This window comes from Rousettus aegyptiacus, unplaced genomic scaffold, assembly GCF_014176215.1.
Source record: "Rousettus aegyptiacus isolate mRouAeg1 unplaced genomic scaffold, mRouAeg1.p scaffold_m13_p_2, whole genome shotgun sequence".
In the NCBI taxonomy this organism is placed as follows: domain Eukaryota; kingdom Metazoa; phylum Chordata; class Mammalia; order Chiroptera; family Pteropodidae; genus Rousettus; species Rousettus aegyptiacus.
Genome location: NW_023416295.1, coordinates 174,614,233 through 174,750,440, shown reverse-complemented (window position 1 = coordinate 174,750,440; position 136,208 = coordinate 174,614,233). Strand labels below are relative to the sequence as shown.

Below are 136,208 nucleotides of genomic sequence, written 5' to 3'. Positions count from 1 at the left end.
CTTCCAGTTTCTTTGCTGTTACGAGAAATATTGCAAAGACCGTTTATTTGTTCGTGAGCCTTTCCATATGAGGGATTATTTCTTTAGGACAGAGTCCCAGAAGTCATATGAATGGGTCAAAGGGCGCATACTGCTCTAATGAGCATCTCTCTCTAAGTTGGCTCGGCCACCTGCCGTTCGCTGGAAGGACAAACGGTTCTAATTAAAGGTCCGAAGTTTCCTCCGGGGCTCCAGCTGTGTGGACGGGGGAGCCTCGGGGGTCTTGGCAAGCAGAGTGAACACGCTCGGCTACGTGGCCGGTGCCGGGAGTCTCCACAGGTAGCGTTTTTCTAAGAGGAACTCAGCAATCTTTTGCGTTGACTCATGTTTTAGGAAAATCGACGCAGCTGGGAGCCTTACGAAGTGCCCGTTTGGCTTCGCGAGGAGCAGGCCCCCAGACCTTCCCTGGAGCTGGGCCCGGGGACCGCCATCAGCCCTCCTCGCTGCCACGTGGCAACCCGGAGTTCATGAAATGCCTTCGTCTCTTCGCCTCCAGTGGTCCCCATTCTACAAGTCTCACGCGGGTGAGGGGACTCGCCTGAGATTACACAGTAACTAAATAGCAACACTTTCGAGGCACTCGCGGTCTGGGGGAGACCTAGTCCTGCCATTTGGGTCCCGGGGAGAACTGTGGGGGCCCCGAGAAGAGGCGGCTGTAGGGGGGAAGGGGGCTCTCCCTGTCGCCCAGCAGCGGTTTGCCAGGCGGGCACGGGAGGAGGGAGCAGGAGAGGAGAGCGCGTGGTACGTTCAGGGCCCCGCCGGGCGCGTGGCAAACCCGCGAGTGTGAACCGCAAACCCCGAAGGAAAACGGGCAGGATGCCCCACGAAGGTAACGCACCAAGGGGCAGTGACAGCGATCACGGCCGCCTGTCTCACACCCGGCACTGTCTCCTGATGGCTACGAGCAAGCTTGGTCCTCGCAGACCTCCCTTTAAATGCTTCCTCTCCCCCTCAGTGGCCCGATGACCTGAGGCAGGTCACGTACCTGCTCTGGGCCGCAGTGGCTCCTTTATGGAAAAGCTTATGGACGACCCCCCTCGCACTGGTGTTGGGATGAAGAGTGTGAAGCTTTGGCCACGTGAACCTGTGTGGTGAGTGTTAACTGCCATGGAGGAGACGGGGCGGGAGAGGGGAGGGGAAGGCTGACCTCGGAAGGCTTCGTGGAGATCCTGGTGCTTGAGGTGGTGCTTGGGCTGGGAAGAGGACGGGGGAGTCCGTGAGCAGACGTGGCGGGGGAGCGGCGCCCGAGGCGGAAGGGGCAGCAGGGGTTTGGGCCTGGCGTGTGCACCGTGTTCCGCCATCCGCACCCCGCCCCGTCTTCACGGGGCCCTGACCCAGAGCCCGGTGCCAGGCCACGTGCTGGCACGTCGTCAGCTCATTGGGCTCTCCAAGAAGCCCACGGGCTGGGGAGCTGCCATTTTGCAGAGGGAGGCACTGGGGGTCCAGGGGCACACTCTGTCCAGGGCGCAGGTGGCCTCCTCTTGGCGTCTCACACTTGTCTGTGGGCCCTGCTTGGCTTTGCTCCCGTTTGTGTGGCCTTGGGGTGCGTGTGGCCAGGAGAAGCCTTGCACACACCCCCAGCTTCACGGCCGGATGCCAGGCCAAGCCCCTGGGCTGCCCTGGAGGACTGCGGTGTTCGGGGCTGCGGCCGTGCCCGTGTCCGAGGTCCAGCCAGCCCCACGCCCACCGCGCCCTCCCTCAGCGCCTGGGAAGCTGAGCGACAGCGAACGGCTCTCGCTGCGTCGCCGCCGGCCGTCTGCGGGCCCCGGGACCACGGCCAGGGCCTCCGACGGCCGCGCGCGGCCCCGGGGACACCCCGCCCCGTCTGTCTCCTCTCTCTGTCTCCTCTGCAGCCTCTTCTCTCTGTGTCCCGGCGAATTGCTCGTCCCCTCATCCCCTCGGCGAGCGGTCCAGTGACTGTCCACCACGTGCCAGGCGCTGTCCTTGGGCAGACGTGGCCCAAACAGACAGAACTCCGCCTCCGTGGGGCTGGCACGGTGCGGGGGGCGTTTCCATCCAGACGTGAACTCCTGTCCCCTCTCCTGGCAGGCCCTGCCCCGCCCCAGCATGTCCGTCCTCACCCCCACCCCCGAAGGCGTTCCCCCCAGGAGCAATGTCATCACGGCGGTGGCATGTTGCCCGGGTACGGGGTGCTGCGTCGCCCCAGAGAGCAGGCCTCCGCCTTTATCTTTGGTTTTCATTTCACTCGTAACAGGAAAAAAAGTCAGCCCGGGTCTTGGGTTTCACGACGTATGAGGCCGGCTTCGTTATGACCACATTTTATGGGCTCTCACGCTTCAGACCGCCAAATGCCTTTAGCTTCCTCCGAGATTTTGGGTGCAGGTTGGGTGGTCTGTGGGGACGGGTCAGGCTGCGGGCTTCCTCTCCCGTCGCCCACCCCAGGGGTCCCCTGGGTCCCCCACGCACCGGCCAGAGCAGGGGTGGGTGACTTGGAGGAGGTGGAGTGGAGGGGCTGCGGCCCTCTCACGGGAACTCGGGACACAATCTCACCCGCAGACCTTCAGTGGGGTCACACAGCCAAGCCTGGATTTCTAAAATGATGTTTCTGGAAATTCTATAAACCGCACTTTAATCATGCTAAAAGAACTCGAAAGCACAGCGGAACATGGACGCTCCCAGCCCGTCAGGCTGTTTCTCTCTGGTTCTCGGTCGTTGGCAGGGGGACCTTGCCGTTGTCACCGCGGTGTAGATGTATCGGCGTATTTAGTGTTTTCACTTGCACGTGATTTTTTGAAAAGCAGATACGCGCAGAAACCATGTAGAAGACATTCCTTTCTACTTTTTAAATCAGAGTAAGTGGTAGATCATCACAACATCCATTAGAAAAGGCTGGATAAACTGCAAAAATCATATTTGCTTCGAGTGGGTGAAATTCTAGCGTCGGGAGACCTCGAGGGGAGCTGGCAAACCTCCGGCCGTTGTTTTTGTCTGAGGTCTGAGGACTGGGCAGGGAGCCTCGGCCAGGTCTTTACGTTGTCACTTGGGAGTGTGGCGAGTAAATTTGAGGGGATTCAGATGCACAGCCCGATTTTGCTGGCGACACATTTGCTGAGTTCTGATGCTGTGCCGGGGCCTGGGAGCCAGGAGGACATTTGAAAGGAAGAGCGGGGCTTGGGACGCAAGACCAGCTGGGGAAAGGATCTTCCTCAAACATGCCGTCTACTTGGGCAAGAGGTGGGAGAGCTGGGCTGGCACTTCTGAGGACAGAGCTGGCTCCCCTGTACCCTGTAGTCTCTCAGGGCTGAGGAGACAAAGTCCCACCAGGTTCTCAATCAAAAAGCTCGGGGAGCGTGGTCTGGGAACAGAGACTCCGCCGAAACAAGCTGAGTGTGGCTAACGCTGCAATCCAGTCCCTTCCCTGCGCAACTTCTGGTTGGGCTGAGCTAAAAAGTGCCTCATACTATTTATCCAGCAGGATGCTTAGCTTTTTCACTTAAGCAGGAATATTTTTAGGAGATGAGGAGGAACTTTCCCCAGAGGAGAATAAAATCACCTGGAAACTCCTTGCTTTCCAGTCACGATGTCCGGCACTCGATTAAAATTGCTAGACGTGAAAAGAATAAAGAAAACATGACAAATAATGAAGAGAAAGACAGGAAGGACGCCTAACCGCAGTCGATCCGGATACTGGAGTTAGCCGACAAGGACTTCGAAGTAATGATCCATGTGTCCAAGGAAATAAAGAATGACAAACAAAATAACGAAAGGCGGATTTTCAGTAGAACCCTGGAATCTTTCGAGAAAAAGAACCAAATAACCGAATTAAGATTCTAGGACTGAAAAGTTAAGAGCTCAATGGAGAGCTTTAACGGCAGATGGAGACACAGCAGAAACTCAAGAAAAATGAACTCGAAGCGAAGTCGATAAAACATATGTAAAGTGAAACACAGAAAATAAAGACTGGATCGGAAAGAAACTCCGGAATATTCACAAAACAGTGAAAAATGCCAGCCCACCAATTCGAGGAGCTCAATTTACGCCAAACGAGATAAATACAAAGAGAACCACGTTCTAAAGCACAGAATAGTCAGACTATTGAAAAACAAACACAAAGAAAGATCTTCAAAGCAGCTGGGGGGGGGAGGGGAGGTGGAGATACATTATCTGCAAAGGAACCTTGAGAGATTGCAGGGAGCCCAGGGAGAGGCAGCGGGGGACACAAGAACCCCCCGTGCTGATCGCAGAGACGCAGAAATGCATCCGACACGGCCTCTCCCAGAGTTGCTGACAGGCTAGGAACGAAACAGGACTGCGATGTCCCGTCATTAGTTTATGCCACGTGGACGCACGGGACAAGGAGACCCAGAGCTGACGAGGCAGATAACATGGAGGGAGCATCTGCCCGGAGTCTCCGAGGGAAGGGTGACCAGAGAGATGCCTCCAGGACCGTAAGCCCCATGTTCTTCAGGACACCCTAGAACTTCTCTTGGCAACCCGTTGCCCCCGGCAACTTCTGAAGGGTGTCGGGAGTGGCCACAGACCCTACGGTGAACTAGGCAATGGTGTGCTCTCTCTCCCCTCCTCTGGGATCGCTCCCTCCAAGAGAAGCAGCTTCTTGGATTTCGGGGCACCACTTCTGCTCGGAGTTCCGAAAGTCCTTCTCGAAGTGAAGGCACTCCAGCTTCCTTCACCCTGAGGCATGGGTCGTACTCCTGGGGGCCCATTCATTGCATGGGCCTCTTAGCATCCAGTGTTTTCAAATCATTCATGGAGCCGATATCTGCCAAGCACCTAACGCTGTCAGACACTGAGCTAGGGACCAAAAATTAAGGGATAAACGAGTCCCAGGCCTGCCCTTGAGGAAGATACTTATTGAGAAGCATTTGGGGGCCAACCAAGGGGTAAACTGCTTTTGGGATGCTTGCTTGCTTTCTCTTTCTTTCTTTCTTTCTTTCTTTCTTTCTTTCTTTCTTTCTTTCTTTCTTTCTTTTTCTTTCTTTCTTTCTTTCTCTCTCTCTCTCTCTTTCCTTCCTTCCTTCCTTCCTTCCTTCATTCCCTTCCCTAGCCCTTCCCTTCCCTTCCCTTTCTTCTTCTTCTTCCTTTCTTTCTTTCTTTCTTTCTTTCTTTCTTTCTTTCTTTCTTTTCTCCTAATGGGATGGGCTTTAGAAGCAGGCTTGGCCAGCACTTTTAACAGCCCGAGCTGCTCATTATCGGTATAAAAGAACGGGAAACGGAGACCCTCCAAAATGCATGCAAGAAGCCGGAGGCTTACGATCTTATCATTTTATGCCTCACCTCAAAAGCCAGTTTTCCAGGTTTAAGTTTTGGCAGTTTAGAGTCGCAGTGGGGACATAGGCCAAACAGGCAAAAAAACAATCCCACACTAAAAAAGAAAAAAAAATGTGTGCGTGTATTAAATATTATGATTATCTACGCAAGGCTGAGCCCTGAAATCAAGCCTGAGGCCCTCCCTGGAGAGTGTGTGTACTTTTTATGGCAGGTTTTATACATGCCTGATCTTTTTCTGTGCATGAAAATCACTTTAATGAAACCTCCCCACACACTCACGTTCCCGCGAGAGACCATCTGTTGGCAATTCTCAGGTCTCATGACTTCATTCTGAAGCCAGAGAAAATTCAAAGTATATTTTTTTAAACTTTAATGGAAAAATGAAACAGCCCATAAAGATATGAGATCTACTTTAGAGAGACAAGGAAGAATGTGTTCGGAGTTATACAGAATTCATAAGACTTTAGGAATGATCCCCCAAAATTGCTTTAAACGCCAAAGTCTCCATCGAGATTTAAAACCAGGGGCCGTGTTTCCTGTACGACCCTCTGTGCTGTAAAGGGACAGCGAGTCAGCCCCTCTTTGAAAGCGCCACGCGGTAACGACTCGCTGATCAATGCGTCTGGAAAAGACTGGTTCCCCGGGAGCGTTTCCCACCCCAGGACTGAAGTTCATCCCTCCAGGCGACAGGCTTTGGTTTTCTTATGCTGACAATTTTGAGTGGAAGGATTTTCAGAACGTAGACCATGTTCCCCTGCCTTCGGAAACAGCTTGTGAGCTTGTTTCACTGTGTTTTGCTTTAATGGTTTCTGGTCGAGGGCAGGACTGGTTTGTCCCTTGGCTTCTGACACACAGCCGGATGGTTCACTCGCGGAACCTTTCCGTGAGCGAGACGCAGAAGGGGAAGGGACGGGGCGAGCGGCTGCAGCAGCCCGGGATGCATGACAAGTGCCGTGACCTCTTTTGAACAAATCTTCTACTCGAATACCGCAGGGACGAGCGAAGGCCTCAAGACGACCCCGAGAGAGAATTTTAACTCATACACACTACGGCCTGCGAGCCAGGAAATGCTGCCCAGATACTGTGCGCTCCCTGCCAGCATCCCGACCCGATCGCGTGGGCTTGCAGGGACTTCAGGCGTTACCCACCTGCCTGTACCTTTGGTCAAGTATCTACCACTTTGCAGGGCAACGGCTACGGCTCTATTTGAGTAGAGATTTGTTCAAAAGAGGTCACGGCACTTGTCATGCATCCTGGGCTGCTATGTAATGCTGCAACCCCCACACACACAGCCTTTTTTTTTTTTTTTTTTTTTAACACATTAACGCTTTATTGGAAGCTTGTGATCTCGGGGAAGTAAGAGTGAGAGAGATGAAAAGCGAAGCCAGAAAGGAAGGTGGATCAGTGCAAGAAGAGCGACAAACAGAGTCGCGTGTGCACGTTTTAATTTCTAAATAGGACAGGGCTCACAGTGTCCTCTGTCGTCCGCTCCACGTGCTACCCAAGTATGACACTAGACTTGTATGCAGGGGTTGCACACTGAAGGTCTGCAGGCAAGATCCACAAATACGTGTCGAAAGCTTGAATTTGCACGCTTCAGGCCCTAGCCACAGGCCCCGCCCCTCCCTATCGTCCAGACCCAGCTGCTTCGCCTCCTTGTGCCTCTGGCCCTGCCTTGGAGCCTTTTTGAATTTGCAGCTCTTGGAATAGAAGTACAAATTCATTCATTCCACATGTGCTGAATACCTACCGTGTTGGTGGAGGGATTGAGGGTTGGAGGGAAAATTCAGAGATTGAATTACAGCAAACATTTAAGGAGACGATAATGCCGATTTGCACACTGTCTCAGAGAATAGAGGAGTGAATGCTTCTCGGCTCCTTTTTATAAGGCCAGCTTTACTCGCTTACCAAAACCAGGTAAGGACCCTACGAGAAAAGGAAAAGGCAGCTCAACATCAGGAAGACAGACACGAAAACCCTTCACGAGGTACTATCAGCTCAAATCCAGCAACACACAAAAGGGGATTATGCAATGACCAAGTCGGAGTTATCGAGGAAACGTGAGGTAGGTTCAACATGTTAAAATGAACCCATGTAGCTCACCACATTGACGTGACTCATGTAAATCATTGCAATACCTACAGGAAAAGCGTTTGACGGATTCACCGTCTATTCATGATTAAAAGTCTCGGCAAACCGGGATCGGAAAGGTCAACCTAATAAAGGTCATCCACATCGATTCCTTCTGCTTTATCCTTCCTTTTCCAGATCGTTTTGACTCTTCTAGTTCCTTTGCCTCCTCATAACATTTTAGAACAATCACGTCTGTATGTATATATTGTTTATACCTTGCCGTGATTCCGACAGGAAATGCGTTAATGTGCATATCACTTTGGAGAGAATTGACAATGTTACTGTGTCGTGTCTTGCAGTCTATAAACAAAGTGTCTCCTTTTACTCAGATCTTCAGTTTCTTTCATCAGAATTCTTTCCTTTTCAGTGTATAAGTCCTGTACATATTTGTTAGATTTATGCTTAAGTATTTAATTTTTTGAATGATTCTAAATGACATCATATTTTTAAAATTTTGGTGTAGAGATCAGTTTTCTGTATGTTTATCTTGTATCCCGAGCTATTTCACTTAGTTTTCCTTCATGCGATAAAGTCTTAGTTTTCCTTATATACTCTGAAGAATGTTTTCTCTGAGCATAGAATTCTGAATTTTTTTTTCTCAGCCCTTTTTAAATGTCACCACTTCCTTTTGGCCTCCATGATTTCTGGTGAGAAATCTACTATAATTTGAATCGTTTCCCCTATTGAATTTTTTCTCTCTCACTGCTTTTAAGATTTTTTTTTTTTTTTTGGTCTTTAGTTTTTGGAATTTGGACAAAGATGTGTCTTTGGATTTATCACATTTGGAATTTGCTCAACTTCTTGAATCCATAGGTTTCTGTCTCTTGCCAAAGTTGGGGAGTTTTCAACTATTATTTCAGCTCCACCCTCTCCATCCAGGACTCGATGTAACAAACACCAGATCTTTTGTTACAGTCCCACGGGTCCCTGAGGTTCTGGTCATTTCTTCCCCAGTCGATTGTCTCTCGGTTGTTCATCTTGGGTAATTTCTATTGTTCTATCTTCCAGTACACAGATTCTTTCCTTTTTTATATCTTCTATTTGTTTGCTGAGGCGTGCTATTTTTTCATTTGTTTTAAGCATATTCGTAATTGCTCGTTTTTTTCAGGGGTGCTTTGAAGTCTTAACGTCTTTGTCACCTCAGGGTTGGTATCTTATTTATTGTCATTTTTCATTCAGTTTGAGATCTTCCTGGTTCCCGGTGTGATGTGATTTTCTGTTCGAACCTGGATGTTCTCATATTCCACATGAGACTCCGGGTCTTACTTAAACCTCTTTCAGCTGTTTCCTCTCACATGATTCTGGCAGGGGCAGGGGCAGGGGGCACCTGCCTCGGTAATGCCAGCAGAGGGTCAACGTCCTGTCACCCAGGAAGGGGCGCTCCACGCTCCCACGGGACGGGGCTAGGAGTTCTGGCTCCTCGCTGGGCCTCCACTGAACCCTCCGTGTCTGGGAGAGGTAGAAGCGCTTGATTACTTTGCCCCATCTGGAGTCATCTGGGAGAGGGAAGGGTGACCTAGTTCCTGCTGGGCCACGGTCAAGGTCCTGACTCTCTACGAGGCCTCCTCTGACAGAACCCGCGATGCCTCGTCAGTGCCAAGTTCCGGTAGAAGTCTAGACTCCCCACACGTCTCTAGCGACCCAAAGGAGAGGGACCTCATTCCTGGCTGCTGGGGATGAAAGTCCTGGCCCCCCCACCCAACCTCCTTGGACCCCAGCCCCAGTGGGGGTGCCGGGGCGCCCCGCGACAGCCTGGCGTGGGCGTGGGCGGGGCCGTGCTTCCTTCTAGCTGAAGTAGGGCAGTTATTGTGTAAAAGTTTCGTACGCTGCTGTGTCGCTCTGGCCCTTGGCTGGCGGGAGCAGGCTTCATCTGTGCCTGTTGGCATTTCCAGAAGCCGGCGTCTCTGGCTCCACGTCTGGGATGTAGAAGGCAAAAGGAATCCTGGGGGACGGACACCCCACGCTGTCGCTTTCTGGGTCCCCCCAGGGCCTCTGGTCAGCCCATCTGCTTCTCTCCGGCTCTCAGAATAGTCTTACGTTTGTTTCATAGAAGATATTCAGAGATTTTAGTTGGACTTAGTGGGACGAATAGGGAAAAAAGTACATCTACTCCGTCTTCTCAGAAGAGAAAAAACTGTCATTTTTGCAACTTCCTGTGAATCTATAATTATCTCAAAATAGAAAGTTAGAAAGTTCTGACACAGGTGTCTCATCAATTTATTCAAGCATCAGAATCCAACAAAAATATTTACTCTGAGAAAAGAAACCTATCGATCGATTCGGGTCAATGTGTGTGAAATCCCCAAGGCTGGCTGCTCAGAGACGGAGACGGGAGCGGGGTGTGGGGATTGGGGGTGGCCGTGGGAACAGCACCGTGAGCCGCACCGGCGGGGCCCACAGGGGCGGGCTGGGCAGGCACCTCGGGACAGGCTCGCAGCGGTGTTCCCGAAGGTTATGAAGCACTTCCCGAATTAAAAGCATCATTGCCGCTAACCCGGGGGTGAGCCTGTGTGTGTGTCGGGTGGGGGGGCGGTTTTCCTAAATTTCTGACTTTGATTCCGAGGGTGTCTGCAAGCCCAGGAGGCACACAACTGTAGAATGTCAGAGCTGAAAGGCTCTGGGGAGCCTCTGCCCAGCCCTCCTCTCCCACAGGAAGCGAGGCCACAGCCACGCAGCTGCGGCGGCGAGGGGAGGGAAGGGGCCGGAGGAGGAGGGCCGCCTGGCTGCGGCGCCTGGCTGAGCCGAGGCAGGAGAGGCCCAGGGCGGGGGCCCCGCTGGCCAGCAGGCTCCGGGCTGGAGGAGATGTGAGCATCTGGAAAGCCTCACTCGCTTCGACCAATCAGTGTTTAAAGGCCAAACAAAGCCACAGTGAGCGCAGCCAGGTTGGATTTTTCCCCCTTCCAAGTGGAACAGCACGTCTGGGTGTTTCATCTTAGCTCACAGCCATTTGCCGCCGCAGGACTGCCGGGCCAGGGCGGGGGCGGGGGGTGCGGGGGGGGGTGCGGGGGGGGTTCACGAGCCTCCTGCGAGCGAAAACGCATACACCCGTCCTGAATGCCCGGAAAGTAGATCAATCTCACAAAAACAGGAATCCTAAGAAACACCAGAAATGTATATTTTGATATTTCAATTTTTATTCCATCCCCGAACCAGGCCCTGGGGTGGGTGAGTGCTGGGGACTCGCACAAAAGCAAAACTCAGCCCTCGCCCCTAAGTCCTCCACTGTCTTGTGGAAGACACGAAATGGGGTGAGCGCCAGGCGGGGCGGGGGGTGGGGACCAGCAGCCACCGCTACGTGAAGCCATTCCACATGGTGACGACTCCCACTCCCTTGGGTCCCTTCTGTGACCCCACCCTCCCCTGGACCTTCGCCTGTGCCAGCAGCCGAAGCCTCCGCCTGCCCGTCCCATGCCGGATTCCTGGATGCTCGGTCCTGGGTCTTTCTCCTTCTTCTCACTGTCTCTAGGACCTATTCCCCCTTGCCTGTGCCTCGAGTTACCAATTTTTTCCCACCCACTCCCAAATTCACAGCTCCGAACCCAGACACACACATCCAACGTCACCTCTTGTGTATTTCTGGGGTTCTCAGAACTCAACCTGGCCAAACTGCATGCATGGTGTTATGGGGGAGTAATACCCTCCCCAAATTCATTTGTTGAAGCCCGAACCCCCAGTACCTCAGCGTGTGACTGCATTTAGAGACAGGGTTCTTTGAAGAAGTGATTAAGTTAAAATGAGGGTGGGCCCTAATCAAATCTCACTGGTGTCCTTAGAGGAAGAGGTTAGGACGCAGACTCACAGAGGGTCGGCTCGAGGACACGAGGAGGACATGGCCGTCAACAGGACGGAGAGAGAGGCCTCAGGAGGGATTGACCCCGGCGACACCTGGATCTGGACTTCTGGCCTCCAGATGGTGAGACTATGAATTTCTGTTGACTAAGCCACCCGGTCTGTGGCCCCACATGGCGGACCCAACACACTTACACACATGCTTTCCCCTCGGGCCCGGCTTGCCGGCTTCGTCCCCTGCCTCTGCGAAAGGCACCGCCACCAAGCCGGCCGCCCACACCGGAAAGAAGCTTGAGGTGCGCTCTGCTCCCCCTTACCAGCCCCCAGGCAGGCAGTGCCACGCCTGGGCAATCGGGCCTCTTAAAAAGCACTTACGTCCCCTCGTTTCTCTCCTGCTTCCGAGGCTGGCCGACCACAAAACAGGCAGAACCGCCTAGCTCAGCATCCCTCAGAACCCGGAATGTCGGCGGGCACAGCCACGCGCGGCCACAGGTCGGTCCTCACTCCGCGACTACGGGGGCGCCACTCGGGCATTGTCACGTCACCCGTGACCGTGCCCCAAGGGGTCCTGGTGCTGTGGTGTCGGGAAGACGCCTCAGGGCCTCGGGCCTTAGACTGGCGGACGCTTTTCGCTGATCCACAAGGCAGTCACGCTGTGACCTCAGCGCGAAACGTCTGGTTGTGCGAACGTCCCCACGGCGGGTCCTCTCCACGCAGGAGGGCCTCGCCCTGGGCTGACAGAACGCTGGCGCCACAGTCCCAGCACATCTCTCTTTAGGAAGGGGGAGGCCAAGGACGCGGTGGACCCACCCGGGCGTTTCCTGAGCCGCTTCGCCAAGAAGACGACCTTTGGGGTTTTTGAAATGAATGAAGTGTCCATAAGATATACGTGTCTGCGGGCTTTTCCCCTGGACCTCTGCGGGGTCATTCCGCACAAGCCCAGGACTTCAGCAAACAGGTGTGAGACAAGGACGGACGAGGTTAAGTCACCCAGAATCTTGCGACCGTCAGATCTAGCAGGACGAAGCCATTTTAGTCTCAGCAGAGGTTAAGTCCGTAGTCTGCATCACCGGTGGGAGCCTAATGCAGAGAGTATCGTGGGGACTGAGCGAGGGACCAGGGCCATGAAACGAGGCCGGCCGGGGGCCGGGAAGAAGGGGAGGGGACGGGCCCTCTTCAAACACTCACTGCCAGACCCCGCGCAGGGTGCCAGGGACGCCAGGCTCCCGCAGCGGCCGGGACCGTCTCCTAGGACCCACGGCCAGCTGCAGGAGGGGGACAGTGAACGCAGAGAAGCTGCAAGGTGCCCCAAGGCAGACGCAGGTGGCAGGAAGTACTGACGCTCAAGCGAGAACTGAAAGGTGAGGAAGAGGCGCTTGCCAGGCCGACCAGGTGCAGAAGGACAGTGAAGGGGACAGACAGCCCGTGCAGGACAGACGCCCACGGGGTGCTCAGCGCGAGCCTGGAGCAGAGTGGGTGGGCGTGGGGCCCTAGAGGAGCAGAGGCTGCAGCATCAGGGGCCTCGGAGACTGTTGGGGGCCACGCCCACCTGCTCCGATGTCCCACGGGCTGAGCAGAGTGACGGCCTCAGATTTGTGTTTATAAAAGAAGCTTGGGCCCACGATCCCTGTATTCTCAAACAACCTCAGTTTCCCCATCTGTTAAGTGGGGGATAAGAACAGACCTCGGCTCACAGAGTTGCAGATTAAATGCGTTACAACTAGGGAAGTGCTTAGAATAGTTCCTGGCACGTGGTAAGTGCTCCATGGCTACGATGTCACTGTTACCGCTTGTCAGGCCCCGAGGCTAAATGGCGGGTTCTGGAACACGGAGGCCAGGCCAAGGGGTGAAGGGTGGCCTGGGTGTGCCCACTGCAAGCTGCCCATGCCCTGGGCCGGGGCAAAGGACCCCACCCGCCCCGAGAGCAGGGCCCGCTTTCAATTTGCCAAGCCTCGCGTTGGGAGAGGGGCCTGGGGCTTGCTTTTCTTTCTTTCTTTCTTTCTTTCTTTCTTTCTTTCTTTCTTTCTTTCTTTCTTTCTTTCTTTCTTTCTTTCCTTCCTTCCTTCCTTCTTTCCTTTTTTTCTTTTTTCTTCTCTCCCTTTTTTTTTTTTTTAAGTTTTATGACTTTATTTAAGCTGAAGTGTTGAGGACGTGCTGGAAGCCACATCGCGACAAGCCGAGAAAACGCTCCGAGGAACGGAAGTTTGGCGGCTTCTTGCACACGTTAGCATCGAAGGAGGAGACGCAGGGAGGGTGACCTGGCACCCGTCGGCGGCGGAGTCCCTGAGACTGGATGAAAAGTGAAACGGAGACACGCGCTTCTGGCGCGCGGGAGGGTGGAGGCGCGTCAGTGAGGACCGGTTACGGCGCGCGGAGACTGCGCGGCGACCAGGGAACCGCGAGGGCTCTGTGGGCTCAGGCGCTGGTGCCGCCGAGGGGTCTGGAAAAGAAACGACTCCGACATTTCAGAGGCATATGTGTGTCATCCTGGATGCAGAAGGACGATAGACAGGCTCGCTTAAGGCGAAGACTGTCCTTTGCTGGGGAAGCTATGGGCCTGGCGTGTGACCACCCGCCATAGCCTGCCCAGGTAGGAATTTGCGATTCCTACGTCCTGTATGATTACTTTCCGTCACCGAGCTTGTCGGGCCTGCCCTGTGGCCCTAGTGGGACAGTCTGCATTCCAGTCCTGAGGCGGGGTGGCCTCCTGGGAGCCGTGAAGGAGACTCCTGGTCGCCGGCATTTTGGGATGAAGGCTCGACGCTAACCAGACTTCTCCGAGTGCTGTGGGTTGGGGTGAGGGGGTAAGTCAGGAGTGGGGTCCACCCCCATCGCACCTCCAGGTCGGGACCCCTTCACTGGAGCACACTTCTGGGAGCAGTTTATGGGACTCCACGTGAAAATAAAACCCACAGGACTTCGGAAGTGAGGGACCCCAACGTGTCTCTTCGGCTGTTACCTGGGCGTCCTGCTCCACGAAGACCTAAAGTCAAACGAGGCTGGCTTCGGATGTCAGGGTCCCCGCCCCGGTGGCTGTGGCTGCGGCTGCACACACTGAGGCTCAGTTTCCCCATCGAGAACGTGGCGTGATGATAACAGCTCCCACAACACGCGGTAGGCGAGAGCCTGACTGCGCAAGCGCGCGGCGGGCACTGGCACGGTGCCCGGCACAGCGGATGCCCGGGCAATGCCGGCCACGCCCTCCCCTTGCAGGTGAGGAAAACCGAGACCTCCCACCGCCGGCTCCTCTGTGTCAGAAGGCCGTCATTGGACCAGAGGGTTATTTTAACTAGCAAGCAGCAGGAAAAGTCGATTCAGGAATGTGAGTACTTGATAACTTCCCCAGGTGGTTGGAAAAAAATATTAAATGACAAAAACAATCCGAGAGACATTCCTGAGGAATAAAAAAGTCCTGTGAATAGCAGTGTCTAAAAATAGCAGAGTGTATTTTTGTGCATGGCAAAAATGGTGCCCAAGCCAAGGAAGAAAATACTGCTTCTTCCCGAAGTTTCCATCTAGCTTTTTCTTAGATCGAGGTGTCCAGCTGAGGGAGTGAGTGTCAGCCCCGCACACCGGGGTGCGGGGCGCTGCGGGGTGCGGAGGAGCAGAGCCTCGAAATCTTCCAACCCTTCCCATAAAATCCACGACGGCGGCCCGACTGCAGGATCTCGTGTTTCTCACCTCCAAGGGGCTTTTCACAGCCTGCGTTTTGAAAAGGAAAAGATGAGCGGGGAGGGGCAGAATGTGGTCCCAGCCTTGGCGATGCACCGGGGGCCCCGAGTCCCCCAAACCCCTAATTGGGAACAGGTTAGTGGAGGCGGCCGTGGGGAGTCGGCCATGGGTCTCTGACGGCGGCCTTCCCACCAAATTCTTTCCTCCTGGTTTCGACATAAACCACAACAACGCCATGCAGAACCAATTACGCGCTCCGCGTTGGGGTGGGGCGGGGGTCCGCGTCGCCGGCCGGCGGGGCGCTGTAGGACGGCTCCTTCTGCGCGGGGGCCACCCCGCCGCCCGCCCCGTGCCCAGAGCCCACGCCTGCCTTTCCAAAGGAAAACCGCACGTCCTTTACCGTGAGTGCGCTGACGCGTCTCAGTGTGTCGTGGGTGCTCAACAAGTCGGTGGGCGCGGGGCTGGCGGCTGGTAGGGGCAATCACAGCGTCCCTCACCTCTCCGTGAAGGGTGGGCGGGTCCGTTTATTCTAAATGAATGGGGAGAGAGGCCTTCCCCTCCCAGATACCAGTTTGCGGGGGCCCACGGGCCTCGGTGCCCACCGAAAAGGGGCGCTGCGCAGGGAAGGCGGGGTTCGCTGGGGCGGCGCCCTGGGGCGTCCGGGGCAGCTCCGCGTCTGGGTAAATAGCGCGTCAGAAACGTCTGTCGAGGGCCCGCGCTGTCCTGACTTGGGTACCTTCGGCCTCTGCTCTGCTGGTCGCAGGCTGGGCGGGGTGGCCGGAGACGGACAGAGGACGCGGTGTGCGGGCAGGCGGCACCACGTGACCCACCACGCCGGCCCTGTGGGACAGCGCGGCTCCACCGTTCATTAAGCGACTGCAACCCCGGGCCAGTGACTTCGCTGAATGGGACCTTGATTCCTCATCCACGAACAGGGGGTAGCACAGGGTGCAGCTCACAGCCCGGTGTCGGGGTTACACCAAGCACAGGACGTGGGAGGGACTTGTCTTAGGGAATTGAGGGCTGCGCACCCACCCAGCAAATGTTTATCCCTGGCTGCCTTGTAAGACCAAGCGAAACCAAGCAGATGCCGGCGAATCTGTTACTCATCAGAGCCCCTTCAGGCAGCGGTGAGCAGGCCTCCCAGCGCTGGGGAGGCGCTGGCCCGGCCCCAGCAGCCCCTCCGGGTGAGGGAGAGGGTGGGGCCCAGAGTGGTCTCCCTCCCCTTTGTGGTTGCCCGGAGCACGGCCCTAGTGAAACAATGCTCAGTTCTGGAAAGGGGGCTATGGGAGAGTTTGCGGCCCGCCTTAGCAGTCCAACGCCCGGTTCTGCCCATCCCCTGCCGGCTAATGCTCCGCCGACGTCCCCAGACCACTTGGCCCCCTCAAGGTCAAGGTTTTTGTCAAGCTAGCCCCTCCTTCTGGAAACCGGCCTTTGGGTCATTACTTAGCTACCCGCCCTCAGATTCCCTCTGGCAGGCACCGCGCCCGGGTCATCTCCCCGTCTCAGGCCCGCCCAGCACAGGTGCCCAAATCCTGCCGCCAGCCGACCCTCGGTTCATCACCAACACGTGGTGGACAGGACTCTTGTGTCAGAGTGTCCTGGTCTCAGGGCGCTTCCTGGAAGGCGGCGCCTTGCACCGAATCCCGGAGATGCGTTTTCCTTGTCGTTATTCACCTTTTTCTTAGAAGGCGAAATTCAAGGGGAGAAACTGAGAGATCTGGGCTGCAATTTATTTCTCGAAAAGGGCCACAGCCAAGTGGAATCTGCGTTTTTCCAAGACCACTTTGGCTGGAGGGGTGGAGGGTCGGCTGTCAGAGGTGGGCAAGAGGAGGCTGCGGCAGTGGACCAGACACACGAGGAGGACTCCAGACCAGGCCGGGGGCCGGGCGGACAGGGAAGTGGGGACCAAATCAGAGAGAGGAGGGCCAGCGCTTGATTGATGGGGCAGGGGGGGGGGAGGGGCGGGATTGAGAATGACTTCCAGATCTCGCAGGGCCTCGAGGTGCCTTTTGTCAGAGAGGAATTTACAGATGGAAGGGCAGGTTTGGGGGAGGCGATGAGCTCACTCGGGACATGCTGAGTGTGAGAGGCCCGGACGACCTCCAGGGGGAGAGTCCTCGTGGGAGAAAAAGTTGCTCAGGGAAGGCTGGGGACTGGGGAGCTAATGAGGGCCGTGGGGTATTGACGGCCCCGTGTGGACGCCTGCCCCCAGGACGCTCCGCCCGGGTCTCCTGGCTAGAGCGAGAGGCAGGAGGACCCGAGTGTTGCAATGTCGGGAGGTGATTTATGGGCAGGATGTCTTATGTGTTTGTTTCTCAGCGCTGCCTTCCGAGAGGTAATCTAAAACCCCACATTCTCATCCTAAGTGTAATTTCCAGTCATTTCCACCGACAACATTTGGTTCTTATTATCGAACGATACTCACACAGATGTAGCATTAAAATCTTGGCTTTCCCGAGTAAAGAAAACAAGATATCTAACGGATTGCAGCAACCCTCAGGCATTTACGATTCCAAGAAATTGCTGTTGGATACCGCCGCCCGAGATCCTCTTCCCAGAGTGTTTCGGGGAGGCAGGAAGCCAGCCCCTCGGGAAAGTTCATCTGAACTTTCAATCAGGAAGGGCCGAGGGCCTTGAAGGGTGCATTTTTAGAGACAAAGACCTGGCCATTTCCCCGTTGTCCCCACCCCCCACACACACCCGGGCGCACAGATGGTGCCCATTAAGGGTTTGTTGACTGAAGAAAGCAGCTGACTGTCCCAATCAGGGCACACTGGGCTTTCTCGTTGGACACTTCCTTCCAAAGTTTCCACGGGCTTGTTACAGGGAGAAGTGGCTTCTATGAGACAGAAGTGGAAAAGCATTTATATGGAACTAACGTTTTGAACTTCAACGGAGACTTTATCCTTCCCTTTGTCAAATTCCATATGAGTGTTTTGGGGTCCTTTCAAATGACGTTACTGGTCTAGCATAGCACTCGTGAGTCCTGGATATCTCCAAATGTGTATTTTTTCCATAATAATAGTTAACAGTTATGAAGATAATCTTATACACCACACACTTTAATGAATTATCTCGTTTAATTTTCACGATTCTGGGATGGTAATATACCTGTCACTCCCATTTCATAGGTGTGAACAGCAGCCTTGGGAAACAGGTGATTTTTCCAAGCGTCCACGGCTGGTGGGAGGCGGCACCTGGGGAATGTGTCCCCACTCCACCTGCTCACTGCCGCCGAGTGCTTCCAGTGCCTGCGGTGTGCCAGGCCTGAGCGGGTGGGTCCTCTCGGCAATCCTGGGAGATAGGTCAGTGTCACGATCCCATTTTACAGCTGGGGACACAGAGCCTCCCAGAGCTGAAGCCACCCGTCTGAAGTCACGGTAAGCGGCGGCGGCTGAAGCCGGGCCTGAGGGATGCTGGCTTGCTCCTCCATGCTCCCACAGGCCCCGGGACCCTTCTTTGCCATCTGTGGCCCCTGGCTCCCGGCATTGCCAAGGGGTACAGGCTCCCCCAGACAACAGGGCTCCATGACGTCCCCGGCCACCTCCACCCCGGGAGCCTCTAGGACCCTCCCAGGCGTGACTCGGGGACCCTGGAGAGGGGACAAAAGAGTTGGCCCATGTGCAGCTAACGCCACGTGGAGGAAGCCCAGAGCCACACACGCGGCCTTCCTTCCGCGTCCCGCGCACCACGTGTGTGCACGTGGCCACACAGACGGGATCGAGAGGGATCCAGCTCCGTTGCCCTTGAGTCTTGCTTGCCCGGCGGGTCTGAATCAAGGTCAGGGAGCCTCTGTCTCCGCCCGCCCCCCCCCCCGAGCGCCTCGGTGGCCAGCCAGCTCCCTGGCCGCCTGCCGGCCCCGCGCGCAGCTTGCATGCTCACAGCAGGGCGGTGGGGTCTGTCTGTTCCTCACCTGCCTGAGGCCCCTCTGCATGCCGCCCCGCCACCTGCTGGGTGAAACCACCCATGTCACCACGGCAGCCAGAGGAGTCACTTAGACACGCAGTTCGAACTGCTCCTTGCTCAAAACCCGCCGAAGACACTGATTTGACTCCCAGAAAAAGTCAAAGGCCTGTCAAAGGCCTGCAGGTCGCCGCCTCTCTGCCCCCGCCCCCTGCCCCGCCATCCTCTGCTTCCTTCCCCTCCCCACACACGCGATGGCCCAGCTGCACTCCTGAGTACATACCCTGTCCACTGATCCCCGGATCAGAGTCTGCTTTCCGGGGCACTCAAACAGCGACCCAGGTCACCCCACCTCAAACTGCAGGGCCCCTCCCCAAACACACACTCACCGCCCCCTCTGTCCCCGGATGGATGTTCGTCTTGTCTGTGGTCTGTCCTCCCACCAGGACGTAAGCCCCCAAGCACACGAGACTGTTCTAGCTCGTCTTGCTGCTTCGTTTGGTGACCTCATTGTTCAGGATGGTCTCTGGTGATCTGAGCAGCGACCGAAATTCTGTGGGATGACCGAGTGACCAAAGAGCCAGCCGCCCTCGACGTGTGCTCGGCGGACCCTCCAAGGCCTTCTTGCACACTCGTGGGCTCTGACACCCGGAGTTTGTTGTGTAACCGGTCTGGGGAACCCGACTCCAGGTCATGGCAACTCGTCACCGTTACGTCCCGTGTGCTGCCTCTAGACAGCGTGGTGTCAATTCTGGTGCGAATCGCCTGAAGTGCCATGGATGTGTCTCACGTCCTTCCATGCTGGCCTCTCAATGTGGCCATTCCCAGCTGGCCTCAAGAGCCGGGTGTCACGTACCCCCCACGTAGGCTGGGACGCTCACGCCCTCCGGCACCCGTTGGTCATACCGCAGCAGAGTCATGCTGCCCGGTGCCTCCACGGCTCACGGGGATGCTGGTCCTTGGACCTCTGACTTCCGGTGCCCTCCCCTGGCTCTGCCGGGGGCCCCGGGGAGCTGAGCCACAGCTCTGTCTGTTAGCAGCTGAGCCATTACACTCAGGACACGCTGTGTGCCTGGACTGACATTTCCCTTAGGGTGAGTTCCCCTCCCCCCGCCAGCACCGCTTCAGTGGTCACACAAACGAGTCCCCAGTAGATTCACCCTCCTCGCTGTGTAGATGCACCCTGAGTTAGCCCGAACCTGGGAGGCCATGCCTGCCTCCGCCTTAAACAGTCTCTGCCTCAGACTGGCTCCAGCACCTTTGGAAAGTCATTTCTGTTCTCGAAGCCTCTGTTCCACATTTGGGGGCTAAATAAAGCTGGCAACACAGCGTTACAGGTTCACGGAGGTCCGAGCACACGGCACGTGCTTCGTCAGCGTTGCCGTGAGCTCAGCAAGTGCGGCCGCAGATCCTGTCGCCCTTTGCTGCAAGCCCGCCGCCCTCTAGGCCTGCAGGTCCGCTCCGAGCCGTATGCCCCCCCCGCCCCGGCCACAGCAGAGGGGACCCGGCATGGGGCTGTGACTCAGGGACTGCCCGTTTGAAAGGTAGACCTGGTCTAATCAGACTCCGCCGTCACGATTCAGGAATGAGGAAACTGGGTCAGTCGTGGTGGGCCTGGAGCCGAAAGGCCATTTTGGGCCATTACCAGATGAGCAAGCCAAGGACAGAGCGGCCTTAAGCAAGAGACTTAACGGTGCTTGGCTGGCTCCCGCTCTCATCTCAGGAGGCCCAGATGGCTGTCCTCAAGGCCTGTGAGTTCCAACTGGACGTTTAGTCAACAAAGGCGCGTTTGTTGAGCCCTGAGAACCCCTGGGAACCCGGCGGAGCGACGAGCTCGCAGCTCAGCCGCTGTGAAGGCGCCGGCCCCAGCCGCCTTTCTCCCGGGGGCTCTGCACCGCTCTGTCCCCAGCGGTCGTGGACGTGGGGCTGGAGTCTCCTCTGGCTCTGTTGGCACAAGTGCATTGGGAAGGCTTTCCAGAATGTCTAGACCCACTAAATCACAGGCGTTCCGTTCCGTCCGCCCACATGCCCGGCCACGACCACGCTCCGGGGCCACGACCAGTGCGGGGGGCGGCTCCCCCCTCGTTTAGTAAAACACGAGGAGGGCGGGCCTGTCAGAAACGGGGTGGGCAGAACTGACCTTGCCAGCTCTGGGCAGAGGCGTTGCTGGGCTCCAAGATGGGGCAGCATGAACTTGGGGCAGGTCGGGAGAGGGTGTAGGGAGACGCCGGGGCCTTGCCGGGTGGGGGTAAGCACAGGGCAAGGCCCCGCCCTGCACCGTCTCCACGGAGGTCACTGTCTGGCTCTCACTCGCTCCTTCCAGCTTCTTTTCATCATCGTCTTAACATCACGAAGACACATTCCACACAGCCGAGAAGACCCCCCCTTCGGGGACGTGTACTCGGCGGGGCTCCCGTTCCGTGCTCCTCACCCCGCCCCTGGTTCCCACCTGTGAACACGAGAGACACCCGGGGACCAGTCGCCTCGCTGTGTGAGCACTCTGCGGTGGCCGTCACAGCGGGCTGTAACAGCCTCCACACCAGCCTCGCCGGTCCGCCTGGACAGAGCAGAGGCACGTGTGGAAACAGGGCGGCCAGGCCTCGGGGTCCGGTAGAAGGCGGAAGCTTGCGAGGCAGAAGTGCCACCTGCTGGTGGACAAGGGCACAGGCAGACAGCAACGGCGCTCCCGTGACAAGGTCCGAGAGCAGGTTTTAGGGCCACTCCACCTTGCTGTCCCTACAGGGGACAAGGGTGGGGGAAGGAGAGTCTTTTTTTTTTTCCTGTACATTTCCATCATTCCATAAAAGTTGCCTCACGCTCCTTTGCAGCCGCCCCCCGCCCCCCGTCACCTCGTCCCAGGCGAACGCTGGTAGAATGCTTTGGCTGATTCTAGAATTTCACGTATACAGAATTGCATTGTGTCCTCCTTTGGGTCGGGTCCAATGTTTCCGATTATAGTTTCCGATTCACGCAGTGGAGTCGGCTCGTGCAAGGGTGGCCGGGATCCCTGGCAGGTGCAGGTCGGGGAGCGACGGGGGAGAGCCAGGGCCTGGGCTCTGGTTATCTGGGTTTGAAACCAGCCACCCCACCCCCACCCCCATTACCAGCTGAAGGACCTTCCGACGGTCGGGGACCTCTCTGCTTCAGCTCCCTCATCCGTGAAACGAGGATTCACGGCAACCGTACTTTTCTACGCTAGTTTGCTTCAGATGTGCATTTTGTAAGCAGCTGATAGCCGGAATTTTTAAAAGTCAGTCCGTGGAGAGATCAGTAAGGAAACAGATACAGCAAAATAGTAACTGCGGCACCTCAATCGTAGGCATATGGGTGTGCACTGCACGATTCTTTCCGTTTTTCTATATGTTTGAATTTTTCATAGTAAAATGTTGGGGGGGTGAAAAAATCCTCGTGTGTGTGTGTGTGTGTGTGTGTGTGCACGCGCACGCACAATCGTAAGGGGCCATTCAGAGAATAACGGAGGGGCCCCAGCCTGGACCCGGGCTCTGCCTTCTAGCCAGGGGTGAATCACTTAAGCTTTCTTACTCTGTTTTCTCTTCGTAACATCCGGCGGCGTCAGGGGCGTTGGCAAGGGCCTGCCCAGCGCTGGGCCTGGGGCGCTGTGGTTTGAATCCCCGAGTTCATTTTTCTGCCTGAGAAACACGGGGCGTGTGTTGTGCTGCTGGTCACCAGCAGAGGGCGCACTGGAAGCAAACGCGTGTCCAAAGTTTTCAAACCTGGCTCTCCTTTAGGAATATTTTTTATAACGATGCAAAATTCAGAGTTAAAGCAGGTCTCTTCAGATTGGCCCTGTGGTTCCAGGCGTGTAAATGCATTGCTGACAACTGCAGCGGCCTCCTGGCTGTTTCCCTTCTCACCTGCAGCCATCGGCCCTACGTAGGACCATCTCCCCCGCCCCCCGCCCCCCTGGCCAGGATCTGCTTCTGTATCCGTGTATCCCGCTGGACTGTGGAGATCCTAGCACAGCACCCAGGATTTGGAGAGTGCTCAGTGTGCCCTGAATGAACTGACTTCACCTCCCATCCCTAACTTTATTTCTTGCCAAAATGTGGGAGAATTAACATCTGCATAGGCTGTCACTCATGCATCCCTGGGACCTTCCCCGAAGCATGCCCTGGGAACCGATGTTCCTAATGGAATTATCCTGGGAGGCGATGGGACCAGGAGCCCTTCCACACACACCACCCTCCCCGTGATGGGCTGAATATTGCCCCCCCCCCCCCAAAGACATGTTAGAGTCCTAACCCCTGGACCTCAGACTGAGACACACTTCTGCTGAGACACATTTCTGGCCGGCGCTCTGTCCGTGACGGCAGGGACCGTGCCGCCGTCCCCTTTTACGCCTCCCCGCTGGCCCGAATGTGACATGCCATGCCGGGGAGGGGGGGACTGGGGCAGCACTCCTGCAACCACGAGATGAACACACCGAGCAGAGGTAGCATTGCTCACCCGGGACATTTGCAAGAACGAGAAATAAACTTCTGCTTTGACGAAGCCACCCTTGTCCTGGGTCTCCGTCGCCAGCCTCCCTGGGTTCAAGGCCAGGTCCGCCACTGCCCGTCAGTGTGATCTTAGGCAAGTCACTTAACCCACCTGTGTCCCAGGCTCCTCACCTGGACCATGTGAGTTCGCGGCACCGGCTGATGGGAGGGAGTTAGTTAAGGGCACGTGAGGTGCTTAGAACGTGCCCCCCACACAGCTGGCGCGTCCGCTAGTGCGGCAGCTGAACCTGGAGTCTAAGCAACACACGGGCCCAGCTCAGCTGTCACGCCCTCCCCAGGGAAGACCTGGGCAGGCTCGCGTCTGCTCCGTCCGCACTCCCACGGCACCCAGGCCTGTTCTGGAGACCTCCTCTGAGCTGCGCTGAACAGAAACTGATGCTCTTCATAGAAACACAAGGGACAGCTTTAATAAATGTTTTGTCTACAGTAGGAAAATAAAGTTTGTGGGCACTTCTGGCCCATGGAGTGTATTTTTTAAAATAAATGTGACTCTTCAAGGTGATCACATTTTATACATAAACGATTCAGAGGGGAAGGAGGTGTCTTTTCCATTATCGACTTCTTGTATTAAATTGTGCGAAATACTCTTCGGTGGGCTGGTTCGTATAGACTTCCTTCATGTATTTTTTCCTGGCAATAAAACAAGGAGAGAAACCATCAGCAAACGTCTGAAACATATGTGAGAAAGAACCCGCGTTTGCTCACATCATTTGATTTCCGTGAGACCATCTCTTAATTGCTTCTTTTGGGCCCCCAAGAGAAGTGACCGACTGACCAGTAAACAGATGTTTGACTGGAGAAAGTACCAGCGGGTGCCAAGAGCTTGGTGGATAGACGGGTAACCAAGCGAGTAGATAATTGATTTTTAGGGACAAGTTCACCGCCTTTGACATTTCTGGAGCTGGATCTGAGCTCCTGGCCCCTCTGTAATGAGGAGGAGACTCCGGGCCAGTCCTCGGCAGCGCGGGAGCCCCTCCTTCTGCCCCGAGCGCCCTCCCCGCAGTGGCGGCTGGCACCGTCCTCCCCCACACCTCGGGTCCACTCGGCACCCCTCTGGGCCCCAGTGCCCTCCGCAGACTCCGTCGCCGGGACCTGCGTCTGAGCCGCTGGGCCTAGGTGAGGACGCCTAGGGAGGGGTGTTTACAGGACGATGGCACGACACAGTCTCAGTCACTTGTCCATGGGGGACCAGGGGTTTCCAAGCCCTTCATGTCTGGCTTTTTAGCTCTTGTCCCTTCTCCCTTTCTGTTTGCAACCTTTACCGGAGGCTGTGCCCTGGCCCAGACCACTTCCGCTATGGCACCGCTGGCGAAATATGCACCAAGGGTCCTGGACCCTTTGGGTGGGGAAATTTGGGGCCGGGGAGCCGGCTCTCTGGGCCCTGCACAGTTGGCTCCTCCTCGCCGCCTCCCCTGACGCCCCCCCAGCTCCCCCGTCCAGGCCCCCCCACCCCGGCACTCACTGCAGAAGCTGCTCCTTGGCGAGGCCGAGGTTGCTGCAGTCCAGGGCCCTGCGCAGCTCGCGCTGCTGCCGCCGCCCCTGCCGCTCCAACAGCAGGGTTTCCCGAGCGTGCTCAACCCTCTGCCGGTCCCAGAGCCGGTCCCGCAGGCGCTCTTCTTCCTGCAGCCTCTGGAGGAGGGAGAGGTGACTCGCCACCACCTGGCCCCACAGAGCAGCCCCAGGGGGTCACCAAGGAGAACCGGCCTCTCAGCGTTTTACAGGTGGGGAAACCGAGGCTCAGAGAGGCAGGAAATCAGAGGCGGCTTTGGGACACGACCGGTGGGCAGGGTGCTCCTGCTGGCTGCTCACTGGGATCACCTGGTGGCTTCTACAATGTGCTGACGCCTTGGCCCCACCCAGGGACAACGGGCTCATGATCTAGGGGTGAATTTCTGCATCTCGGCTCAGTCCTCACTGCCTTCCAGACCGTTTTATAAAAACCACTGAGCCCTCAGAGAGGAAACTGGACTAATGTAGAGGGGAGGGGTCACCCCCCAAACGTGGGCAGCTTTATCGGCCGTCCAGAGTGTGAGTTACTTTGCCAGCTCACCCTCCCCCAACAGCAGAAGGGAGCAGAAGCGCAGAAGCCGTCCTTCCCCTCCACGGGCTTCGGCTTCGGGGCGGGGCTTCCCCCCACCTCATGGGCAGGCCTGGGCCAGCCCACCGCCCACCGCCGCCGGGGCACACAGGCTGGTGGACCGACCGGCAGGTCATGGTGGTCAGGTCATGTCCCCCAACTCAGTCACGGAAAAAGCCGGTCTTCTCCAGGGGCCTGCCGGAACCTCGACCCTCCACCTCCCGCCCGGGCTCCTCGCTTTTCCCTGACCAGGGCAGGACGGTCCTGCCTCGAAGCCTCTGCCCTCGCAGTTCGCCCTGTCTGGTCACCTTTCTCCAGGTGTCTGCATTCCTGGCTCCCTCCCCTCCCCTACAGGATTGTATGGCCCCCGCTAAAATGTAGGCCCCCTGAGGGCAGCTGCGAGGGCGGGGGAGGCAGGAAGGAGGCAGGTGGAGCAGAGCGTGCATGTGCATGCAGGCTGGTGCCGGCGTGGGGACCAGGGTGCGGAGACCGGGGTGCGGAGACCGGGGTGCGGGGCGGGCAGGCACCAGCTTCTCCTGGACTTGCTGCTTCTGACACAGGCGGATCTGCTCCAGCTGGTCCTGGTTCATGCCCTTCCAGCGATCGGGGGCCACGCGGTGGGGCCCGAAGGAGCTGGCCGCCTGCTGCGGGTTCTCGGAGAGCAGGCCCCCGCGCAGCAGGTTGGTGATCTCGGCCAGGTTGTCCTCCTCTTCTTGTTTTTTCTCTAGACTTTTCCTTTCCGCTGACTCTGCAGCCTAGGCAGAAGACATTGAGGAAGATGCTCCGAGTGACAGGCCGGCAAATCTTACTGGGGCCCTTGGAGGAAAGATGCACTGAAGGGCTCCAGGGCCGGGCGGGGGTGGTGGGCTCTTCAGGCCTGAATGTGGGCGGCCCTGGGGCCCTGGCCGCCTGGGTGAAGACAGGCAATAACGGGCAGGTGAGCTGGGCTGGGAAGGCGCCATCTGCTGGTTGTGTGCGGAGTTGCTTTGGGTCTTAGCGCCGATTTGCCAAAGCATGGAGCTGCCTCCCTGGGTAGGGCTGCCTTCTCCCCTTGCCTTGGCCTCAGTCACCCTGGGGCAGGGCTCTGTGCCCCTCCCTGTGGCCCTGGTCACCCCTGTATGGCTGCAGGCCACAAAGAACGTCCAACGGACTGATTCACAACCGTGGTGGCCTCTAAAAGGTGAACACACAGTGTTACCCCGGTGCTCCCTGAACCCCACTCACAGGCCTTGGCACAAGTAAACTCCTGGGCCAACCCCGGCTCAAGCGAGGGTGAGGAGTGGAAGGACAGCCCAGGCCGTGTGACCCGAAGCACGTCGCCCCCCTGGGCTGCAGTTATTTCTCTGTCAAGAGACATTCATCAGCGTTCTCGGTTCTCTTCAGTAAAGAACAGACGAGGCACTTTGCCAGGGGCCCGGCACACCGCATGAGACGGCCGCTCACTCGGCGCGTCACAGAAGCACATGCTTTCCAGCAGGACGGGCCCGACTCGAACACCGGACAGCCGGGATTTGAATTTGCCAAAGCAGATCAGATGAGCACCTGGGTGTCCCTAGGAGAGTCAGTCCCCCCACCCCCATCCTGAGCCCGTTCCTTTATCCATTAAATTGGGTTGACCGTGCTCCTCTGGCAGGCTGGTTGGACCCAGTGACTCACGAGAGCATCTAACTGTCGCTGGAATTAAAAATAACGGCTCTCGCTGACGAGTCCTGAGAATGTGCCAAGCGTTCCGATGCCTCCCAAGCGTTACCTCGTTTTACCCCACGACGGCCTCATGAGCGTGATCGCCAGTACTCCTGGTCACTAAACATGGTGGACAGCACTCCTTCTGGGCAGGTGGCAGAATTATAATTCCCTGCCTGCTTGGAGTGAGCGTGGCCATGCGGCTTACTTTGGCCAGAGCGATGTGAGCAGAGGTGACAGGGACACTTCTGGTAGGGGTGTGTGTGTGGGGGGTGGGGGGGATCGGCCTTTTCTGTTGTGCTGCTGGAGTTCTCCAGCTGGTGGCAGGGTCAGGGCCCTGGAGCGAGGATGACGAGCAGAGTCCCTCGGTCAACCGAGACAGACGTGGAGCGTCACAAACGTCAACACTGCGTTTTAAGCCACTGAGATTTGGGGGGTGTTTCTCCCTCTGACTGGCATAGGTAGGTGTCATCGTTATCCCCATTCTCTAGATGATAAAACCGAGGCAGAGAAGTGAACTGATAAATGAATGAGGGAATAAACGAGTGACTGGAAGGCCAGCCAGCCAATGGCGGAAGTAGAATCAGCCCCATCCTGCCGGGGACTTACCGGGGATCCTTTGTAAGGTATGTAAACATCTACCCACTATGCTGTACACTTGAAGCCAGGAGAATATTGAATGTCGACTTGAAAATTAAAAATATTTTTAAAAATTTTAAAAGAGCCCCATTCTGCCATTAATTTGCTGTGGGGCCTGAAGCAAAGCATCTCCCCTCTCTGGGCCTCCTCTGTGAAAGGAACAGGGCCAGATGTTCGCCAAGACCTCTGCAGCTGGCTGGTTGGTGACCTGAGCAGCAGATGCCTCTGCGATCTGCCCTTTGGTCACCCCTCCTCATCTGGGCAGATGGCCCTTCTCATTCCTCTCCCTGCTGTTTAAAACCAACATTCTCTCTGGTCTCTGGTCCAGCCTTCCAAGGAGTTTTGATCCCATACCTCCATGGACAGAACACATTTGAGCTTGTGTCATTTAGTTCACAAGGTGGTACTATTAGACCATAAACATAGCACATGCTTCATCATGCACGCGCGCACACAGCGGGGAATTTAAAGCGATGAGGTTAAAGAGACACGTGAGCAGAGTTCTAACATCTCCGCCCTGCTCTCCGATGGACCATCTCATGTGCTCTCCCTTTCAGGCCACAGTTCTGGTCAACCAGCTAATGCGAGAAATGAATCCAGGCCAAGCCCCTGCCCTACCCAGGAACTATAATTGCATGTGGAAAGAAAACCTGGAGGGGGAGGGGTCTAATCTCCAAAAGGAACAGGGAACTTGGAGTGACTTCAGCACGGGATCTGCTTGGAGAGCAGTGTTCGTGAGGAAGCTAGGCAGGTTTAGAGAGGAGGGCGCCGTCAGGAGACCTCCAGAGCCTGCGCTGTCATCACTGCCATCTTGGCTGCTCCCATCGCTGAGTGCCTGAGCACCTGCTCCTGGGAGGGGGGCTCTGATGGCTGGTGAAGAGTTCAAACAAGATCGGGTGTCAGGGCATAACTGGCTGGGACCCCTCTAGGCAAATGTCGCTGTCCTCATATTACAGAAGAACCTGAGGTTTAGAGAGGTGAGCTGACCCCCCTCCCAGCTTGCATGGCTAGTTCTGTCAGGTTTCATGCCCAGATTCCGAGCTCAGGAGCAGGGGCTGCGTCTGGTCTGTTTCTGTAACTAGACAGGCCCACTGCAGGGACCGGGGGAGCAGGCCACCCCGGGTAGCGTGTGCATGCTCGTCCTCCCCTCCAGACGGAGCCTGGGCATACCTGGGTCTTGTTGAATTCTTTCACGGCTGCACAAACCGCCCTTCTGGTGGCGTTTTCCAGTTTCTGTAGATGTTGGGCTGTTTCATCAAATTGCAGCCTTGTCCGCATGTAGAAGTCCTCTGAAAGGAAGAAAAACACCATCAAATCTCGTGTGTCCACGCAGAGCTCCCCCAGGCATGCAGAGTGCACTCGAGAGTGGTCCATTCACGCATCCCTGAATGGCTGTCAGAAGACTTGGAGAATTAATTCGAGCAAAGCTCTTCCATTCCTGCCTGGCACTGAGTGTTAGCCATCACTGCTGTGGATTGGTAATGTCTGCTGTGGATTGGTAATGTCTGCTGTGGATTGGTAATGTCTGCTGTGGATTGGTAATGTCTGCTATAGTCCTGGGAGGGGAGCAATGGGCCCCCTGCCATCCCTGATCTATGGGGGGCCACTACTTCCTTACAGTAGGCAATGGATAGCCCAGAAAATGGGGAGCTCTGCCATGGGAACCAGATGGGGCTCCCCAGAGGAGGGGGTGTCAGGTAATAGGCATCCGTGGAATGGCAGTATCACTTTGCCGAGGAGGAGGAAAAGGGGTCAAAAGTGGAGCATCCGAACAGTGAAACATAAAAGATTTGGAGTCAGACAGAGCGGCTCGTAGCCCAGCGCAGACACTTCCTACTTTGTCAGCCTGAACTATTTATTACTCACCTTTCTGAGCCTCTAGCCCTCACCTGTGAGGTGGGACAACTCCTACTTTGTAAGGTTGCTATTTTTAAAAAAGTCATTCATTAGTAGGTTCCTCCTATGACGCTCGTGCTGTGGGTCTCCCTCAGTGTCTCCAAAAACAAAGACCAAACTCTTTAGTGGTGAATTTGTGGCCTCTGCTCACCTTCACCTTTACCTCTCACCTTTCATTTTCTTGTCCATTCATTTAACACAGAGCTATCGAGAGCCTCATGTGGGCCACGCGCTTTGTTGGGAACGTAGTATATAGTGGCAAGCAAAACGAAGGGCTTTCCTGCCTTTCTGGAACTTACTGTCTAGGAGCTGAGATAGATAATAAACAAAAGAACCTTGGACCATTGCATATTACTACAAATGACGATGGCGCGATAGAGGGAAATGGTCCTAAGAGAAAACGTTGGGAACACTGACTTTACGCAGTTGGAGGGCGGGGAGTAACAGGTAGATGGCTTCTCTAGGAGGAAGTGACATTTCAGCTCAGTCCTGAAGGACGTGAGAAGTTGGTGGAGAGCAGACGCAAAGTTTCTAAAGTGGAGAAGAATTTGTCAGGACCCAGAAGTAAAAGAAAGCCAGAATGAACGGGACATCATGAATGGAGCGGTGGGTGTAAGGCGGTATTGGAGGGTTGAGCACGGGTATTTAATTCCATATATGATGAGATGCCATTAGAGGGTCTTGAGCTGGAGTGGAGGGGGTGGGGGAGACACTGTTCAACTTGACATTGTTTAAAAAGTAGCACTCTGACTGCTAAATTGAGAATGGACCAGAGAGAGGCAAGAAAGAAAGTGGGAGACAATTAGAAAGCCCTTGGTGTGGTCCGTCCAGGTGAAAAAGGTGACCGCTTGCATCACAGTGGCGGTGACAGTGGGGATGGGAGAAGTGGACAGTCCAAAACGTATAAAGGAGGTGGAAGGGACAGGAGTTGAGGACGGCCGGGAGACAAGAGGGTGTCAAGGATGACCCCCAGGCTTCTCGCTTGACTAAGGAAAGGTGGCGTCACTGCGTGAGGGGAGGAGGATGGAGGGAGGGGCAGATCCAGGGAAAAACTAAGCATTCATTTCCGGTATGAGCGATGTCTGGTGAGACGTCCCGGAGGCAGCTCAAGGACCAAGTCCAAGGTTGAGACAAAGGCTCTCAGCCAGAGATGGAAAAGTGGAGCACCTGGGAGACGGATGAGATTTTGAAAGCCCTAATAGTGATTATTTCAACAAATGTTAATCTATGTGCCAGGAACTAAGGACAGAGCAGTGAATAAAAAGGTCGAAATCTCCTACCTTCATGGAGCTTAGGAGATGATGCTGGGGAGAAGGATGACAGATACGTAACCATACAGTACATCAGCGATCAGTGCTTCGGACTAAAATAAAGCAAGGAAAGGGATAGAAAACCTGGGGGAGGGGAAGGGTACAGGGTTGCAATTCATAATAGTGGTCAGGGGAGGCCTCACTGATAAGACGACATTTTTACCGAAGACCTGAAGAAGGCGAGGGGTGAGCCGTGCATATATCTGGGAAATATGTTTCCCAGCAGACGGAACCGTAGGTGCAACAGCCCTGAGGCAGGAGTGAGCCGGACACACTCAAGTACCGGGAACAGACAGGAAGCGGTGTGGCGAGGACGGGATGAACGGAGGGCGGCACGGTAGGAGATAAGGCCAGGCTGAAGGCCTGTTGGTCCTTGGAATAAAACTGGCTTTTCCTAAGTGAAGCGAGAAGCTGTTGGAAGATTCTGGGCGAAGGATCTAGCTTAGCCTTTAACAGGCTCATTCTGGCAGCTGGGGGGGCAAGGGCGGAAGCAGGGAGGCTAGCCACAGGCTAGTGCAACAATCCAGCAGGGTCGTGGATAGCTCAGTCCAGACTGCTGATGGCAGCGGTGGTAAAAGGCAGTTGTGACTGGGGATGACTTGGTGCTGGACTGGATGTGGCTTTTGAGAGGAAGGCAAGAGTCGAGCTGACTTGAGGGGGTGAGGCCTGGGCCAGTAGAAGCATTGCGTTTCCACTGACGGAGGTGGAAGGTCGCGTTCGGGGTGATCAGACTCGTACTGACGTGGGCTGGACCCTGTAACCCTTACCCCTGCCGAGTCTTCCCAGCACACTGCAAGTACACTCAGCGCAGGGACTGATCCTGAGTTTCTCTAGGCTCCAGCGCCCCCTGCAGCCCTGACAGCGCAAGCTCAGAAAGTGTTTCCTACATCACGGCCGGGTGCCTGGAGAGGTTTCAATCCGGGAACACAGGTTCTGATGTATGTCTCTCTCTCCCCACAAGGCCAAAGCCGCACATTAGTAGGACTTAAAAAACAAAACGAAACGAAAACAGGAGTTGATTTGTTGAAGAAAGTATTGGAACCAATGTGTCTTTTTGTTTCATTACCTGCACATTTTTGGTCGGCGCGGGCATCCTTCCATTCCTTTTGCTGTTGCAAGGACCATTCTCTGTTTTGTTCCTGTTGGAATTTCTTTCTCTCGTGGAAGTTTAAATCCTCTCCCATGAATTTCTGCATTCCTGATACAGTATTCCAAACATCATTATCTGACTGCCGGGGTACACGATCTTTCTTAAGGGCTAGGGGGTCAGAAAGATCAAATTCTCGGCGCGTTTCTGGCTTCTGAAAGTTCTGTTGGAAGTCGTTGATAGCTTTGCAGAGCTCTTTCCTGTCTCTCCTTTCCCGGTCTTCCAGTAGGCATGTGGTTTTGTCATTTTGCCTCATTTCAGCAGCTAGAAGAGACATAGCATATCCATATGTAAGCTTAAGATTCAGAGAGAAAATTAATTTGAATCTACTTTAAAAATTATTTTTAATGATTCTAAAAGTAATACAACCCTCCATAAAGGAAACATAACCATTAAAGGATTAGAATCCGGAATATACAAAGAGCATCTATAAATCAACTTTAAAAAAACAGGGAACCCAACCAAAAAACAGGTGAGGGATAGGAACTGGCAAATCATACAAAGAAACCGGAATGATCCATAAACTGGTGAAAAGATGGATAGAAATATCCAATGAATTGCAGCATATTTTGCAATTATAAAAACAATGGAAAAATCTAAACCTGCTATCGATAGAGGAATAGATAAAGAAATTGTGATTGATTCATGTAACAAAATATCATAAACCAATTAAAACGAATATTCTCTATGTAGGTCATGAATCAACTTCAAAAAATTACAACATTGAATTTTTAAAAAGTCACAAAAGGTTCCATTCAATATGACACCATTTATGTAAAATGCATAAATGTACAAAAAACCATTTTTGATCGTCATGGATACATACGTAAATAGTACAAGTACAAAAACATGCATGGGAATGATGCACACCTCTGAGGAGGGAGGAAGAAGAAAATGATGGATATATATACTCAGAAAGTATTCTTAAAATATAATATCGAAAGCCAATTTGGCAAAATGTTTGCACGTAATCAAATGGCGGTGGATATGTATGTATCTATAGCATCGTTTTTGTAAGTTTGAATTATTTTTAAACTAAAAATAAAAAGGTAAAGCATTTAGAAAATATAGTACAATAAAAAGAAAATACTTTGCTCATAATTTCATCACTCCAACATTACCACTGCTAACTTTTTGGCATAACTCTTTTCTGTCTTTTTCTAAGAATATCTTTTATAATATGTATATATATATTTAATTAATTAATTTTAATTGAAATATAATAGATGATTAGTTGTTCATATTTTATATATTTTTAAACTTAATAACCCATTGTATATACAATTTTATATCCTACTTTTTTCTATTTTTTAACAAGAAAAAATAACCAAATTCATTATGTATGTAAGAATATGGGGTCCCCTGCTTTTTTCTATTTTAAAAATCTTTATAGTGCTCTTAAAAAAACAAGCTGAAATTGTTGCACATGTGAAAAAATGAGTTCTATTTGAAAAATTTTATCTAAGAGCTAGAACACAATTATTCGAACCATATCTACTTCTGAGTCAGCTCAAGGGTGTGAGCTGGGAGCGTGTGTGTGTGTCATCTGGTATAAAGAGCTGCCCCTGATAGGTGGTCTTGAGCTTTTTGGCAGAGAATGTAATGTTTAATGTTTTTCATATCCAGGTTTAAAAAAAAAAAACACACAGAAAAACACACATTTATCTTCAAAATATATTTCTTTGAACTCATGTAGGATTCAATAGTTGTTTTTATTTTAAGAGAGGAAGAATTAGCACATAAAGTTAACTGAGCCTAAGGAATTGTGAAAATTTAAAAGAGGGAAGAGAGTGAAAAGGACAAGTTTTTACACATATGACAAAATGAAGACTGGAGTCTAAAGGCACACAGCCCTAAACTGCTACATAGGCATCTAGGAAACGCTCACCAAAGGATTCATGTCTGGCCTTTTCGGTTGCTTCTTTTATCTTCTGGTCACGGACCTGAACATCCCAGGCTTTTGTATCTCCCTGGAATGGAGAACGGCGAGAGGAGTTAGACCCAGATAATTTTATTCTGTTATTAGCAATCCTACTTATCTTTTTATCCTTGCCCCACTGTCGACGAAGTGTTTAGGCACACAGCAGGTCTTTTCATACCTGAATGCCCTTGCTTATGGTTGCTTCTTTAGCCTGTCCTCTTAAGTTCCCTCAGAGCTTCCTTCTCCTTCATCTTGGTTAACAGATACTCATTCTCAGAACACTGAGTAGGCATCACCTCCTCTGGGAAGCCCTCTCGAACTTCCTCTTCCAGCCCTAGTCTGTGCTCTCCTCCCTCACAGCACCAACTCCACTACATTTTTAATGTGACCATTTTAATGTCTGCCTCCCCCAGTGGGCCGTGAACTCTGCAAGGTCAAGGATCGCTTTATTCCTCATCTCCTGGTCCCAGGTCAGGCTTGCCACAAATAGGAACTTTGCTGGCATATGTCAAATGAATGGACAGGAAGGAACCCCTGACAATGTAGAAATCTGACTCAGAGAGAGAACCCCATTCCAGTTCCCCTTGGGCCACTAACTCAAGGCAAACTCCTCCCCGCTGAAGGACTCGATTTACCAGTCTGGAGAGTGGGAGGGAGTATTATTTGTTCTGTTAAGGTCTCTCTCGTCCTCGGCAGAGTCAATACATTTAACTAGTTTTCCCCTGAAAAGCCCGGTGCCATTTATAGCTAGCTGTTCTTGTATCTAAAGTCTCGTCCGAGGTGTTCGTCCACTCTTCTGTAAAGCCGCCCGCCTCTCGCACCCCGCCTGCCCCTCCGCCTTCCCTCCCAGCCCCCTTCCCTGTCAGCCCGAGGGTCTCACCCCGATGATCCTGTTTCTGGCGTTGAAGATCCGTTTCTGCCTGCATAGCTCCATATGTCTCCTCTTGGCCAAGCTGAAGTGCTGCTTCAGGTCCTTGGGCTCCACTATCTCCATGACTGGAAATTGCCAAAAATTCTAAGGTTTTTAAAATGCGAGATGAAAAGAACAGAAGACCCCAAAATAAAATAAGCTGTAGCTCAAGCGAGGCCGCCTTCCTAGCAGGGTGGGCGGTGGGATACGAGCCTGCTCCTCGGGCTTTCAATCCAGCCCTCTCCCAACGAGCAGAGCGTGAGGAGACCCGGTTTCCTCGGAAACGCAAACAACGCGGTTGCTAAGAAACGGCGCGGGCGCTCGCGGAGGGCTCGCTCTCCTCTCGCGAGATTTCGCGAAGCCCTTCCCGCGCTTTTCCCCCTTTCGTGTGACGACGCGGCTGAGGCGCGCAGGGCGCAGCCATGGGGCGCTTGGAGCTGCTCCTCGTCGAGAACTTCAAGTCGTGGCGAGGCCGCCAGGTCATCGGCCCCTTCAGGAAATTCACCTGCATTATCGGCCCCAACGGCTCGGGTAACTGGGGCCCTGAGCACCTCCGCCCGCCCCAGGCGTCCCAGCCTCATTTCGCCCGAGGGGACGTGAGGGCGGCCCCGGGGCCTGGGCTCGGGCACCTGCCGCCCGCGGGCAGGGCTTCCTCCTACCGGACCCCGGCGTCCGCAGCGGCCCGGCCCTCGACCTCTGGCCCCCGGGGAGGCGACCTTTGCCCTCCGCCGCAGTCCTCCGCCCTGGGGGCGCCGCGGTACAGCCCGCGACGGGGGAGGGGGAGCCCGAGCGCCGCGCCCGCCGCGCCCCGTCCTTCTTCCGCCCTCCCTCCGGCCTCGCGCCCCGTCCGCGCTCTTCCCTTTCCCAGTCTAGGATTGAATGGGGGCGCGCGGGGGAAGCAGCGGGCCCGAGCCGCCTGGGCCACCTTCTGGGTGGAAGGCCCCCTCCCCGCGGGAGCGCGGCGACAGCGACGGTGCTGGCCGCGCTCTCTCCGCGCTCCTGGTTCACCCCCCACCGACGGCTGTTATCCCCGTGTTATAGCCGAGGAGGCCGAGGTTCCGAGGGGCCCGGCCGGCCCGGGCCGGAACGCGGGGCCGCGACGGCGCGGGCGGAGGAGCGAGCGCCTCGAGCGACGGTCGCCGAGGGCCTTTTCCGCGCGCTGGTCGTCCTCCCGGCGCCCGCAGCCCGGATTTTCTCGTTCAGGAACCCGATTTGCACCGAAAGATCGCCGTTATCGCGATCAAGTCCCTCCTTTGACAGAGAAGACGCACAGCTCAGTTTGTGCCTTCGGAGACGCAGCCCGGGCCTGGCCGGAGGCGTTACGGTGGAGCCGTTGTGCCTGGGCTTAGAAATAGTCACGTTATTCGAGGATTTCCTTGCCTCCTCTGTGTGCTAGATTTCTTCATTCACACTTTATTCAGTTATCAGAAAGACTTTATGCACTTTTGCATTCTTACCACTCTTTTGGGCCCACAAACGGTAGATTTTCACCTTTTAACTGGTGATTACGGGAAGGGTTGCGCGATTCTGTTTTGTGGTTTCAATGGTGCACTACCGTGGATGAGTACCCGCGTGCGTGGTCGCGAGCTTCAGGCACGACTGAACCTCTGTGTGCATTACCTACCATCCAAGATGCTGTTAGAGTGGTGTTTTGAACTTTTTTAAACTAGTGCCAAATTTAAGTTAAAAAATGATCTCATTTTCTTAATTAAAAAATGCATATTGTGCTCTAACAATATATCTTAAGGTATTTGTGAAAACGCCTCTACGAATTCTTGCTCCTCCCTAGATCCACATCCTCTGGAAGCTCAGCTCCCCTCTTACCAGTCACTGGTATCCCAGAGACATGCTAGGAACCACATGAAGCCAGTTATGGATTATTCTAGCATTGCCTCCAATACTATCTCTTTGCAACAAAAATTTCTGGTTTACTTATTACTGAATTTTGCCTAGGCTGTTCACATTCTTTTTGCTATACAAAGGCCAAAACACAGTATGGTATATTCATCCACAACTAACGGGTGACGTTATATATATATTTATTTAAACACGTGTCAGTAGATCATCATGTCTTTAAAAATCTTAAAGAATTACTGAAACATTCAGATAGACTTTGTATTGTTTATACAGTTTAGGCACAGTGAGACCTTTTTATCAAAAAGCGGTAGAAGCCCTACCAAAATCTAAATCCCAAGGTGCCAGTAGGCCTTTCAAGATATAGCAGGTTTGGAGCCGCTATGTAATTTTTCTACACCACCAACTCCTACCAATCATAAATATTTCAGCAACCCTAGTTTAGCCCTTAGGAAAATTCTGGATATAGTTAGCCATTATATATATATAATGGTTAGTATTTATAAAAAATTCAGAGAAGTTAAATGATTTGCCATGGTATAGTGGAAGAGAGTTGGGGGTTAGATCTTTGTATTTAGAGCCTTAAATTTAGACAACTTAATACTCTACCATAGCTGATGAATAATCTATGTAAAATTCAGTCATGTCCATTTTGAATACAGACAAGACAGTACTATTTAGACATGTATTGGCTGTATTTCATTTCTTTGGCCGTGGGCAAGAATTTTTATCATTAAGAATGAATAATTTCTTTCTTTTCCCCAGGAAAATCTAATGTAATGGACGCGCTTAGTTTTGTAATGGGAGAGAAAACAGCTAATTTAAGAGTGAAAAATATTCAAGAACTCATTCATGGAGCACATATTGGAAAACCTGTTTCTTCTTCTGCAAGTGTGAAAATTGTGTATGTGGAGGAAAGTGGAAAAGAGAAAACATTTGCAAGGATTATCCGAGGTATATTTTTGTAGATGTTTGCTCATGTGTCATTTGATTTTTCAAGAGTTAAGTCACATTACCTGTTCTAGCATAGTGAACCTAGAGATTTTTTTTTTTCTCTTTCTCTTGGATAGCAATTTGCAGAGGCAAGTGATAGAACCTGTTTGATTCTCCACTAGGACTCTTTTTTAAGCAGACATGTGTTCAAATTTCTCTACTGTCAAATAGCATTTTTCTACCTAATTATTAGGTTAAAGTGTAATGGGGAGCTTACCTTAAAGACAGAGACATTTTGGATATATGTGGTTTGAAAATATTTTCTCCCATTCCATAGATTTTCTTTTATACTATTGCCTCCTTTGCTGAGCAGAAGCTTCTTATCTTGATGCAATCCCACTTATTTATTTTTGCTTATTAATGCTTTTGTTTTTGATATTATATTCAAAAAATCATCACCCAGAGCAACGTCAAAAAGCTTCCTTCCCCTCTAGTGTTGTCTACTAGTAGTTTTGCAATTTTAGATCTTACATGTTCAGTCTATTTTGAGTTAATTTTTATACATGGTGTGAGATAAGAGTCCAATTTCACTTTTTTTTTTTTTTTGCATGTGGATGTATAGTTTTCCCAGCATTATTTATTGGAGAGACTATTATGTGTCTTGGTACCCTTGTCAAAGATCAGTTGGCCATAGATTTATGGATTTCTTTCCATACTCTCCATTCTGTTCCATTGGTCTGTATGTCTGTTTTGATTCCAGTGCCATACTGTTTTACTTACTGTAGCTTTGCAATGTATTTTTAAATCAGGAAGTTTGATGCTTCCAGCTTTGTTCTTGTTCCTTGACCATCTTAGTCCATTTGGGCTGCTATAACAAAATATCACAGAATGGGTAGCTTATAAAACAATAAAAAAAATTTTTTCATAGTTCTGGAAGCTGGAAGTCCGGGATCAGGGTGCCAGAATGGTCAGATGAGGGCTCTTACAGTTGCAGACTTCTCATTGTCTTCTCACATGGTAGAAGGGACAAGAGAGCTCTGTGGAATCTCTTTTATAAGAGCACTTACACCATTCACGAGGGCTTCACAATTGTGATTAGACCCCATCTACTAATACCATCACCTTTGGGGTTTAGGATTTCAACATATATGTATTTAGGTGGGACACAAATAGTCAGACCATCGCACCATCCTATCTAAAATTGCAACGTCTGTTCCTGTAACAGCCTTTATTTTATTTTAGGAAGCTGCTCAGAATTTCATTTTGATGATAATCCTGTGAGTCGTTCTGCTTATATAGCAGAGTTGGAAAAGATAGGTATAATAGTCAAAGCACAGAACTGTCTGGTTTTTCAGGTAAGTAGCTATAATATATTTCATTCATGATTTTAAAAATATATCATTATATCTTATATGTTGGTGTGCTCTGCTGTTTTTAAAAGGGAACTGTGGAGTCAATTTCAATGAAAAAACCCAAAGAAAGAACCCAGTTTTTTGAGGAAATCAGCTCTTCAGGAGACCTTATAGGTGAATATGAGGAAAAGAAAAGAAAGCTACAGAAAGCTGAAGAGGATGCACAGTTTAATTTTAACAAGAAGAAAAATGTAGCTGCAGAGCGCAAACATGCAAAATTAGAGAAAGAAGAGGTAAGGTGTTAATGAAGATGTAACCAAAGAAATGTTGGACATAAAAACTGTCAGAGTTGCCAGGTATTGGCATGGAGTTACTAATAGAATTCTTATAATTATATAAGACAAAGCCCAATATTCATTACAGATGAACTTTTTGATATGTTTTGCACTTTGGGGTTTTTGTTTCAAGTAAGCAGGACAATCTGAACTATAAAAATGATTTTCCTAACTAAAAATAAGCATGCAGGGTTTATATCTTATATGATAGAGGCTCTCACACTTTTGGATCTTATCCCCTCGCACTCTTAAAAATTATTAGGGACCCCAAAGAGTTTCTGTTCATGTGGGTTATAGCTACCAATATTTATTGTATTTCAAATTAAAACCTTTAAAAAAATGCTTTCATTGATTAAAAATAATAATAAACTCATGTGTTAAATATTTTTATGAGAATATTTTTTTCTAAAACTAAATGGAAAGATATTCTGCATTTTTGTAATCTTAATATCTAGCTTTATACAAGACAGATGTGAATTCTCATATTTGCTTCTGTATTAAATCTTTTTTGAGTTAAGTCCTAGCCGCTTTACTAACCATTGGCTTCTGCACCATCAGTGCAGATATCAACACAATGAAAAAAGGCAAATAAAGTCGTAGTATTATTATTAAAATAGTTTTGACCTCAGGGACTCCCCAAAAGGATATTGGGGATCCCTAGGAGGCCATGGCCACACTTTGCAAATGCTGTTCTGTGGTATTTTCTTGGTACCCTTCACAATCCCTAGTATATGGTTGATAATTACTTGTGTTTAGAATGATCTAAAATTTTAAAATGCAAATCAGATTCTGTCTTTTTTTGCATAAAACCATTTCCAGTGCAGTGCTTTCCACTGAGAATCTAATCTCCCTTTCCAGCCTTCTAATTTGGTCCCTATTCACCTCTCAAGCTTTAACTTCCTCTACTCTCCTACCACGTTGACCTTTATTATTTATTGAACATCCTGTACTCCATTCTAGCCTGGAGCTTTTGCTGTCCTCTCTGCCTAGATAGATGTAAAAAAAGCCATTTTCTCAGACAGGCATTTGCTGTCCATGCTCCCAGTCGAAATTAGCACCCCCTACATAGTACTATCCCCTTACCCTATGTGTTTTTTTTTATAGTATATATTGCCATATAATAATGTCTTGCTTATTACTTGTTTTCTTGTTTACTCTCTGACTTCTCTTTATTCTGCCTGTCCCCATTAGAATAACTAGGTTATAAATTTATAGGAGGAGAAACTTTCTATCTTGTTCTTCAGTATAGTCCCAACACAAAGAACAGGGCCTGGCACACAGTAGGCAATCAAAAAATATTTGAAGAAATAAATGAAAGGTAGATGTGCTCCTTATTAGTGATGTTTTTGTTTCTTCATGTTTTGGCATGTGTGTATATGTCCTTGGTTTTACAGTGGAAAGGGGTGGTGTCAGTGAAACACTATAGTACTCATACTGAAATAGCTCATAGAAATGGAGAATTGCAGAACTTTAAACATAAGGACAGAATAGTCCAGCTTTCTCATTTCTTACATCCTGGCAGATGGCTGTGTACCTGTTATGTGGAATACTTCATTGATTAGGAGCTTTCCTCTCAAGAAAGCCCATTCCTTTATTTATTCATAGTATAAATCCTAAGGAAATTCTTCCATTTCACATATAATTTAGAATTTTAATAGTCCTATTAGTTTTCTTAGAAAAATTACATCCTATAGCAGGAATTTTACCTGAAATAATTGAATTTAAAGTTACTAGGGACCTTACAAGTTGCATAATTTTCTTTCATTTACAAATGAGGAAGTTCATGTCAAAAATGTTAATGGACTTGCCACACTGTGAGGTCAAGACAGAAATGGGACAAGGACCCAGGTTAGTGGTGCCATTTCATTGTTCTTAACTGGCATATGACTGAGTGTATGAATATAAAATCATTTACTAATTCATTGGTTTGTTGTAAAAGTGTATCGAGAAACCTTCTCCTAATAATGCTATTTTTGGCAAGAACACTGTTAATGACATAAATAATCATCCATTAGATTATTTGTTGGCACCATAGCCAAGTTTATGAAATGTCAACTTAAACATGTACCCATTTAATATGGTTGAATTGTACTGTTTTGTAGGCAGAACGTTACCAGAGTCTCCTTGAAGAACTGAAAATAAACAAGATAGAACTGCAGCTTTTCCAACTATATCATAATGAGAAAAAAATTCATTTTCTGAGCACTGAGTTAGAGCATATGAATAGGGACTTGCGTGCCACACAAGAGTCTCTTTCTCATCATGAAAACATTATTAAAGCCAATAAAAAGGAACATGGAATGCTAACTAGACAACTACAACAAACAGAAAAAGAAATAAAGTGAGTTTTAAAAAGTAGTTATTAACAGTTGGACTCTGTAGATCAATAGAGTGAAAATAAAAGTGACATTTTTAGAGCTGATTTTTTAAATAAACTTTTTACTTTGGAATACTTTTAGATATACAGAAAAGTTTTAAAGATGGTTTAGAGGGTTCTCATACTCCCCACACTCAATTTCTTCTCCTTATCATATTATACATTATTAGTATGATAACGTTTGTCAGAATGAATGAACCAGTGCAGGTACGTTACTATTAACTGAAGTCCATACTTTTACTCTTGTTTTCTTAGTTTTCACCTATTGTCCTTTTTCTGATCCAGAATACCATATTACATTTAGTTGTCACGTTTCCTTAGGCTCCTTTTGGCTGTGACAGTCTCTCAGACTTTCCTTGTTTTTGATAACCTTGACATTTCTGAGGAGTATTGGTCAAGTTTTTTGTAGACTATCCCTCCACTGGAATTGTCTGATAGTTTTTCCATAATTAGGGTTTATAGGTGTGGGGGAGGAATAGCACAGTTGTAAAATGCCATTCTCTCACATTATATGAGGGATGTCAACATATATTAGATGTTATATGACATATCATCTAACATATTGTAACATCAACCCCACATCACTGTTGATGTTAAACTTTTCTTGCTTATCTATAACCTCCCACTCTAACAGTGAGAAACCTGGATTCCACAATCTGCCATTCATTTGCTTAAGTGTTCGGTTCCTGTAATTACGGTTCCTGTAATTACGGATGGCAGTGTCAGAATTGTTAACCCATACCCTCAGGGTAAGCAGCCTTATCAACTAGAGTATGATGCTTATATACAATGCCTTTTGCTTTTAGTTTTAACAGACCCCACTCCTTTCTAAAGTTACTTAGTTTAGCACCTTTTCTCCCTACTCCCTTCAGTAAGGTGGTTTCATATATATGTAATACGATTATTCTTTTGTCAAATGTATTCCATCTCATTTTTTAAATTTGCATACATTAAGATATACTCTTGGTGCTGTAAAGTTTTGATAAATGCATGACGTCATGTGTCTACCATTACAGTATTCTATGGGGTATTTTACTATTAAAAAATTCCTCTGTGCTTCACCTGTTCAATACTCCCCCTCACCTTTGGCAACCACTGATCTTACAGTCTCAAAGTCAGTTTTTAGAATTTATTTTTAAACGTATGATTAGATCAAAAGAACTTCCCTTTATATATTATAAAATTTAATTTCTTTAAAGAAAACTATTTTTCTTTTTAGATCTCTTGAAGCACTTTTAAATCAGAAGAGGCCTCAGTACATTAAAGCGAAAGAAAACACATCTTACCACCTCAAGAAATTAGATGTGGCTAAGAAATCAATAAAGGACAGTGAAAAACAATGTGCTAAACAGGAAGATGACATTAAAGCCCTAGAGACAGAGCTGGTTGATTTAGATGGTGCATGGAAGAGTTTTGAAAAGCAGATTGAGGAAGAAGTCTTACGTAAAGTGCGAGACATTGAATTAGAAGCCAGTCAGGTGAAAAAGTCAACACATGGGAAATCTTCTGTTCCTGTTTCAGCTTTTCCTTTTAATTAGAAAAAAATTGAAGGATGACCTCTCTGATATTTTAAAGAGATCGTTCTCAGAATATTTTAAAGAGATTATTCTCAGAATCTAAATTATGGGGATTTAAATTTTTTAGCCTATATATAGAATCTAATCTTTAGACTGGGTTAGTTTTTCTTTATAAGATTAAATGGCATGGTAACAGTTTTGAGTTCATTAAAGTCATAGAAAATATTTCAAGATGATTACATGATATTTCATAATAAAAGGTTCATATGTTTTTAAGGCAATCATTTTTTTTCTCATGAATGTTATAAAAACTTAAAAGTCAGATACATATGGCTCTGAAGAGACATGATCACTTAATTGATGGGGAAATTGATTAAGATGATTTAAAATATGAAGTGATGAATTAATATTCAATTTAGTATATAAGAATTCATTATAATAAATCAATAGTAGATATCCAAAAATTTGTAATTCAGAGTTTTCAAACATTCAGCTAAATTTTTATTATTTATCTCTTTCATTAACTTTATAATAGTCTTACAATATATATACATAATTTTCTCTGAGCTTCTCTTCCTTATGGAATATTCATGAGTTTTAATTCCCTTTTTCTTTTAAGAATTTCTTACAGAGACCTTACAGAGTTGATTTGGAATACCTTATTGATCTATCTAAACAGTTTTAAATAAGACATCCATTTTATTTTTATATTATCTTACCTGGAGAAGGTAGCCAATTCTCATCTAATTTATGTAAAATGTGCTTTTGATAATACTAAGTATCTATTAGTAAAGGATATCATATAAAGAATTTCCTCTCATGCTTCTTTGAGTTAGCAATGTTTAAATGCTTTTTATACAGCTGGATAATTATAAAGAACTTAAGGAACAAGTAAGAAAGAAAGTGGCTATAATGACCCAACAACTGGAAAAACTACAGTGGGAACAGAAGGCTGATAAAGAAAGATTGGCATTTGAAAAGAGGAGGCATGCAGAAGTTAAGGTACCTTGGTTTGTGCAGTAATGATTTAGAATTATTTTCAATGAAATTTTCTTTCCCTTTTAGTTTTTCAACATATAAGTAGATTCGCATCAGACATGAGCAATTAATAAAAAATTCTGGATTACCTGTTAACGCTGCTTAGTGCCATCGAGATATTCTTTCCTGGTCTAAGGTATAGACAGTGCTTCCTTCCTGTAGTCAGTAAGCCTTTTTTGTACATCTGTATAGTGATAGGCGTGGGCAGATGACATGGTCTCTGTTCGTACATGTATTTTAGTGCAGTGAAGTTAAGAGGAGGATAGTGAAAAGGAAGAAACAGGTATCGTAATAGAGGTGAATGCAAAGCTATTTGGAAACAAGAACAGCCCAAGAGCAGCTTAATAGTCTACATGGAAAGTAATCATCAGGATAGCATCATACTGGTCTGCCTTAGAGTAAGATGGACCTGGCGTCCAGTCAGTCTTGTTCTGTTACTGACCTGTGTAATCTCTGTAAATAACTAAATTATTTAACTTCTCTGGGCTTTGATTTCTTCATTTGTGCAATGAGAGTGGGTATGTCTGCTGCATAGTGAAAGGCAGGTTGAATAAGGTGAAAGTAAGTATGCTAATACACCAGGCATCTGGTCTTTTCCTCTTGACCTTCATGTCAACAATAATGAATCATCGTACATTATGAAGTCTGTGGGTCATCCTGAAAATGTGACCACCATTTCTAATAAGAATTGTAATGGGGAAATGGTTCTGAATTATGTATACATTTGATTTATAAATGAATATTTGTAATTTAGAGGGAAAAAGAAACATCAATTACTTTGCTAGGCACTTTATATTCATTAGTACCTTTATGTCTCACAGCTGTACTGTAGGGGAAAGTCTTTGTGCTCTAGCATACAGATGAAGAAACAGGGTTGGGATTTCATAATGAAATATGTTTCTAGAAAAAGGTCTGAAATTTTCCAGAAACAACAATAGTATCATTATAACGTAGTGTTTATTTGTACATGCTATGTATATTAGCTCTGCTGTAAACTCAACTTATTTAATCTTCAACCTTACAAGGTAGATATTATGTCCTCATTCTGGTTTTTTCTCTTTTCTACATTTTCTACTTTTGTGATCACTATTCTCATAGCTTTAAATACCATCTGCTGATGACTCCCAAATTTGTATTTCCAGCTCACAATTTCATATATCCACCTGCTTCCTCAGCATCTCCATTCCACATGTTGAATAGACATCTCAGACCTCCATTCTAAACTGAACTTCTGATTTCAGTTCATACCCTAATGTACCCCGCACATAGTCTTTCCTCTCTTGGGTGATGAGTTCAACCTTACTGGTTGCTCAGGCCAGAAACCTTGGAGTTTATCTTTAACTGTTTTAGGAAATTCTGTTGGCTCCACCTTCAAAGTATACCAAAAACCTGACCACTACTCTCCACTTTTACTGCTGTCACCCTGGTCCAAGTCACCATGTTTTCGTTCGTTCGTTTAGATCAGTGTAGTTACCTACTAGTTTTCTCTGCTTCCCCTCTTGTCTCCTCCACAATAGTCTGAGCGTAGCAGCTAAAGTGACACTTTCACTATCTAATCGGGTCATGAAACTTCTTTTTGAAGTCCTCCAGAGGCTCCCAATCTCACATAAAGTTTAAGTCAAAGTCCTTGAGTGTGCTACATGGACCTACCTGATCTACTTAAGTTACCTCTCAAACCTTCCTCTTTTTCTATTCTCCCTCTGGGTCTTTGTGATCTAGCTATGCTAGCCTCCAGTGACATATCAGACATGTTTCTGCTTTAGGGCCTTTGCACTGGTTATTCCTTAGCCTAGACCATACTTTCCTTATATTTATTTTTAACTCTCCTACTCTGGCAAGTCTGCTCAAACATTGCTTCCCCAATGAGGCCTGCCTTATTTAAAATTGTAGTCCCTGCTGCCCGGCTCATTGACCCTGGCTCTGTTTTTCCCATAACATTTATCTCCTAACTAATTTACATAGTATATTTGTCTACCTTCCCCCTCTGGAATGTAGACTCCACAAGAGCAGGGATGTTCGTCTGTTTTATTCACTGATACATCCCAAGTGCCTAGAATAGTCCCTTATTGAGAACAGATAATAAATATTTGTTGAATTAATGAATTCTGTAGATGAAGGAATCAAGGCACGAAATGGGTAACTTGATTAAACTAGTAAGTGCAATAACTGGGGTTTCTTAACACTTCGTCTCCAGAATGAATTTTCTTTTTCTTCTATCAACAATTACTTTATTTTTTAAATTATTTTTTAATTTTATTTTATTAGTTTCATGTATACAGTACATTGCTTAGGCATTTATATAGTTTACAGAATGATCCTGCTAATTGTTCTGTCTTTCCTCTGGCTCTCCACCTAGCCAATACATTAATGCTAACTGCATTGCCTCTGCTGTGCTCCCCATCCCTCTGACTGTCTATCAACCATTAGTTTGTACTTCAGTCCTTCACCCCATTCTCCCAGCTCCCCAACTCCCCTCCCCTCTGGCCATCACCAAATTGTCCTCTGTATTTGTGAAGAATGAATTTTCTTAAACTCTATACTTCACTGCCTTTCATTGTAGTCCCTTCGTGATTTGGCAAATGAAAATACGAACGAATATGAGAGGCATAGTATATGGTAGTCATGTGAGTAGAAAAGACATTTTGTGGAGAAGAAAAACAGTAAAACAGCAGTAATTTTAAAACACTTGGATAATTTGTATTGCATTATAAAATTATACATTGATTTCTGGAAATACTTATTGTACACTTTTGCCTTTGTCCATGCTAATTTTGGAAAACCTACTTATCTTTTTTAAAAATATTTTTTTATTTGTCAAAACCTGTTTATCTTTACCTGTTAAATTCTATGATTACCCATATCACAAAGCCTTCCCTAGCTTGCCTTTTCTCCCCATCTCATAAAAAAAAAACCCTGAAAATAATTTTGTCCTCATCTAATCTCATTCTTAATCTGTACCTAAAGGGTTTTTATCAAATTGAAGAAAAAGTACAGTTAATAGGTATAACTGCTAGATTGGAAGCTTCTTAAAGGCAGAGTTCATAATAGCATCTATTTTAAACCTGGTACTCAATAGATGTCAGTAAGCGTTGATTGAAATGCTATTGTCTTTTGAATACAAAAACACTGATAGAGGAGGCAATAACATGCCTGGGTGGAAAGAGGAGAAATCGCTAGGTGGTGGGGAGTGCTTGGTTTTCCTAGACAACTGGTGTGATCAGCTGGCATCTCACATCCAGAATGCCTGATACCAAAGCAGTCTGGTTTTCTCCTATTCTGTGTCCAGCAGGGCACCCAGGTCCTGACACACCTCCCTGTGGGATGATGGCGCTGGCCTTTTACATTTTCTCTAGTAAAAGCCTATTCTTCAGTCTAAGCTGTGCATAACAGATAGTGATCCCTAAGAGACCTACCTGGCATGTGAGGTAGTGACCACAAAGGAACCCATCTAGCATGACACAGGCCCTGGGAGTGGCCAGAGGAGAGGCAGAGGCAGGTGTTTCCAGTTGACCAAACCCTGTGTTCCTTATTAACTAATCTTGTTTCTTTCCTCTCTGAATGGAATTCTTAAGTGAGATATTAAAATTTCAATGTGGGGACTCTAATTTCAAAATGTGTGAGTTCCTGGAGAAAATGAACTGCGTGTTGCTTATTTTTATGACTCTGGCACCTAGCACAGTTGTTTGTTCAGTGAATTTATGTGATAAATGAGTAAAATGAGATAATTATTTTCAGAAAATGTTTATTCCTTTCCATTTGGAAACTTTGGTATTTCTTGTCTTTCCTGATATTGTACACTGAAAAAGAATTGTGTTTTGGTCTTTACTTTTGCACACTTCTAGTTTTAGGTTACTTAGTTAATGGATTGAGACAGATTAATGTTGCTGTAGTGCACAGGATGAATTAGACGGGGGACAGGTTAAAGACATGACACAAATTGGAGACCACCACTGTCCTTGGATTGGGTGATAATGTGAATGGAGCAACACTTGTGTGAAGCCACAAGCCTACACATGCCTTATACGTTCCTAAACTTTTACAACCCTAAGCGACTCCACTGGGATGACAGTCATCTCTCCCGCCAGACCTTGGTCCTTGAGAAATGGGACTCTGTCTCGTTCTTTATTTTATCTCTAGTTCCTAGCACATGGTAGCCAGTAAATAAATATTTATGGAATGAATTAGTTTGAGGAACAGATAAGACTGTGTATAGATATTTGAAAATAATCCCGTGGAGTTTGAGTTTACCAGAGTAGACTGCTGAAAGTAAGATATCTAGTAAATGGTGGTGCCAGGATTTGAACCTCAATTCTTATAACCTCAAAACTCTACCCCATCCTAGCTTTTCAAAATTAAAATTTGCTTTTATGACTATTTTCCTATGGTTACATTTGATACATTTCAAATTTATCAACTAAGGATATTACAGTAAGTTCTAAGCATATAGTAAGAAATAATCAATTTTATTTGCTTTGAGTTGCTATAATTGATTTTAGGTTTCATTTCCTACTTTAGGAAAATCTAAAACAAATAAAAGAACAAATAGAAGATCATAAAAAACGAATAGAGAAGTTGGAGGAGTATACAAAAACGTGCATGTAGGTATAGTAAAAAAAAAATTCCTTGTGGCTTTCTTATTTTCAAGGGTCTGGTATATTGGCATATTCATCAAATAAATGGTTTCATAGTATAATAATGTTTTTACTCCATTGTTTTCATTTCATTGTAGATCATTAAAATTATACTTAATGACGTAAATAAAATAAGTGTTAAAAATATGTTTTCCGGTAGTGAAACTTAAAACTCTCTTTTGGTATTGATATTTTATAATAAAAGTTATGTCATAAAAACTGGTACAACCTAAGTATTCTACCACTAAGAATTTTTTAAATTGGCATTTATTATTATTAAACTCATGATCATTGCTCTGGTTATAGTGATCTGGCCTTACTTTTTCAGTACTCAGAAATACGTATCTTTCGAATCAACAGGGAATGATCAAAATCTCTTTTGACCAAGTTTGATAACTGGATGTATTTTATTTCATTTTTCATCATTTAAAATTGATAGAGCACTATTCCATTCCCCTGCAATGCCATACCCGAGTATATTGTATTTTGTAATTCCTAAATTTTGATTTTTCTTATTACCATATAATTTATGTTGTTATGTAGCGATTGCTTGAAAGAGAAAAAACAGCAAGAGGAAACCCTAGTGGGTGAAATTGAAAAAACAAAATCAAGAATTTCTGAAATTAATGAAGAGATGACTCTTATCGGAAGTGAGCTGCAGAATGCCGGCATTGATAACCATGAGGGGAAACGTGAGAAAAAGAGAGCAGAAGTTCTGGAACACCTGAAAAGACTCTACCCAGATTCTGTGGTAATTAGAGTGAATAGTTAATTTAAACAAAAAGGTTAAATGTTCTTATTTGGGATTAAAAGTGTTATTATATGGAAGCAAAATTATTTCAGAAAGTATTAAGTTTTGTTTTAAATTATTTCTATTTAAAATATAATAGTAAATAATCGGAGTGAAATGTAAGTAACTTCCAGTAGTACTATAGATAAATGATTATTGGGGAGAAACATCGACATGAATATGTTACACCGAAAGTCCAAGTTATGGCTAGCATCCCCAAAGGACATGGGTGCTATGAAGTAGTCTGCCCCCCTCCAGACAAATATCCTCAAACGTCATATTCTTCATGGTTTTAATTTTTTTAATTCTATTTTCAGTAGGCATCATTGGCATGATTTTATAACAGTGAAGTTTTGTTCTCTAAATCTGACTGTGCATACAGTATTGCTAGTGTATTTCATTAGCCCCAATACAGTAATATCTAACCTGTTCCTTAGGGTGTCAACTTTACAAAAGTATTTCTTTTGGTTTTGGGGTCTGGCGTCTCACTCTTGTCCCTAATACCAGTGTACACTGTGCAGTCCTTATTTTAACATGGCCTGTTTTCAGCATTTGGCAGTTAACCACTTAACTCTGCATTGAAATACCTGCCTTTTGGCCTTTATGATACCACACTCTCATGATTTTCCTCCTTTCTGGCCACCTCTTTTGATTTTCTGACTCTTAAATGTTAGTCTTGACTTTTAGATAATGATGGAGGAATAAGGCTCAGTCATAGAATCTTTTCCCCAGTACCAAACAAAAAGATAAAAACTAGTTTTAAAAAAAAAAACCTAGTTCAACAACCAAACAAGGAAAGGGGCTCATACATCTAATGCCGTAAACTTCAGAAAATGGTAATAGTCCAAGATTTTTAAAAAAAGATTGAAGTATAGCAATCCTTATTTTTGACTCTGCAGAAGGCAAATGGATAAATTAGTTCCCGAGACATCTCATTTAGTATCCCTTAATATAGCAAGAAGCAAATTCACGTCTATTTGTTTCCTTTTGATTAAAAAAACTGAATCAGGGAATGTGAACCTCTGATGCTCCTAGGTAAAAATGAAGTCTTGAGAACTCACTGAGTTGAAAGCCATTTCAAAGCCTTCCCCCCAAAATAGAATCTGTCCTCTTCCCCCAAGGTAAAGAAACCTTAGTATGGACTATTAATTAAAACTCAGAAGAAAGAGTAAAAGTCAGATATTCAAACAAAGCATATGCACAGCGTTAGCTCAGCTCTCACTTGCCCTTGTCCTCTAAGCCCTTAAATGATAGGAAATAGATTAGAAAATACCTGGAAGGTAAAACAGAAAATACTCCATCAGCTGGTGCTCAGGAAATAACTGTCTCAGTTGTAGGTGAGGCAATCAAAAAAGTCCATCACAGCAAATAAAAGGTCTGAACAGAGCCGCCCACATTAAACACAGGCAAGATGAAAATAATCGCTATGGCAGCTATAGGTACATATAATAATAGAAAAATGATTTTAAAAACATTTAGAAGTCAAAGAGACTAGTCCAGAAGAAGGTTACCAAACAAAATCTCCCACACGTGTTTTGTGCTATGGACAATAAGAGCTTGAATTCATAAAACTAGACTCATATGAGCTAAAACAATGAAATGGAAAGTAAAATATACAACTACGAAAAATCAAGATGAAACATTACTGAACTAATAAATTGCAAGTGGTGAGGAATGGGTTACACGGCTGAGCAGTGCTGCCCTCGGAGTAGGGCTTGAGTTACAGTTGTCCTCCCTTGTCCACGGGGATCCGCTCCAAGATGCCCAGGGATACCTGAACCTGCAGATGGTACCAAACCCTGTGCATGTGTGAGGGATAGATAGATAGATATGGATATATGGATATGGATATGGATTTCTTCAGTTCATGTCTTCCGCCCACAAATTTAATGCCTTTTCATCTTAACACATCACACACTGTGGCTAGAACTTTCATAGTTTGAGGTGTGACAACAAAAAGCACAAAAATTTTTTTTTTGCCTTCACAATTTCGCTTATAAAAGATTTGTTCTTAGTGTAGATCTTAGCAACCTCAGCACACAGTTTTATTTATTTTTTCTTCATTCCTTATTAAGTCTAGAACTTTCACCTTTTCACTTAAAGAAAGCACTTTATGGCTTCTCTTTGGCACATCAGAATTGCCAATATCACTGCACTCGCGCTGTGGGGCAACTGTGAAGTAAAATAAGGGTGACTCGAACACAACCACCACCGTCCCACCACAGTCAGCCCGATCGCCATGGAGATGGCTGCTATGTGACTAATGGTGTGCAATTTAAAATTTCTGAATTGTTTATCGAATCATTTATTTTTGGAATTTTCCATTTAATATTTTCAGACTGTGGTTGACCACAGTAACTGAAATCACGAAGGCAGCACCATAGACAAGGGGGACTACTATAGTCACAGGTGAATGGAGAAGAAAAAAACAAAGCAGGATAATAAATGTTAAAACAATCACGATCATATAAGAAATTGGTATTCCTGAAGTACAACCTAGCAAATGAAGAAAGAATCTAAAGTTACGAAATTGAATCTTCAGATATTCCAGGGAACATGGTTACAGGACGATTGACATTCTTAAGTAAACTCTTTGAATTTCAGTCTAATTAATTCTTGACCAATCTTCAGAGCTCAAATACCACTTAAGAAACCTTCCCTGACTTCTCTGGTCAACCTTGTCCCTGTCGTATACTCTCGGTGCTCTGTGCTTTATCACAGTGTCTGTTATAACTGTTTTGTACATGTGTGTAATTACCGATTACTCATACCTTTTTCCCCTACTAGACTGAAAGCTCTGTGAGGTCAGAAAGTGTCCATTTTGTCCAGTTGTTTACCCAGCGTCTAGGTACCTAGCTTAGTACCTGCATGTGGTGGTGGGGGGTCTTTGTGGATTCTTATTTAGTAAATAAGGGGATAGATAAATTCTATTGAATTATTGTAGCTTTGTAAGATATTTTAATACCTTGGTGAAACTAATCCCTCTTCATTATTCTTTTTTTAAATAAAGTGTGACACACCTAACTGGATATTTCATAGAGAAACTTACATTCATTTGAATGAGACTGTCAAATTCTGGTGTTTATAATTTTGTAAAATTAGTTTCTAGTTTATGTTGCTTTGTTAGATTGGAAAAAAATGAATTACACGTTCCTCATTAATATATTTGTTATTCTCGTTTTTTTTTGAAACCTAAGTTTGGAAGACTCCTTGACCTATGTCATCCTATTCATAAGAAATACCAGCTGGCTGTTACTAAGCTTTTTGGCCGGTACATGATTGCCATTGTTGTAACCTCTGAAAAGGTAGCGAGAGACTGTATTCGATTTCTGAAGGAGGAAAGAGCTGAGCCTGAGACCTTCCTTGCTCTAGATTACCTTGATGTAAGAAATTTCTAATACTTAGTATTTAATAGTGATGAAATTTTGTTGTTTTTTTTTTTTTTACATCAGACAGGTAATGTGCCAATGTTATAACCAGGTTTGAGAGACTCACATCTCACAAGAGCATGAACACTCAATCATCATGAACTATAAAAGGATCAAAATCTTATCTTTTAAAGTGTATCTTTATTGCCTAAAACTATGGTAGTGATTGAAAAAAATCGTAGCTTGTGTGCCAGTCAGTCACTCAAGAGGCTGGTGTTAATGTATTAGCAGGCAAAAAATATCAGGTAGATGCTATCATTTCTTCAATATCTGGTTTTGCCCTAATTCTACCTTGATAATTTTGAGGACATTGTTCTGGCCTACTAGCCAGCAATTTGTTTTATTCAATAGCGAAGTAGGAGATGGGTAAGACGTATGGCGTGTTGATGAAATGCCAGCCCAGAGTCTCAATTGTAAATATGTGGTCCAGTAAGTAATGCGTCAGCCCTTGGTGGAGCAGGCTGTTTTGAGCCTTGAGATGTGTATTGAGAAGCCTGAAAGTACCCACAGTTGAAATTCTTGACGCGGGAACTCTGTCATTGTCGTGACTGATACCCTTCAGGGATTTTTGTCTCTGTTGCGCTTTCAAGACCCTGAGCTGCGGGGAATGTGCACAGTGGTTAAGAGCACATGCCCTAGGCTTGAACTGACCTGAGTGTGAATCTCAGTCCTGCTTTTAATTGGTTCTCACAAACTGTTCTTAATTTTCCTGAGCTTCAGTTTCCTCATCTATGACGTGGAGGAAGTAGCCCTTACCTTATTAGATTATTGCAAAGCATCATTACAGGGAGAGTACCTAGCACAGTGCGTGGCCCAGAGAAGGGGCTCAGCAGATGCCAGCTGGGTGCTAATGGTGCAGACACGCCTGTCGTGCTGCCAAACTTTGCTTATTCCTTCTGCCCACTAAAACTGCTTAACCTAGTTCATCTGGCTGTTAAAATCCTGTTTTACTTATTTCATGCTGAAGATTTTTTCAAGGCACACTCATTGTAAAGGAAATATTCTTACCTCTCCTCAATGCTGAATTCCTTAATTATAAGTACTTTAGATTGCTCCCATACATACAAATTTGTATAAATATATACTCCCAAGTATATGCATATATAGGGTTTTGTTTTACAAAAATGCGATCATATTTGTTGTTTTTCAGTAATGCATTGCAGACACTTTTTGATCTATTTATAGACCTAATTTAAATGTCATGTCAAAGAAGGTATGAAGACGTTTCTGATCATTTAAATCTGAAATGACTGAATTACATGATGTTTCATATGTGTCATTCTTTTGACACATGTGTCAATGGGTGTGATCCCCCAACAGACCTTACGATTTTGAGAGCACAGAGCACTTCTCATGTATTGCTTTGTCTCAGCTGGTTAGTGACAGAGTTGAATCTGGAAATTATTGTTTCTGGCTTTTGGTGAGTGTACTTTAATAAATACTGCATGAGCCAATGGTGGGATATGGTTCATCAGGTTCTTGTCAAACTTTTATTGTATGTAAGTGCATATTATTAATCTCTCACTGTTGTGCTTATATATGTTTTTTGAGAAAGAATGTCCTGAGTATTTGATTTTTATTTTAACATATCTAATATATTAACTACTTTTTAAACCCTTTAGATTAAGCCCATCAATGAAAGATTACGGGAGATTAAAGGCTGTAAAATGGTGATTGATGTCATAAAGACTCAGTTTCCTCAGCTGAAGAAAGTAATTCAGTTTGTGTGTGGAAATGGCCTTGTCTGTGAAACTGTGGAAGAAGCAAGGCACATTGCATTCAATGGACCTGAAAGACGGAAAGTAAGAGGCTTTAGGCTGCACTTTTGGATAATTTGAAGCAGTATTTATAAGACTAACATCTTAGACACACAAACATATCTGCTTTCATATAACTCTTTTAATAAGGAAAAAAACATAGAGCCTAAGATGGATATGGCTTCAGTAGTTTTTATAATGTTCAGTTGAGTTTTTAAAAAAACTAACTTCTGTAGCATTTCTCAAGATCATAAATTATATTTTGGAAATTAGATTTATTATAATAATACTTGAAAGCAGTTTATTTTTTACTTTCCATAAATGTCTTTGCTCAATCTCAATGTTTCTTGCATTTACATGTATAGTATATGTGTTTGTGAATGTCACCGAAGATTTTAGGCGCTTATTTTATATTCTGGGTTCTTTCATAGCTTAATGGAGATATGTCTTCTTTTACACATTTAAGGTTTTAACACATTTGAAGTTATAGAAATGAACAACTGAAATGAGGTTACTGAATACTATCTCTTAAGGAAATAATTTTGGTTTTAAAAATAAATATTGTTTTCATCTCAGTTGATTAGAGTTTGTATTTAGTTAAGCAATGTTTAATTCGTCAGATTGTGTGAATTTTTTTAAAAGCTACATTTGTGATGAAGTGTTAGAGTACCTAAGGGCACAAGCTATGAAGTGAGACCAGTGATGCTCCTTAGTAATGTGACTTTAGGCAAGTTTTAACCTCTAATTTTAGTTTTTTTCATCTAAAATTGGGGAAATAATAGTACATGTTTCATAGAGTTATAAGGATTAAATTAAGTAATAACATGCAAAATTTTATTATAGTGCCTAGAAAATAACTCTCAGAAAGTAGTAGTCGTTTTTTTATTTACTAGTAATTAAAACATTTGATCCGGAATGTCTAGAATTGCAACTTAACACAAAAGAGGCTATTCTTATGAAATGTAGTAATTTTCAATATTAAATTTATTGACCGTCTAACATGATTAACTCATATATTTTAGTATTTCTTTCAGTAATAATCAATGATAATGTGATCATAGTCTTAGTAATCACTGTCATTGATTTCTACATATTAAATTTAAGGAGATATGATAAGCGAGCTACTAAGATATCTTATTTTGCTACCTAATTATGCTAAAATTTATTTTTGTACATTTGTAAAATATATTTTGTAAAATTGATTTTCGAAGTTTAGTGTGGTCAGTTTGAAGAGGTCACATGAAGATAAGACTTTATTCCTTCTTTCATTCAATAAATGTTAATGGTTTATATCTGTTCACAGTAAGATGAAAGCATTACCCTTTTAGGCTATGTCTTACTCTTATCATTATTTCAAAATTTTAACTAGCTCTGTTATTTGAATCTTAAGTATATTCCAGGGGTTTTATCTTCTCCCTGTTTTCCCACATAAAGAATTTTCTCTGTGATTTAGGATGCATAAAACATTTGGATAGATGTCACATTTTTCACAGATGTCATCTGATATCTTCAATTTGTGCTTTTGGTTTTCCATGAACTTCCTATCTTTTCTTAAACTTCATACCATATTTTAAAATTTTTTAATTCAAACACTGCAAGTGACATCACAAAGTGATACTTGGTTTAGTTTATAAACTACACAGAGTATATATAAACTATAGAATATAAACTACAGCAAATCTGCTAACTATAATTTGGTCATCAAGATTTTTATAACTCAATTTAAAAATATTTTTTAAATTTATGTAAAAATTTTTTTTTAATCTGAAGTCTCTTTAAATACATGTGATTATTCTATTCATTCCTCTTAACCAGAGGAACAATTTGCTTCCTCTTCCCATGGATTGGATGGTTGTTACTCTAAATAAAACATGTAGAAAGATCTATTTATGCTTTGACCTTCTAATAATGGCGTACCAAAAATCAGACCTAGAAAAATATCATTAGCTGGATAATTTGTGAAAAGATTGTTTTTCCAAAAGTTACACATATTAAACAAGAAAGAATAAAAATGCAATATACAGTCATTTGGGAAAACTGAGTACCATTTGGAATAAAATATAACTGAACCTAAACTTCATACCTTATATCAAATTACATTCCATATGGATTAGAAATGTAAACATAAAAATGAGACTATAAGGATACTTAGAAAAACCATGGGAAATTTTATTTTTAATCTCAGAGATAGTAAGACCTTTGCAATATGACAAAAATCCCAAAAACTATTTAAAAGATGAATAAATTTACATAAACATAAAAAGTTTCTGCATGGCAAAAACCACCGTAAACAAAATCAAAAGACATGGCAATCAGGGAAGATATTTGCAATTCATACTAAAGAGTAAATTCGCCTACAAATCAATAAGAAAATAAAAATATAGAAAAATGGACAAAAGATATGAACATACTTATTTTCATAAAAGGAAATGTAATTGCTCTTAAACACGAAAACTTGTCCCAAAAATATGGGAAATGCCCATTAAAAGTACAATGAAATTCTATTTTCACCTTTCAGATTGATCAACATTAAAAGTTTTACACCACTTTGTGGAGAGATGCCAGGGAAATTTTTCACTCTGTACCCTTTCGTATCTTGGATTTTGGACATGTGAATATCTTACTCATTTAGAAATAAAAGAAAATGTTAAAGTATATTTTTCATGCCAGTGAAAGGCAACTTTAAAAATATGTATAATCTGAATAACAAAAATTATAAGAGAATCTACCTTAATAGCTTATAACACTGAAGCAATATTTCTTAAAACAGTTGAAGTTGGTTCAGTGGAATGGTTGGTTATTCCACAAAGTTTTTGATACAAAGAATTAATTCTTAATGCAGCCTGTACTCTCTGGAACTTTTATTTAATACTATTTAAAACTTTCTCCAACTCTTTATTTTATATGAGATCCCAATTGTGCCAGCCAAGGTATTTTTCAGGAAAGTGACCCCTAAGGTTGACAGGGGATTACAATACTGAGCAGCTAATATAAGCTGTAAATAAATTGTAATTTGGAAATAAAAATATAGTGTTTCTGGAATAGGAATTTGACTGTAAATATAAAATGAAAATAGGCTATTTGAGACTACATTTACTTTTAGAAAAAAATAATTTTAATAAACCTAGACACTACTGAAAAAAACCTAAGATCCATAATTTTATGAATTGTTTGCCCACTGTGATTTTAGAATTGAAGGGGGCATGTGACATGATGGTTAAAAACATGGCCGTAGATGTTCCACCGGCTTGGATTTTAGTTCCTGTGTATGGCAACGATACCCTGGGAAGATCTAGTGGATGTTATGCTGTGTATATGCAGCCACCATATAGACCCTGGCGTGCTTACTTCTGTAATTGTGAGAGAGAAATCAACTAAGTCTTCTGTTAAGTGTAACTAATTTAATCCTTATCTTTGATAAGATACAATGATAGCCTTCACCTCCTCAGGAAGTCTGTGGACCTCCAGGCTTTGTTAGAGCCTCCAAGAACTATGCTTCCAGATTACTCTGAGTTTCTGTCTATCTTCTCATCACTTTATACTGTGATTTGTTTATATGTCCTTCTTCCTACTAGCATGACTCCCTGAGGGTCAAAAACATATCTCACTCCTTTTGGCCACTTTAGTCCCCAGTATAGAATGTCTCAAACATAGTGGTCACTCAGGGAATGTTTGTTTGGATGAAGGAGTAAATGAGACTCTTTTGTTGGCTTCTTTTTTTTTTTTTTTTATCAGCTCACTTTACATAGTTTTAGGCTTCCACTGGTGGTCTGCTGCTTTGACTAATTAGAAACATTTACAAAACCTTGAGAATAACTTTTATGTATTCCATAGAACAATATGCTTACTTAAGGACTATAACTTCAAGCTATTTTATGTCTTTGACTCCATTTAAATTTTTTTTCAGTCCCAGTTTCATATCCATTTTGGAGAATGTGTTATTTTTGGTGTCCTAAATTTACTAAGGCTGTTTTTGTAATACGTCATTGACATGTGATGTCAAATTCTTCAAAATACAGGATTATATCATGTAAAGCTATTTGATATTAAATATAAAGATTCTTAATTTTTTCTTCTCAATGTTGAAGATGTTTGGAACTAATATACAATTTATTTTAAACCTTGTTAATTGTCTAGAATTGCTTTGGGCCTTAGCAAACCAGGGTTTTGTATTTGTGGTTTATTGGTTGGTGTCCTTCATAAGCTAGGTTCTCATCTACAAATTCTCAGCTATATAGATTGCCTTATTATGTCTTATCTTCTTTATGTACATTTCTTCACGGTAAAATATTTTTTAATTTTACAGACAGTAGCTCTTGATGGAACATTATTTTTAAAATCTGGGGTGATCTCTGGAGGGTCAAGTGACTTAAAATACAAGGCTAGATGCTGGGATGAGAAAGAGTTAAAGAATTTAAGAGACAGAAGAACCCAGCTAACACAAGAATTAAAGGTAAATCCATGTTGTAAAAGTTGTAGAACGTTAAATAGAATAATTGTGTATGTACACTCAAAAATTTCGGTAATGAAAATATCATGCCTGCAGTTCTTAAAAATTCAAATAATGCAGAATAGAATAAAGTAAAAAGTAAAAATCTTTCCCTTAGTCATGCTGTATTTCAGTAGTATTTGTTAAACACATTTTAGTGCATAGCCTCTGGAAATTTTCTCTGCATATACAAGTCTATGTATTATTTTCCTATTCGTTTTGTAAAAGACTTTTGCTATAAATAGTATTTGCAACAACTTTTTCATTAATATCATAATCTGGACATGTTTTTATTTTATTTTTTTATTTTTTTCATGTTTTCATTTTAGCATATAGAGAACCACTTTATTTTTAGTGAATCCTGCCTGGTATTTTTTTGTATAGATTTTGTTTATTTAACAAATCTCCAATAATGGACATTTCATTTTTTGCTATTACAAATGATGCAGCATTAAACATCCTTTAGAAAGGGAGAATAGCGTGCTACTTAAGAGTATGAGTTTGGCAGCCATCACTGCCTGCGTTATCATCCTGGCTCTGCCACTTAGTAGCACTGTAACTTTACAAGGCACCTGAGCGCTTCCTACCTTCGTTTTCCCATTTGTAAAATGGGAGTAAGAAAGTACCTTTTGAGGGTTATTTTAAGGATAAAATCAGATAATCCAGATATAATGCTTAAAACAATGTATATGTAAGCACTATATAAAGGTATGTTGTCATTATTATATATTTGTTTGTATAAATATATTTCTAAGGTGAATTCCAACATGTGGAGATTCTGGGTCTAAGGACATATACATTTAAAACGTTGATAAATGTTACTGAATTCCCATCAAAAGAAAATGTGTAGTAGACTGTGTCCCTAGATTGTAACACTAAATATTATTTGCCAAAAAAAAAATTGCATTTCCTAAATTATAACTGATGGTGAGCATTTCTTCATGTGCTTTGTTTTTTTTTATATTTTCCTCTGCAAACTGCTTATTTCCTGTGCACACTTTTCTATTAAGTTGTTACTTTATTATCTGCTTTAAGAATTATTTATATAAGTAAATTAGTCCTCAGTCATATGTTTGTCTGAATTTTTTGTCAGCTCTGTTAGGGTATAATTTATATACAATAACAGTCACCAATTTTAAGTGTATGATTCAGTAAGTTTTGACAAATGTATGTGGCTGTGTAACCACCACTACAGTCAGGATAGAACATTTTCAACAACCCCCAAAATTCCTTCATAGTCAGTCCCCTCCCCGGGCCCGCTGGATCCTGACCACCCAGTCTACTTTCTATCATTATAGTTTTTTCTCTTTTAGAATTTTATATAAATAGAATCACACAGTAAGTAGTCTTTTCTGTAATGCTCTATTCATTTAGCTTAATGCTGTTGAGATTCGTGTTGTTATATGTATCAAAAGTTTATACTTTGTTATTGCTCAGAATTTGTTTGACATTTGAATTTCTGTCATGCATGTGTTTTTAATCTTTATGTAGCCAAATTTATTAATATTCTATAACTTCTGGATTTTAATGTCATGCTTAGAAAGACCTTATTCTTTCTGAAGATCTCAAAAGAAATTTAATAATGTTTCCTTCTAATGTTTTTATGTAGCTAACATTTATATTTATTTATGTATTTGGAATTTATGTTGATGACTAGGGACTGAGCTTTATTTTTGCAAACTGACTTGCCATCTTATCAAGTATCATTGGTTGAATATTGTAATCCATGTTTCTTGAAATGTCAACTTTAATAGATACTAAATCAGTAGAACGCGTTTAGATTACTTTTTTCCTATTTAGCTTTCTTTATGTATCCAAGGAAATATTCTGGCAAGGTTACTCAACTAATTTTAATCATTTTCTGTAAGCATAAGACCACATTTTATGTTTTGGTCAAAGGTGTGAAAATATTCAACTTTTTAAAGACTTCGCAAATTTAGTCTTAGGCACAGAGAAAGTTCTAGGAAAGTGGTAGCTTGGAGTGAATCTGGTTTCCTACCCATGTCCATGCTGAACTCCCACCTGTGTTTCACCTGAATCTTGTGGACAGCCAAGTATGAGTGACGGCTTCCATTTTGGGGGAGATTACCACTTAAAAATGGTAAAGATGGTAACTTTCGTTATGTATATTTTAGCGCAATTAAAAAAAAATACTATAGGACCAGATGGGCTTACAGCTGGGTTCTATCTAACACAGTTCTCATGCTATTTAAGCCATTCTAGATTATAGAAAAAGCTGAAAACTTCCCAGTTTATTTCAAAAAGTTAGTTTAGCTTTAATATCAAATATTATGAAGATACTACAAAAATAAAACTAAGTCTTGTGAAATAAAGGCATAATTTCTAAATTAAATATCAGTATATAGAATTCAGCGATGTAATGAAATAAAAATACACCTGACCAAATAGGATTTTTTCCAAGAATACATGGGTGTTTTAATAGTTGAATGATCAACATAACCCATTACATTAACAAGTTGAAGGTGGGAAAAAACTTTGATGATCTTATGTAGAAAGGGATTTGATAATGTTTAGCAGCTAGTTTTAATTAAAGTACTAAGTGAAAGAGTGGAAATTACTTAGATAAAATAAATAGCTTATACCTAAAACTAACAGAAATAATTACTTATGTGGTAAGACATTAAAACCATTTTAGTTAAAATCAGGAAATCTGCTATTACCATTATTACTTAATTTTAACTTAGAAGTTATAGTAAATACAGTCAGGCACAAAATGAAATAATTTGTATAAATCTGTGAAAAGAAGAGAAAAACTAACTTTTTGCTCATAATCAGATTGTAGCTTAAAAACTAAATTTAATAAGATGAGAGGGCTACATAAATAAACAAAACTGTAGTTTTCCTCTGTACTAGCAAAAAACATGGAAAAATGGAAAAATATTTTGCTTACAATAGGAATAAATATAAACATAAAGGCACAGTAACTATTTTTAGATAACTAAAACTTATTAAAGGACATAACAGCTGAAAGGAAAGACATCCTATATTCTTGGGTTAGAAGTCTTCCAATTAATATATAATTGAACACAATTTTAATTAAAATTCTACCATGGATTTTTTTAATTTGATAATTGATTTCCTGACTCTTGACAAATGAAATATTTCCTTTGACCCGTCATTTTCACTCTGGAGAATCTATTGCATGAACATATAAACACCAATTCTTAAAGAGTACACATTAACTGATGTTGTTGTAGCATTGTTTGTGGGGGTAAAAACCTGGAAACAAAGTAAATGCTTATTATTTAGAGAATAATTGATAGAGCCACACTCTGGAATAATATGCAGCCATTAAAAGAATGAATTTAGAGCTTTATTGGTTGACTTTTTTGAGTAACTGAATGAGAGAAGCTGGAGGCAGAAAAGCTCAATATGATCCTAAATTTTCCACATAAGACTGAAAAAACAACACTGGTGACTATGTAGGCAAATGTATTCATGTTGTAAGGACTTGGAGTAAAAGTACAGAACATGTTCTATAGAGTTAATTTGGTTAAGTAGTAGGGTAGGGGACGGGCTAAGGGAATGAAGGAGACGAGCAAAGGGACCAGGAGCGCTGAAAGCAAGGCAGCATTTATCATGCGATCCCATTTATGTGCCTTGGGTGGAACAAATACTCCCGTTCCTCAGTTTTCATGCCTGTTTCTTGTTAGGAAGTGTGTTAGCCTTTTGAGGATGCTGTATGGCATCTTGGTTACTCCCGATGGCTTAAGTACTAATTGCCCAGAAGAAGGGAGGATGCAGTGTGGATATGGTTATATGTAAAACATTAATACATTATGACATATGAAAGCACTTTGAAAAGTGAAAGTGCTTTTCTTTTGCGAAATGTTCTCACATAATCCTCTTCCTCTTTAGGATTTAATGAAGATGCTTCGCAAAGAAGCAGATTTGAAACAAATACAGACTCTAGTACAAGGAACTCATACACGACTCAAGTATTCGCAGAGTGAACTGGAGATTATTAAAAAGAAGCACCTTGCTGCTTTTTATCGGGTAATATAGACTTACATAAAATTTTATAGGAATTAGAACCAGAACATAGAATTTCAGGAGTTATATTTATATAGCTCATATTCTTTTTACACTTTACCCCATGATTAAGATTGTATAATAGTCCTTTAGTTACTTATTTTTATGGTTGTTAGACTTGTTATACAATTGTGCCTGAATTTACCTTACCTCGTAGATTCCCTTTTTATTCTAAAAGATACCTATCATGTGTTTGGCTTCACTATCGAAAGCTAAAATAGCTATGTTAAAAAGCAAATCTTTTCTCTTTTTTAATTAGGAACAATCTCAGCTACAAAGTGAACTACTAAATATTGAGTCTCAATGTACTATGTTGAGTGAAGGAATCAAAGGACGGCAACAAAGAATTGAAGAATTTCAAGAAAAGATAGATAAGGTCATGAATGATATATTTATTACAGTTTTAGACCAGATACTGGATTTAAGATTCTTGAATATGTGCTAAAGCAAAGTGTGATACGTACTCAACTTTACTGGTTTGCCAAGTTAATTTCTTGTGCCTTTTGAGAACTACTATTGTTCATCTCAAGAGGCAATGACCAGTGCGTAGTTACCTTCTTCTGCTCTCCAGCCTCTCCTTGCTCATTGTAAAAGTTACAGCCTCTTCTTTCTCTCACTTAACACCAGGAAAGAAAGAACTTTGCCATTTGGATAATCTTTTGAGATTACTCATTGACTCAGTGATTATTTCTGGAACATTTATTGTATTTGCCAGGCAGTGCTTGGCTCTGGGGCAGCAAAGATTTGACCATCTAACTGAAAGTTTTTAACATATCCTGCTGTTAAAATAGATCTCTTTATCCCATAATTTTACATAAATTCAGGGCTTTAAAAATATTGAGGTTAAATGTTCCTTTGTTGGATTTGGCTCATTCTAGATTTTCTAAATCTTTTTGAATCTTAATTCTTCACTCTAGTCCTCTTGGCTTTATACTGCCTAAGACACTATATAGATTACTCATATAAAGAATATTTTATTGTTTATAAAAAATATATATTGATCTGGCTAATGTAATTGAAATGCTTCTAATTTTGCTTTAAACATTTTATAAAAACAAAACTTAATAAAACCAGTTATGAGCTTTCTTATTTAATTTTTAGAATAAGAAAGTTGAAAATAGATTGATGTAATTTATTAAGTTAATGAGAAAGCACTGGCTCCTCAGAGTACAATAATGCTTGTTGAGATTAATTTTTGGCCTAATCCAGGAAAATCTTGAAGTGAAAAAACTTAGATTTAAGCATTATCTCTATACTTCCTTAAAACTAATTATTAAACCAATCGTTTTGAAATACTTTAAAAGGTTGAAGATGATATTTTTCAACACTTCTGTGAAGAAATTGGCTTGGAAAATATTCGTGAATTTGAGAAAAGACATGTTAAACAGCAACAAGAAATTGATCAAAAAAGGTATTTTTATTTAAAAATGTTGATAAACAGTTTACACATATATAAATGTAACTATTATTTCATTCTTTAAGGGAATCATGCCTGAGGTCTTTATTTCAGTTCATCAAGAAATAGCAAGTAAACATTCATATTCTTATAAAGAGATCTAATTCTTTTATTTCGTAATTTTTTAAAGAGAGAAAACATATAAAATAATAGAATGAGGACATCATTACACAGTGGTTATTAAAAGACACCATTTTACTTAGTTCTCTGTAAATATTTACTTTTGTAGATAAAATAATATTGTAGATAAAATATGGTAATTTTCAAGAAATAGTATATTAACAAGGTAGAAAAATCTAGAAAGGCCAGTTACCATAGGAAAAGAAAGTAAAAACTTTCTTTTCCACTCCCACGAGGTACAAATGGTTTCAAAGATGAATCATCCCAGCAAACTTTAAAGTCCAGGAAACTTCAACGTCTAATATTTAAACAAATCTTCAATATTTAAACTACTTCACAGTATAGAAGAGGAAAAAACATATCTTTTTATGAAATGAACATGAAGTTGATACCAAAATCCAAAAAGATACACATACAATAAGAAACTATAAATCCATTCCACCTATAAATAATCAAATAAAATACGATTAAATAGAAATAATCAGTGCAACAAAAGCCAGACAGTATACTGTTATCTGGTGATCTTCATACTAGAGATAAAAGAATGGATTATATTAATGGTCGAAGGAGAAAAATCACATGATCAACTCTGTAGAAGACGAAAATGGCACTTGACAAAATTCGGCATCCATTTTTGATTAAAAATTGTTAAAATATTAATAGATACCTGAGAAATGAAAAGATATATCTCATTCTAAATCAGCATTGTGTTTTAATGGAGTGACTCTAGAGGTAAAACTAGAGATGATAAGTATATTCAGTTCTCTAACATTCTCCTGAAGATACTAATCAGTAGAGTTAGATAAGTAATATCAATAAGGTATACAAATTTTGAAGGGAGGAGGTAAATTTTCCATTATGCAGGTTATATGATATGTATCTAGAAATTCCTAAAGAACAAATGAAAACTAATAGAAACAAGAAAAGAGAATTCAGTAATATAGATAAATACAAACATTAATGTGATTTTTATTTAAAGTAATTTTTAAATTAATATAAAAATTCATGGGCTTTTTTCTATCTGCAAAATACAGGGGAGACAATGTATTGAGAGAAAATATCCCAACTACATTAAAGAGGAAAAAAGGTAAAATACTTAGTACTTAGAAATGAACTTACTAAATGTGAAAGCATATATAAAGAAACCTTTAATGAAGACAGAGATATAAACAAACTTGAATAAAAAGGAAAGGCATACTAGTTCTTTCATAAGAAGACTCAATATTATACAGAAGTTGGTTCTTCCTAATTTAATTTATAATTTAAATATCTCAGACATATGGACAAGATTTGTTTTTAACTAAATAAGCTGATTATAGAGTTTACATTCAGAACTAGCCAAGACAAATCTTAAAAAGGTAATGAGAAAGGTCTAGAACTCCCATATTTTAAAACATTATATAAAGCTTTATTAAAACTCTGAGGTACTAGCTCACAAATAGAGTCAGAAATATACTCAGATCTATGAGGGAAACTTGACTGAGGGTGGCATTTTATGTCAGTAGAGAAAATATATACCTTACAATAAATCATTTTGGGACATATGTATTAGCAACCTAGAAAAAATGCACTTGGATCTCTCATTACTTAGACTGAGATTAATTCTAGCTGAATCAAAAATTTTAAAATGAAGACTGAAAAATATTAGATTAAGTCATAAGAGAATTTAAAAATATATCAGATTAAGGAAGGTCTTTCGATATGGCATAAACCCCAGAAGCCATAAAAGAAAAGCTTGATAAAATGCAAATGCATAGAAATAAAAATTTTTTGTATAACAAAAGGACCATGGAGAAAATCAGAAGACAAATGACAATCCGGAGGAAGATACACACGTAGATAGGTTTGGAATGTAAGTGTGGTTGCCTCTAGGGGCGCTGAGAGGACGGGAAACCCATATTTCCCTTTTTGTATATTCTTATGCCGTTTAAATTTTGTGCCATATGCATGTATTATCTATTCAAATATAATTTTTTGTATAAAATCTGAATTGCAGTGTACAGTGGCGACGATGACAAGGTTGTATTGCAAGTCAAAGGGTACTCCCTTTCCAAAGATATGGTCGCCTTATATCAAAAGTACTTAAGGTCATGCAAAAACAGGAAACAAAATGTTTAGGATTACAGATTATTTAAGATCTAGACTTCACTGTACTTATACTCATCTAGATGATTCATTTATTTCCTATTAGGCACTTCTTTTTTTTCAGTATTTTATAGCTGTAATTGACAATACATCACTATAAATTTAAGATGTATTACATAATGGCTTGACTTACATACATTATGAAATGATTACCACAGTAAGTTGAGCTAGCCCCTGTCATTTCATATAGATATAGTAATCAAATACAATTTTTAAATACAAAATTAACATGTGCCTCTTGGAAGAAATAGAGAAAATGCTTTTAAAAGTTAGTCATTATCCTATAACGAAATAAAATCTATCAATATTTTGGCCCATTTCCTTTTTTTAATTCTCTGTAATTCTCTCATGGTTCATTCATTTATTTAATACCCATTTACTGTAAGCCTCCCATGAGCCAGGCACCCTTCTAGCCACAGAGACTACTGCAGTAGACAAGGAGGGTCAGGGCCCTGCCTATTAGAGGTCCTTGGCACTTTCACATACATTTTAGGACCGGCTTTTCAGTGGCTGTAAGAAAGTTCGCTAGAATTTTGATTGGGATTGTATTGAATCTGTACATTGATGTAGGAAGAATTGATATCTTAACAATACTAACCCATAAACATGGTGTCTATCTTCACTTACAGGTGTTAATTTTGCTCGTTAATGTTCTTTATTTTTCAGTGTACAGATCTTACACATATTTTGCTTAATTTATTTCTAAGCACTTCGTTTTTTATACTGTTGATAATGGAATTGTTTCTGATTATTAATTTCAGATTAGTTGTTGGTAGTATACTGAAATAAAATTGTTTTTTATAAATTGATCTTGTATCCTAAAACTTTGCTAAACTTATTAGTTCTAGTAGCTCTTTCGTAGGTTCTTTAGGATTTTTTCCATGAAACGACCATACTGTCAATGAATTAAAATCTTTAAATTTTCCTTTCCAATTGGTTTGGCTTTTGTTTCTTCTTGCCTTATTGTACTAGCAAGGACAATCAGTACAATGTTGAATAAATAGAAGTGGTGAGCAGACATCCTGCTTTATTCCCAGTCTTAGATGGGCAAAACATGCAATCTTTCATGGTTAAACCCTTTAGCAGGTTGGAGGAGTTCGCTTATATTTCTAGTCTGATGAAATTACTTTGTTATGAAAATGTTGAATTTTGTCAAATATTCCTTCTATCTATTGAGAGGATTGTATGGTTGGGGTTTTTTGTTTATTAATATGATAAATTACATTGGTTAAGTTTAGAATGTTAAACCAGCTTTGCATACCTAGACTGTGCCCCATTTGGTCATATTCCGTTATTCTCTTAAAATATTTTTGGATTTGATTTGCTAAAATTTTGTTGCAGATTTTTGCGTCTACCCTCATAAGTGTTTTGGTCTATAGTTTTCTTTTCTTGCAGTGCCTTGTCATGTGTTTGTATCAGGGTAATGCCAGACCCATAAAATGAGGCAAGAATTTTTTTCTGGAAGTTTCTTCAGAATTATATTATTCTTTTCCTAAATGTTTGGTAAAATTTGCCAATGAAGCCACTCGGGCCACCCACCTTTCTTTGTGGGAAGGTTTTTAATTACAAATTCAGTTTCCTTAATAGATACAGGGCTATTCAGGATATCTTTTTTCTTGAATGAGCTTTGGTAGTTTGTGTCTTTCAAGGAAAATGTGTATTTCATCTAAGTTGTCAAATTTATTAACATAAGGTTATTAATATTCCTTTTTATCTTTTTTAATGTCTGTAGGATTTGTACTGATGTCCTCTCTTTCATTTCAGATATTGGTTATTTGTCTCCTCTCTTTTCTTCCTGATGTCTACCTAGAGATGTCTTAATTTTATTGATCCTTTCTAAGACCGCTTCTTGGCTTCATTGGCTTTCAATATGGTTTGTCTATTTCTATATTATTGATTTTTGCTCTTAACTTTATTATTTCCTTCCTTTTACTTATTTTGAGTTTAATTGACTCTTTTTCTAGTTTTTAAGATAGAAGCTTACCTTATATATTTTAAACTTCTTTTCTAATATAAGCATTTTAAGTTGTATATCTTCCTCTAAGTACTGCTTAGACTGTCCTACTACTTCTAGTTTTTTGTATTTTCATTTTCATTTAAAATATTTCCTAAAATCTCTTTGATTCCTTTCTATGACCCATGGCTATTTAGAAGCATCTCGTTTAACAGATACTGGGATGTTAACAGATATAACAGATATTTTTCTGTTACTGATTTTTATATTCCATTGGGATAAGAAATATATTCTGCATCGTTTCAGTCATTTTAAATTGATTGAGGTTTGTTTGACGGCACAACATGTATTCTTGGTAAATGTTCCATGTGCACTTGAAAAGAAGATACATTCTGCTGTTGGATGGGTGCCCTCTGAGTGGCGGTTAAGTTGGTTGGTATTGCTCAGGTCTTCTGTGTGTTTACTGATTCTGTCTTGTTCTAGCAGTCACTAAGAGAGGGGTGCTGAAACTTCCAGGTATGCTTTCAGGTCTGTCAGTCTCTCTTTCCAGTTTCAGTTTTTATTTCACATATTATAAGGCGTTGTAATTAGTGCGTACATATTTGGGATTGTTATGTTTTTGCTGAATTAATCCCTTTATCATAAAATTTCCCACTTTATAACCCTGTCATATTCCTTGTTCCTGAAGTCTACTTGAACTTTAATAGTTTTTCTTTCTAAAGAATTCTGCCTATCACTTTTTATTGAGCTTCTCTTAAAATCCACCTGGAATTCTGATTGAGGTTGCATTGGAGTTATAGATTTATTTGGGGAGAACATCTTCAAAATTTTTAGTCTCTCATCTTTTATCTAAGAGTATACAATGTCTCTTTATTCTAATTATCTTATCCTTTATAGAATTTAAAAATTTTTTCATAGAGATCTGTGTGTTCTTATTAATTCCTAGATATTTTACAGTTTCTTTCTCTTATGTATAGGATCTGTTTTTATGATTTTTTTTAGTTGTCTTCCACTAATGTAGAAAAGTGGTATCAAATTTTACATTGAGCAGACATCTGATAACTTTGCCAAACCCTCCTGTTACTTTTAGTAGTTTATCCATTACGTATGCTAAGATGCCTGTGCCATCCAACTTGGAGATGGAGAGTAAGCGGTTGAATGTATAAGTTATGAGTTCAAGGGGGAGGTCTAGGCTGGGAGTGTAAATTTGGGGACCATTGGCATACTGATGGAACTTAAAGTTATGTGACTAGATAAGATTACCAAGAGAATGAATGTAGCTAGGAAGGAGATCCCAGACCATGTTAACAAGGTGAGGAGATGAGAAGGAACTTTAAGAAATAGCGAGTGAGGAGAAAAAGCTGGAGGAGTATGGCATCCCAAAGCCAAATGAAGAAGCATTTGTCTGCCTCCAAAGCAGAAACAAATTCCTCAAGGGTTTGTTCTTGGCCTTCCCGCAGGCAGTGTTGCCAGTGGTTCAGAGCGGGGATTCTGTCCCTGCGAAGTACTCGTGCTGGCACCACCGCTTTCTGTGCGGGTAGCCTTGGGTGAGGTCCTTAACTCCCTGTGCCTGGGTCGCCTGGTCTGTTAAAATAGGGATAGCAGTATGACCTACCTCAGAGTTATACAACTTAAGTGAGTTAATTTGTGTAAAAGTATTTATAACAGTGCCTGGCTTATTAGTAACCTGTCATTGAATATTATTCTTTGTTTTGATCATTACTGTTGTGTAGTTGTTGTCTTGGAAGCAGTAGTATCTCGCATGATATCTGATACCTTTAATGCTTCAAATGTTTCTTGAGCAAATGATTCCATTAGCAGGATATGTGAGGGGGAGAGGGTGGAAAGGGTGAGCTACAGTTGATATTAGAATTTTTAGAGGAGTTTACAAAGCTTTTGACAAAATCGTAAGGTGCATCAGGAAGGAACATGTTCCTGAATTCCCAAGGATGGAGTTTGTGAATGAATAGCTATTTGAAAACACTGACTAAATAAATAAGTACATAAATTTTAACTTAAAGAAAGAGGGGAGGAAACCTATAGATTATAAAAGATTTAAGAAACACATCCATATGCAATGTATGGATCCTAGTTCAAACAAACCAGTTTTTTTTTTAATGAAATTCAGGAAATTTGTCATTGATAGCAATTTGCTATTTAAGGAATTTTTTTATTATAATTCATGGTTGTGTAGTAAAAGTCACTTCACTTTCAGAGATACATACTAAAATATTTACAGATGAAATTACATGATGTCTCAAATTCTCTTCAGATAATCCAGTAGTGGGAAAGAGTCATGAGTGTGGTTAGGAATGAAACAAGATTGACTATGAATTGATAATTATTAAAGCTGTGTGGTAACTATTTGGGAATTCATCATAGTATTCCTTCTACTTTTGTAATTGTTTGAAATTTTCCATAACAAACAGTAAAAAGACAAAAAGGGTTGAAGGACTATGTTTACCACTTGTAATGCTTGAATTTATTACACTAGATTAGAATTTGAGAAGCAAAAAACTCTGCTTAATATTCAACTCGAATATAGTCGCAATCAGCTGAAGAAGAAACTAAATAAGATCAACACGTTAAAAGAAACTATCCAGAAAGGCAGAGAAGACATTGATAACCTAAAGAAGGTAATTAATAATGGGGGCTGAAGTGCCTTGTCATTGAAATGCTGACTTCCTTCACTGAGTAAATATTTGTTGTGCTTCTGATGCATTATAGAAGGCAGGTAGGGGGCAGATTTGGGAACTACTCAAAGTAAAATCCCCACGACTTCACTTCATGGATTATTGGATGTTGAAGAGGGACCGGAGGTGGACAGTGATGTCACAGATGACTTGGGCGGTTGGTGGATGGGAGGAGCAGGTTAAGGAGAGAAAATTCTGAACCTGTGGCTCTTAAGTTTCCTATGTGACATCCAGAGAGCAATTTCCGGCAGGTGGTTAAAGCAGACATAGTTATCAGCATAAGTCTAGGCTGGTGTATGGAGGCAAATTGAAACCACACGTGAGAGGCTGAGACTCCCAGGCAGAGGTAGGCAGTGAAGAGCAGTGGAGCAAGGCTGGGATTCCAGGAGTGGTCACGGAGGGTATGAAGAGAGCCAGATGGGGCGGGATCGAAGAAGCCCTAGAGTTTCAGGAAGGAGGAAGTGATGAGAGCTGTCAAAAAGGGAAAGTCTGGAAAACGTCTGTTTAGTTTGCTACTTTAAGAGGTCGTAATAGCAAGAACATTTTCACGGGACAGGGGAAACAGAAGTCAGGTGGCATTAAGCTGAGGACCGACTCGAAGTGAAGGACAAGCAGGTAGCTATTACGAGTCTCCAAGAAGTGTGCAGTGGGGACAGGTCACGTGCCATGAGCGCTTCATGCACACGCAGGAAGGGTTTGTCTCAGAACAACTGGCTGAGTTTTATTGCTAAAAAGATGAGCCATTGACCCGATTAATTAAAAGATGGTGAATCTACAGTGCAAGTCATTTCCATTCAGGCTGAAGAAAATTGTCTGCAAGTTGTGGATGAACTCATGGTGAAGTGGCAGCAACTTAAGGACATATTTGTCGCTCAGAATTCCAACACTGAGAAAATCCAAGCTCAGATTGAAGAGGAACGGAGGAAGTTTTTGGCTATTGATAGGTAATTAAGTTTGTCAGTTTGAAAGACCATGACCAGCGTTTCAAAAATGTGCACCATCAATTCAGAATTTATTATAGGAAGTTTTATTATTTGAATATGCATCCTTCCTTGCTTTTGGTCCCACATCACACCTTTCGAGCTTTGTAATTTGGAGGAAAACCAAGAGGGGTGGTTGTTAGCTCTTCAGAGTGAATAATTCATTTTGGCCAATGAAAACATAGACCTGTATAAAACATGGTCCCTTACGCTAAATTCCTCTTGACTCTGGCATCTTTCCTTTTAGTCTCTCTTTAACCCGTTTATGTGACAAAGTGTAGCCAGTGAGGGCTGTGACTCTGTGGCCGATGTCCCAGCTCTGCTACTCAAGTACTATGCCTTCATTTTCTCATTAGTACAATGGGCATAATAATAGTGTCTACCTCACAGAATAGTTATAAGGATTAAATGAGTGACTGTTTATGTGGCACTCAGAACAGTACCTGGCACGTGGTAAGCATTTGTACTTGCCATGGTGTTGACAATAACACTTAGAATCGACTGGCTTGTTAGCCACAGTGACATCTGCTCTCCCGCGTGATTGACACGGCAGCGAGCGCTCCCACGAAGTGCGCTCTGCTTCTGCTCGGCCTCTGGGCATCCCGCACCTTCCCTCACTGCTCAGACCTCCAGTGCTTCAGGGTGCAGCCAGAGAGTTTGTGTCTTAGATTTTTGAGTGCATTTAAAGTTCGTTTACTCTTGATTTTTTTTTTTTAAGTTTAAACAGAACCACATCTCTGTCGTATTCTTGAAAACCAAACTGTGTAATTGCTTTCTTTCCTTTTTTTTTTTTTTTTTTTTTTTGGTTCTGGTTCTAAGCCCTCTTTAAAATTCTGCATTATTTCAGCTGGTAAAACCCCCAAGCCCTCGTTTAAGATAGAAGGCATTACATTAGTGGTGCTGGTGGTGGTAGTAAAAATAATTCAGACTTTCTCTTGCTAAGAGACTCTTGGTTTGAGGTTCTGAAATGTAGAGCTTATCCTGAGGGAGAAATACATCTTGAAAATTGTACATATTTAAAAATGAAGTAGGAAAGTACTGTATCGTTGCTAGCCTGATTAAAGTAAGAATGCTTATTATTGAATAATTTTCCCTTAGATTAGCTAACCACATTCATGGCCTTTCTCAAGAGTGTGAAAGTTTAAGTTACAAGCATCAGCGAGATCCCTCTAAAACTTATAGCACTCATAGGAAAAAATAATTTTGATGAAATTGTATATAACAAGATATAATCACGTTTTCACATCTGTATATTTACAGGGAAGTGGGAAAACGGCAGAAAGAAGTTATAATCCTTCAGTCTTCTCTGGAACAGAAACGGCTAGAGAAGCATAATCTGCTGCTTGATTGCAAAGTTCAAGACATTGAAATAACTCTTTTGTTGGGGTCACTGGACGACATCATTGAAGTAGAGGTACTCTAGCAAACGATTTTAAAGTGTAATGCCCTTTGCTGCTCAGTGCGATCCCAGCTCTGCAGATCCTTCTGTGTATTCTACACCCTTGTAGGCACAGAGACGACTTCTTTTCTCCTCAGATGCAAAAGGGCCAAGCGATCATCACGCCAGAGGACCAGGCATTTCATGCAGTTGTTTGCTCTCTCTTGGTATTCCAGGTCCTTTTAACTCACAGGATGGACCAGTTTCTTACCTATATAGAGATACCCAAGAGAAGTCAGTGAGTTAAAGCTGCCGGAGTTTGGGACATCTGGGGAGGCGGTGTCAGCCGCAGAGAACCGCAGGCAGCGTGCAAGTGGCCCACTGGCATGGGCAGTTCTCTGCACGCTTGTAACGTTGTGCTGTGTGGAGGGAGGGGTCTGGCTTTGCTCCTTCACTGACAGCTCGAGGTGGTTCTCAGAAGAGACCTGCCTCACTGAGTCTGCCCAGGTGGTGACAGGGCAGGGGGAGGCCAGGATGGACCTCCAGGGAATCAGGAGATAAAGGCAAGGTCCACTAATGGTAGACATCTCTCCGTTTGCCTTTTTCTTTCTTACTACATTTGTATTACACAGTACTTGTTAGGTTCATTGGAAATATCTACCCATAGTTCTGTCTCATGTTAGGAAAGATACGACTGCAGTTCGCAAAGAATATGTTAATATTAGCTAATCCAGAAGATGGTGAAAATAATTGTTTTGCTCCCTAAGTCATCTCAGAGTTCTTACTGAGTATGTTAGTGAAGGAATCACTTCTCTGCAGCCCCTTCCACATCCTGCCTCCCCTTTCTGCTCCGCCCCCGGACATTCAGAAATTCATTCAGTTCTATCAGGTTTTCCACTCCAGAAGAGGCCTTCGGTCCTTTGGGTTCTTCAGATTGAAGCATCTGTAAAACAATTTTTCTCTTGCTAACACTGACCACTTTTCATAGTGTCATTCTGACTTAATATTAGCCTCAGAAGTCTTTGTCTCTATTTTAGCAGAGATCATCTTCCAGATAGGAGGTAAGAAAAGGAGGAGAAAACCCTCTTCTGGCCACAAGTAGCAAACTCAGCTCAGGTGGCTTTAAAAGGAGGAGTGGTTGGGGGTGAGGGGAGAGGGCTGGAAAGGAGGCAGTCTTGTGCTTAACTCGGTCCAGGAATTTGAACGCCATTGAGAACTCTTTCTGGCTCAGTGTGTATTGGCTTTATTCTCTCAGATCAGCTTTCTCCACAAGGCTGCAGTTGTAACCACTGGCTTTGACCAGAGAACTTTTTATGACCTCTCTCAGAAAAATCCTGGGAAGGAACTCTGGGTCCCTCTCAGCGCCTTTACTGTCTGTCTCTCTCTCACTGTCTCTCTCACTCTCTGCCTCTGAGAGGAGCCACACTTTGTCTGTGGAGTATTATCCCTTTTCTAATAAACTTTCTTTTTGACCTAAAAAAAAAATCCTGGAGAAGAAACCTGGCTCATTTTGGGGTCCCATGTCCACATTTAATGGGTGCAGAGAGAGGAAAGGGGGACGCCCGGTAACAGCAGAAGTAGATGGGAGCAGAAAAACGATACTCACTATACCGTAGAAAGAACTAGAAAGTCTGTTTAAAAGGCAGTGTAATCTTGGAGGAGGGTTGTCACAGACTAGAGGAGAGGAGGAGGCCGTCCTAGTGACAACAGGGAATGTCGTTGGCCCAGAGCGCTGCTGCCGTGTTGGTCCTATTGCTCTTAGAGGTTTTCTCCAGTACACCCACCAGGAACGTGAAATTATTTACATCTTAATTAGCTCGAAAGATCTTCATATTCGTGGTGAGGTGTTTCAAAGCAGGTATAAAGACATTGAACTGAACCGATACAGAATTAGTATCTGAAAAGAAAATGATAGTTTAGTCCCACTCGGTGCTGGTCAAGACACCGTGGAATATCGCATTCCCCTTTTCAAGCCTGATGCTTTTTAAGAGTCTAGTGTCCAGGATAGCGAAAAGGCAGAGACCGTGCCATGCTGGGAAGAGAAGGCTCAGGGTGGGATTCTCCTCCTCCAGTGGAAGAAGGTCTCGTCACAGAAGTAGGATCACGCTGATTCCTTCTGGTTCTAAGGAGATACTGGGGTTAGGGTGGAGGCCACAGCCAGATTTCTTCTGCCAGGGGAACACTTGCTATTAGAAAGACAGACGGCCTCTAGTGGTGGGTCCTTGAGTGGCATTTCGTCTGCATATCCAGTAGGGGCCATATAATGGGGGTGCTGTACAAGCTTGTCCATAAAGGCATAAGTATAATTACCTCTCTCCAGAGGGCTGAACAAGGGCCACTGGGTAGAAATAATTGTCTTACAACAGTTGTGACGTAGAGCCTGAGATTCCCCTTCTACTGGAGGTGTTCCCCAGGCAACCTGCACCTGCCAGGGTTCTAGAAGGTTCTTACATGGTGGAGGGGAGACATACTAGATCGCAGGTGCCCAGATTGTTCTGTGCACATGAGACATCTGGGGACTTTGTTGCCTTAGAGTCTATGGTTCTCTCGGGTCCTGGTGAGGCCCGCCGTTGCTGGCCCGCTGACCAGACTGCGTAGCAAGGCACCAGATGACTCATATAGAAGTTCGACAAAATACAATATCAAATCACGTAAACAGGAATCAAGAGATCCAGGGATTCAGTATTCCATTTTGTATTCAAGTTCAACTTCTATATGAACTGTTTTACCATATACATATTACATAAAATGTAGACGTGATTCCAAAAGTTGTTTCATGGAGTTTGTTGTCAGAGAATATCTAGAAAGGAGTGAGTGACAAAGGTTTCTTTCTCTCTTAATTTGTGAATCTTGGTTTTGGTATCAGCATTATACCCACAGCCAGCCTACAGCGGAATAAGTGCTCCTCCACGTGGCCCTTCTTTCCTGTCCCTTCCATCAGAGAGTAATACGTGTTGCCAGAGATTGCTCAAGGCACATCCTGGTGGAGGAGAGACAGGCACACAAACCAAATGGTGAACAGATAAAATGTTTGGATGTCTGGCGGGGATACGGGCTAAACTAAAGCGAGAGGGAGAACAAAGAGTATCGGTGGGTGCTTTGAGTCTCAGGCGGAGAGGCCGTGGGCGGCCCGAGCAAGGGGGACTTGGGGCGGGTCGCGTTTCGGGTAACAAGGAGGGGGCTTCGTGTCTTTCAGTTGGGAACTGAAGCAGAGAGCACCCAGGCGACGGTTGATATATATGAAAAAGAAGAAGCCATTGAGATAGACTACAGCTCTCTACGAGAGGACTTGAAGGTAGACGGAAGGTTTCTGTTGTTTGTGACTAGCTCACGGCTATACTAAATATGAAGTGCTGCAGAATGACTTTAGACTGCAGAGCAGGAGTTAGGGTAACGGTAGATTTCCTGGTTGTTTTCGAAGAACTAGTATAGCCCGGTTGCTTTTTACATGTTGGTGTCAGCATTTCTCACTGTGCGTTTTGCAGAACACGAGCACCATGAAATGTCTTGCTGAAGAAGAGCGTGCTCAGCCAGTTTTTTGAAAGGCTACCCTCCCCCCCTCACTGCCTGGAGATTCATGGTGAACATTAAAGTTTTCAAAAAGTCCCGCAGTAGCCAGAAGTAGCCAGAGCAGCCCAGCATCTTGAATTCACCCTGTCAGCGTCCCAGTGCGGTACCTCGGTGGGCCCTTCACGGCTGCAGAGCGCGGACCTGGAACCCAGGCCAGGGCTCTAGTGTAGCAGCTCTGTGTCTCAGGCAGCCTGCGGACGGCCGGTTCTCTGTTTCGGCTTTGTTCTGAGGCTGCTTATTCCAGGAAGGCGACGTGGCTGTAGCCGTTCTTGGCTTTCCAGCCATACAGCCCTAACAACTGAGAAGAGAGTAGAGGTGCCGTTCTTAAGAGTGAAGACAAACTCCAGCAATTGTCCCCTCATCACAGTGGCCTGAATTGGGTCACATGTTCATTCCTGACTAACCATTGTTGGGGTGGGGTGGGGTGGGGCGGGCTTAGTCTTAGACCAAGCAGGCCCACCACCGCACCCCCACGTGGGAGCCACGTGGCACAAAGGGTCATACTTAGGCTCTGTTAGGAAGGAAGGAGTGGTGAATGGATGCCAAGTGGTAATGCCTGGCACATCGTTTACTTTCATGTTAACATACTCGTTAGCTTCGTTGGGCTTTTTGATTGGATTCGTGGTATCTTTGGGCAACCAGAAAGAAGCTTTTGTCTGTTCTGTAGTCTATTAGTGCTTTCATAATTAGAAAGTCCTCTGCATCTCATTTGCTGAAAAAATATATTTTCTTCCTGTTTATGGTTTTTTTTTCATTTACTTATTTAATTCATCTGAAATTTATTTTAGTGCATGATATGAGTATATTTTTTAAAAGGTACCTAAGTTAACCAATTTACTCAACGTTTTTCAAATTTTTTTTAGTGAATTAAAATGTACCCTTGACCTTACATAAATGAAGGCCCTCCGGGAGGTTAAGAAAACTGCCCTGGACGGTCGTGCCCGCACCACTTGTTCCCTCTTCTCCTTGCTCGAGTTAGTTCTAGTCATCATTCATGCTCCAGTGGCACCGCCTCCGGAAGGCTTGGCTGTTGCCTCACTGCCCGGCTGCACCCAGGCCGCCTGTTAGGTTCCCACGCTGCCAGAGATGCCAGCGCGTGTCTGACTTCCTGGGAGCTCTTGAAGGGCAAGGATAGGACAGTGTTCGTCACTGGATCCTTGGCATCTAATATTTTTTAATGAACGAGTAAATGAAGGTGATATAGGAATTGTTGCTTTTAAGCCAGATTAAAAAGATGGAGGAAAGTGCACTCCAAGAGAGCAGCGTCTGTGACCCTGGAGCCGTGGAGCGGCTCAGCCCACTGGAGGAGCACCGGGCTGTACCAGACTCGGAGGGAGCAGTGAGGGGGGGAAGGTGCGGACGGGAGGCGGGGGTGAGGCGGGCGCCAGGCCCCGAAGGGCCCTGCGTCTGATTACCTTAGCGCTATGGGCCTAAAAGCCATGCCGATCAGTGCCGCTCTTTGCCAATAATAGGCTCTACAGTCTGACAAAGAAATCGAAGCCCACCTTAGACTCCTTCTGCAACATGTAGCATCCCAAGAAGATGTCCTGTTGAAGACAGCAGCCCCCAACCTGAGAGCCCTGGAGAACCTGAAGACTGTCAGAGACAAGTTTCAGGAGTCCACAGATGGTGAAACAGCTTTCGTTGTTAGCAAGATCACATTCAGCGTGTTCGGGTTTTATAACACTTAGGTCTCCCTTAGATTGTACCTTTGTTTCTTTAATTTGTATTTTTCTCCGTTGTCTTATCTTAATGTGTACTTTTAATACTGAGTCACAAATTGGTTTCTTTTTGAAGTGTTCTACTTTAATTTAAAAACAGGTTTATTGGTTATTTTAGAACAGATATTTTTTCATATCATCATAGAAGGCATAGTAGATACTCTGTTAGAATTTGTCACTATTATTTAAAAATTAGCCTTACCAGAAAAAGGGCTCATCAATTGTAACAGCCTTGTTCATGGAGTTAATAATTGAGATATTTTAAATGTAGAGTTAAGACAACCAAATTCAAAATCAAGTTTTTTAAATATTTTATGCTTTTTAAAGTTGAAATATGAAAAATCCTCAGTGGTCCCTAAAATAAAGAACATTGATTCTCTCTTAGCTTTTGAGGCCAGCAGAAAGGAAGCCAGAATCTGTAGGCAAGAGTTTGAACAGGTGAAAAAAAAGAGATACGATCTTTTCAGCCAGTGTTTTGAGCACGTCTCAGTCTCAATTGATCAAATCTACAAGAAGCTCTGCAGAAACAACAGTGCCCAAGTATGTACACGTGGGAACTTGGCATTAGTGGTGGGGGTTTTATTGGAGTGGCCCGCTATGGGGCAAAGTCAGCTCATGAAGACTGGCTGTCACAATGACATATGTTCCAGCCTGGACGACTCCACACCTCTCTGGTCCTGTTTCTTCATCTGAAAAATGAGTGGATTAGATCACTTGGTTTCCAGGTTCTCTTTAGTTCTGCAATTCTGTTGTCTGGCACTAATTTGACTGTGTAGAACTGCCAGTGGTCTCTGCAGTGAAGGTGGGGTGATGTGGAGGACCTTAAGAAATGGTTGATCTGGGGTCTGTGGCGTTTGCCTAAGTAACAAAGGCAAGGGAAAGAACTGAAGGTGGGATGCGAATCCAGACAGGTCCATTGTAGTGACAGTCTCTTCAGTACCCACGCCCCATCCCATTGTCTGTATCCACAGCAAATACTATGGAACCGTTGTGGAATGAAGACGAAGGATAGACCTTACAGATCTGCTTCTACTCTTTCTCATTGTGTTCTTTTATGACCGAAGTCATCTCGGTGCAGATATTTAGAATTTCAACCCAAAATAACTTACTTATTTTAGTAAAGTAAGGCTAAAAAAGATCCATTAACTCCTTGAGAGCAGGATTCATCTCTGTATCTACAGTACATGGCTGAAATAGCTATTCAGTAAGTACCTGAGGAATGGACCAATGAGTGAATTGAATGAACACTTTTTTTAAGACTGCAGCATGCACTGCTGAGGTTGGAATGGCAGTCTGGTGGGAAGGCCTGATCCTTTATAGGTCTTAGAATGTCTTCCCTATACTCCCCACCCAGACAACCCTGTTGTCTGTTACATGTAGAACTAAATACATTATTTACAGGCACTGGTATTTTTCCATCAAAATGGAGGAAAATCTAACCAACGGAATACTTAATAGTTAAACTTTGTTGGAAATCCAAGTTGAAACTTACTAATTGCTTTTCTGATATGGCTCAATAACTAACATGTGTTTCAGGCATTTCTTAGCCCGGAGAACCCAGAAGAGCCCTACTTGGAGGGAATTAGCTACAACTGTGTGGCCCCAGGCAAACGGTTCATGCCAATGGACAATTTGTCGGGGGGAGAAAAGTGTGTGGCAGCCCTGGCTCTCCTGTTTGCTGTGCACAGGTAAGGTCCCAGTGAGCCGTCGGATTCTGCATCAGGGCAGACACCAAATGGACCTCCTACAGAACTCTGTTAATCACTTGTCTTTACTGGCATTTAGTATTATGTGATACAAAATTATTTTCTTCAGCCAGACAATTCAGGTTATGGTTTTTGTCTATGACAATTTAGACAGCGAAGCTAAGAGAGAATTCAGTCTTTGACAGATTTTTATTCCATCTCTGTTAGCAGCAGCTACTAATGTTTCAGCTTTGTGACATCACAATTGCCAAAAATAGTAACAATAACAAATCCAAATAAAACAAAATCACCCAGCTTATATATTATTTTTCTAGTTCATATTCAGAGATGTGCTATTTAGTAAAGAACATTAAGCAAAGTATTTCTCCTGAAAAAAATGTTTAGCCCCCTCATTTCCAGTGATGATGGTGACACTGTTTGTGTGTAAAATAAATCAAAAAGCTAAAATTAAGGCAATTAACTTTCGACATTTAAAACATTAGCTGGAGATCTAAGGCGTGGATGATGCTGCCTCTTCAGTAAGGCATATTAGCAAATGAGTTCTATACTGTGGAGACTGAGAAAATGACAAAAACTCAAAGCGGGGAGTGAAGACAGGTAGTAGCAGGGAAGGGTTCGCAGTGCTAACGGGTCGTCCAGGAAGGCCCCTTGCGAAGGTAACTTGAGCAAAGAGACAAAGGAGTTAAGGGGGCGAGTGATGTGGATAGCCAGGGGAAGAACGTTAGACAAGATCAACAAGTGCAAAGGCCCTGAGGCCAGCGTGAGCCCAGCAGCTATCAAGAATACTGTATGCAGCAGCGGCGGGCGCGGGGTTAGGAAACTCTTGTAGCAACCAAGGTGAAGGATAATGGCAGGTTGGACCAGGGTGAGAGCAAAAGGTTGAGCAGACGGAGCATGGGATGTGAAGGACTCAGGGACGGATGAGAACTCCATGGACTCAGGCCTAATCCACTAGAGTGATACCAACTGCCATTAACGAGATCGAGACGGCCACGAGAGAGGATTGGTTTGGAGGGCCAGGTGAGGAGTTTGATTCTGGATGAATTTGAACTATTTATTAGACACCCATGGTGTGGACTCGTTGAGTAGCTGGTGAAGGTGTGAGGCGAGAGCTCAGGAGAGAAATCGGAACTCTCAGCAGACATGTGGGAGCCATCCCCCTGTGGGTGGCACTCAAAACCTTGATTGCAGGTGAAGCCAGCAGGGGAGCCCAGTAGGTAGGGGAGGGCTCTAAGCAGAGCCCAAGGGCACAGCAGTGTTAAATAGAGGTGTGTCAGGCAACCCTGGGAAGAAGCAGTGGGTGGGGCAGGGGGCGGAGACCATGTCGTCATGAACAGCGGAGGACAGGCGGATGGGCCGCTGGGACCTCCTGCAAAGGTCACAAGGGATGCGGACTGAGCACTGGATTCAGCAAAATAGTGGTCGCTGGAGACCTGGACAGCCATGTCCAAAGGGTGTATCTTATTTATTCTGAATACCGTTTACCTTCTCCAGGTTACAAAGTTATAACTTGTCACTTTTTTCTAGTTTTCGGCCTGCTCCATTCTTTGTTTTAGATGAAGTGGATGCAGCCCTGGACAACACTAACATTGGCAAAGTAAGCTTCTGCTTTTAATCCCGGTAGAATGTCTACGACTCAGGGGTCGTGCTCTGGCCAGAGGCAGCTTACCCTGGACAGAGAGAGTCTGATATTGCTGATTTAAAATCAAATCTAAGTTAAATATCTGAAACCAAGATGATTCAGGGTAACTTTCATTCAGGATTTTAGGGGGCCCCTCGGAGTTGCTGGGGATCGACCCGGGGTCAAGTGAGGGTCCCTGCGTTGGGCCTACGGCACTGCCCCTGGGTAACTGGTCCTCATCCAGGGAGTGGGAGATGAGGGTCATTAGTTGGCCTCGCGGCAAACAGAACCAAGCTAGTCAATTCAGAGTCCAAAAATAATCTCTCAATAAAATTCCAAAGGGATTGAAGTTCAAAATCCTGGCCCGCCCCGTTTCGGTTATTGAGATTTACCCAGTTAGCACCTGCGTGCGATCCTGTTTCCAGTGTTGGAGACGCCGAGGGAGCTAAGGCAGCAGCGCGGCTCCTGAGGGTTGTCTGAAGTGGCCCTTTCAGATCGGCGCTCAGACGTGCGAAGCCACCTGAAAGAGCAGGCTCTCACCACATGCCTTGACTGAATTTTTCACGTGAGAATAGGGTCAGCCATGGAAGCACGACAGGACAGGCAGACACTGGCAGGGCCCGTCGCTGCCCAGGGGAGGGATTGCTCTGGCCTGCAGATTCTCGGTGTCACGGACCTCCTCCAGAGAAGTCCAGTTTTGGAGACGGATGAATTAGACTCCCACTTCTGACCGCAGGCATGCCCCTCTTCCAGAAGTGACTGGGCTTCGCATCTACAGCTGCTGATGAGGCGGCAGCTCTGGGCTTGCATATTTCTCAGTATGAGTTTGTAAACTGGCATTCTGGTTTATACCTTTGTCTTACGAGCTTGGTTAAAGAGTCCACCTCTGAGGGAAGCATTCGCTCTTCGGGTGCCACTCCGGCAGCTTCCGAGTCTTTAAGCTGACTTCCTGTTTTCTTACTCTGGTGAGTGTCACTTGAAATGCCAGGCGGAATCAGGGGACTCCCAGGAGTTGCAGCCTGAGGAACTTTCTAATGGTATGATCGGTGCCTCTCAGATTTCCCAAGTTGCACTTTTCTAACCCAGATATCCCTAGGCCCCAGGTTCCTAACACATCACAGTAGGCACAGAAATAGTCCAATTCTACACGTGCAAAATTCAGAAAACAAATCCCCAGCCTCCTGAACCTTGTAGAGCAGGGTCCCTAACCCTTGGGCCATGGACCAGTACCGGTCCGTGGCCTGTTAGGAACCGGGCCTCATAGCAGGAGGTGAGCAGTGGGCGAGCGAGTAAGCTTCATCCATATTTGCAGCTGCTCCCCAGCACCAGCATCACCTCAGCTCCACCTCAAATCATCAGGCGTTAGATTCTCATCAGAGCACTGGGCCCTGGTGTCATGAAGGTTACAGACCGCTGGTGTAGAGGACAGGCAAGAGCCACAGTCTATGGACCTGCTAGCCTTTAGGGTAACTGGGGAAAACCAGGAACGAAAGAACATCTGTTTGTCTCTCAATTGTCACCCAGTCTGCATCAGCTAACTGGACTCTGAGACCTGACTCGTTTGCGAGAAACCTTCCCTTTGGTTAATTTGGGCACTTTATTCCCCATTGTCTGTGTCTGTTGGGGGTATGGCATCTACCTTGGTGGATTGCCTCTTAGTGGCATTTAGGATGTCTGTATCTGCTAGCAAAATCTAGATGTTTGTCTTAGTGGTCTTAGTGGCATTTAGGATGTCTGTATCTGGTAGCAAAATCTAGATTTTTGTCTTAGTGGTATCTCCAGGTACCAGGTCTTACTTAAGACTCTTCTACTGGCGCCACCCTAGTATTAACAAACACCTCTCCGCCTACACCTTCCCTTGGAGCTCTGCATTCCTGGCACTCCATGGCTCACTGAGTACGAGCAGTTATGTAGGACGAGCAGCTATGAAGTCGCTTCCACTCTTTCTTGTGATCAGGCGTCCCACATTTATCAGAGGGAACTCTCCAAGCAGGATGCACGCCTCCCGTCTGTGCCTCCTCTTCCACCCCTTGGCGTCCCAAGACCTCATAGTCACCACTGTGGCCACTAATGCCGGAGTTCCTCCTGTGAATTCAGCCTCTTAGCCAAAAGCAGTGGCCGTCCTCTCATCACTCGGCTCAGCTAGTGACCCACTCCTCACCTGAAGCTGCCATTCCTGCTGCCAGAGCTGTGTCCTTAGGATCTTGGGGGCAGTCAAAGACCAATACACATGCAGAAGGCCCATTCTGGGCCCAGGGAGACCCAGGGAGCTGGCAAGTGTCTTGTTAAACTGTGGTGTGAGTCTTAGTTCTTCATCATTCCCCACACTCTAAGCAGAGTTTGTTCACCAAGATGCTTTCTACCCAGTCTGTTCTGTTCTCGTTCTCATTCCTTGGACTTGACCTTCTGGAAGGAACCACTGAGTTTATCTCTGACCAAATGATAGATTATAGATTATGAATACATTTATCATTCCATGTTTTTCCAGTCTTCAGGCTTTGAGTTGGCAAAATAGGAAGTTGGAAGTTTGCGTACCAGCCCTTCTTCACCCTCACAAAATATCCGAGTGCTTGTTTGTTTGACCTTGTTATAAAGACTTGATTGCATATGTACAGGATGTTATAGCTTATTCTTAAAAATATTCAAAGGTTTTGGATCATAGACTTAATGAGGTTTATATATATTTTATCAAACTCTTTAATTTAGAATCAGATATTTCACTTCTGGCATCATAGTAAATTTACTGAATTATCAGGAAGGCAGGAAAGTGCCTTGACGCCTAAAATGGGCACATTAAGACATAGGGATACAGTCCTCAGAGCCCAGAAAGGAGGCCTTTCCTGGTTGGTGAAAGGTGTGTTTCTTATGTCCTCCCAGGTATCAAGTTACATCAAAGAGCAGACTCAAGAACAGTTTCAGATGATAATCATTTCCCTAAAAGAGGAGTTCTATTCCAAGGCCGACGCCCTGATAGGCATTTATCCAGAGGTAAAGGTGGGCAAGGGGGTCCTACAAATCCAAAATCGCAGAATAGTATGATCATTTTATTTGTATAATAGTACACATGAAGTACACAAAGGAAACTTAATATTGCAGTCACATTTCTGTAATGTTTGAGTGTTTTAGGCAAAAACAAATGCATCATGGTAGAACAAACAAGGGACTCATTTATCTTCCAAAAGTACCAAGGGGAAAAACAAAGCAACTGATCAAGTTCCAAGCTGCACAGTAACTTTTAGAATTTGAACACATCTTTCTTAAGCAGCTCAAAGTACTTAACCTGCACTAGTGGAGCAGTTGACCAATCTGATCATTCTGGTTTCGGATGACTAGGTTTTACTTCCCAGGGTTTCCTTTAAGCTCAGCTAAAAGTTAAGTTCTTTTCCTGTGCATACAAAATGTTAGCAGACCACTGGAAAAATACTGCAGAAGTGAAATGAAAACTCTCATTCCAGTGTAGGGAGGGGAAAAAATCTTTCTCCTCTACCCATCGTAGGACCTGCGGCCGGGCCTGTAGATCAGCCCAGCAAAGACGGATCAATGAGAGAAAAGCAGACTTTATGAGCATGCGCATCACACACGTGCATGTGGTGCTCCCTGCCACGGGTAACCCAGAGGGCTGGCTAGAACTCGGCTTCTCTGCCATTTTAGGCTAAAATGAGGAAAAGGAGTTGGGGGCATCTAGGCCGGGGAGGCAAGTGATGGGAAAGTGTCCGAGAAAGTACAGTGAACGAGAGGGGTGTTTAATCAGGTTTGCTCTGCAGATTCCAGTGCCTTCTCCACTGATAGCAGTTGCTAAGTGTAGAGAGCATGTCATCTTTTACATAAATGTAAATTTCTTTCACAAAAGGAAAACTTGTACCCCTTTTTGGAATTTTCCTGCATCTGCTGGTTTTCAGTATCTCAAAACAATCCACATAGCACAGAGCCACATTTTGGGGCGCATATTCTAGGGCCCTTTGCGGGAGAATGCAAAAGCCAGAGGGAGCAAGCTGAGGTCCGTGCAGACAGCGGACATGTTAGGTGACGAAGGGAGCTCCCTTTTACATGCAAATCCAGATTCACTAATGGCCCGTATTTTACATGTCATAACCTCTCTCCCCCTCCGGTCTGCTCTCCATTTCAGCAAGATGACTGCATGTTCAGCCGAGTTTTGACTCTAGATCTTTCTCAGTACCCAGACACTGAGGGCCGAGAGAGCAGCGAGAGACCACGAGAGTCCCATTAGGACTGAGTGCCCAAGCGCCTGCCAGCTCAAAGAGCAAATAAGATAGGTCACACAGTGGTCAGGGTCATCGTTTAGTTCCCACGCGACGTTCAAGCAGCTCGAATAACAAACATCTGAAGCAAGCAAGACGGCCTGTGCGCCATTTAAGGAAAACCTGAACTGTTAACCAGCCCAAGATGCCGTGGCTCGTGGCCACGGAGGAGTGCTCCGGCCCCACCCCATAGGTAACGCTGTGAGTTAGCCTTGAGTTTCAAAAAACCCAAAGGTGCAATTTTGTACCACAATTTTAACTTCCATTTTGAAAGCCAGTCAAACAAAAATATTTGTATTCTAGATCGTCGTCACTGTGGTCTTGCCTTGCCCGTCTAAGTATCTTGAAATGTACATATTCTTGGTTTCTAAACATATTGGTTACAGGGTGTCGAGCCTGGGTTTTATAAGAAACTGTTTCAGAGGAACTGATGTCAACATGAAAATATCAGTGAAAAATAAAAGTTCTAATTTCAAATGTCTCCAATTTTATAAACAAACACAAAATTAAGGTGAAAGTATGTCTGCTTCAATACAATGTAAATTTTTCTAAGTATAATTTCTGTTAAGCAAATACTGAAGAACACAGGTTTTCCCAAGCACCTAATTTCTCCATTAATCCACTGTCAACAGCACATTTCTGTTTCCGAAGGCAATGAAAACACTCAGGTGCTGGCGGGCTTCTATCAAGACTGCTTTGGGCCCAAGTGCTAACCGAGGAGTAGCCTCCTGAAGTGACAGAAACACTTTGGAACGACACTCATTGTTTCATATAAAACAAATGCACTCTGCACCCAAGAAATAAAGTCACAAGAGCTTTGCTTCCTGCTCTCACAAGCTCATCTCTATGGACTAGATGACAGCAGCCACTGTATTTGTCCTTTGTCCTTTTTTTAGTACTGGCAACACCATCTAAATCACCAACCTCCTATGCCTCTAAAGACATGAACTTAACATTGAACTGTCCCTTTAGTGCCACCTGAGCTCAGTGTCAACCCTAATCTCTACCTGGGCTGTTATAACTTGGACTCAGATTGTCAGAGACCCTTCAAAGCACGGTTGGTGGTTCTGAGGGAACGGACCCACACTTCTGAACCCGCGTGCTGTGCAGGAGACACGGCGGAAACCATGCTGGGAACCATGAGGCTGGGCACCACGCTCCAAACACACACAGGAACCTAATCAAACGGTAGCCGGCTTACACACATTAAGGTTAAGAAATGCACAGATACTACGGTAAATGTGGCACTGGATGTCAAAAGCGCCCTGAAATCGGCTTGCGAGGTGGGCATCCCGGGGCAAAGTGGTGGAAGGGGGGCTGTCTGAGGGCTGAGCACAGCGCGCGTGTGGTGTGTTTGGCATGGTTCCCCTACGCCCTGTTCGGCGGGGTGCAGGTCACGGAGTGCAGAGGTCAGCACCCAGGCTTCTGTGAGGCAGCGAGGAGGCTGCTACGCAGATACCTGTACGACTATGTAAAATATGACCATTTGAAAATTTAAGAAATGACATGTTGAGGCACTAACAAACAGGGCCAGGCCGTGTCCCCAACCTAGTGTTTCTCAGACGAAGCCACGCACACACACAGAAGGCCGACTCAGATCGTTCCTAATCGTAGTAAATCTGCATTCTGCGGCCAGCAGGGCAGCAGCACCGACCGCACGTTCATTCTGCGCAGCGAGAAGCCCGGTCCTTGCGCGGGGCGCGGCTTCTCTCGAACCGGCTCTGCCCTGCCTCACAGTTTCACATCCGGCTCCACATCACCCTCCACTCGCCAAGCTGCTGTGCTCCACGCCAACTGCCAGATTCGGACAGCCATCCCTGGTCACACTTTTTACATTAATGTTTGCTTTCTAAAACACTACTTGATTTCACGACTGACTCGCAACTTGAGGTAAAAATCCCCATTAAGTAAGTAACACCAAGCCTTGTCACAGCTAAAGAAAGGCTGAACACAGAGCGGAAGTTAAAAGTTTATTGATGACCAGAATAACATAAAAGATTTGCTTTCCATGCTTCAAAAAGAAGAAAAACGTCTTGAGTGGGTAGGCCTCTGGCTTATCTCTTTCCCTACACATCCCAACCTTACATTTCTTGTTCTTAACTTGCTCTACATGTGTGGGGTGCTCCGGTGCCATCGGTCACGGCGCTTGGCACGAAATGTCACATGAAAATAGGCAGCCTCAAACGGAAACCAAGCAGGACCTCTGCCGTGGCCCCGGAGCGAGCCCCGCGCACAGCGCTCGTCTCTGGCGTGGGGAACCCGGAAGACGTTCGCGGCGCTGCAGGCCCTTTGCGAGGTTCGCCCGGCGCACCCTGCGCGTCCCCTCCCTCACTGGGGCCGCGGGAGGGATTCCAGGAGATGAGGGCAGGCTGGACCTCCCCCCGGAACAGGCTCGGAAAGCTTGGAACATACACCCTTAACTGAAAGTTAAAAACTTGGTCTTGTGCTCCGCTTGTCACGTCTCAGGTGTCAGCCACAGAACGTACCTGGACTGCACTTTTCAGAAAGCTCTGCTTCTCCGTGACTTCACTTCCTAGACCTGCCGCTCTTCGGAACTGAAGTCACTGAAATCATGTCATTCCAGAGACGCCCTAGTGACCTAGCCATTCATTTAAAAACACCAGTCTCCCCAGCCGGTGGATGCGACTGCCCGCTCATTCTTTACTATTTGCCGACATAACAAACGTATTTTAAAATTCCTCCTACAGTAACAGATGTTTCCACATAAAAATTATAAAATCTAAGAGGCCGGTTTCTTATTTTCCCTTTAGCAACTAGTGTTGCTTGGACAGTCTTCACTCTTCCCCCTTTTATTAGGAAAAACCACCGCGACCGAGAGGGCATGTCAGACGGGAGCCAGAACCCGGGTCCCTCCCGCCCCTGAGGTAGCTGTCCACCAGGCCGCCAAGGCTACCTGAGCGTGTGCTTCGCCTCCTGAGCGGCTAACTCACAGTGGGACGCTCACCGGCCTCTGAGGGCCACACCCCCACGCGGCTCTTTCGGGGTACGTGACAGTTTAGAAGTGAGAGATCCGTGTGGCGTTCTCTGAACATTCCTCGTCGTCTGGGTATGGCACTGTGGGTACAGAAGGCTGGTTTTCAAGTTGCAGGTTTTATTGGTTTTAAAGATTTCAAGACCCTCCAGCATCATCTGTTCAAACAAAATGAAAGGAATATCAAAATGTTACGATTCGGCTTGAAAAAGTCTGCAATTAGGATTTCGATTGCAGAAACCTATAGTTTTTCTCATCTGCTAAAGACAGCAAACACCTCCTGTCATAATGCAAACAGCCTTTGTCCAGAAATGGCTTTGCATCATAAATACCATCAGAGGACAAGCAAATGATGACATTTGGTTTACAAAGATCCGCGGAAATCTCAACCAACAGAGCTGGGTGAGCCCTTCCTTCTCGGCAGATGGGGGCGGGCAGTGTCAACAGAAGCCTGCAGAAGCCAGGGGACATGAAGGCCATTTTGTGCACAAGGGGACAGCATGCGGATGGGAGCCTGCCCCAGGGCCCTGAGCTCTCCAGCCAGCAGGGGTGGCCGTCAGCACTAAGGCGGTCTGTCACCCACACGCAGGACAGGACAAGCTTTCTACAAGAGAGAGACCAGAGGGCTCTCTGCTTAGGGAGATGTGGCTGCTGGCGTGGCGCTGGCCTGAAGGGAACCCGGGGAACCTGCCCGGCCACTGCTCCACGAGTCCACCAGGCGGGAGGCCCTGGCGCCTGGTACACACACCACCCGAGTCCCGCCCTGTTTTTGCAGCAGCAGCGGGAACCCACACCATGTACAGGGACAGTCACCTGGGCCACCCTTCTCCTAGTCTGCAGCCTGAGGGACCAGACATGAGTAGAACAAGGAAAGATGCTGGTGGGAAGAACCACCCGCCCTGAGGAAACAATTCAAAGGCCATGAATCCCATGTTGTTTCTCTTTAATTACACATGTCCCTATCAACTGAACTCACAGTCCACATATTTGCTGTAAGATTTCAAAGAATTTTATCCAAAACGCTAACAATGGAACTCTCCCTCTAAAATACCTGCTACATCCGGGGGACAGGATGCTGAGCCGCGGCAGCCGTAGCTCAGCCGGCCCCGCACGAGGCTCCCAGCCCTTTCCCCTCCACGCACCACCGGACGGCAAGAGGCCAAAGCCCCGCCTGACTCCTGCCACCAGGCCTAACTCAGGCCACCACTCGCTCTGCGATCAGCCATTTAAAAAACTGCCCTGTTTTAGTCGATTAAGCGTTATTTGCCTTCGTTAAACAGCCAACTTCAACAGCACCTGTCCCTTGTGGTCCAGAAGGCGAGCACAGCACCACGGTACCGCTCAGGCACCCCCGAGAAATTATACAGACGGTAAGTAAGTGGGTAACCGATGTGTTACATGCTTCATAGCTCCAGGAAGTCCCGGGGGACTATACAGGTGTTTAAGAGTGTTTCACTGAGGTTTCCTTATACAGTAATAAAAAATAGACTCTGTTATCTGAAACTCCTCCAGACCTATGTTTTCAGGAATGGACTAGAGTCGGGGACCCACGGAAGCCTCTGGTTTCTCTAGATATTTGAAAAGATATCACAGTCATAAAATAGCAGATGCTCTGAGAAAGAATAACTCCTAAGACAGGAGCTCCGAGAAGTTAACTACAACACTGTCGAAACAAAAATCCAACCCAAAGGCTTGGTACAATTTTGGGAATCTCCTGGAAAGATTTTGAAAAAATGAAAACAAAATGAAAATTAAGACATTAAAGAAAACAGAGCAGAAATCATCCCAGATCTCACCTAGTGTGAATTCAGGGAAGAGGGAGCAGAGAGGTATAACCAAGGAAACAGCGCGTTATTCCAGAACTGGAGAAATGGGAAAAAGAAAACGGAGCAAGGTATGTAAAAGGATCCACCTACACACGTCATGGAACTTCTAACGATCAAGGAAAAAGAAGACTAAAAGCTTCCAGAAAGGAAAGCAACAGGTCACCTGCAAGCCATTGAGAATGGGGTGGGACACCCCTCCACGGGAAGCCCGGCTGCTTCTGACAGCGGCGCTCCAGTGGGGAGAATGAGCCGAGAACCCCCCGCAACCACCCACGGAGCCTGAGGACCCCCCAAAGACACGCCAGCCCCGGGAGCTGGCCTGCAGCAGCTGCCTGAGGAGGGTCTGGCGGAGCGGGTGGGGAGGTCTGGCAGGAGTCCAGGGGTGTCCCAAGGTGACGAGGAGGCGGCAGAGCAGGGTGACGCCTTGGGAAACGAGGGGCAGTGTGACGGGGGAGACGCACACGCCAAGAACTATCGTGAAATGTCATTTTGTGGACAGCGGGGGAGAGAGGACTCTGGAAACTCAAAAAACAAAAGACACAAGGAACGCCAATAAGCAACAATCATAAGGGGGCGTAATTAGCGTAACGAGAGTGGAAATCCATGCGGCCTTCGCGGTGAGAACACGTCTTGGCATTGGGCCCGTTAACACGACACAGTCGGCGAACCACTTTTTAATCGAGTAAATGATCGTGTGCCTCAACTCTGAGAGTCAACCTGCAGGGCTAACGTCCTCTCAGCCCTGTAGCCATGGAGATGAACGTGGCCAGTGGAAAGCGGATGGGCTCAGGGAGAGGGGTGAGGACCGGCGGGCGTGGGGGGCAGGGGAGGGGCCCCCCGCAGGGGTAAGTCACCGAAATGCAGGCGAGCACATCATCTGCAGGACCAGGAAGGACTCGCTATGGACACCAGGGCAGGGGGACAGCAGAGAAGCCAGGTCGCCCAGAGTCAGCAGAGATGAGCCACTTAAATGGTTCCAATGAGTCTCAGTCAGGCACAGAGGCGACAAAACGCCAATGACCTAACGGGGTTTTCCCGGGAGACGGAGGTGAGGCAGTCAGCACAGTCTGAGGGGGGAGTGAGCGGGCAGCGGGGCGGCCCAGCACCGTTCTGTGTCCCGGCCGGGTGTGATCCGCGGGTGCGCAGGCTCAGGGCTCACCGGCTGACCTCACGGTCCCTGCGCTTTGTGTGTGTTTCCTCGATGACACACTCACTTAAATTTTCCGGACGGGGGCCTCTGGCGGGGGACGCCCTGTGCGCCCGCCCTCCGCCCACAGCAAGGGCAGGGAGCCCCGGCCCTGTGGCGGGTCCCGGCTCAGAGGCAGGGGCTGCCGGGTACCTGATTGTCTGGGCTTCTTTGAAACTTCGACTCCATTCTCTTCTAACTTCCTCTTCGCACAGTCCTGACAGGCATTACCTGAAAGGCGAAGGCTCTTATGAAAAGGCGGGTCTCCCGGAACCCGGCCCCACGGACTTCCCACCGCGGCCCCCCATGCACTTAAAGGCTTTCTCGAGAGGGGCGGAGAGGGGCGGAGGGCCCGGGAGTCCCGTCTGGGTGAGGAGGCCGCTTTAGGAAACGCCGCCTGACGCGGGGCTGGGGCGAGGGCCGCGCGTGCACGTCTGATTCCTGAGCCCCCGGCTGGCTCCGCGGGACCCGGGCCGCGCGCGAAGGCCCCCGGCTGCCGTCTGGCCAGCGGCGACCGGCGTGGACAAAGCCGGTGCCAGGGTCACCCAGGGAAGGCCGCCGGGCAGAGCGTCCACTCTGCGAACGCGCTCGCGAAGGCGGAGCGGCTTCGCAACTAAAATCTCTGAAGGGGACGGTCAGGGTCAAGGCGCCCCGCACAGGAAGCTGGGACACAGAGAATCTTGTCCCGACCTCCCGGTGACCCTGGCCGTAGGGCCAGGATTATTCCCAGGCCCACGACCGACGACCGAGCTTCCCAGCGGCGGGGACCACCACGGAGGCCCCGCTGCTCTAACACAGGCCACGCCGCGTCACGTGAGGACACGCGTGCGACCGACCGAACAGCGGCAGGAGGAGGAGGGGCGGGTGGAAATCGAGGTGCGCTTTACCCAGCAGCGTGGTGCTGTCCACTCGGTCGGCGTCTGGGGAAGAAAGGGAGACAGTCAGCCAGCAGGACCGACCCGGCCCCCCTGCTCCGGCCGGCAGGGGGGACAGCGGCGAGGCCGCGGAGACGGGGCGCGGGGCGGCCCACGCGGGCGCCGTGGAGCGGTGGGCTGGTTCGTGCCCTGTCCTCGCCACCTCCCGGGGCCACGTGTGACGCCCCTGAGCCGGCCCGGCACGCAGGGAGCACGGCGTGGCCCCCGCTGTCACTACGACTTCCGTCATCAGCAGCGTGCCACCCTCTCCGGCGAGCAGAGGCACCTCACGAATGTAAGTACAAATGTCCTTAAGGACACACTCACAGATGACAAGTCCCAAAGATCTTTCAGGCCCCTGGCAGCTGCCAAGGTCTGGAAAAGGGGCCTCGGTGGGGACAGGAAGGCGCTCCAGGAGCCCGAGCTCATTCGGGTTCACAGTGGGTCCTGGTCCTCCGGGTGCTTGTGCGTGTGGAGGCAAGAGAGGGGGTGGTTAGGGGTGGAGGGAGGCGAGCCGCTGCCCCTCTCCCGAGCCACACGCTCGGGCCCGTCCAGGGGCGCGCGAAGCAGGACGTGGCTGCTGTCGGTCCGCGGTCCCCGCCCCGCTGAGCACGACGCGCCAGGCACCGGTGGTGGGCCCCGCTGAGCACGTCGCGTCATCTATAAAGTCGCGGGATGCTGCGGCTGAAAACGAAGTCGGGCCAAACCGTGCGCAGCAGCGTGTGTGACCCAGCACGCGCCGGTCCCCTCCTTCCGGTGAGAAACTGCCGACTGCCCTCCTGTGCTTTTTACGGAAATACAACCTAAATCGGTCCATTTAGCTAATTATTAGCAATTCTGAAAAGAACTCGTGGGAGTAAGCTAAGGTGCCGGGTCCTCCGTGCATTCGGCTACCCGTGAGCTTAGCATTCTCTGGTCTTCGAGCTCATGGCCGGGCATGTCCAGCCGTCTTCGTGCTTAACCCAAGTCCCCCGTGTAGGTGAGCGCGTCTGGGTTCCTATTACGACGAAACGACAGGCGACACAGGCTCGTCCGCGTTTGCCGACATCCATGTTTCATGGCACCAGACTCAGAGCCGGTGACCGCCCGTAGGGCCAGCTACCTGACCAGCTTGGTCTTTCCTGGCAGGTGACAAGCTCCCCAGGAGAAGGGACAGGAGAATTACTTAAAAGGGGTGTTGCACGCAGCAGAACAGGGGAAAGATGTGGTTTGAAAAAAGAAATAAAAGTGTTCGTAAAATCGTTCTGTGCCTCTGCAGTCTAACTCCTGAGGCGTAGTGACAGGATGAAGGTACGAAACGCCCTCATCTTTCAGGCTCCAGTATCGAGCGGATGCAGCTGGCTGGGCAGTTTTCTTTTTCAGGTAAAGTAACCTGAGGCGTGGCGTGTCATCTGAAGCAGGAATAAACGCTCCCAACCACACGCACGGCCTTCCACCGACAGGTCCGGCTTACGGACCACGGCGGCAGTGCCGATTACCCCGACCAGCCATTTGCAAAGTACTCTGAGACATCCTTAGGAAATAACTGGAAGACTGGTGAATTTAACGGTATATAACATAAGATCTCAATTTTATTTTGTGGTATATAACGAATTCTCGGGGGGGGGGGGGGAGACTGGAAAACACTGGAAGAAAGCTATTGGTTTGTATACTGCAAGGGGAAAAAGGAAGCCCGTACCTGGACTGCGCTGCTTGCAGATCTGAACGGCAAGGTCCTGCACGTATCCTGGAAAATAGTCGAAACAGTCCCCGTAGGACACGACCTTGATCCCGTGCAGCAGCATGTCTGCCTGGTGCTTGAAGAAGTGGTCCTCGCTCTCCTTGAGCACGACCATGTAGTGCTCCAGATCCACCTTATTCGGCAACGAGTACAGGAAGAGCGCCTGGAATATCTGGTCGCGAAGCGTCTCTCCGCAGCCCACAAACAGGAAGGACTTGGTGCGGTACAGGTTCTGGAGAACTTCCTGCGAAGGAACAGCGACAGTCCCGGAGTCACACACCTGCTCCCTCGCAGGCCGCCCCCAAGCGCCACACGGAGGAACACGGCGAGGCAGCGCCTGGGCCTCAGCGGCACCGAGCACGAACCACGGCCGAAGCGGGGCTGACGCCCGCCTCACAGAGCCACAGGGCGGCGTCCTCTCCAAGCCAGGGACCCCAGCCCAGGCCCCGCATCCAGGCCCGGTGCCCACGAACCCAAAGGAAGGACGGCCTGCTGCCCGCCCCATGCACCCTCCAATCCCGTTCATGCAGTCACTCAACCCAAACCTTCTAGAATTACGTACAATTTTAAAACATAAAATAAGGACATTAAATTTTCCAGTTCGGAACTGAGCACAGGACACACCCTGGAACTGCCACGTCTCGGTGGCTCACGGAACTTCTCGGGGGTGGGGGCTGCCGTCAGCAAAACGGGGCTTTGGAGGGCGAGGGCAGCAGAGCTGAGGAGGGACCAGTGATAGTGGCCCCAGGGAGTGGGCACCGGGGGAAGCAAAGATCACCTGGGGGCTCTCGGGCGGCCGGCGTCTCGGGGGGCCGGCAGCGGCGCAGGCACGCCCTGTCGCCCTGGACATGGCGGCGCGGGCCCCACCGTCCACACGCCACCCCTGCCGTGCTCCACAGCCCGGGGTGAGCCCCGAGGGACACGTGCCTGACCCTGAGCTCGCCGGGCACTCGGAGAAGGCCGTTGTTTCTATGTGCCGAGCTAAGAGCTCATTAAAGGCAGCGAGCAGCTCCCCACACTTCATTTTGTCTGGCCCATCGAGAGAGCCTTGCAAGGAATGAAGTTTTAAAACCAGATTCTGAATGCTAAAGAGAGTGCTGGGTAGAGAAAAGGGAGAGTATCAGACAGATCTTCCTGCATGGACCCGGGAAGGAGGGAGGAGAGGCCAGAGGACAGCACTGGGGACCGTGCAAGGACCGCTGAGGAAATTCAGCTGTCCCCTGAGCAGGAGTCCGAGAATGGCTGGTGGCAAGGAGAAAGTCGGGTCAGACCCACACTTTAAAAAAGTCCCGCAATAAACGTTTACCGAGCACCTGTGTGACACACCAGACGCTGTGTCAGACCCCGGACGCACAGCTGGGGGCAGTGGGGCAGGCCCATCCCCCGCAGCCATGTGGACCCAAAGGGCAGGGAGGCCTGGAGGCCAGGAAACCGCTCGGACCGCGGCCAGACGGCTGGCGGCCACCACGCGGCCCCGCGGGGCACGAGCACCGCGGAATCAGGTGGGCCGTACCATGACTTCCGGATCTTGAGTCACATCCTTATATCCTGACGGGTCCAACACCATCCCACAGGGGTCTGTGTACAAGCCGTGGATGTGGAGAACTCCGTATCTGATGTGTCCTCTCGCCCACTGAAGGACCTGTCAAAAATCGAGCCCAAAGAGGAGAAAGTGGGTGTTCCTGAAAACATGCAAACGGGCCGCGCCGACACTGGATTCGTGGTTTTTCAAATCTACTTTGGAAAGAGAGACGTTTCCACTTAGAATTAAATCTTTAAAACCTAAGAGTAACTCAGCCATTAGCGCTTCTCATCTCGGTCACATCGAATCAAAAAGAACATCTTTAAAGACAATGCAGAAAACGCCTTCGACGTCTGAGACCACAGCAGCTGTTCAGCCTGGTTACTGGAGAGCGATTTGAGGACTTTCGCTTGGATTACTGCTTTGTACATCGTGTTTTTACACCCGGAAAAAAAACGTACGGAAAGAGTACCATCGAACAACCCTGAGCTGATTTCCGTTCCGGATGCGGCACGAAGGCCCTTAGACGACGCACTTCGCGGACATTCCGCTGCATCGTCACGCGAGGGGCTTTGGCCTCGGCGGGCAGCGCCGGCGACGCCACACAAACACCAGCGGCTTCCGCAGCACGAAGCGGGCCAGCGAGCAGCTGGCACCCTGCCGCACGCCGGCGCTCCAGGGGCAGCCGCGCCCTGGGCGGGCCGCCCAGGTGGGCCCGTGCTGCTCGGACATGAGAGCAGGGGTCCTGTCCAGAGAGGGTGCGACGCCACTGCGCGGTCACGTCGGCACAGTCCCCACGCGGGTCTGCGCGGTCCATGCGCACCGGACCGCCCCGCCATGCTTTCTCTGCCACAGGGCCCCAAGGGCAGGAGCCGAGCCCCTACATGACTCAGGTCCTGAGTGAGACGTCGTCTCCACAGCCTTCGGGTTCCTCGTGTACAGCGGCTGAGACCTTCCCTCACGAGGTGACCAGACAACATGGGCGGCAGTATTCGCAGTAATAACATAAAAACTTTAAACAAATTCACAAGGCGTGACCGTGTCATGAAAGAAATGTACTCGATAAAATGAAACCGTATTCAACCTCAGTAATGAGAGAAATAACAACGTAAAATTTCCACCTATCCTGTGGGTAAAATGTGTTTTTCTCTGTTGTTTGTAACGCCACGTGTTGGCAAGATACAGGAAAGAAATACAGGCATCCCTTGGAGACGCTGCAGACGCCGCAGCAAGGGAGGACCACGGGGAGCGGGTCGTGACCTCTCTGCTGGAGAAAAACGCAAGACCGCGAAGTGCACGCCGTACCCGGCCGGTCGGAGTCCAACCGGTGCTCCTGGGAAACAATCTGGTAATTTAAATCATCTGTCTTTAAAACAGTCACACCTCTGACCCTGAAACTCTTCCAGGAATTTATCCTGAAGAAATAAACAGAGAAGCATAAGGATTTCCATTGTAGCATGATTTATAATTGTGAAAATATGCTAACAAAAACAGAAAGGTAACAATTATACCTTACTTTTAAAATTATACTGCCATTTAAAAATCATGCTTTTAAAAACAGCTTAATGACAGGAAAACGCTCGCAGTATAATACTAAAGAAAGTAGTCAGGGTAATAACTATATATGTTACAACCCAATTTGTTAAAAGAAAAAGAAAAGCAAATTAACCACATTCACAGCAACTGGCCTGTGAGCGATTCTCCTTTCCTGAGCTATTTTCTTTATTCCAAATGTTTCCTACAATGAATACACTGAATAAATGCAGGTGAGGAATCCTGGCACATCAGCAGGACAGAATGCAAAAAAAAAGGCACCAAGTACAGGCCGTAGGGGGTCCTGGGACGTTCGGGGAGCTGCCCTCCGCGCCGTCACTGGGAAGAGGCGGGCTCAGCGTTAGGGCCAGGGCGGTGGGGCTTCATGGAGGGCTGACGGCACCTTTCCTGCCTGCCGACTGACCCCCTGCTGTCGAAGGCTTCTTCCGCATCCACCCAACGGTGCGCACACCCAGAGCCTTCCCCTTCCACCCGCCTCCCGCCCCCGGCCCCGCAGCCCGAACCTTAGTCTTGTCCTTCAAGTCCAAGGACTCCATGGGCTTGTTCTGCTGCTGCCCGAAGATCTCCAGCAGGTTGTCGTAGTTGGTGGTCAGGACCATCGTGCCGCGCTCCATCAGGCCGAGGATCGACTGCAGCACCAGCGGGTTCTGGATGTGCTGCTCCAGGTTGTCGAAGATCTCCATGAGGCAGTCCTGGAAGAAGTTGGGCTTGGTGTCGCCTGTCCGCTGTGGGAAGGTGGGCCGGGAGTTACAAGACATCACCTGCCAACGACTACCGGGCACCTACCCAGGTGATATTCTGAGTGGAGGGGGCGGAACCCGTGACGTCACAGAGTTTATAAAACTCTAGAGGTGGGAGACAAATAACATGCAAATCCGTAAGTGATCCATCAACACTGATAAACGCCTTGGGAAGAGAAAATGGGGCGGGGGACCCGACTACGACACTGCCGGGGGCAAAGGGTGCATGGGTCCCAGGGCCTAAAAGATACGCCTTCATGGAACGAATACGAAACCGTAAAGTTTGTCCCCAGTGCAGACTGACGACACCCCTGCCACAATCTCACACACTCAGGCTCCGTTTAACACGGGCTATCAGGAGCCCCGCACTGGCCCCGGCACCGCTGTTCAGAGAGATGGCATTCCGGCTCGTCAGCCTGACTGCTGAGAAGACTGAACGTCAGTCTCAGAGTCGCCGGCCTGGCCCAGAACCAACTGACTCCAGGGGAAGCTGAAGTACCTGTCCGAGAAAGACTTACAGGCGACATCTTCCGGATCAGATCGTGGGCAACCACCAGCAGGTCCCGGTCCTTCGTCACCTTCCTGCGGAACTCGGCGACGTCCCCGGGGTGCAGCACCTCCAGCTGCTCCGCAGCCTCGATGACGGCCTCGATGCAGCTCCTCCACGAGCAGAGAGCGGGGATCCCCGGGGCCACCGCTGCGCTGACACCCGTCCCGATGACCAGCAGCAGTTCCTGGGGCTGCTTTCGGATGAGGCTTTTCAAAAACTTTCTACCTCGAAACAAGGGAGGGAGAGAATGAAAGGCAACATGGAGTCCCGCAGCCCCGAAGACACACGAAGCAGGGTTCGGCCAAGTCCGGCCTGCACTGCGCACACAGCGCCTCTCCCCGACTCGGTGCTACTGGGGGACAGAGCCTGTGTGCTATTTCTTGTCGTCTGTTTATTTTACATGTTCTATCCTCATTCCATACAGAAGCTGGGCACAGTTGTGTCTTACTCATCTTGAATCCCCCATGATGTTCAGCACATGTGTAAGTGACATATTAGTGAGCGAAAAGCTCAGCAATTTTAATTCCTATGAAGTTGAGAAGAGCTTAAAAATAACCATGATGACAAAATGACCCCTGCTTGCCATGACAGGTAAAATTCCTGGCAAAATGCTGGTTTTCTGCCACTTATCAAGCCCGACGCATTCCAAGATAAGCTCCTCCTCCCTCGCGCGGCTCCATCACAGGCAGGACGGTCTACGGTCAGGGAATTCTTTCTGGCCGAGCATGGCATTCCTGATCTCAGATGGGACGCTCTGATGGCTGTTGCTTGGTTGGGAGACCAGGTTATGGTCACTTCCTTGGGCAGAAAGGGAAGCTGCCTTCTGGAATGTCTCTCATGTTGAAGCAAAGGTGGTCACACGGTCCCTGCGTGTCCCTCCTGACCCAGCGTCCTCACTGCATTTCCCTCTGTAGGTGCCAACAACACAGGAGACTCGTGACAGACCCTGCAACCTGCTTGAAGGTGCAGGTCACTCTATTTACCTTGATTTTTGTTCACTTCTGTTTGTTGTCTTTTCCACTGAATCCATCTGTGAATCCTACAGAGAAAAGTTACTCAGACGTGGCTTCTGTTTCCAAGATCAAATTTCTTCTATTAGTATTCTGGAAGAGAAGCAAGGCTGGAATTAAAATCGAAGCTCTTGGATTTTTACTTAAATTGGAATACTTGAAAAATGTCATATACAAAAAGAACCTACACCCGAACTGTTTTGTAAGCCTGTCCCTAACTCTGGGGCCCCTGCCAGGCCAGGCAACGGCTCGGATTCAGACTCCGCGCTGGACAGAGAGCGAAGCGGCGCTGAGGTGCGCCGAGCACGGACGGAGCGGCGGCCCCGCGCCCGGGCCTCACGCTGCCCCCTCACGGCTGTTCCTGACGCGCTTCCGGCTGACACGGACACAAGCGACTCGCGCAGAACAGGCAGACCGCTTTTCGGGGGGTCTAGGGTCCGGAGCACTGTAACCGGGGTGCCGCACGACACTTCTCAGCAAGTCTTCCGAGGGGCCAGGCCAAAGAAATGACCATTTATAAAACAAGAATCTTAAACCAGCTAGGTCTCTACTGCCGAACTATCTCCAAACTCCACAGCTTTTCCAGAATCACGTTTCCCCCCTTAATTATAGAACTATTCACCGTAATGAGAAACTATACAGAAAAATAAAGTTTAAAAAAGCCCATAATCCTACCACCTATGAGCAATAACTGTTACTGACATTTATATTTTTCCCTCTAGGCATTTTTAAGTTTTTCAGTCACTTGAGACCATAGTTCACATCCTACTTTTTTCATGCATTAGAATAAGAATGCGTCCCATGTTATTAAAAATGATTCATAAATATAAGTGTGACAGCTACGTACACAGAACCCCAGCTTACTGCCACGCCTCACTTACTCCATCTATACCCGAGGCAGGCAGGATGTTACCGGAACTCTGACAAACCATCTTTGCGTGGTTTTTTAAAAATACATTTTGAAATTCTTTATTCAGGAGAGGTTTCTGAGAAGCAGATCTGCTGAGTTTAAGAATATGAACACTGTAAAACATTTTGGCACTCACTGCCAAAATGCTTTCCAGGAAAGTGGCCAGCGGAATACCTAAGGGCCTGCTCCGCCATACCCTAACCAGCACTGACTGAAAACCACTTTTTTAGACATGTGATCTTTGTTTTCCCCTCAATTAAAATCAGGTCACCCAAAATAACTTTCCGGGGTAAGGAAACGCGGCTTAATCAGTTTCCGGGCATCATTAGGGCGGAAGGGATCCTCCTAAGAAGGCCCCCTGCAAACGTTTACACGACTTTGTGCAGCCACCTGCATCCGTGATTCCCCCACCCCAGGGGCAAGGCCCAAGCTCCCAGCAAGCTCCAAAGGTGGCTGTGACCTTCCCCCACACGTTAAGAAACCACAGACCCCAGGCGATGGCTGGCAGTGCTGCTCCCGCAGGCTCATCACCCGTGGAAGGGCTGCAGCCAGGCTCGGGGCTGGGCCCGCCCCACCCTCTTCACCGCTGTACTCACCACCAGGGCCATCAAAGGTCAAATCTTTTTGGCTTTCTTAACCTACTAGATATTTTCTAAGGAAAGTAACAAATACTGTCTGCGGTTTTCCACAATATAAGCAGCCCTGAGATTCAATGACCAACCTAACTACTCACCAATCCTCAGTTTTAACAACCATAACACATGACTTCTTGCTAACCAAGGTTTGAAAGCCCAGGAAAATACAAGGTGCTCTGGAAGTTCAAATCACTGAGTCTGCAGCTCAGGCTCCACCCTCGAAGAGCTCCCCCCGCACACACCCCAATTTCTTTCTTAACCTCCCACTAGAGGAGGGAACTGGAAGAGTTGCTCCTATCTACCTATTTGAGCAATTATCTTTTTAAAATTAAATTTACTGGGTGTTACAGTGATTTATTACACGTGGATTTTGAGTTTATTTGCCCTTGTGTGAACTAGATTTGAATTATATTACATGTGTGTAAATGGCTCCACTAATGTTAAACCTCAGAAGTGTAACCAGCTCGTTTTGCCGAGCTGAAGTTGTTTAGCCCAAGAGTGAAGTTGTTTTGACCAAGAGTGATAACCAGACACCCGTGCGCCTGGCTGATAAGACACTGAAGACGTCGCCGCTACACATGAAATCTCCAGGACTCTCTGCCCGAATCAGAGCTCCCTCTCTGTTTCACAAGACTGTCTCTCTCCATCCCTTGATTTCCTTCTTGGCCCAAGACTCTGCCCATCCGAACGAGAGGCCTCTTCACCGATCGACAGTTGATCGACCGGCAGCTGACCCAGCGTCGATACGGCGCCGTTCCTGCTCACGGTGTGTCTGTCTCAGCCAGCATCGCCCGGTGGTCTGCTAGGACTGAAAGCCATCAGGATCTGGTATGAATAAACCCGAGCATGCTTGCAATCTTATTCGTTTGTGTGTCTGCATCCTTACTTAGTTGTTGTCTAGATGGGCTCTTCATATTTAAGTAAATTAAGCAAAATGCTATCGCGGTTCGAACTGGCTTAAGGGCCTTAAGGAACAAGCAAAGCCACCTGTGCATAAGTCCAAGAAAGAGAGTGACTTGGACACTGGGGTACCATTAATTAATAACATCATATACATAAATTTCACATGTACAACTTTATGGCATCCACATACCCTCTTGTGTGCTTGATTTGAAAAGTTAATGAGATGCTCATCAGTGGACTGATTCAATTATCCCCCACCACTACCCCTCCCCAAATAATGCACATGACTGAAAGAGTTCCTCCTCACCCATGGGAAGGAGTCTTTTATCTCGGCCTTCTCTACACAACAACATTTTGAAATATTTTTTAAACAGTCACTGGTCAAAGACTTAGGCAATGCCCAAAATTGTTTCCGTGGTAAAGAACTTTAAAAATCTATCTCTAGTCCTTTCAATTACTGTTCAACTACTTTTTTTGATTCTCCATATACACATGGTTATAGTTATAAACTGAAAACAAATATTGCTTTTACTCAGCTGCAAAACAGGAGGAACGATTTAAACTTTTATGGGCTGGACTTAACTTCATAATTAAGTAAGTTCGAAGTCTTCCAAAAGAACAATTTATCACTCCGAGCCCTGAGCACTTAAATAACAGGTGAGAGCTTGCATGCCTGTGTGGTTTGTTTGCTGGTTTAAGGGCTCAAAACTCCTTCAGCGCCTGACCTTGACAAAGGTCTGGAGCTGGCTCCTCACACTTCAAACTGAAGCACGCGGGCTCCAACCTTCACCGGCAGATGGGCCTCGAGACCTTTACACTGACGTGTACCCTTAAGGATCAAAGTAGCCAACACGGGAAGTCCCCAATTACACTAAACTCAGCACAGTGCTCTGGAATGATGAACTGCATAGCTGCCCATATTTGGTCATTTACAGTTCATTACAGCACTACATGTTTAAAGACATTACCTCATTTCCTGTTCTTTCAGCAGCATAATCATCAGAGCCAAACCACCCAATAACCTAGAAAGTACCCCAAGTCTCTCCCTGTTTCCTAGGACAGCAAGCCCCAGAGTTGGGCTCCCATCCCCAGTGCCATTCTTCTAAGCCAATCGGATTCCAGACGACGGTAAGAAAAGCCTTCAGAGACCTTTTAGAAGCTGTATCTTTTGGTTTCCTTGGTGATCATGTCGTCACCACAGTTTGCAGGCCCAAAGCCAAGTCATCATAGCAACCCATTTTTTTTTTTTCAAGGACCTATCAGCATTTTCTGAAAGCAAGATCAGGCCCCAACACAGATTTGTATAAGCAGTTCCTGTCCTTGTTATCTAAAGCCATGAATAAAAGTCTTCACAGGGTATTTTCTGCTTAAAATTTGAGACCATGAGTATTTTATGAACTAGCTTCACAGTGGCCAGAGAATGCCTTGTTCTATGCGCTCCCAGCACCAGCACTAAATAAACACTCATCAAACTGAGTCCCATGCAGAAAAGAATAAACTACAAACACCAAACTTGTCACTTAACAGCTGGTAAAACAAAGCCTCCCTCACTCCCTAACTAGACTGTTAATGACCTCCCAGCCCCCATTAGGCCTCCCGGTAGCCACAGCCCTGTATAGTCCCTCAACTACTGACTCGGATGGTCATGTGATTTCCTTGGCCAATGGGATATCAGCAAGCAAGCAAGAACCTGATGAGCACTCAGACACTAGAGGCTCCCCTCTAGGAAGTCTGCCTTGTGAAGAAGCTCAGTCTAGCCTCCCCGGAGGGTGACCGGCAACAGTGGAGAGCCCAGGCACATGAGCTGACAACCCAGCACCACCCGCCCATGTGGGGGAGAGGCTGCCAGGGCGGTTCAGTGCCAGTCAAGGAGCCAGATGACCCAGCTGCATGAGCGACCCTGGCGAGGCCAGTCGGAGTCCTGCTGCACCACGCCAAGGCACGGTCATTTGAAACATGCGTTGGCACCACTGTTCTACAGAACCATGAAGATCAGAAGGATGGGAAAGAAGACAAAAGTGTCAAGAGGGAAAGAAACGGATCAATAAGTGAAAGAGTTCATAAGGTTTTGAGGGGGAGGGAGAAAACGTAAGGAATAGTAATTATTAAATTGGCATTAAAAAAAACCCCTAAAACTAATTACTTTCTATTACAAACCATTTTCGCTTTATAAACACAAACCATAAATTAGAAGTTTCAAGTCTGTAGGATCTTCAAAAATATCTTTTGAAAAACTTCTTTATTTCTATAAATAAAGTATCGCATGGCTTTTGAGCTGATGAAAGAGCAGAAAGACGAGCGCTCCCACGCTGAACGGCGCCCGATCACGACGAAGGGGGGCGCACAGGGACACCTGAAACAGCCTCGTGCACCGCAGCGGAGAGGCCATCGCAAACAGTCGTCGAAGTTTCCAAAGGCTGGGTTTTGAACTCCCTGTGCTCAATCCGTAGTGATGAAATACGATGCCCCCAGCCCAGAATTTGTGGAAAAAGTTAGACACAGGTCACTGAGACTACTTCGTGGAAAGGCAGGGCAGCCTGTCAGGATATTACTGTCGTATCAGTATTTCCGAAACTGTTACAAAAGTAACCGGCACTAAGAATGATGTGTAAATGTGCTACTCGGGAGACAAGAGACCAGGAGCTTCTAAAGGGCGGGATGTCCTTAAAGGAGGCCGGACCCATCGCTGTACTGGGCCTGTCTGGACGCCCGGGGACAGCAAGCAGGCACTTCCAGCAGCCTCCGCTCACCAGGACATCACAGCAGAGGGACGCACGTGACTATTAAAGCTCAATGACAGGCACGTAGGTCATTACTCTGACCAGATTCCCAGGAACTGCCCTTTTCACTGCGACCTGGTTCCCCGTGTAGACTGGCGAGGGGCCACAGAAGCAGAAATCACGGGCGGCAAGGGCAGCTTTCCAAGTGCGTCTGCCAATCACACTTTAAACCACAAATGAATCACCTGTGATCAGGCCGATGTATTTCCGGGGAGGCTGATTAGCACGTCTAGGTTCACCTGAGCTGGAAACAAGGCACCGATGACAAGAGGGGAGCTTCCAGAACCGCAAGAGAAGCCTGGCTGGACACAACGGCTCCGCCAGGAGCGGCGGCGGAGGCACTGCGGTGGAGAAGCTCAGATCTGGAGTCGGGAAAACACTGCTCTCTCAGCCTCAGCTTCCGAATCTGTCAAATAGGAGCCCACACCACTGACTGTGCCGGGAAGACGTAGTGAGTTGCGTGTGTGAAGGTCCTCGTCAACTGTGAAATGTCAACCTGCTACTATAAACCGGCTCGGCAGCCAGCTTCTCGCCCCGGCAACGGCGGGCTTCCAACTGCAGACTTTAACAAGGCCGTCACCACAGTTCTGGTTAAACTTAATCCCAGCCGTTACTAGTAAGGGAGCTTTGGAATGAATTGTTTTCTTCAATTTACAGGCAACACAAAACTTTAATTTGAACATATGCTACTTAACCGATCACTTTTATTCAGTCAAAATGAATTGCAAGGGGGAAAAAATGCTTATTTTGTGATGATCAAAATGTGTTCACTTGCTTCTTGAAACCAGTGCTTGGGTATAAACGCTCAAACCAAGGTAAGAACAAAGCCCACCAGAAATAAAAAGTTTAAAGGTCACAATTGAATTCAAAAACAACATTAAATTACTGACACTTTTTGTGCTCTTATTAGAGTCAAGAGAAAGTACGAAGCACTTTACATGCATTATCTCATTTAATCCTCTCAATAGCCCTGTAAAGTGACAATCATCATTACCGCTCGCATGGCTAAGGCTGACATGACACCGTTTCAGAAGGCCAAATACCATGGTAAACACAGATCTCATGTTGTCTCCTCACAGTAGTGCAGCTCAGAACGGCAAACAAAATACTTGACATTTAACTAGGAATTTTGCCAATGGCTAAAGCATTAACTCCTTTACAGTTTGTCCATCAGCTACGACATCCTGTGTAACTCAAATGGACATGTTACTTAACAATACACCAATAATAGTAAAACACACCAATACAGAGGTGAAAGACATACTGAACCACCAGCACTTAACCAACCCCAAGAAGAATCAGAGATGTTCTAGAGAGTAAACATCCAATTAAACTTAACACTGTAGAAGCTTAGAGCTGGGGGGGATCTCAAAGGTCATGGGACGCCAAATACCCTAATTTCATAGAAGTGAAAAAGGAGACTGAGAGGCAGTGACTCGGTCAGGGCCTCAAAGGAGTGAGGGGCAAGCTGCAAACTCACCCCTGGCTCATGTCCCGTCACCTTGCCACTATCCTGGGCACCACCTGGTCCACTGTGACTGCAAAACTTCCTCGGAGGCACTCATTCCTACCTCTTTCACAACCAAATCTTTACCCGCATTTCGGGTAAAACTTAATCTTTTACAAATAACAAGCCACATGGTTCAGCTGATCTGCAGCTTCACCTGCCTTCTTACTCCACTCATTTTCCAAAATCCCTCAGGGAACAAGCTGCCATTAGGAGGCTGTAAGAGGTAGCAGGAAGACTCCTCGGGCACAACAACCAGCTCAGGACAGTTTTCTGTTCGGTCTTTGCCGCTTTATCACGAACTATCTAGCAGGGAACAAATAAGGAGGGTTAATCAGGGAACAATGCCACCACTTCAGAGGACTTCAGGCCCTTGGGCCCCTTGGCAGAAAGAAGTAGGATCCAGTCGAAAGAGCCCAGTTCAACAATCAGAGACTCTCTGTACTACTTAATATGGGGTGCTGAGCCTCTATTTCCATTATCTGTAAAAAAGGAATAGTATCTTACACCCCACAGAGCTGCTGCGAACACTAAAAGGGATGACATTTAAAGGAAAAAGCCTAGAACAGTGTGTGCTTCCCACTAAACCCTTTGTATACGATTAAATAAATTTGAAAATTTGGTTCCTCAGTCACACGAGCAGTATTTTAAATGCTTGATTGCCACGTGTGGCGAGTGCTGGCGAGCACAGATACAGAACGTCTCGTCTCAACAGAGAGCCCCACGGTAAGTGCTATCACAGTCTCCCTCTCCCTCACCCAAGTGCGGATTTCAGCAAAAGTCCTGTAGATTTTTCTTCCTAAATCTAATCTATACCCTCTGCCACTGCCTTAAAGTCCTCGCAAGGTGTCTGACTGCTGAGAGCCACCCTGCTTCCAGGTTCAGCCCTTCTGGTCCCACGCTGTTTCCAGAGCGACATGGCAGACACGACATATCTGAACTTGAGTCTCACTCCAGGGCTTTCATTACCTCAGGACCGCCAAGCCCCACTTCCAAACCTCCCAGATCCTGCTCCACTTCTGAGCTCTGACCTCCAGTCACCCTGCCCCATGGTGCTATGTGCATTTCCTGTGTGCACGCTGGGCTCACTGTGACACAGACATACTGTCACCTTGATGAAGCCCGAGGGGACCACCTGTCCTATGGGCAAAAGGACAAAACCCCACCCAAAGAGAGTAAGAAATTCCCAATGTCAATCTCCAGGCAAAAACACGTAGGCTCAGACAAGGAAGTGCTGAAACACCAGTCTTGTGGGTCTAGACTTTAAGAAGCTTAGCCAAGCCTGAGAAAACCACCGTCCCCACCGTCCCCACCCTGGTCCGGGTCACGCTGCACAGCAGAAAGTGAGTGACAGGCTGGCAAGCGAGCAAGGCTTCATCTGTATCTGCAGCCACGCCCCAGCGTCAGCATCAACGCCTCAGCTCCGCCTCGGATCCTCAGGCATTATTTTCTCATAGGAGCACCGGTCCCTGGTGCCATAAGGGTTGGGGACCACTGCTCTACAGGGCTTCGGATGTTCCTCATGCTTTGGTCCTGACCCACTTTGCACACCCCTTTTCCTGCCACTCCCCATCTCAAACCCTGCACCTGGCCGAACCTCCCAGTCTCTCCCATTCCGGTCCCTCCTGAGCTCACTTCCCTCACCCCTCTCCACTGACCGACTATCTTCCTGCGGCTCTGAGCTGGATGCACCCTGACCCTGGGCAGCCGTAGAAGCAGCGAGTCAAGAAAGGACCAAGGGCACCGTGGCCCTCGCCAACGAAGCTGGATTCTCCCCACTTCAGAGTCCCTCTAATGCCACCTTCGGCACCTTTTTCATTCCAGGAGGCAGCACGTCCCCAGCCATCCCCAGGATGAAGCCCTGGTTTCCGGTGTGCTTCGTGGCCCGCCTCTCTGCCTTTTCGCACACTGTCCCTTTGCCTGGGATGGCCCTGGCAAACGCCTTTTCAACCGCAGCCTTCAAGAATCAGCTCACCTGTTACTTATCACTTTCCCTCCCCTCCTGGAAGCCCTCCTTCACACCCCTTCCTGAGACCTGAGAATCACATCCCCACCTCTGCTGAGTTCAAGGTCACTACACTGTTATGACCATATCAAAACTACCTACTTGTTTCCCACCCCCCTCCAAAGAGGCCCAGAGAGCAGGAACTCTAGCTCCAGCGCCACTTCCTGTTAACTCTCAGGCATTCAAAAATATGTTAGTTCCACGAGTGAATAAATTCAGCCGAGGAGACAACCTCGAAGCATCCTTATTCGCCCTGAGTCCCTCACCTACTCAGTTCCAGCTTCCTCCACATCAGATCTGCGCTCCAGACTCTTCTGTGGCCCACACGAGTCTCACCCAAAAGCATTAAAAGTTAAACACTTTCGGCCTCAATGCAACAGTAAACACAAATGCAAATGTGGGCGCCGAGATCACGCCCTCTGCTTGGTTACGAAGCATCCGTCATTGAGTGACCTATTATATGTCTCTGCTCTTACATTTTCATCGAGAATTCACAAACCCCGGGGAGACTTTCACAGGGTCCTCAGGTTTGAGAAACCCGCCCTGAGACCGGCGTGGAGAGGAGCCACACCGGGGCTGAACTTCAGCACAGGTGGCAGAGGGGCCGGGGAGAAGCCGAGGGTGGGGGCGGCGGCGCAGGGATCCCGGGGGACTGAGGAAGATGGCAGGAGGCCCTCCGCTGCCTCGACGATTCTGAGGCGGCCTGGGACGGGCCAATGTGGGACGATTTCGGGGGTCCGGAGGGTATCTTGAGGGGGGTTCTGGGACCGAGGGTTCTGAGGGGTCTGGGCGGCCTGAAGAGGTCCTCTGGGAGTCTCGGAGTCTAGGGGAAATCCTGAACGGTTTCGGACTTCGAGAGTCCCGAAAGTGTCAGGGGCCAGAGGACCGGGGTGGAACCCGAGGGGGTCTCGGGGGCCGGGGTTCCTGACGAACGGGTGGGAGGGTCTTGGGAACCGAGGTCTGTCGGGGTCCTTGAGGTGGCCGCGGATCCCGAGAGCGTCACGGGGCCGTGGGTCCTAAAAGGGGCGAACCCTGAGGGGCTCTAAGCCCGGGACCCTCGGGCCTCCCGGACCGGCCTCTCACCTGCGGCGCAGCCGGGATGCCGGTCGAAGCTCGCGCTCCCGCCGCCCCCTCCTACTCAGCGGTCCAGCTCGTCTCCGGGGTCTCGCGACGGGCAGGGCCGGGCGGGGGGCGGTCTGCGGGGAGGGGGCTGCGCGCGCACCCGGGCGGCAGCCGAGCGGACGCCACGCCGCCCTCAGCCGCGACTCCCACCGTGGCCGGCTGCGGCGCCGCCTCAAAGCCTTCCCCCGCGCGCCCGCCCCCGCCGCGCGAAGGTTCCGCCGGGATACCAACGGCCCAGCCGAGGCCGGAGGCCCCGCCCCGGGAGGGGGCGGAGCCAGGAGTCGCGTTCCGCCCCGAGCCGCCGGCCCCGCCCCCGCCTGGCCACGCCCCGGGTGGCCACGCCCCCGGACTCTCAGGTGCAGGGAGAGCTCGCGCAACCCAACCTGCGTCGGAGCCCCACTCGCGCGTACCCTTGAGTGTCTCAGCTGCTAACCGCGGCGGGCGCGCTTTGCGGGGGCTCGGCGAGCATTCGATGCTATTGGAAGCGGCCCTTGGCAGCACCCCGGCACCACACTCAACGCACAGCTCACTCCAACCCGAGCTGAGCCCAGACCCGCGCTGGCCTCAGGTCCCCACACACGCTCTGCTTGCCAAAGACCCCTGCCCACCTAAAACCACCCGTCTCCTTCCGGAGCCCCGCATTCCTTTCTTTCAGCGTTCTTATCACTTTCTGAATGACATACACTTGTTTTCTGTCTTCCTTCCCGTGTGACCCCGGATCTTGTCCATCAAGTCCGCCCCTAGGATCCCCAGAAGCTACAACGGGGCTGGGCACACGATTGGTGCCCAAATTTTTGTGAATTCGTGAGTGTCCTCCTCGCACGCTTCCCTCATCAAGAGATAATCTTCCTCCGAGGCCGATTATGGGGTCAGCGCGGGTTCGGGTCTCGTGAGACCCTATGACCTCTTGCCCATCTGTGCCCGCGTTCTGCGACTGTGAAATGGGAACGATGCTCATGCCCACCTCCTGGGTGGTTGAGACACCTAAGTGAGATCATGCACAGATGGGCTTGGCTCAGAGGCACGCAGCTGGGTCAGTGACCCCCCAGTGATCTTGTTATGATGGCCCCCTTCTTTCTCTGCCATTGAACAAGTCTTTCTCTTCCCTGAACAAGATCCAGTTGGATCAAAAGCAGCTTCCTCCGCCCCACCTTCCTGGGTGTGCCCTCCTGCCATGCCTAAGCCAGCCGGAGTTATTTCCTCTCTCCTTAGCATTTTTCCCCCCTGGTTTATAGATTGGCTGTTAACAGCCCCCACCCGCAGGAAAGCCTCGCATTGGCGAGGGAATCTGTGCATGTGAGTTCCAGCAGCCCGTGAACTTTGCTGGGCGGGGAGGGAAAGAGGCGGACCGTGCCTTCCTATGTGGTGCCAGACTCTTGCCTGAGCACTTGGCGTGTGTTCCTTCATTTAGTCCCAGGAACAACCCTATGAGGAAGGCACCATCATTGTTCCAATTTGACAGGAGGAAGCCACGGCCCCTGCAAGGTTACCTGGGCAGCCCCATGCCCCAGCCCACACATTTGACCACCCTGTGTACAGATCCCAGAGACAGGATCTAAATGCAATGCGATTCAGTTTCTGAGCACCTACTCACTCCTGTGCTGAGTAAAGGGCACCCAGGCCTGCAGGAGATGCGGCCCCCGCACGCAAGAGCTCCCAGGCCGCAGCACAGACCTAGATAATCCGGCAGGGGGCGGTCTGCGGGGAGGGGGCTGCGCGCGCACCCAGGATCCTACAGGCTAGGTGCTGTCAGAGGCCAGACCCAAGGTGCAGTGGGGCACTGGGCCGGGCATCCCCGGCGGTGCTAGAGTAGTAATCAGTTCAGCCCCAACCAAGGCACAGGCTGGAAGTCTCAGCCCCTCCTCCCAGAAACAGCCCAGCAGCCTTAGGACAAGGCCAGCGGAAGGGGTGCCTTAGGGACGATGCCTCCCCCTCCTACCCCTGCAGCCAAGGAAGACACAGCTTCTTTCAAGTTGAGGAAAATTACTGAGAGGCACTGCCACCTGGTCACCTTGAACATTCTCAGAGTAGATAAGGGGCTGGAATGGCAGGTTGGCAAGGGGCCGGCATGGTGCCGATGTGTGGGGGTGTGTCACACACTGCTGAATGCTGCAGGGTGTAGGCGTCCATGTCCTAGCTTCTACCCAGCCAGTGTGAGCACATCTTACTCAGTGTGTTCTGAACAAAAAAGAAAATATGTGTGTGTGTGTGCGTGAAATGAGCAGGCTGCCCTGTGAGACGTTAGTGTGTGTGGAATGGACGTGCTTTCGTGTGCACGTGTACACTCCTGTTTACTGAGTACCTACATGCCAGCACTATGTTAAACTCTTCGTACGCACACCGTACTTCATCCTCGCAGTCATACTCTCCAATAGGTATTATTATTTCCTTTTAACAGACTAAACAACAGACGGAAAGGATTTGCAGTAACTAGGCCAAGCTGGAAAGAGGGCATCTGGTCAGAATTGCTGCCAGGGGCTGTCTGGCTACAGAAGGGGCTTTTCTCTGTCAGAAAAGAGGGGAAGGAACAAGGTCACAGGCAGGGCTCCAGGAGAGGTGCTTCAAAGAATGAACAGAAAAGACATCAGGGAGCAGCTGACAACCCTTCCATCCTGGAGAGGAAGTTGTTGCTTTATTGCATGGAAAGCCCCACATCATAACACGCAGATGCCCCACACTGGTGCGAAGGCCAGACGTCTGCATATCATATCCCCCTGGACCACACCCTCAGCACGCATCGCACACCCTCACGCTGTGCCTGCATCCCCTCCTCACACCTACGTGTTCTAGATCCGCTAATGCAAGAGGAGTTCATTAAGAGTTTGGATCACACACACACACACCCCACGTCGACTTCCCGCAGAAAGCCGGTGCTGCCCCCACCTCTGGCCAGGCTGGTGGGAAGGTGCTGGGCAGCAGGCGGGGTGTGTGTCGCCATCAGGACTTTACCGGCAGCAGAAGGGAGGAGGACAGCCTGGCGAGTGCACCTTGCAAAGGTCTGTCTGGCCTTCTCCGCCCCACCCCCTGGCCCCACCCCACTCCTCCCCACGGGCCTGGAAGTTTGCACCAGGCCACGCTCAGGTCTACACTCACCAGTCCTTGTCCATCCCACCTCCAAACTCCCACAGCTATGATGTGGCCAGGGGGACAGGTAGGAACACCTGCTGTGCTAACAGTTGAGGCCACGGCAGGAAAACCAGCCCCTCACGGAGCTGACAGTACAGATGGGGAAACTGACAGTAAACACATACGTAAGGCGCGACGAGGCGAGAAGGAAAAAGGAGGTTCGGTGAGGGACAGTCACCTGTGAAAACAAAAGGGCGAGGCGCAGACTGGAAGAAATGTGCAAAACATGGATTCGACTAAGAACCCAATCTAGAATATGGAAAGAACTCTTATACCTCAATAATAAGAAGACAAACCACTCGATTTTTTAAAAAACCTGGGCGAAAGATTCGAACATATGTTTCGGCACAGAAAATAGATGGATGGTAAACAAGGACATGAAAAGATCCTCAGCATTATCGTTCACTGGGGAAACACAAATCGAAACCACAATGAGATAAGCACTTTACACCACTAGAATGGCCAGAATTAAAAAAAAAAAAAAAAAAAAAAAACAGGCCTACCGAGTGTGGTCCAGGGTGGGAGGGCCTGGTGGGAATGTGAGGCGGTACGGACACTACACACCTGGCCGAATGTCCGAAAAAACAATGGTAACATCTGGCGAGCGTGCAGAAAATAGTGTAACATCTGGCAAGCGTGCAGAAACACTGGGTCACCCATGCATCACCGGTAGGAATGTAAAACGGTTTCCGGCCACTCTGGATAAACAGTTTGGAAGTTTCTTTCCAAGTAAGCAGGCACTTAACAGTGTAACCCAGCAGTAGCATTCTTGGATATTTACCCCAGAAGAAATGTAAACTACATTTGTGTAAAATCCTTACACGGATCCCGCGATCCCTCTACTGGGTGTTTACCTCGAGACTTGAAAACATATATCTGAAAAGATATGTGCACATCGATGTTCATAGCAGCATTATTCACGGACATGGAAGCAACCGATGTGTCCCACGATAGATGATGGGCTAAAGAAGCTGTGGTACATACATACAATGGAATGTTACTAAGCCATAAGAAGAGATGAAATACTGCCATTTGCGACAACATGGATGGACCTTGAGATAATTACACTAAGCAAAATAAGCCAGATAGAAAAAGTTGAAAACCACATGATATCACTTTATGTGGAATATAAACCTGAAAGCAACAAACAAAAAGGACAAACAGAGACTCATGGACATGGACAATAGACTAGCGGTTACCAGAGGGTATGGGGGAGGGAGCAGGGAGGAGGTAGATGGGGTAAAAGGGATCAAATATGCAGCGACAGAAAGAAATCATTGGGCGGTGAACACAGAATGCAATATATATATATCTGCCTTACTGTTGAATTGTACACCTGAAACTTATTGTAGTTAATTAACCAATGTCACCATAAAAAAAAAAGAAAAATCCTTTCACGAATGTTCACACCAACCGTACTCACAATAGCCTAAACTGCAAACAACCTAAGTGTCCCTCAGTGGGTAAATGGCTAAACAAACTGTGGGACATTCACATCATAAGATACTACTCAGCAATAAAAGGAAAGGACTGTTGATACTTGCGGCTACTGGGATGGACCTCGAGAAAATTAGGCTGCATCAGGAAGTGTCTCAAAAGGTTACATACAATACGATCTCATTCATGCCCCATTTTTGAAATAACACAGTTGTAGAGATGAAGCGTGGATCAGCGGTGGCCAGAGGTTAGGGGTCGGGGGGGGGGGGGGGTGGCCACAAAGGGGCGAAGCAGGAAGCCTCAAGCTGATGGCTGATGGGCCAGTTTCGTGTTCCCGTGGCGGTGGCGGTGGTGGTGGTGGTGGTAACACAGTATACACCTGTGATAAAATTGCGTGGAAACACACACACACGCACACACACACACGGAGTGCTCACAACTGGGAAAAGAGGACTAAGCTCCGTGGATTGTACCAGCACTAATTTCCTGGTCTTGATGTGATTAAGCTCTAGTTATGTAAGATATTAACGCTGGGCGGACTGGGTGGAGGCTGCGCGGAACTTCTTTGTACATGTTTTTACAACTTCCTGCGAATTTATAATTGTTTCAAAATAAAAAGTTTTTTTTTTTTTTTTCCCAGCAAACCACATGGCAGCTTCTTTAAAAACGAATCATACACCTACCGCACAGGCCAGTCATTGCACTCCTAGGTGTTTACCCAAGGGAAGTGAAAACAGACCGGAACGTTCCCAAAGGCTCTGTGCACGACAGCCCCAAACTGGATGCGACCCACCCGTCCGACCGGTGAACGACGGAGTCAAATTCGTGAACGCTCACATGGTCATGATCGCTCTGCGATCAAAAGGAACAAAATGTTGATACAGGAAACAAGACGAATATTAAAATAAACAGGCCGCGTAGAGAGAAGCCCAAAGAGACCATGCTGTGTGGTTCCCTTTATATGACATTCTAGAGAATGCAAAGTCGTCTCCGGGGTCAGGGCGGCCAGCGAGGGCGGGAGGACACTCCCGGGGCCGATGGAGGTGTCGGCCATCTTGGTTGCCGTGGCGGTTTCACAGGCACCAGCGTCGGTCTAGAGGCATCAAACAGACATTTCACGTAGGTGCAGCTTACACTTCGATAAAGTGGAAAAATTAAGGTGGGCGAGGGGAGAGCGTGCTGCGTGGGTGCCCCCGGAAGAGCCTCCAGGGGCAACGCCCGGCCGCCTTCTGAGGCCTGGGATTGTCTTACAAGGTCAGGAATTCACTGGGGCTGGGGGGAGACGGGGAGTTTTGCAGGAGGAGCTGGGCCCCGCTGGGGAGAAGCAGCAAGCAGCAGGGGCTCCTTGAGGGGGCTGTGCCCAGCCCAGTGGGTGTTCCTGAGCTCCCAGGGGCAGAGGTGTCCCCAGGTCCCCCGAATGTGGCACTGGGGAGGAGCTGGGTGAGCAAAGCACCAGGGTGCCCAAGAGCTCCAGCCCCCGCTTATTGGTAATTTCTGTGTCCATCCGGATTGTCGATGACCCAAGAAGAGGGGTGGATCGTGACCGTGGGCACCCCTCCGAAAGGTGGAGGGTTCTGAAGAGGGGGCTTTTAGGGAGGTTCGTCGCAGTACTCCCGAGGGAAGACGCAGGGCACGGGGCTGGGGCCTCGTCCGAGAGCGCCTCGGCCTCCTCGTCTTCCTTGTCGGGCCGACTGTAAGCACACGTCGCTTATAAGAGTTAGAACTAATAAGTTTAACAAGGAGGAATAAGAAAGATATTCCTGACATCCCAGGAACTTGTGACTAGTTATTGACAATCGATTTACTAGCGACAGCTATGGAACAAGACCTCTGACCTCAGAAGCTGTGGGTTAGAGATGGTAGGGATCTGAGCAAAGCACCACCTCCTCCAGGAAGCCCTCCTGACTTATCCGGCCCTGGTTGGGTGGGGAGGAAGTCCTACCTCTGGATTCCTGCAGCTCCTCTCGCCTGACCTGCGTGTTGAAGGCCAGACCATGCTCTGTCCAGGGCTCTGCTCTCACTTTTGCTCTGCACATTCCTGTCCCTTTGACCAGACGGGTGGCTCTGAGCTTTCCAATGCCTGGGGTTCTGGGTTCCATTGGATTGAATTGAAGGACATCCCTTTATGACTGACAGGATCTCAGGGGGGAAAAAATCACCAATTTTGGAGCAGCCTTCCCAAGCATTCTGACCCCTTTGGCACGTATGAGGTCAGCGGAGCCCAGAGAGGTTACTTCCTCGCCCCAGGTCACACAGCATGTCTACCCCTGCCCTGCGATTAGCTCACCGTGAACCGTGAGGAGGGCGGGAGGGAGTGAAGCAGCATCTGTCGCGGAGGTGGGAAGCTCCGCTCCCTCCCGAAGGCCCTGCCCTGTCCGCCCTGGGGAGGGGCACCCTTCAGAATCCGAGAGACGCGAGCTAGAGAAACGGCTTCTGCGGGAATGTATAATTAGAGGTTCCTGTGAAGCCCGAGTCCAGCGCCTCCCACCCATAGCCACCCACCACTCGGCTCCTTCTGCACAGATTGGGTAGAGCTGGTTGGAAGTTGGCAGAGGTTTGTGCCCCTACCCCACCCACGCCCAGAATCCAGACTCTGAGAGATGACGGCTCACCCTCTCTCCCCACCCCAGCCTCAGCTGCGTGAGGTGGAAGCCACACTCGACAGGGGCCGGTGGAGGGAGGAGGGGCTATTTCGTCTGCAGACGTGTGGGGGGTGGGGTAGGGGACATTGCCTCAGTGACAGCGAGGTTCTGGGACCGAGGGAGGGAACGAAGGCCAAGGCAGAGTGGGGCTGCGGAGGGGAGCCGGGGGGTACGGTTCAGCTTTCCAGCGAGCTCTCTTCCGGCCTCGGGGCTGTCCCTCCTTCCCGGCCCCAGCGCTGAAAGGGCTCGGTCCCTCGCCTTCTCTGTGCCGCCCCCTTGTGTGACCTCAGCCAGTCGGTCCCGGGGCTTCACGCCGTCCGGGCTCAGCGTAGCAGAAAGCCTCGCTAGGTTCTGGCCAAGGCGGGGCTGGCAGAGGGTGCCAGCCATCAACGAACCGAAACCCTGAGTCCCTGTTCCGCTCAGCGAAAGAAAGGTGGGCGAAGGTGCCAGCGCTCTGCGTTCCTCGTCCCCCAGACTGACGCGGCGAGTAACAGTCCTGCAGCGGCCGCCGAGCCCCGAGGGGGGCAGGAAAGCGAGGCAGGGGGCCCCACGCCTCGGCAGCGCTGGGGTGCGAAACTGGCTCGCGGCTGCCTCGCGGGACGATGCGGAGGCTGCCGTCACACAGCCTTGTGGCAGCAGCTCGCAGACCTCCTGTGCTCCCGTGTCCTGGGGAAACCACGGGGCCTCCAGCCACGACCCAGAGCAGCGGTGGGGAAGCCTCGCTTAAGTGGCCGCTGTGGACATGCGCAAGGGCCCTGGGCCACCAGCTCGGAGCTGTTCCCCTCCAGGGACAATCAACCCTAAAATCTCAGTGTCTGCAACACTAGGTTTATTTCCCGTTGGCCTGACATGTCGCTCCGGCCCCGCTCCAGTGGCTCCTTCATTCGGGCGCCTGGACGGACAGAGAGGCCCCCAGTGGGGTATAGTGTCATGCTAGAGGACAGGCTGGCTCTTGCATAGCTCCTCAGAGGTGGCCCCCAGCTCGTCCCGTGACAGAACCTGATGACAGCTGGCAGAGCAAGTATAACCCTTTGAAAGTGGGGGGCAGTGACTATTTGGGGATAACTATGCACCTGTCCCACTCGAATACCTCCAAGCCCGATACCTGGTGCCTTCGGGCCCCCAGCGCTGCACGCCCAGGTAGCCCTCACCCACTACCCAGCCACACCTGCTGCATCATAAGCAGCTTACATTTCACTCGCCCCGAAGTCTTGGTTCCTCCGTCCCAACCTGTTTGTCCCCATCCTGGTTGAGGGCCTCACGAGGTACCCAGTGGCCCTGGCCCCAAACCCAGAAGTCGCTCCTGACTCCCTTTTGCCAGGCTCCTCCCTCCCCTCGCCACGTGCTGAGCTGGGAGGCAGGGGTGGGGGTGGGGGGTCTCACAGAGAAGGGTCCGAGAGCCGAGAGCGAGCGTAGCCTGCCCTCCAGCTCTGTCCAGACACCACGGCTTCAGACAACACAACCGAGAGTGGGGGGCAGGGCGGGGTGGGGGGGGGGGATAGAGGGAGGAGAGTAACGAGGGCAGACAGGCGCCCTCCGGCTTTACCCCCACGACCCCACAGTGGGCGCATGCCACTGTGGCCCCTTTTTCACAAATGAGGGAACCGAGGCTGCAGGGGACGGGGTGGCCCACCCCAGGTGTCCCGGCCGATAGGCAAATGAGACCTGTGTGGCTTCTGAGCGGCCGTGATTCACCCATGAGGCCAGAGCCTCTCCTGACGGCGTCTCCTCAGGCCAGAAGATGGGACTCGTGCTCCGGGGAGACGGCACTCGCCCTCAGGGGAGCCGCGTCCTGCCGGAGCAAATGCCCGGAGCCCTCACTCGCTCACTCACTCACGGCCCTGAAGCAGCCGCCCCTCTGCGTCCAGACAGTTTGGTCCCTTCAGCGTTTGTGTCTTGAGCTACGGTTAAAATCTCTCAGTGGCCGGAAGTTCGTGTTCCCAGGGCCCGGATTAGCCAGGCCAGCGGAGAGACGGCTACCGGCCAGCTACTCCCATGACGTGCAGCTGCCGCCGATGGAGGGGCGCTCGGGGTACCTGGAGGTCCTGCTTTTCAAGTGGGGGGACGGGTCTGGACCAAGGGACACCCAAAGCTACAGCACGAGTATGGAGGCTTCTCCACGGCAACCGCTGTACTCCAGCGGGAGTATAGTGCAAAACGGGGCAGCCCCCGTGGAAGGCAGCGTGGTGGCTACGATGTGGGTGAACCCCGAAAACGTCATGCTAAGTGAAAGAAGCCGGGCAGGAAAGGTCACGTCGTGTACGAGTCCACGGACGTGAAATGGAGCGAGTGACCCCGGAGAGAGAGGACGCAGATTGGAGACCGTCGGGGGCTTGGGGCGGAGGAGGGGGAAACGGGCCGAGTCGGCCTGACGGGCTCATGGCTTCCTTTCGGGGGTGATGACGATGTTTTGGAACTAGATAGGGGTGGCGGTTGCACAACATAAATGCCACTGAATAATTCACTTTAACAAGGTTAGTTTTGTTATGTGAATCTCACCTTAATTTAAAAAATAAAATGAGCACAGGCACGCTGTGAGAGCGCGCAGACTCGCACAAGCCTGTGACGGGGGCGGACTCCGAGGGCGCTCTGCCCTGCGTCTGCTGCTGCTGAGGAGTCGACGGGCTGGCTGGACTGCCCCACGGGTGACGGGCGGCCGGCTCTGGAGAAGGAGGACGCGGCGACCCCCGACCCCCGGGCTGCGGAGCCAGGGCCCCCCTCCCCGGGGGGCCAGGACTTGGGTCTCAGGGATGCGGGGGGTGGGGGGTGGAGGGGGTGGGGGGGGCGTGCAGGGCAGGGCCAGGCTCAGGGTCAGCCCCCACCCACCACCCCTCCCTCCTGTTCCCACTGCCCAGGGACTGGCTCCTCCAGGCTCCTGCGGCCCCCGGCCACCCTGACTGACCATCGACTGCGCTGGCTGCTCCTGACCCCCTCACCCTGCTTTCCAGCTTCTTCTCCGGCCTCTGCCGCCTGCCTCGGATCCCCCTCATGGACCTGTGCACGTCCCAACGTCCGTGCCCCGGACGGCCACCGGTGCCCTGGGAGGGTCAGTGGGTCCTCTGCTTTAACTGGCCCAGCTCTCCCAGACACCCCTTCCGCGGTGGGAAGTGGGACTTGTTTCGCACATCCTCAAGAGGGAAGCAGTCCTGCTCCCGGCTCAGAAGACAGAATTGAGTCATCCGAGGGGAGACCCCAGACTGGAGAGCCCCTTCGCCCCCACGCGGACTCGGTGCCCCTGCTCTGTGGCCGGCAGCCTTTTCTGTCCTCCCTCCGGGACGGGAAAGTGTGGAGGAACCCAGGCGTGCGTGGCCTCGAAATGAACCGTTTCCATCAACCGTTTCACAGATGAGGAAGCTGAGCCCCAGAGGGACAGGGACAGAGCCGCCTGTGGGGGAGTAGCCAGCAGAGCCACGCCCAGGCTGCAGTGTGGTTTCCAGATTTCCAGTACCTCGCAGCCAGCAAGGCATATTCTCACGGGCCACCCTGAAGTTCCCGAGAGAGGACAGGGGAGGTGCTGTTTCCCCATTTCACGGCTGGGAGGGGGCGGGGTCAGACCGCCAGGTGCCGAAAATCAGCCCCCTGCCCCGCCCTCTGGAGAAGCAGCTCCGCCCCTCAGTACGACCTGGACTCACTCACTCACCTCCTCGCTCACTCATTCTGTGAATCTGCATCAAACTCAATTCTTGGGGAGATTTTACTGAAATTTTTTTCTGCATTTGGACCGACAGGCCCTGTTTCGCCTTGGATGGGGCCAGGGGAGGAGGTGGCTGCCCCAGCTCAGTCCTGGAGCTTGCTGGTGTACACCTCGGCCCTGTCCAAGGGCGGCCCCCGGTTCACAGATGCGTACGAAGCCTCCGACGTCCCCAGGGACTTGGGGGTGGCCTCCTGCGTGATCTGGGAGTCATGCGTGGCTCCCCCATCAGAATCGCCCGTGTCCCTGACCAAGGGGGCAAAGAGAGCCAGGGTTAGGGACTCGGAGCAAGCCCAAACCCCTTCCGCTGGCCAGGGACCTTTCGCCTGAGACTGTTTTCGCGGATGTCGTCTTAGGCATTCATTCAATAGGCCTGTCCTATAAAGCGCTTACCGTGTGCCAGGCCCTGGGACAAGGACAGTGTCACCCTTTTGGAACTATGTCCGCAAAGACGGGGCATTCTGGGCCCTTGACAGGAATGGCTGTGGAAGTGGGGTGCGGCCGGAGCTGGGCCGGGGGTGGCGGGAGCGGTAAACGGAAGAGCCAGGCTAAGGCAGATAACGGGACCTTAGGTGCCAGATTAGGGTGTCGCCCAAAGGGAGGGAAGGACGTAACCCTGTCCTGACGGCTCCCAGGGCTGGCCAGACGGACCAGTCTCGTGGCGGCTAATCTCATCTATTATCTGTATTTTTATTAGTTTAAATGTCAGAGGCAACCTGATCTCCAGGTTCGCCGCCTCCTCCCCGCCCTCCGCTCACCCGCGTCCTCTCCTGCCGGGCCGTTTTCTATGTGTCCGCTTAGTTTCACCGCTTCTAAGAAGCTTTTCCACCTGCAGGCTTCCCCACTCCCCCTGGGACAGGCACCGTCTTGATGCTCGAAGTCCTCTGGGGCTCCCTCTCTCTCTCTGAGAAGCACACTGCATGTGACTTTTCCATCCATCCCTGTCCTGATGAGAGTCTGCTCCTGCTGCCCCTTCCTCCAGGAAGCCCACCTCGATGCTCCAGGCAGGATCTGCATCCCCACAGCACCTGTGGGCGCCTCGATCCACCCCCTCCCTGCTCAGTCCCCCCGTCTTCCCACCGGCAGCCTGTTAGCTGTTCTCGACACCCCGCGAAGACCCCGAATCCTTATCCAAGTAGACGCAACTCAGAGCTGTTCGTGGTGGGGTCAGGGGACTGGGGTTCGGTCCTGGCTCTGTCTTAACTGGCCGTGTGACCTTGGGCCGCCCTTCCTCCTCCGGCCTCAGCTTCCCTATCTGTACTGCAAGCGGGTGAATTATAATGACGACAAAAGCTAATACTCGTTTAGTGCCCAGGTGCTGCCCCGAGGATGGTAGGGATTATTTCACTCGGCCTTCACAGCTCCACCGAGTGGGTGACATTTATCAGTAACTCCATTTTCCGGAAGAGAAACCCGAGGCCTAGGAGGGTCAGATACTGGCCCAAGGTTGAGCGACAGTGTCACGCGTGGGATCTGCCCACAAAGCCCCTGTCTCCCCAGCTGACCTTGGACGTCCTGAGACTCATCTCCCTCTCCCTGGACCCCACCCAGGTGGGAGGCAGCTCCTTCGCCCGGGCTCTCCCCTGCCTCAGAAGACCCTCCCAAGGCGGCGTGTCCAGTGTGGCCCCCCGAGCCCTGCCCTCCAGCTGCCAGGAACTCACACGAGACTAAGGACGATGGCGCCGGCAAAGCCCAGGAGGAGGAAGAAGGGCAGGGAGCCCAGGATGGACGTGATGACGATCATGCCGCCGCTCCGCCGGCCCGGCCACGTGTCGATCGCGGAACGCGGGGTGACTGAGGGGACACGGGCCCATTACGCCCCGGACTCTGCACCCTCGGCCTTCTCCCAGGGACGCACAGGCTCCCCCGGCCCCGGTGGCGGCGAGTCCCAGGGAGGAGGCGGGGACCCACTTCCACGACTGTCTCTCCCCAGCCCCGAGGCACAGTTATCTGCCTGTCCCCACCTCCCAGTTCCCGGCTTTCTCTTGTGTGTGTCTGGTCGCTTTTAACTGTCTTTTTACATACTTTTAAATTATCAGCTGACTCCAGTCTTCCGGTTAGATGGATGGGATACGGATTATAAACTATGAACGGTGAAGCATGGGGCCCTGGTCTAATGGACCCGGGTGGACCGTGGGTCTCCCTCTGCTCTGGCCTGTGTCGCTCACTCTTTAGGAACCAAGTGAACAAACAATGTGTAGGTCCCACTGTGAGCCGACCACTTTCCAGCCGTTGCCCCACGCAGACCCCACAGGACCCCCATTCTGCAGTGCGCTCACGGCAGCTGAGGGAGACGCCAGGCTCACGCCCATAGGTCAGTCTGGACCTGGCGGGGGGGGGGGGGGGCGGTGCCCTCCTCACAGCCTGACCGCAGCCCCGAGACAACTGGGCCTCGCGCTTTTGTCTGGTCACCCGGAGGGACCCTGCCGGGGAGGCAAAGCCCAAGGTTCTTCCTGCCTCTTCTCAGAGGTGGGATCTGAGGGCCTGCAGGGCTCACACTGCGGCGAGGCTCAGAGGCCGGGCAAACGCCTGGGCCCAGGAGCCCCCCGCTTCTGGTGAAACCGTCCAGGCTCTGTGGGAAAATGAAGAACAGCCGGGGCGGGGGGCACTCCTCCTGCTTCGGGGCTCCTGCGCCCATGGCTGAGCCAGCCTCTGGGACCACTTCAGTGCTTATGATGTGTGCTGCTGTGAGGATTCAACAAAGGGGCTGTTTAGGCTCTAACTGCGGGATAAACTGCACAGCCCTTGGAGGTTGAAGTTTCGGGTTAAATTATTTTCAGATGCATTTTCTTCAAAACCCGGTGGCCTATCAGTGTCTGGAGAGACTTTTCAGAGTGACGACCTGAGTCCGCGTTCCCAGAGTCCTTGAAGACCGGCCCCAGCCCACCCCAGCACTTACGCTGGTTGGTGCGGATGGGGTCCGACCACAGGGTCTGGTCCTGTACCAAGCCGGTGGACATGTTGACAAGGACGTACTTGAATCTGGAAGGAGACGGATCGAGAATGACTTCCGTCCATCCTGTGAGCCGTGGTCACAGGGAGGTGGGAGTTACTAGGATGGCCGGAGTGGGGGACAGAGTGGGGACTTCTAGGAGATGGAAATCTAGGCTGCCACAGGACAGTGCTGGACTTTGCGCTGGCCACAGGTTACTGCCCTGGACCTTTTCCCCAGCTCTGATGCCACCTCCTCCAGGAAGGCGGCAGTGTCAGAGGCCCTCCTTTAGGCTCTCCCTCCGGGAGACCTCTCTGTTTCTCTATGCTGCACACGCAGCATATTTCCTGAGCATTGACCCATTTGTCCCCAAGTTTTGCCTTCCACTTTTCCCAGTCTGGTCCTCGGTATCACTAAAAAGGACTTAAAATAACAACAACAGCAACAACTATTTCCACCCCACTGCTCCGGGATAAGGGCTACATTTTACATATAGATAAAATGTATAAAGGAAGATCAGGCAATACAGTACCAAATACCCACAGCTGACTGAAAATCAGTTTAAAATGCTGAATGTTCTGAAAATTAAGGAATTGGCAGCCTCTAGTTTAACACAGGAAAAAAGTAAAGACCCTTAAAATCTCTGTAGCACCCAGTGTTCTGCCTAATCCCCCGCCTCTCGAGGTTTGCAGGCGACGGTTCCAGAGGCTGGGGTCTGCGTCTGTGTCCGGGAGGTGGGGTGGGCTTTGCGATCGAGTTGGAGGGAGAGGGTAAGAAGGAAGTCGGAGGGAAGGGTGGAGAGGAGGGCAGAGGAGACTGGGGACTCGTGTCCTGCATGGTGGCTGAGGCCGGAGAAGGGGCAAGCCATCAGAGAGGTTGGCAAGTGAGTGATGGCCTGGCCCCCGAGTGCAGCCGAGAAGGGACAGAGACCCCCACCCAGGCGTCTCCACAATAACAGGAACGGCTTGAGCACCAGGTAAGACCCTCTGGCCATGGGTGCGGGATGAGCCCCCGAGCTCTGCACAGAGAAGATGCTGGGGAAATGGCTGTGGAAGTGAACGAGGGACCCCCTGTGTGCTGGAGGAGGCGGGAAGAGGCGGAGGACCAGGTCGGAGCTGGGAGAGCCTTCGGTGGGGCTCCCGCTCAGGCCGGGCCCCCTCTTGTCACCAGACGACCCCCCTTTCCCTCTCTGCATCACAGTTTCCTGTCTAATGAAGTGGGGTTGGGCGCTAAGTGCCACCTTGGTGATGGGCCAGGACTGGGTGCATAATTTGCAGGGCCCAGTGCAAAATAAAAATTCAGGCCTCTTGTTTAAAAATTAAGAGTTTCAAGATGGCAGAGCATTTAGCCAGGAAGGGCCCTTCTGAGCACAGGCCAACCCTGTGCCCAGTTACACGCCCAGGAAGCCCTTCATGGGACCCGGGATGCTCCTAGCACATAGTAGGCTCTCAGGACATGTGCCTCACACACTTCGCCAGCTTTGGGTCTTCCTGAGTTGGGGCTGGGCACAGCTGCCCCAGCTGCCCACACTCACCTGTATTCCGTGGCCGCTGACAGGGGCGGGTTGCAGAGGCCCTGGAAGTTGGGGTCAGACAGACAGGTCCCATTGTCGCCCACCCGAACCAGGTATGCATTCAGGATCTCCGAGACCCGCGACACGTCCCCTACTGCATCCAGGCTGGGCAGGTCGCTGCAGGGGCTCAGGTCAAAGGCGCAGGCCTTGTACGGGCCTGTCCTGCCTCCGTCCGTTTGCTGGATCGTGGCGCTCAGTGGCGTCTGGGTGTCGTCCTGCACAGAGGTGTTCCTGGAGCTGGCTGTGGAGACAGTGCCGGCGGTGAGGTTCCTGGCCACCCCCGCTCAGCCGCTCACTCAGTCAATCATCAAACGTCCCTGAATGACCTCGTTGAGCCAGCACTGTGGCTCAGGGGGCGGCAGGAGGCAGGCTTAATCCCTGCCCTGCAGGGCTTCCTCTGCAACGGAGGTAACAGACGGAGTGGCTGGGCAGGGTGGGGGGCAGGGGAGAATGGTCCCCTGCTCCGGGCTCTGAAGTGCAGCTCTCACCCACCTCATCTTGTCACAGGCCTGTAATCCCCCAACCCTGACAGACTATTGTCATTTCCTCGCTGGACTCTCCCTTCCATGAAATGGGTCAGACAGTACTGGGGAAACTGCGTGGGGGCAGGAGACCCATCGCGGACCCTACGTCTCTTCCTTACCAGCCGGGTGATTTCGGACAACCCGATTTACCTCTCTGGACCCTGGCCTGTAAAACGGGAGAAAAATACCCCACAGTGCCCACAGACAGGACACAGGTAGACAGGCGGTCAATAAATGACGGCTGAAAGGATAAAATGACCCCAAGCGAGCTGTCGCAAATGGCCGATCACTAGAGATGTAAGAGCTTGTCATTGGGTTCCTTCTCTAGGAAGCCCAGGGCTGCTGCCGGCAAATGGCAAACAGGCAAGGGCTGCGCCGCAGCCAGCGGGCGCCCTCGAGAACACCCATCTGGAGCCACCGCGGGAGGGACTTGAGCTTAGGCTGGGGAGTCTGGATTCGCTCCCCGGGCCGGGAGCTCCAGGGTGTCAGCACATTTCTGAGCCCTGTCTCTTCGCTCTGTGACAGACGTCATGATACAGTTGGCCCTTGAACATCGTGGTGGTTAGGGGAGCGTTTGAAAATCTGAATATAATTTTTGACTCCCCAGAAACGTACCTACTAACAGCTCTCTGTCGACTGGTCACATAAACAGCCAATTAACACATGTGTTGTTTGTTATACGTATTATATGCAGTATTCTTACAATAAAGTAAGGCAGAGGAAGAGAAAGTGCTATCACGAAAAGCATAAAGAAGAGAAAATACATTTACAGTATTTATTGAAAAAAGATCCTCGGATAAGTGGGCCCGTGCAGTTCAGACCCGCGTTGAGGGTCCACTGTATTATCTTGCAGGCTGGCTATAAATATCAGCTCTAAGGTGCGCAAAGCACCTGGTGTGATGTAGGTACTCAGTGATCGGCACTGTCATGGTTCCCCCCGCTAGACTGGATGTCCCTCCAGGTCAAGGACATGTCTGTGACTATGGCGCCCAGCCCAGGGCTGGCCCAGAGTGGACACAGTGCAGGTTGGTGAGGTGCATGGGGCAGTTTAGTTACATGGATGGAGCACCCCTCTATCTGCCTCCTTCCCTCCTCCCTGAAGACAGGTCGAAGCCCCTTTCAGCACAGCCAAGGGGGAGCAGCACCCTCACCCGAGGCGACCAGGACGTAGAGGTAGACCCGATGGGGGCCATCGAGGGCTGCTGTGCCGTCAAACATGCAGAGAGGCTTCTCCAAGGCCACGGTGGTGAGGGTGGGGTTGTTGGTGACGAAGGTCACACTGGCCAGTTGGGGCTGGAAGTTCACACCTGGTGGATGCAATGAGGACAGAAGGTGACTCCTGACAGAACTGTCCCACCCATGGGCACCCTTTGCCCTCCTCCCGACGCGCACGCACACACGTCTCTGCATGCAGTTACTGAGCACCTGCTGTGTGCCAGGCACCAGGCTTCACTCTCCCCACGGGCCATCTCAGGAACCTGTCTCACACATGGGCAGCATGCTGTCCCCACTCGGCCACCCTGGCCAGGAACCAGGCAGTCCGGGGCCTCTCTCTCCCCCCGCAGACATTCAGTCAGAACGAAGAACCCCACTGCCCCTCCTAGGTGTCTCTCCGCCCCAGTCGCGTGTCTTAGAGTCCCACCCTCCTCTCCTAGTGACAAACCCTCCCCCATCCTCTGCTCCCTAACATGGCAATCTGACCGCGCACTCTCCCGCCAGGCCCCATCCACGGCTCCCCACGGCCCTCCGATGCAGTCCAGTCTCTCTGGAGGGGCAGTGAGGTCCTGAAGTCTTGGGCCTTGCTTTATTGGGCATCCGGCCTCAGCTGTATGCACACCCCCTCCACCCCGAGCTCCAGCCACACGGATGGACAACGGACAGTAAGGAGGTTCCCAGCATAGAAGATGCCACCTCCCTCCTCCCCAAGCCTGCCCAGGTGCTCCTTCACCTAGAGTGTCCCTCCGTCTCCCCCAGTCCGGGAGTCACCATGAGTCTAGCCCGGTTCCTCCTCTGCTCTCCCGCACACCCATCAGAGGATTCTGTTCTCCTTGAGCCCTGGAATCCCTACTAGAGGAAGCTTATTAATCAGTGTTGGCTATTATTAATATCTGGGCCCCCAGAGCCTGCCCAGGGCCTGGCACACAGCAGGCATCCGGACCTATTGCTGGACTGAACAAATGAAGTTCCCGTTCCCAACGCCCCTTCCCATCCGGGCTCCTCTCAGGACTCCTCCGAAGGGTCAGGGTGCAGGCCACGCCCCAGGACACAACTGCCCGCCCTGGGCACGGCCCCTTCCTCTCATCATCCACTTACCAGAGCAGAGCCACAGGAAGCCGAGAGCCAGCAAGGCGCAGAGCGGAGGCATGCCTGGCACAGACCACGACCGCGCGTGGCGGGCGGTCCAGGGGACAAGCGTGCACCTGTCTCTCCCCGGCGGCTCGCCTGCGGGCCCCGGGCCCTCCCCCCGGCTCGCCCCGCCCCCGCCCGCGCTGGCCAATCCGTGGCCTTTCGAGGGTCATTTGCATACGCCCCGCCCCAGGCTCCCCGGCTCGCGAAGTGCCCCAGCGCACACATGCTTCTGAGCTGTTTCCAAAGCCGAAATGTAGGCAGAGACTTTCCCCGCGTCTGTCGCCTAATGAGACCTTGGGGACAAGCCCGCCTCTATGAGCCTCAGTTTTCATACTGCAAAATGGGGATGCTAATTCCTACAACTCTTTATGGAGACCCGAGTAGGTACCAGACACTGGGCTCTTGAAACGAACCTGACTCTGCTTAACCAGCGAAAGTGCTGTCATGGCAACCTTGAAGTCCTGCGTCTGTGAGGTGTCTGGGGAGACCTGTGGTGTGACTGATTCCTTCAGGTCACAGGTTCAAGGCCAAGGCTGCACGTGCACTCCCCGGATAAAAACGAATAATCCATAACAATCACTATTAGAGTTAGTGTGACAATGAGAGAAATGTGCGTTATGGATCGTGTGTTGGATAATGATATAGATTAGATGTTAAATTTTTCCAGTGTGACCATCGCATTGCGATTATGAAGAAGATGCACTCTGGAGTCTTGGGGGGAAAGTGTCACACCACCCGAAACCAACATGCACTGCGCACGCGTGCCCACGTCCGTGGCGTGAGGGAGGGAGGTCGAGAGATAAAGCGAAGGGAGCGTGGCTGTCATTGTACTGCTCTGGGAATGTTTCTGTCGATCGGAAAGTTTTCGAGGGAAAAACGCTGGGAGAAAGAGATTCCATGCTCAGCAGGAAATGCGCTGTCGTTTTCTCCGGACCTTAGTTTCTCTGTAAAATGAGGAGAGGGTTTGATGGCCTCTCAGCTCATTCCAAGAGTGAATAATCAGATCCTTATCTCCAGGGAACAGAAAACGCCCCAGAGATAAGGAGCTCTGGAGCACGGGGTTAGGTTTTCCTCCAAGAATATTTTGTGAACTGACATTTCTCATCCAACGATGGTTTGTGAAGGTGGAGTTTATCGAGGCCGGCAGAGTTCTCTCTCAGGCTCAGCCTGGAATCACTGTGAGAAGGGGAAGGCCCAGGAAGCCATCCTCTTCCCCCAAAACTCAGCAGTTTCAAATGAAAAAACAAACAAAAAGTCCTCTGCTCTCTTGCCTTGTCCAAATATGGAGAGGACGTTTAGGGGGAGGGGAGGGTTAAAATAATAATGTGCTAAGGCCCAAACACATTGTGCAAAAAAAGAAAGTCTGGGATTTATAAACAAGTCCCCTCTTCGCAGAGGCTGACTTTCGTCTGCCCTGTTCTAAAGAGGGGGAAAGTGCAGGAGGAATGAGTCGCTGTGGCAAACGCACTTGGAAGACACCCACACTAGGCTGCACAGAGCAGAACAGGTGAAAAGAGGCCCTGACACCTGCCCATGTCCCCCAGCTGCGGCCCAGTGTCCCATGGGGACATTCCCAAAAATTTTGACAAAAAAATGTTTTTCCTCCTTTTTGAACAAGTGTGATCCAGGACACTGGGCTTCGGTCTGACTTAGATCTGTGTCTACCCCTCCTCAGTCCATCGGACCACAGCTCTGAACCCTGGCCCAGAGGCCATGCCCCTCAGAGGCCACGGAGCAGGAAGTGCCGCGAAGTGAGAGGTTATGCGAACCCCAGCCCTGCCCCGGCCCCTGTGACTTTGAAACCCCGGTGATTTATGGGTTGGAAATTCTCGATCCAGAGATGTCTCTCCAAGGGTCAGGGAGGCCGCAGCCAGTTTCCACGACTCTTTTCTTTAGAAGTCAGAGACATTGCAGGTACCCCTCCCCCTTCCCCTCCCGCCCCCCAGCAAGCATTCGCTGTCAGCATTTGCCGCAGCCACGCTTTTCTGCACATCGAGACTGTCACTTTAAAACTAAACAAAACGCAAGCAAAGGAACCCAAGCTCCCTTGGGAGCTCACTGGCCTACCTCAGCTCCAAGTAGCTGTGGTGGCAGCTCCTCCAAGCCCCAGCCACCTCTCCCCTAGGTGGTCCTGAAGGGCCCCGGCTCTGGTTCTCTCTGTGGCGGTCCCTGGCCCTTTGCAATAAAGTGGTGGTACTCGAGGTGACCCTTGCAGAGTGCAGGCATGCAGTGCGGTCGTGGGGTGAACGTGCTCCGTGACTTGGGCGCTGTAGCATCGGGGTTGTCACTGTCTCTCCCACGGCCTCCGGGCCATTGCCCTCTGCCCAGCCCTATCAGGCTGGTCGTGCCGCACTAGACACTGGCCGCCCGAGCTCACCACACCCTCCCGTGGCCTTTATGGCTCCAAGGACCAGGGCTGCCACGGTGCTCCCCACTTTGAGATCCACGAGTGGTGCTTTCTCAGCCCCCTCCCCCACCTGCTGCCCTGAAGCCCTTTTTGCACATGCTGTGCCCACCGCCAGAGGCACCCCTGCTCCCCACTCCTCCAAGCGAGCCCCCTGTCCTCCAAGGCCCAACCCGAGTCCCCCCTCCTCCAGGAAGTCTTCCTCCTTCTGTGTCGTTCCAGCACAGGACCTGTGTGGCCGTGTTGACATCATGCCGGTGGTGTGTCATACCCCCCAACCCCCAGAACGAGAGCCCCTCCTGGGCCACGATAGGTCCTCATTGTTACGGTGACGCCTGTGCCCTGCGCAGAGCATACACCTGTCGGCATTTGATGAAAGCATGAGTGAGAGAATGTTTAAATTACTGTGAGAAGAAGAGAGGAGGCTCTTCGAAGCTGCCAAGTCCGCCCCGGTTCACGCCAGGCGCTCTCCTAGGACGCGTAGCCCGGCAGGAGGAACGCCCACAGCGTGGCCGTGTTTTGAAGGCTGAGCTGCCCCGAACTTGCTGATGAATTGGATGTGGGGTGTGGGTAAGGGGGGATCAAGGGCGGCCCCACGCTCTGGCCCCAGGAAACAGAGGGACGGGGGTGCCCTGGACTGAGACGGGGAGGTTGTGGGAAGAGCAGGTTTGGAGGGCAGAGGAAATGAGGGTGTCGGTTCTAGACCTTCTGATTCTGTTTTACAGCTGAGGCTCTGGGTCACCGGGAGGCAGGGCAGCTGGGCCAAGCCCCCAAGAGCTCCACGGAGCGGTCAGCCTCCCAGGTGCTTTCTGCTCCCAACAGCGGCCACTGTGGGTCCGCGAGCTGGTTCTCTGATCAGGAACCCATCCTTGGGCTTTGGCAAATCTGTGGAGGAAGAGGCAACTTCTCCCACCAGGTGACACCTGAGCGGTGGCAGGAGGTAAGGGGCACCGATTTACAACCTGAAATCAACAAAGGTCCACTAGAGCTACCAGCTGTCCAGCCCTGCGCTGGGCACGTGGGAGTGAGGGCAATCAGAGCCCCTGCGAAGAAGCTCTTGGGGCTCCTGCCTAGAGGCTGAAGGGCAGAGAGGGGGCTGTCATTCTCGCTGGCCCCTATCCCTGGGGGAAGCTGAGACGTCACTGGTTGGGTGTGGGCCGTTGGGCTGTGGCAAACTGGTTTGTCCGTCTCTGGAATGAAGCCCTGGTGAGATGCTCACCTCCCCTATCTGTGTGATCTGCAGGCTGTCGGGCATAGGGGAGCCTTTCCTGCCTGGCCAGAATCGATCTCCCTCCACCACACGCCACAGCGGGTTCTGCTCACGCTCTGCTGCGCTGAGTGTGTGTTTCAGGGTTCTGGGTGGCGGTGGGGGCGGTGGGTGCTTTAAGTGGTGGGGATGGGTCAGTCTGGTGGGGAGACGTAGGCTCCGCCCCTTCTGCTGCCTGTCCCAGCTCAGATAAAGGGCAGCTCTGACTTCGCTTCCTGACACTGCCCTTAGGGCTTCCTGACACTGCCCTTAGGGTCGTAGTGCCCGCATTTTAAACACCCAGCCGATAACTCCAGCTCTAAAACGAGTCCTCACCCAGGGGAATCACTTCATACATTACATAAAGGTCTAAGCTCTATGTTGTACGCCTGAAATTAAAATAAAATGATATTGATGTCATCTCTAATCGAAAAACAAAAATTAAAAAAATTGAAAATGAATTCTCTGTTCTGTGTCCCCATCCTAAGTCAACCTCCTAACAGCCACTCCTACCCTAAAAGGCCTGACAAGCTAGTTCGCATGGCTTCTAGAACACCTTGGACCTCCCCGACAGACCCCAAGGGGAAGCCAGGAGGCTTCGGGTTATGCGCAGGACTCGCTGTCAGCCAGGCGAGCTGTGGCCTTGGGCAAGTCACCTACTTCTTCGCACTACATCCTCATTTGAGGTCATAGACTCTCGATCATGGCTCTAAGGATTCAATAAGCTAATGTATCTGAATAGACATTTTTCCAAAGAGGACATACAGACGGCCGATAGGTACATGAAAAGATGTTCAACAACACTAATCATCAAAGAACTGCAAATCAACACCACAAATGAGATATCGCCTCACACCCGTTAGAACAGCTATTATCAAAACAACAAGAACTAGGTGCTGGAAAGGATGCGGAGAAAAGGGGACCCTTGTGTACTGCTGGTGGGAATGTAAATTGGTACAGTTGCTATGGAAAACGGTATGGCAGTTCCTCGAAAAATTAAAAATAGAATTACCATATAATCCAGCAATTCTGCTTCTGGGTATTTATCCTAAGAAAATGAAAACATTTAACTTGAAAATATATACACATTCCTATATTCATTACAGCATCATTTATAATATTCCAAGATATGGAAACAACCTAAGTGTCTATGAATGGATGAATGGGTAAAGAAGAAGGAGCATATATATATATATATAATGGAATATTATACAGCAATAAAGAAGAATAAAATCTTGCCATTTTCGACAACAGGAATGTAACTACAGGGTATAACGCAAAGTGAAACAAATCAGACAGAGAAAGACAAATACTGTATGATTCACGTGCATGTGGAACCTAAAAACTAAAACCAAAAAACCCAAAACAAACAGATATATAGCTCGTAGATACAGAGAACAGATTGGTGGTTGCCTGAGGAGGGGGAGGGGTGGGGGGACAAAATGGGTAAAGGTGGTCAAAGGACACGAGCTTCAGTCAAAACAGTTAGTGATACTGTTTTGCATATTTGAAAATAGCTCGGAAAGTGGGTCTTGAAAGTTCTTGTCACGAGAAAAAAAATTTCTCATTATATACGGTGACAGATATTAACTGGACTTGTTGTGGTGCTCAGTTTGCAATAGATTTGTGTAATATGTACAAATATCAAATTATTACACTGTTTACCTGAAACTAATATAATGTATTTCAATAATAAATAAATAATTGAGCTACTGTGTATCACAAGGACTCAACAGTGAGAATTAAATGAGATGATATACGTCTTGAGTAACCGATAAATGAATAAATGAATCCTAGGTGTTTGCCTGTTTGCTTGTTCAGCGGAATCTTACTCCAGACAAATAACCCCACTGGAGAATTTAGAACACCGGGAGCAGGTGGAGGGTCTTCTGGGGAGAAGCTGGTCTTTCGCTGCTCCTCGAATCAATCCATAGAGTTGAGCTTCTCCTTTCTCTAGACCGGCAGTGTCCAACTGTAGCCACTAGCTAGGCACGTGGCGATTTAAAGTTCATTCCAATTAAGTACAATTAAAAATTCAGCTCCTCAAGTGCATTCGCCACATGTCAAATGCTCAGTAGCCACACATGGCTGGCGGCTGCCACAATGGATGGTGCAGATCTAGAACATTCCTGTCTCTGCAGAAGGCTCTGCTGGACAGTACTGTTCCAGAGGTCAAGAGAGTTGTCCTGGGGGATCTCGCCGGCGGGGCTAAGAGGTGGGACAAACGGAACTGACTATGAGAATTGGCAGCTCGTGCAATAAAACTTTTCATTAATGCCTTTCTTCAAACGAATATGCATTTGACAAGTGTTTATTAAGTGCCTCCTACTGCGCGCTGGGCCTACAATTATTCAAACAATTATAGGAGGAAACAGACCCTCAGGACGATTTATATCAGGAAAAGGAGAGACATTTGTCAAATAAATCCAGGACGAGATAAGAGGCTCAGGGGGACTTGGACTCCTTCCCGGCTGGCAGGCAAGACCGGCCAGCGCAAAGGCCCAGCGGCAGAGGGCTGGAAGGCTGAGGGTCGGCCTACAGGCTGGGAGGGCACGGTCCTCGGAAGTTACAGACAAAGGTGATGGGACGGGCATGGGAGCCAGAGAGCCAGGTGACTCAGCGTTTGTGGCCACTCAGGCCCTAAGCAAGGGAGGAGGAGACGGGACTTCCACTCCCGTGACCCGTGACAGCTGCACGGGGTTCCCGGCTTCCAGATTTATTCACCTGAGAACCATTTCTTTAGTGGTCATTCTGGGATCATGGGTGACTTAGGGGACCCCCTGTGCACTGTCCTCAGAGAAGGAAACAGTGGAGGACATTGTGGACAGGGCCCCAGAAGTCTGTGGGAGCCCAAGGAAGACGCCTGGCCCAGCGTGAGGCCCGGGAAGGCTTCCTGGAGGCCGCGGTACCTTAACTAGGTCTTGTAGGTCTTGCTGCGGAGACCACAGGGGTTGGGCGGGAACACCCAAAGTAGGGCCCGGCTGTCCAGTGTGCCGCCCCTCCCCGGGGCCGCTTCCGGCCGCCGGGTCGCCAGGCTGCCCCGTCGCCAGGCTGCCCACTGGGGCCGCGCGTCGGTGTCGGGCGCCCCCTGGCGGCGCCCCGCGGACGGTTCTGCAGGGAGGGGGCGGTGCTGGGAATAACGGCCACGCCCACCCCAGGTCTATTCGAATCAGAAGAGAATGGATTTTTACGTGGAAGAAAATAACTTAGCATATAACTCTGACATATTTATCTTTATAAAATGGTTTTCGTTTATTATGAAGGAAGGATCCCGCAATGGCAAAAATGGCCAAGGTCTGGGAAAGTCATTCTGAGGTGTCTTCTGAGCCCGCCCTCTCTGACCCAGGCCTTCGGAGATC

General features: G+C 48.3%; 4 protein-coding genes and 1 pseudogene across 13 annotated transcripts; 1 reads left to right on the top strand and 4 right to left on the bottom strand.

Annotated features, from left to right (window-relative positions):
• Positions 1-23,694: 23,694 nt before the first annotated feature.
• RIBC2 (RIB43A domain with coiled-coils 2) lies at positions 23,695-35,157 on the bottom strand. Its single transcript, XM_016135710.2, has 7 exons — positions 34,863-35,157; positions 33,950-34,031; positions 31,981-32,325; positions 28,879-28,997; positions 25,914-26,141; positions 24,772-24,938; positions 23,695-23,939 (listed from the first exon to the last, which is right to left on the bottom strand). The coding sequence occupies exons 1-7, from the start codon at positions 34,974-34,976 to the stop codon at positions 23,861-23,863; spliced, it is 1,134 nt and encodes a 377-aa protein (XP_015991196.2). The 5' UTR covers positions 34,977-35,157; the 3' UTR covers positions 23,695-23,860.
• A 129-nt stretch (positions 35,158-35,286) lies between these two features.
• On the top strand, positions 35,287-87,526 carry SMC1B (structural maintenance of chromosomes 1B). Of its 5 annotated transcripts, none has more exons than XM_016135713.2 (25): positions 35,287-35,423; positions 37,512-37,700; positions 38,922-39,034; positions 39,121-39,324; positions 41,469-41,707; positions 42,963-43,221; positions 44,122-44,262; positions 48,814-48,896; positions 49,473-49,680; positions 52,917-53,102; positions 54,770-54,949; positions 59,211-59,357; positions 63,273-63,410; positions 63,706-63,822; positions 64,751-64,857; positions 71,616-71,757; positions 72,613-72,758; positions 74,055-74,208; positions 77,369-77,467; positions 79,215-79,371; positions 79,849-80,003; positions 81,000-81,151; positions 82,697-82,766; positions 85,668-85,778; positions 86,917-87,526. In XM_016135713.2, exons 1-25 carry the CDS (start codon positions 35,315-35,317, stop codon positions 87,016-87,018), a joined length of 3,708 nt encoding a protein of 1,235 aa, XP_015991199.2. In that variant the 5' UTR covers positions 35,287-35,314; the 3' UTR covers positions 87,019-87,526. The 5 variants fall into 5 exon arrangements, with proteins under 5 accessions (XP_015991199.2, XP_015991202.2, XP_036093545.1 ...); XM_016135714.2 differs by lacking the exon at positions 35,287-35,423 and adding an exon at positions 36,273-36,371; XM_016135716.2 differs by lacking the exons at positions 41,469-41,707; positions 42,963-43,221; positions 44,122-44,262 and having other exon boundaries at positions 35,299-35,423.
• On the bottom strand, positions 53,166-53,261 carry LOC118614534 (annotated as a pseudogene).
• Positions 87,527-89,006: 1,480 nt separating the features above from the next.
• Positions 89,007-111,105, bottom strand: FAM118A (family with sequence similarity 118 member A). 6 transcript variants are annotated; one of them, XM_016135720.2, is made up of 10 exons: positions 110,887-111,105; positions 101,037-101,156; positions 100,022-100,274; positions 99,267-99,455; positions 97,201-97,329; positions 95,646-95,931; positions 94,295-94,429; positions 93,941-93,973; positions 93,207-93,284; positions 89,007-90,199 (listed from the first exon to the last, which is right to left on the bottom strand). In XM_016135720.2, exons 2-10 carry the CDS (start codon positions 101,081-101,083, stop codon positions 90,180-90,182), a joined length of 1,170 nt encoding a protein of 389 aa, XP_015991206.1. In that variant the 5' UTR covers positions 101,084-101,156; positions 110,887-111,105; the 3' UTR covers positions 89,007-90,179. The 6 variants fall into 6 exon arrangements, with proteins under 6 accessions (XP_015991206.1, XP_015991203.1, XP_015991209.1 ...); XM_016135717.2 differs by having other exon boundaries at positions 99,267-99,488; positions 110,887-111,103; XM_036237653.1 differs by having other exon boundaries at positions 90,180-90,199; positions 99,267-99,488; positions 101,037-101,092.
• Positions 111,106-121,763: 10,658 nt separating this feature from the next.
• Positions 121,764-129,267, bottom strand: UPK3A (uroplakin 3A). The gene is made up of 6 exons (XM_016135725.2): positions 129,164-129,267; positions 128,002-128,157; positions 126,288-126,567; positions 124,721-124,803; positions 123,483-123,615; positions 121,764-122,067 (listed from the first exon to the last, which is right to left on the bottom strand). Exons 1-6 carry the CDS (start codon positions 129,213-129,215, stop codon positions 121,908-121,910), a joined length of 864 nt encoding a protein of 287 aa, XP_015991211.2. The 5' UTR covers positions 129,216-129,267; the 3' UTR covers positions 121,764-121,907.
• Between the last annotated feature and the right edge of the window lie 6,941 nt (positions 129,268-136,208).

Bases quoted from the DNA above. Each gene is read 5' to 3' on its own strand.
- RIBC2 (XM_016135710.2), bottom strand. From the start codon at position 34,976: ATGGAGATAGTGGAGCCCAAGGACCTGAAGCAGCACTTCAGCTTGGCC. The intron at 34,032-34,862 runs GTGAGACCCTCG...TCTCCATTCCAG, and splicing joins CCAGAAACAGGATCATCGGG to GGAGATACAAAAGCCTGGGA. The intron at 26,142-28,878 runs GTATGCCCAGGC...TCTTCTGCCTAG, and splicing joins AAGAATTCAACAAGACCCAG to GCTGCAGAGTCAGCGGAAAG.
- SMC1B (XM_016135713.2), top strand. From the start codon at position 35,315: ATGGGGCGCTTGGAGCTGCTCCTCGTCGAGAACTTCAAGTCGTGGCGA. The intron at 49,681-52,916 runs GTAATTAGAGTG...TTGAAACCTAAG, and splicing joins GACTCTACCCAGATTCTGTG to TTTGGAAGACTCCTTGACCT. The intron at 59,358-63,272 runs GTAAATCCATGT...CTTCCTCTTTAG, and splicing joins AGCTAACACAAGAATTAAAG to GATTTAATGAAGATGCTTCG.
- FAM118A (XM_036237653.1), bottom strand. From the start codon at position 101,083: ATGGATTCAGTGGAAAAGACAACAAACAGAAGTGAACAAAAATCAAG. The intron at 99,489-100,021 runs GTAAGTCTTTCT...ACCTTCCCACAG, and splicing joins TGATCCGGAAGATGTCGCCT to CGGACAGGCGACACCAAGCC. The intron at 93,285-93,940 runs GTAAAGCGCACC...TTCGCCTTTCAG, and splicing joins GGACAGCACCACGCTGCTGG to GTAATGCCTGTCAGGACTGT.
- UPK3A (XM_016135725.2), bottom strand. From the start codon at position 129,215: ATGCCTCCGCTCTGCGCCTTGCTGGCTCTCGGCTTCCTGTGGCTCTGC. The intron at 126,568-128,001 runs GTGAGGGTGCTG...CTGTCTCCACAG, and splicing joins CTACGTCCTGGTCGCCTCGG to CCAGCTCCAGGAACACCTCT. The intron at 122,068-123,482 runs GTGAGTTCCTGG...CCCCTTGGTCAG, and splicing joins GCCATCGTCCTTAGTCTCGT to GGACACGGGCGATTCTGATG.